Below are 144,179 nucleotides of genomic sequence, written 5' to 3' on the forward strand. Positions count from 1 at the left end.
TGGCTAAAAAAACACATGTTCCTCACTTTTTAGTGGCAGAAAGTTCTGGAATCTGAGAGGAGCCACAAATTTGATCCAGCCAGCGTTCCCCCAAGTCTCCCGATAAAAATGATACCTCACTTGTGTGGGTAGGCCTAGCGCCCGCGACAGGAAACGCCCCAAACCGCAACGTGGACACATCCACATTTTTGGAAGAAATCAGAGGTGTTTTTTGCGAAGTGCCTACCTGTAGATTTTGGCCTCTAGCTCAGCCGGCACCTAGGGAAACCTACCAAACCTGTGCATTTCTGAAAACTAGAGACCTAGGGGAATCCAAGAATGGGTGACTTGCGGGGCTCGGACCAGGTTCTGTTACCCAGATTCCTTTGCAAACCTCAAAATTTGGCCTAAAAAACACATGTTCCTCACATTTCTGTGGCAGAAAGTTCAGGAATCTGAGAGGAGCCACAAATGTCCTTCCATCCAGCGTTCCCCCACGTCTCCCGATAAAAATGATACCTCACTTGTGTGGGTAGGCCTAGCGCCCGCGACAGGAAACGCCCCAAAGCGCAACGTGGACACATCCACATTTTTGGAAGAAAACAGAGGTGTTTTTTGCGAAGTACCTACCTGTAGATTTTGGCCTCTAGCTCAGCCGGCAACTAGGGAAACCTACCAAACCTGTGCATTTCTGAAAACTAGAGACCTAGGGGAATCCAAGGAGGGGTGACTTGCGGGGCTCGAACCAGGTTCTGTTACCCAGAATCCTTTGCAAACCTCAAAATTTGGCTAAAAAAACACATGTTCCTCACATTTCTGTGGCAGAAAGTTCGGTAATCTGAGAGGAGGCACAAATTTCCTTCCACCCAGCGTTCCCCCAAGTCTCCCGATAAAAATGATACCTCACTTGTGTGGGTAGGCCTAGCGCCCGCGACAGGAAACGCCCCAAAGCGCAACGTGGACACATCCAAATTTTTGGAAGAAAACAGGTGTTTTTTGCGAAGTACCTACCTGTAGATTTTGGCCTCTAGCTCAGCCGGCACCTAGGGAAACCTACCAAACCTGTGCATTTCTGAAAACTAGAGAGCTAGGGGAATCCAAGGAGGGGTGACTTGCGGGGCTCGGACCAGGTTCTGTTACCCAGAATCCTTTGCAAACCTCAAAATTTGGCTAAAAAAACACATGTTCCTCACATTTCTGTGGCAGAAAGTTCTGGAATCTGAGAGGAGCCACAAATTTCCTTCTACCCAGCGTTCCCCCAAGTCTCCCGATAAAAATTATACCTCACTTGTGGGGGTAGGCCTAGCGCCCGCGACAGGAAACGCCCCAAAGCGCAACGTGGACACATCCAAATTTTTGGAAGAAAACAGAGGTGTTTTTTGTGAAGTGCCTACCTGTAGATTTTGGCCTCCAGCTCAGCCGGCACCTAGGGAAACCTACCAAACCTGTGCATTTCTGAAAACTAGAGAGCTAGGGGAATCCAAGGAGGGGTGACTTGCGGGGCTTGGACCAGGTTCTGTTACCCAGAATCCTTTGCAAACCTCAAAATTGGCTAAAAAAACACATGTTCCTCACATTTCTGTGGCAGAAAGTTCTGGAATCTGAGAGGAGCCACAAATTTCCTTCCACCCAGCGTTCCCCCAAGTCTCCCGATAAAAATGATACCTCACTTGTGTGGGTAGGCCTAGAGCCCGCGACAGGAAACGCCCCAAAGCGCAACGTGGACACATCCAAATTTTTGAAAGAAAACAGTGCCTACCTGTGGATTTTGGTCTGTAGCTCAGCCGGCACCTAGGGAAACCTACCAAACCTGTGCATTTCTGAAAACTAGAGACCTAGGGGATTCCAAGATGGGGTGACTTGTGGGGCTCGGACCAGGTTCTGTTACCCAGAATCTTTTGCAAACCTCAAAATTTGGCAAAAAAAACACATGTTCCTCACTTTTTAGTGGCAGAAAGTTCGGTAATCTGAGAGGAGCCACAAATTTCCTTCCACCCAGCGTTCCCCCAAGTCCCCCGATAAAAATGATACCTCACTTGTGTGGGTAGGCCTAGCGCCCGCGACAGGAAACGCCCCAAAGCGCAACGTGGACACATCCAAATTTTTGGAAGAAAACAGGTGTTTTTTGCGAAGTACCTACCTGTAGATTTTGGCCTCTAGCTCAGCCGGCACCTAGGGAAACCTACCAAACCTGTGCATTTCTGAAAACTAGAGAGCTAGGGGAATCCAAGGAGGGGTGACTTGCGGGGCTCGGACCAGGTTCTGTTACCCAGAATCCTTTGCAAACCTCAAAATTTGGCTAAAAAAACACATGTTCCTCACATTTCTGTGGCAGAAAGTTCTGGAATCTGAGAGGAGCCACAAATTTCCTTCTACCCAGCGTTCCCCCAAGTCTCCCGATAAAAATTATACCTCACTTGTGGGGGTAGGCCTAGCGCCCGCGACAGGAAACGCCCCAAAGCGCAACGTGGACACATCCAAATTTTTGGAAGAAAACAGAGGTGTTTTTTGTGAAGTGCCTACCTGTAGATTTTGGCCTCCAGCTCAGCCGGCACCTAGGGAAACCTACCAAACCTGTGCATTTCTGAAAACTAGAGAGCTAGGGGAATCCAAGGAGGGGTGACTTGCGGGGCTTGGACCAGGTTCTGTTACCCAGAATCCTTTGCAAACCTCAAAATTGGCTAAAAAAACACATGTTCCTCACATTTCTGTGGCAGAAAGTTCTGGAATCTGAGAGGAGCCACAAATTTCCTTCCACCCAGCGTTCCCCCAAGTCTCCCGATAAAAATGATACCTCACTTGTGTGGGTAGGCCTAGAGCCCGCGACAGGAAACGCCCCAAAGCGCAACGTGGACACATCCAAATTTTTGAAAGAAAACAGTGCCTACCTGTGGATTTTGGCCTGTAGCTCAGCCGGCACCTAGGGAAACCTACCAAACCTGTGCATTTCTGAAAACTAGAGACCTAGGGGATTCCAAGATGGGGTGACTTGTGGGGCTCGGACCAGGTTCTGTTACCCAGAATCTTTTGCAAACCTCAAAATTTGGCAAAAAAAACACATGTTCCTCACTTTTTAGTGGCAGAAAGTTCTGGAATCTGAGAGGAGCCACAAATTTGATCCAGCCAGCGTTCCCCCAAGTCTCCCGATAAAAATGATACCTCACTTGTGTGGGTAGGCCTAGCGCCCGCGACAGGAAACGCCCCAAACCGCAACGTGGACACATCCACATTTTTGGAAGAAAACAGAGGTGTTTTTTGCGAAGTGCCTACCTGTAGATTTTGGCCTCTAGCTCAGCCGGCACCTAGGGAAACCTACCAAACCTGTGCATTTCTGAAAACTAGTGACCTAGGGGAATCCAAGGAGGGGTGACTTGCGGGGCTCGGACCAGGTTCTGTTACCCAGAATCCTTTGCAAACCTCAAAATTTGGCTAATAAAACACATGTTCCTCACATTTCAGTGGCAGAAAGTTCGGGAATCTGAGAGGAGCCACAAATTTCCTTCCACCCAGCGTTCCCCCAAGTCTCCCGATAAAAATGATACCTCACTTGTGTGGGTAGGCCTAGAGCCCGCGACAGGAAACGCCCCAAAGCGCAACGTGGACGCATCCAAATTTTTGGAAGAAAACAGAGGTGTTTTTTGCGAAGTACCTACCTGTAGATTTTGGCCTCTAGCTCAGCCGGCAACTAGGGAAACCTACCAAACCTGTGCATTTCTGAAAACTAGAGACCTAGGGGAATCCAAGGAGGGGTGACTTGCGGGGCTCGAACCAGGTTCTGTTACCCAGAATCCTTTGCAAACCTCAAAATTTGGCTAAAAAAACACATGTTCCTCACATTTCTGTGGCAGAAAGTTCGGGAATCTGAGAGGAGCCACAAATTTCCTTCCACCCAGCGTTCCCCCAAGTCTCCCGATAAAAATGATACCTCACTTGTGTGGGTAGGCCTAGCGCCCGCGACAGGAAACGCCCCAAAGCGCAACGTGGACACATCCAAATTTTTGGAAGAAAACAGGTGTTTTTTGCGAAGTACCTACCTGTAGATTTTGGCCTCTAGCTCAGCCGGCACCTAGGGAAACCTACCAAACTTGTGCATTTCTGAAAACTAGAGAGCTAGGGGAATCCAAGGAGGGGTGACTTGCGGGGCTCGGACCAGGTTCTGTTACCCAGAATCCTTTGCAAACCTCAAAATTTGGCTAAAAAAACACATCTTCCTCACATTTCTGTGGCAGAAAGTTCTGGAATCTGAGAGGAGCCACAAATTTCCTTCTACCCAGCGTTCCCCCAAGTCTCCCGATAAAAATTATACCTCACTTGTGGGGGTAGGCCTAGCGCCCGCGACAGGAAACGCCCCAAAGCGCAACGTGGACACATCCAAATTTTTGGAAGAAAACAGAGGTGTTTTTTGTGAAGTGCCTACCTGTAGATTTTGGCCTCCAGCTCAGCCGGCACCTAGGGAAACCTACCAAACCTGTGCATTTCTGAAAACTAGAGAGCTAGGGGAATCCAAGGAGGGGTGACTTGCGGGGCTTGGACCAGGTTCTGTTACCCAGAATCCTTTGCAAACCTCAAAATTTGGCTAAAAAAACACATGTTCCTCACATTTCAGTGGCAGAAAGTTCGGGAATCTGAGAGGAGCCACAAATTTCCTTCCACCCAGCGTTCCCCCAAGTCTCCCGATAAAAATGATACCTCACTTGTGTGGGTAGGCCTAGAGCCCGCGACAGGAAACGCCCCAAAGCGCAACGTGGACACATCCAAATTTTTGAAAGAAAACAGTGCCTACCTGTGGATTTTGGCCTGTAGCTCAGCCGGCACCTAGGGAAACCTACCAAACCTGTGCATTTCTGAAAACTAGAGACCTAGGGGATTCCAAGATGGGGTGACTTGTGGGGCTCGGACCAGGTTCTGTTACCCAGAATCTTTTGCAAACCTCAAAATTTGGCTAAAAAAACACATGTTCCTCACTTTTTAGTGGCAGAAAGTTCTGGAATCTGAGAGGAGCCACAAATTTGATCCAGCCAGCGTTCCCCCAAGTCTCCCGATAAAAATGATACCTCACTTGTGTGGGTAGGCCTAGCGCCCGCGACAGGAAACGCCCCAAACCGCAACGTGGACACATCCACATTTTTGGAAGAAATCAGAGGTGTTTTTTGCGAAGTGCCTACCTGTAGATTTTGGCCTCTAGCTCAGCCGGCACCTAGGGAAACCTACCAAACCTGTGCATTTCTGAAAACTAGAGACCTAGGGGAATCCAAGAATGGGTGACTTGCGGGGCACGGACCAGGTTCTGTTACCCAGATTCCTTTGCAAACCTCAAAATTTGGCTAAAAAAACACATGTTCCTCACATTTCTGTGGCAGAAAGTTCAGGAATCTGAGAGGAGCCACAAATGTCCTTCCATCCAGCGTTCCCCCACGTCTCCCGATAAAAATGATACCTCACTTGTGTGGGTAGGCCTAGCGCCCGCGACAGGAAACGCCCCAAAGCGCAACGTGGACACATCCACATTTTTGGAAGAAAACAGAGGTGTTTTTTGCGAAGTACCTACCTGTAGATTTTGGCCTCTAGCTCAGCCGGCAACTAGGGAAACCTACCAAACCTGTGCATTTCTGAAAACTAGAGACCTAGGGGAATCCAAGGAGGGGTGACTTGCGGGGCTCGAACCAGGTTCTGTTACCCAGAATCCTTTGCAAACCTCAAAATTTGGCTAAAAAAACACATGTTCCTCACATTTCTGTGGCAGAAAATTCGGTAATCTGAGAGGAGGCACAAATTTCCTTCCACCCAGCGTTCCCCCAAGTCTCCCGATAAAAATGATACCTCACTTGTGTGGGTAGGCCTAGCGCCCGCGACAGGAAACGCCCCAAAGCGCAACGTGGACACATCCAAATTTTTGGAAGAAAACAGGTGTTTTTTGCGAAGTACCTACCTGTAGATTTTGGCCTCTAGCTCAGCCGGCACCTAGGGAAACCTACCAAACCTGTGCATTTCTGAAAACTAGAGAGCTAGGGGAATCCAAGGAGGGGTGACTTGCGGGGCTCGGACCAGGTTCTGTTACCCAGAATCCTTTGCAAACCTCAAAATTTGGCTAAAAAAACACATGTTCCTCACATTTCTGTGGCAGAAAGTTCTGGAATCTGAGAGGAGCCACAAATTTCCTTCTACCCAGCGTTCCCCCAAGTCTCCCGATAAAAATTATACCTCACTTGTGGGGGTAGGCCTAGCGCCCGCGACAGGAAACGCCCCAAAGCGCAACGTGGACACATCCAAATTTTTGGAAGAAAACAGAGGTGTTTTTTGTGAAGTGCCTACCTGTAGATTTTGGCCTCCAGCTCAGCCGGCACCTAGGGAAACCTACCAAACCTGTGCATTTCTGAAAACTAGAGAGCTAGGGGAATCCAAGGAGGGGTGACTTGCGGGGCTTGGACCAGGTTCTGTTACCCAGAATCCTTTGCAAACCTCAAAATTGGCTAAAAAAACACATGTTCCTCACATTTCTGTGGCAGAAAGTTCTGGAATCTGAGAGGAGCCACAAATTTCCTTCCACCCAGCGTTCCCCCAAGTCTCCCGATAAAAATGATACCTCACTTGTGTGGGTAGGCCTAGAGCCCGCGACAGGAAACGCCCCAAAGCGCAACGTGGACACATCCAAATTTTTGAAAGAAAACAGTGCCTACCTGTGGATTTTGGCCTGTAGCTCAGCCGGCACCTAGGGAAACCTACCAAACCTGTGCATTTCTGAAAACTAGAGACCTAGGGGATTCCAAGATGGGGTGACTTGTGGGGCTCGGACCAGGTTCTGTTACCCAGAATCTTTTGCAAACCTCAAAATTTGGCAAAAAAAACACATGTTCCTCACTTTTTAGTGGCAGAAAGTTCGGTAATCTGAGAGGAGCCACAAATTTCCTTCCACCCAGCGTTCCCCCAAGTCCCCCGATAAAAATGATACCTCACTTGTGTGGGTAGGCCTAGCGCCCGCGACAGGAAACGCCCCAAAGCGCAACGTGGACACATCCAAATTTTTGGAAGAAAACAGGTGTTTTTTGCGAAGTACCTACCTGTAGATTTTGGCCTCTAGCTCAGCCGGCACCTAGGGAAACCTACCAAACCTGTGCATTTCTGAAAACTAGAGAGCTAGGGGAATCCAAGGAGGGGTGACTTGCGGGGCTCGGACCAGGTTCTGTTACCCAGAATCCTTTGCAAACCTCAAAATTTGGCTAAAAAAACACATGTTCCTCACATTTCTGTGGCAGAAAGTTCTGGAATCTGAGAGGAGCCACAAATTTCCTTCTACCCAGCGTTCCCCCAAGTCTCCCGATAAAAATTATACCTCACTTGTGGGGGTAGGCCTAGCGCCCGCGACAGGAAACGCCCCAAAGCGCAACGTGGACACATCCAAATTTTTGGAAGAAAACAGAGGTGTTTTTTGTGAAGTGCCTACCTGTAGATTTTGGCCTCCAGCTCAGCCGGCACCTAGGGAAACCTACCAAACCTGTGCATTTCTGAAAACTAGAGAGCTAGGGGAATCCAAGGAGGGGTGACTTGCGGGGCTTGGACCAGGTTCTGTTACCCAGAATCCTTTGCAAACCTCAAAATTGGCAAAAAAAACACATGTTCCTCACATTTCTGTGGCAGAAAGTTCTGGAATCTGAGAGGAGCCACAAATTTCCTTCCACCCAGCGTTCCCCCAAGTCTCCCGATAAAAATGATACCTCACTTGTGTGGGTAGGCCTAGAGCCCGCGACAGGAAACGCCCCAAAGCGCAACGTGGACACATCCAAATTTTTGAAAGAAAACAGTGCCTACCTGTGGATTTTGGCCTGTAGCTCAGCCGGCACCTAGGGAAACCTACCAAACCTGTGCATTTCTGAAAACTAGAGACCTAGGGGATTCCAAGATGGGGTGACTTGTGGGGCTCGGACCAGGTTCTGTTACCCAGAATCTTTTGCAAACCTCAAAATTTGGCAAAAAAAACACATGTTCCTCACTTTTTAGTGGCAGAAAGTTCTGGAATCTGAGAGGAGCCACAAATTTGATCCAGCCAGCGTTCCCCCAAGTCTCCCGATAAAAATGATACCTCACTTGTGTGGGTAGGCCTAGCGCCCGCGACAGGAAACGCCCCAAACCGCAACGTGGACACATCCACATTTTTGGAAGAAATCAGAGGTGTTTTTTGCGAAGTGCCTACCTGTAGATTTTGGCCTCTAGCTCAGCCGGCACCTAGGGAAACCTACCAAACCTGTGCATTTCTGAAAACTAGAGACCTAGGGGAATCCAAGAATGGGTGACTTGCGGGACTCGGACCAGGTTCTGTTACCCAGAATCCTTTGCAAACCTCAAAATTTGGCTAAAAAAACACATGTTCCTCACATTTCTGTGGCAGAAAGTTCTGGAATCTGAGAGGAGCCACAAATTTCCTTCCACCCAGCGTTCCCCCAAGTCTCCCGATAAAAATGATACCTCACTTGTGTGGGTAGGCCTAGAGCCCGCGACAGGAAACGCCCCAAAGCGCAACGTGGACACATCCAAATTTTTGAAAGAAAACAGTGCCTACCTGTGGATTTTGGCCTGTAGCTCAGCCGGCACCTAGGGAAACCTACCAAACCTGTGCATTTCTGAAAACTAGAGACCTAGGGGATTCCAAGATGGGGTGACTTGTGGGGCTCGGACCAGGTTCTGTTACCCAGAATCTTTTGCAAACCTCAAAATTTGGCAAAAAAAACACATGTTCCTCACTTTTTAGTGGCAGAAAGTTCTGGAATCTGAGAGGAGCCACAAATTTGATCCAGCCAGCATTCCCCCAAGTCTCCCGATAAAAATGATACCTCACTTGTGTGGGTAGGCCTAGCGCCCGCGACAGGAAACGCCCCAAACCGCAACGTGGACACATCCACATTTTTGGAAGAAATCAGAGGTGTTTTTTGCGAAGTGCCTACCTGTAGATTTTGGCCTCTAGCTCAGCCGGCACCTAGGGAAACCTACCAAACCTGTGCATTTCTGAAAACTAGAGACCTAGGGGAATCCAAGAATGGGTGACTTGCGGGGCTCGGACCAGGTTCTGTTACCCAGAATCCTTTGCAAACCTCAAAATTTGGCTAAAAAAACACATGTTCCTCACATTTCTGTGGCAGAAAGTTCAGGAATCTGAGAGGAGCCACAAATGTCCTTCCATCCAGCGTTCCCCCACGTCTCCCGATAAAAATGATACCTCACTTGTGTGGGTAGGACTAGCGCCCGCGACAGGAAACGCCCCAAAGCACAACGTGGACACATCCAAATTTTTGGAAGAAAACAGAGCTGTTTTTTGCGAAGTACCTACCTGTAGATTTTGGCCTCTAGCTCAGCCGGCAACTAGGGAAACCTACCAAACCTGTGCATTTCTGAAAACTAGAGACCTAGGGGAATCCAAGGAGGGGTGACTTGCGGGGCTCGAACCAGGTTCTGTTACCCAGAATCCTTTGCAAACCTCAAAATTTGGCTAAAAAAACACATGTTCCTCACATTTCTGTGGCAGAAAGTTCGGTAATCTGAGAGGAGCCACAAATTTCCTTCCACCCAGCGTTCCCCCAAGTCTCCCGATAAAAATGATACCTCACTTGTGTGGGTAGGCCTAGCGCCCGCGACAGGAAACGCCCCAAAGCGCAACGTGGACACATCCAAATTTTTGGAAGAAAACAGGTGTTTTTTGCGAAGTACCTACCTGTAGATTTTGGCCTCTAGCTCAGCCGGCACCTAGGGAAACCTACCAAACCTGTGCATTTCTGAAAACTAGAGAGCTAGGGGAATCCAAGGAGGGGTGACTTGCGGGGCTCGGACCAGGTTCTGTTACCCAGAATCCTTTGCAAACCTCAAAATTTGGCTTAAAAAACACATGTTCCTCACATTTCTGTGGCAGAAAGTTCTGGAATCTGAGAGGAGCCACAAATTTCCTTCTACCCAGCGTTCCCCCAAGTCTCCCGATAAAAATTATACCTCACTTGTGGGGGTAGGCCTAGCGCCCGCGACAGGAAACGCCCCAAAGCGCAACGTGGACACATCCAAATTTTTGGAAGAAAACAGAGGTGTTTTTTGTGAAGTGCCTACCTGTAGATTTTGGCCTCCAGCTCAGCCGGCACCTAGGGAAACCTACCAAACCTGTGCATTTCTGAAAACTAGAGAGCTAGGGGAATCCAAGGAGGGGTGACTTGCGGGGCTTGGACCAGGTTCTGTTACCCAGAATCCTTTGCAAACCTCAAAATTTGGCTAAAAAAACACATGTTCCTCACATTTCAGTGGCAGAAAGTTCGGGAATCTGAGAGGAGCCACAAATTTCCTTCCACCCAGCGTTCCCCCAAGTCTCCCGATAAAAATGATACCTCACTTGTGTGGGTAGGCCTAGAGCCCGCGACAGGAAACGCCCCAAAGCGCAACGTGGACACATCCAAATTTTTGAAAGAAAACAGTGCCTACCTGTGGATTTTGGCCTGTAGCTCAGCCGGCACCTAGGGAAACCTATCAAACCTGTGCATTTCTGAAAACTAGAGACCTAGGGGAATCCAAGATGGGGTGACTTGTGGGGCTCGGACCAGGTTCTGTTACCCAGAATCTTTTGCAAACCTCAAAATTTGGCTAAAAAAACACATGTTCCTCACATTTCAGTGGCAGAAAGTTCTGGAATCTGAGAGGAGCCACAAATTTGATCCAGCCAGCGTTCCCCCAAGTCTCCCGATAAAAATGATACCTCACTTGTGTGGGTAGGCCTAGCGCCCGCGACAGGAAACGCCCCAAAGCGCAACGTGGACACATCCAAATTTTTGGAAGAAAACAGAGGTGTTATTTGCGAAGTGCCTACCTGTAGATTTTGGCCTCTAGCTCAGCCGGCACCTAGGGAAACCTACCAAACCTGTGCATTTCTGAAAACTAGAGACCTAGGGGAATCCAAGGAGGGGTGACTTGCGTGGCTCGGACCAGGTTCTGTTACCCAGAATCCTTTGCAAACCTCAAAATTTGGCTAAAAAAACACATGTTCCTCACATTTCTGGGGCAGAAAGTTCGGGAATCTGAGAGGAGCCACAAATTTCCTTCCACCCAGCGTTCCCCCAAGTCTCCCGATAAAAATGATACCTCACTTGTGTGGGTAGGCCTAGCTCCCGCGACAGGAAACGCCCCAAAGCGCAACGTGGACACATCCAAATTTTTGGAAGAAAACAGAGGTGTTTTTTGCGAAGTGACTAACTGTAGATTTTGGCCTCTAGCTCAGCCGGCACCTAGGGAAACCTACCAAACCTGTGCATTTCTGAAAACTAGAGACCTAGGGGAATCCAAGGAGGGGTGACTTGCGGGGCTCGGACCAGGTTCTGTTACCCAGAATCCTTTGCAAACCTCAAAATTTGGCTAAAAAAACACATGTTCCTCACATTTCAGTGGCAGAAAGTTCGGGAATCTGAGAGGAGCCACAAATTTCCTTCCACCCAGCGTTCCCCCAAGTCTCCCGATAAAAATGATACCTCACTTGTGTGGGTAGGCCTAGCGCCCGCGACAGGAAACGCCCCAAACCGCAACGTGGACACATCCACATTTTTGGAAGAAATCAGAGGTGTTTTTTGCGAAGTGCCTACCTGTAGATTTTGGCCTCTAGCTCAGCCGGCACCTAGGGAAACCTACCAAACCTGTGCATTTCTGAAAACTAGAGACCTAGGGGAATCCAAGAATGGGTGACTTGCGGGGCACGGACCAGGTTCTGTTACCCAGATTCCTTTGCAAACCTCAAAATTTGGCTAAAAAAACACATGTTCCTCACATTTCTGTGGCAGAAAGTTCAGGAATCTGAGAGGAGCCACAAATGTCCTTCCATCCAGCGTTCCCCCACGTCTCCCGATAAAAATGATACCTCACTTGTGTGGGTAGGCCTAGCGCCCGCGACAGGAAACGCCCCAAAGCGCAACGTGGACACATCCACATTTTTGGAAGAAAACAGAGGTGTTTTTTGCGAAGTACCTACCTGTAGATTTTGGCCTCTAGCTCAGCCGGCAACTAGGGAAACCTACCAAACCTGTGCATTTCTGAAAACTAGAGACCTAGGGGAATCCAAGGAGGGGTGACTTGCGGGGCTCGAACCAGGTTCTGTTACCCAGAATCCTTTGCAAACCTCAAAATTTGGCTAAAAAAACACATGTTCCTCACATTTCTGTGGCAGAAAATTCGGTAATCTGAGAGGAGGCACAAATTTCCTTCCACCCAGCGTTCCCCCAAGTCTCCCGATAAAAATGATACCTCACTTGTGTGGGTAGGCCTAGCGCCCGCGACAGGAAACGCCCCAAAGCGCAACGTGGACACATCCAAATTTTTGGAAGAAAACAGGTGTTTTTTGCGAAGTACCTACCTGTAGATTTTGGCCTCTAGCTCAGCCGGCACCTAGGGAAACCTACCAAACCTGTGCATTTCTGAAAACTAGAGAGCTAGGGGAATCCAAGGAGGGGTGACTTGCGGGGCTCGGACCAGGTTCTGTTACCCAGAATCCTTTGCAAACCTCAAAATTTGGCTAAAAAAACACATGTTCCTCACATTTCTGTGGCAGAAAGTTCTGGAATCTGAGAGGAGCCACAAATTTCCTTCTACCCAGCGTTCCCCCAAGTCTCCCGATAAAAATTATACCTCACTTGTGGGGGTAGGCCTAGCGCCCGCGACAGGAAACGCCCCAAAGCGCAACGTGGACACATCCAAATTTTTGGAAGAAAACAGAGGTGTTTTTTGTGAAGTGCCTACCTGTAGATTTTGGCCTCCAGCTCAGCCGGCACCTAGGGAAACCTACCAAACCTGTGCATTTCTGAAAACTAGAGAGCTAGGGGAATCCAAGGAGGGGTGACTTGCGGGGCTTGGACCAGGTTCTGTTACCCAGAATCCTTTGCAAACCTCAAAATTGGCTAAAAAAACACATGTTCCTCACATTTCTGTGGCAGAAAGTTCTGGAATCTGAGAGGAGCCACAAATTTCCTTCCACCCAGCGTTCCCCCAAGTCTCCCGATAAAAATGATACCTCACTTGTGTGGGTAGGCCTAGAGCCCGCGACAGGAAACGCCCCAAAGCGCAACGTGGACACATCCAAATTTTTGAAAGAAAACAGTGCCTACCTGTGGATTTTGGCCTGTAGCTCAGCCGGCACCTAGGGAAACCTACCAAACCTGTGCATTTCTGAAAACTAGAGACCTAGGGGATTCCAAGATGGGGTGACTTGTGGGGCTCGGACCAGGTTCTGTTACCCAGAATCTTTTGCAAACCTCAAAATTTGGCAAAAAAAACACATGTTCCTCACTTTTTAGTGGCAGAAAGTTCGGTAATCTGAGAGGAGCCACAAATTTCCTTCCACCCAGCGTTCCCCCAAGTCCCCCGATAAAAATGATACCTCACTTGTGTGGGTAGGCCTAGCGCCCGCGACAGGAAACGCCCCAAAGCGCAACGTGGACACATCCAAATTTTTGGAAGAAAACAGGTGTTTTTTGCGAAGTACCTACCTGTAGATTTTGGCCTCTAGCTCAGCCGGCACCTAGGGAAACCTACCAAACCTGTGCATTTCTGAAAACTAGAGAGCTAGGGGAATCCAAGGAGGGGTGACTTGCGGGGCTCGGACCAGGTTCTGTTACCCAGAATCCTTTGCAAACCTCAAAATTTGGCTAAAAAAACACATGTTCCTCACATTTCTGTGGCAGAAAGTTCTGGAATCTGAGAGGAGCCACAAATTTCCTTCTACCCAGCGTTCCCCCAAGTCTCCCGATAAAAATTATACCTCACTTGTGGGGGTAGGCCTAGCGCCCGCGACAGGAAACGCCCCAAAGCGCAACGTGGACACATCCAAATTTTTGGAAGAAAACAGAGGTGTTTTTTGTGAAGTGCCTACCTGTAGATTTTGGCCTCCAGCTCAGCCGGCACCTAGGGAAACCTACCAAACCTGTGCATTTCTGAAAACTAGAGAGCTAGGGGAATCCAAGGAGGGGTGACTTGCGGGGCTTGGACCAGGTTCTGTTACCCAGAATCCTTTGCAAACCTCAAAATTGGCAAAAAAAACACATGTTCCTCACATTTCTGTGGCAGAAAGTTCTGGAATCTGAGAGGAGCCACAAATTTCCTTCCACCCAGCGTTCCCCCAAGTCTCCCGATAAAAATGATACCTCACTTGTGTGGGTAGGCCTAGAGCCCGCGACAGGAAACGCCCCAAAGCGCAACGTGGACACATCCAAATTTTTGAAAGAAAACAGTGCCTACCTGTGGATTTTGGCCTGTAGCTCAGCCGGCACCTAGGGAAACCTACCAAACCTGTGCATTTCTGAAAACTAGAGACCTAGGGGATTCCAAGATGGGGTGACTTGTGGGGCTCGGACCAGGTTCTGTTACCCAGAATCTTTTGCAAACCTCAAAATTTGGCAAAAAAAACACATGTTCCTCACTTTTTAGTGGCAGAAAGTTCTGGAATCTGAGAGGAGCCACAAATTTGATCCAGCCAGCGTTCCCCCAAGTCTCCCGATAAAAATGATACCTCACTTGTGTGGGTAGGCCTAGCGCCCGCGACAGGAAACGCCCCAAACCGCAACGTGGACACATCCACATTTTTGGAAGAAATCAGAGGTGTTTTTTGCGAAGTGCCTACCTGTAGATTTTGGCCTCTAGCTCAGCCGGCACCTAGGGAAACCTACCAAACCTGTGCATTTCTGAAAACTAGAGACCTAGGGGAATCCAAGAATGGGTGACTTGCGGGACTCGGACCAGGTTCTGTTACCCAGAATCCTTTGCAAACCTCAAAATTTGGCTAAAAAAACACATGTTCCTCACATTTCTGTGGCAGAAAGTTCTGGAATCTGAGAGGAGCCACAAATTTCCTTCCACCCAGCGTTCCCCCAAGTCTCCCGATAAAAATGATACCTCACTTGTGTGGGTAGGCCTAGAGCCCGCGACAGGAAACGCCCCAAAGCGCAACGTGGACACATCCAAATTTTTGAAAGAAAACAGTGCCTACCTGTGGATTTTGGCCTGTAGCTCAGCCGGCACCTAGGGAAACCTACCAAACCTGTGCATTTCTGAAAACTAGAGACCTAGGGGATTCCAAGATGGGGTGACTTGTGGGGCTCGGACCAGGTTCTGTTACCCAGAATCTTTTGCAAACCTCAAAATTTGGCAAAAAAAACACATGTTCCTCACTTTTTAGTGGCAGAAAGTTCTGGAATCTGAGAGGAGCCACAAATTTGATCCAGCCAGCATTCCCCCAAGTCTCCCGATAAAAATGATACCTCACTTGTGTGGGTAGGCCTAGCGCCCGCGACAGGAAACGCCCCAAACCGCAACGTGGACACATCCACATTTTTGGAAGAAATCAGAGGTGTTTTTTGCGAAGTGCCTACCTGTAGATTTTGGCCTCTAGCTCAGCCGGCACCTAGGGAAACCTACCAAACCTGTGCATTTCTGAAAACTAGAGACCTAGGGGAATCCAAGAATGGGTGACTTGCGGGGCTCGGACCAGGTTCTGTTACCCAGAATCCTTTGCAAACCTCAAAATTTGGCTAAAAAAACACATGTTCCTCACATTTCTGTGGCAGAAAGTTCAGGAATCTGAGAGGAGCCACAAATGTCCTTCCATCCAGCGTTCCCCCACGTCTCCCGATAAAAATGATACCTCACTTGTGTGGGTAGGACTAGCGCCCGCGACAGGAAACGCCCCAAAGCACAACGTGGACACATCCAAATTTTTGGAAGAAAACAGAGCTGTTTTTTGCGAAGTACCTACCTGTAGATTTTGGCCTCTAGCTCAGCCGGCAACTAGGGAAACCTACCAAACCTGTGCATTTCTGAAAACTAGAGACCTAGGGGAATCCAAGGAGGGGTGACTTGCGGGGCTCGAACCAGGTTCTGTTACCCAGAATCCTTTGCAAACCTCAAAATTTGGCTAAAAAAACACATGTTCCTCACATTTCTGTGGCAGAAAGTTCGGTAATCTGAGAGGAGCCACAAATTTCCTTCCACCCAGCGTTCCCCCAAGTCTCCCGATAAAAATGATACCTCACTTGTGTGGGTAGGCCTAGCGCCCGCGACAGGAAACGCCCCAAAGCGCAACGTGGACACATCCAAATTTTTGGAAGAAAACAGGTGTTTTTTGCGAAGTACCTACCTGTAGATTTTGGCCTCTAGCTCAGCCGGCACCTAGGGAAACCTACCAAACCTGTGCATTTCTGAAAACTAGAGAGCTAGGGGAATCCAAGGAGGGGTGACTTGCGGGGCTCGGACCAGGTTCTGTTACCCAGAATCCTTTGCAAACCTCAAAATTTGGCTTAAAAAACACATGTTCCTCACATTTCTGTGGCAGAAAGTTCTGGAATCTGAGAGGAGCCACAAATTTCCTTCTACCCAGCGTTCCCCCAAGTCTCCCGATAAAAATTATACCTCACTTGTGGGGGTAGGCCTAGCGCCCGCGACAGGAAACGCCCCAAAGCGCAACGTGGACACATCCAAATTTTTGGAAGAAAACAGAGGTGTTTTTTGTGAAGTGCCTACCTGTAGATTTTGGCCTCCAGCTCAGCCGGCACCTAGGGAAACCTACCAAACCTGTGCATTTCTGAAAACTAGAGAGCTAGGGGAATCCAAGGAGGGGTGACTTGCGGGGCTTGGACCAGGTTCTGTTACCCAGAATCCTTTGCAAACCTCAAAATTTGGCTAAAAAAACACATGTTCCTCACATTTCAGTGGCAGAAAGTTCGGGAATCTGAGAGGAGCCACAAATTTCCTTCCACCCAGCGTTCCCCCAAGTCTCCCGATAAAAATGATACCTCACTTGTGTGGGTAGGCCTAGAGCCCGCGACAGGAAACGCCCCAAAGCGCAACGTGGACACATCCAAATTTTTGAAAGAAAACAGTGCCTACCTGTGGATTTTGGCCTGTAGCTCAGCCGGCACCTAGGGAAACCTATCAAACCTGTGCATTTCTGAAAACTAGAGACCTAGGGGAATCCAAGATGGGGTGACTTGTGGGGCTCGGACCAGGTTCTGTTACCCAGAATCTTTTGCAAACCTCAAAATTTGGCTAAAAAAACACATGTTCCTCACATTTCAGTGGCAGAAAGTTCTGGAATCTGAGAGGAGCCACAAATTTGATCCAGCCAGCGTTCCCCCAAGTCTCCCGATAAAAATGATACCTCACTTGTGTGGGTAGGCCTAGCGCCCGCGACAGGAAACGCCCCAAAGCGCAACGTGGACACATCCAAATTTTTGGAAGAAAACAGAGGTGTTATTTGCGAAGTGCCTACCTGTAGATTTTGGCCTCTAGCTCAGCCGGCACCTAGGGAAACCTACCAAACCTGTGCATTTCTGAAAACTAGAGACCTAGGGGAATCCAAGGAGGGGTGACTTGCGTGGCTCGGACCAGGTTCTGTTACCCAGAATCCTTTGCAAACCTCAAAATTTGGCTAAAAAAACACATGTTCCTCACATTTCTGGGGCAGAAAGTTCGGGAATCTGAGAGGAGCCACAAATTTCCTTCCACCCAGCGTTCCCCCAAGTCTCCCGATAAAAATGATACCTCACTTGTGTGGGTAGGCCTAGCTCCCGCGACAGGAAACGCCCCAAAGCGCAACGTGGACACATCCAAATTTTTGGAAGAAAACAGAGGTGTTTTTTGCGAAGTGACTAACTGTAGATTTTGGCCTCTAGCTCAGCCGGCACCTAGGGAAACCTACCAAACCTGTGCATTTCTGAAAACTAGAGACCTAGGGGAATCCAAGGAGGGGTGACTTGCGGGGCTCGGACCAGGTTCTGTTACCCAGAATCCTTTGCAAACCTCAAAATTTGGCTAAAAAAACACATGTTCCTCACATTTCAGTGGCAGATAGTTCGGGAATCTGAGAGGAGCCACAAATTTCCTTCCACCCAGCGTTCCCCCAAGTCTCCCGATAAAAATGATACCTCACTTGTGTGGGTAGGCCTAGAGCCCGCGACAGGAAACGCCCCAAAGCGCAACGTGGACGCATCCAAATTTTTGGAAGAAAACAGAGGTGTTTTTTGCGAAGTACCTACCTGTAGATTTTGGCCTCTAGCTCAGCCGGCAACTAGGGAAACCTACCAAACCTGTGCATTTCTGAAAACTAGAGACCTAGGGGAATCCAAGGAGGGGTGACTTGCGGGGCTCGAACCAGGTTCTGTTACCCAGAATCCTTTGCAAACCTCAAAATTTGGCTAAAAAAACACATGTTCCTCACATTTCTGTGGCAGAAAGTTCGGGAATCTGAGAGGAGCCACAAATTTCCTTCCACCCAGCGTTCCCCCAAGTCTCCCGATAAAAATGATACCTCACTTGTGTGGGTAGGCCTAGCGCCCGCGACAGGAAACGCCCCAAAGCGCAACGTGGACACATCCAAATTTTTGGAAGAAAACAGGTGTTTTTTGCGAAGTACCTACCTGTAGATTTTGGCCTCTAGCTCAGCCGGCACCTAGGGAAACCTACCAAACTTGTGCATTTCTGAAAACTAGAGAGCTAGGGGAATCCAAGGAGGGGTGACTTGCGGGGCTCGGACCAGGTTCTGTTACCCAGAATCCTTTGCAAACCTCAAAATTTGGCTAAAAAAACACATCTTCCTCACATTTCTGTGGCAGAAAGTTCTGGAATCTGAGAGGAGCCACAAATTTCCTTCTACCCAGCGTTCCCCCAAGTCTCCCGATAAAAATTATACCTCACTTGTGGGGGTAGGCCTAGCGCCCGCGACAGGAAACGCCCCAAAGCGCAACGTGGACACATCCAAATTTTTGGAAGAAAACAGAGGTGTTTTTTGTGAAGTGCCTACCTGTAGATTTTGGCCTCCAGCTCAGCCGGCACCTAGGGAAACCTACCAAACCTGTGCATTTCTGAAAACTAGAGAGCTAGGGGAATCCAAGGAGGGGTGACTTGCGGGGCTTGGACCAGGTTCTGTTACCCAGAATCCTTTGCAAACCTCAAAATTTGGCTAAAAAAACACATGTTCCTCACATTTCAGTGGCAGAAAGTTCGGGAATCTGAGAGGAGCCACAAATTTCCTTCCACCCAGCGTTCCCCCAAGTCTCCTGATAAAAATGATACCTCACTTGTGTGGGTAGGCCTAGAGCCCGCGACAGGAAACGCCCCAAAGCGCAACGTGGACACATCCAAATTTTTGAAAGAAAACAGTGCCTACCTGTGGATTTTGGCCTGTAGCTCAGCCGGCACCTAGGGAAACCTACCAAACCTGTGCATTTCTGAAAACTAGAGACCTAGGGGATTCCAAGATGGGGTGACTTGTGGGGCTCGGACCAGGTTCTGTTACCCAGAATCTTTTGCAAACCTCAAAATTTGGCTAAAAAAACACATGTTCCTCACTTTTTAGTGGCAGAAAGTTCTGGAATCTGAGAGGAGCCACAAATTTGATCCAGCCAGCGTTCCCCCAAGTCTCCCGATAAAAATGATACCTCACTTGTGTGGGTAGGCCTAGCGCCCGCGACAGGAAACGCCCCAAACCGCAACGTGGACACATCCACATTTTTGGAAGAAATCAGAGGTGTTTTTTGCGAAGTGCCTACCTGTAGATTTTGGCCTCTAGCTCAGCCGGCACCTAGGGAAACCTACCAAACCTGTGCATTTCTGAAAACTAGAGACCTAGGGGAATCCAAGAATGGGTGACTTGCGGGGCTCGGACCAGGTTCTGTTACCCAGATTCCTTTGCAAACCTCAAAATTTGGCTAAAAAAACACATGTTCCTCACATTTCTGTGGCAGAAAGTTCAGGAATCTGAGAGGAGCCACAAATGTCCTTCCATCCAGCGTTCCCCCACGTCTCCCGATAAAAATGATACCTCACTTGTGTGGGTAGGCCTAGCGCCCGCGACAGGAAACGCCCCAAAGCGCAACGTGGACACATCCACATTTTTGGAAGAAAACAGAGGTGTTTTTTGCGAAGTACCTACCTGTAGATTTTGGCCTCTAGCTCAGCCGGCAACTAGGGAAACCTACCAAACCTGTGCATTTCTGAAAACTAGAGACCTAGGGGAATCCAAGGAGGGGTGACTTGCGGGGCTCGAACCAGGTTCTGTTACCCAGAATCCTTTGCAAACCTCAAAATTTGGCTAAAAAAACACATGTTCCTCACATTTCTGTGGCAGAAAGTTCGGTAATCTGAGAGGAGCCACAAATTTCCTTCCACCCAGCGTTCCCCCAAGTCTCCCGATAAAAATGATACCTCACTTGTGTGGGTAGGCCTAGCGCCCGCGACAGGAAACGCCCCAAAGCGCAACGTGGACACATCCAAATTTTTGGAAGAAAACAGGTGTTTTTTGCGAAGTACCTACCTGTAGATTTTGGCCTCTAGCTCAGCCGGCACCTAGGGAAACCTACCAAACCTGTGCATTTCTGAAAACTAGAGAGCTAGGGGAATCCAAGGAGGGGTGACTTGCGGGGCTCGGACCAGGTTCTGTTACCCAGAATCCTTTGCAAACCTCAAAATTTGGCTAAAAAAACACATGTTCCTCACATTTCTGTGGCAGAAAGTTCTGGAATCTGAGAGGAGCCACAAATTTCCTTCTACCCAGCGTTCCCCCAAGTCTCCCGATAAAAATTATACCTCACTTGTGGGGGTAGGCCTAGCGCCCGCGACAGGAAACGCCCCAAAGCGCAACGTGGACACATCCAAATTTTTGGAAGAAAACAGAGGTGTTTTTTGTGAAGTGCCTACCTGTAGATTTTGGCCTCCAGCTCTGCCGGCACCTAGGGAAACCTACCAAACCTGTGCATTTCTGAAAACTAGAGAGCTAGGGGAATCCAAGGAGGGGTGACTTGCGGGGCTTGGACCAGGTTCTGTTACCCAGAATCCTTTGCAAACCTCAAAATTGGCTAAAAAAACACATGTTCCTCACATTTCTGTGGCAGAAAGTTCTGGAATCTGAGAGGAGCCACAAATTTCCTTCCACCCAGCGTTCCCCCAAGTCTCCCGATAAAAATGATACCTCACTTGTGTGGGTAGGCCTAGAGCCCGCGACAGGAAACGCCCCAAAGCGCAACGTGGACACATCCAAATTTTTGAAAGAAAACAGTGCCTACCTGTGGATTTTGGCCTGTAGCTCAGCCGGCACCTAGGGAAACCTACCAAACCTGTGCATTTCTGAAAACTAGAGACCTAGGGGATTCCAAGATGGGGTGACTTGTGGGGCTCGGACCAGGTTCTGTTACCCAGAATCTTTTGCAAACCTCAAAATTTGGCAAAAAAAACACATGTTCCTCACTTTTTAGTGGCAGAAAGTTCTGGAATCTGAGAGGAGCCACAAATTTGATCCAGCCAGCGTTCCCCCAAGTCTCCCGATAAAAATGATACCTCACTTGTGTGGGTAGGCCTAGCGCCCGCGACAGGAAACGCCCCAAACCGCAACGTGGACACATCCACATTTTTGGAAGAAATCAGAGGTGTTTTTTGCGAAGTGCCTACCTGTAGATTTTGGCCTCTAGCTCAGCCGGCACCTAGGGAAACCTACCAAACCTGTGCATTTCTGAAAACTAGAGACCTAGGGGAATCCAAGAATGGGTGACTTGCGGGGCTCGGACCAGGTTCTGTTACCCAGAATCCTTTGCAAACCTCAAAATTTGGCTAAAAAAACACATGTTCCTCACATTTCTGTGGCAGAAAGTTCAGGAATCTGAGAGGAGCCACAAATGTCCTTCCATCCAGCGTTCCCCCACGTCTCCCGATAAAAATGATACCTCACTTGTGTGGGTAGGCCTAGCGCCCGCGACACGAAACGCCCCAAAGCGCAACGTGGACACATCCAAATTTTTGGAAGAAAACAGAGCTGTTTTTTGTGAAGTACCTACCTGTAGATTTTGGCCTCTAGCTCAGCCGGCAACTAGGGAAACCTACCAAACCTGTGCATTTCTGAAAACTAGAGACCTAGGGGAATCCAAGGAGGGGTGACTTGCGGGGCTCGAACCAGGTTCTGTTACCCAGAATCCTTTGCAAACCTCAAAATTTGGCTAAAAAAACACATGTTCCTCACATTTCTGTGGCAGAAAGTTCGGTAATCTGAGAGGAGCCACAAATTTCCTTCCACCCAGCGTTCCCCCAAGTCTCCCGATAAAAATGATACCTCACTTGTGTGGGTAGGCCTAGCGCCCGCGACAGGAAACGCCCCAAAGCGCAACGTGGACACATCCAAATTTTTGGAAGAAAACAGGTGTTTTTTGCGAAGTACCTACCTGTAGATTTTGGCCTCTAGCTCAGCCGGCACCTAGGGAAACCTACCAAACCTGTGCATTTCTGAAAACTAGAGAGCTAGGGGAATCCAAGGAGGGGTGACTTGCGGGGCTCGGACCAGGTTCTGTTACCCAGAATCCTTTGCAAACCTCAAAATTTGGCTTAAAAAACACATGTTCCTCACATTTCTGTGGCAGAAAGTTCTGGAATCTGAGAGGAGCCACAAATTTCCTTCTACCCAGCGTTCCCCCAAGTCTCCCGATAAAAATTATACCTCACTTGTGGGGGTAGGCCTAGCGCCCGCGACAGGAAACGCCCCAAAGCGCAACGTGGACACATCCAAATTTTTGGAAGAAAACAGAGGTGTTTTTTGTGAAGTGCCTACCTGTAGATTTTGGCCTCCAGCTCAGCCGGCACCTAGGGAAACCTACCAAACCTGTGCATTTCTGAAAACTAGAGAGCTAGGGGAATCCAAGGAGGGGTGACTTGCGGGGCTTGGACCAGGTTCTGTTACCCAGAATCCTTTGCAAACCTCAAAATTTGGCTAAAAAAACACATGTTCCTCACATTTCAGTGGCAGAAAGTTCGGGAATCTGAGAGGAGCCACAAATTTCCTTCCACCCAGCGTTCCCCCAAGTCTCCCGATAAAAATGATACCTCACTTGTGTGGGTAGGCCTAGAGCCCGCGACAGGAAACGCCCCAAAGCGCAACGTGGACACATCCAAATTTTTGAAAGAAAACAGTGCCTACCTGTGGATTTTGGCCTGTAGCTCAGCCGGCACCTAGGGAAACCTACCAAACCTGTGCATTTCTGAAAACTAGAGACCTAGGGTAATCCAAGATGGGGTGACTTGTGGGGCTCGGACCAGGTTCTGTTACCCAGAATCTTTTGCAAACCTCAAAATTTGGCTAAAAAAACACATGTTCCTCACATTTCAGTGGCAGAAAGTTCTGGAATCTGAGAGGAGCCACAAATTTGATCCAGCCAGCGTTCCCCCAAGTCTCCCGATAAAAATGATACCTCACTTGTGTGGGTAGGCCTAGCGCCCGCGACAGGAAACGCCCCAAAGCGCAACGTGGACACATCCAAATTTTTGGAAGAAAACAGAGGTGTTATTTGCGAAGTGCCTACCTGTAGATTTTGGCCTCTAGCTCAGCCGGCACCTAGGGAAACCTACCAAACCTGTGCATTTCTGAAAACTAGAGACCTAGGGGAATCCAAGGAGGGGTGACTTGCGGGGCTCGGACCAGGTTCTGTTACCCAGAATCCTTTGCAAACCTCAAAATTTGGCTAAAAAAACACATGTTCCTCACATTTCTGTGGCAGAAAGTTCGGGAATCTGAGAGGAGCCACAAATTTCCTTCCACCCAGCGTTCCCCCAAGTCTCCCGATAAAAATTATACCTCACTTGTGTGGGTAGGCCTAGCTCCCGCGACAGGAAACGCCCCAAAGCGCAACGTGGACACATCCAAATTTTTGGAAGAAAACAGAGGTGTTTTTTGCGAAGTGACTAACTGTAGATTTTGGCCTCTAGCTCAGCCGGCACCTAGGGAAACCTACCAAACCTGTGCATTTCTGAAAACTAGAGACCTAGGGGAATCCAAGGAGGGGTGACTTGCGGGGCTCGGACCAGGTTCTGTTACCCAGAATCCTTTGCAAACCTCAAAATTTGGCTAAAAAAACACATGTTCCTCACATTTCAGTGGCAGAAAGTTCGGGAATCTGAGAGGAGCCACAAATTTCCTTCCACCCAGCGTTCCCCCAAGTCTCCCGATAAAAATGATACCTCACTTGTGTGGGTAGGCCTAGAGCCCGCGACAGGAAACGCCCCAAAGCGCAACGTGGACGCATCCAAATTTTTGGAAGAAAACAGAGGTGTTTTTTGCGAAGTACCTACCTGTAGATTTTGGCCTCTAGCTCAGCCGGCAACTAGGGAAACCTACCAAACCTGTGCATTTCTGAAAACTAGAGACCTAGGGGAATCCAAGGAGGGGTGACTTGCGGGGCTCGAACCAGGTTCTGTTACCCAGAATCCTTTGCAAACCTCAAAATTTGGCTAAAAAAACACAAGTTCCTCACATTTCTGTGGCAGAAAGTTCGGGAATCTGAGAGGAGCCTCAAATTTCCTTCCACCCAGCGTTCCCCCAAGTCTCCCGATAAAAATGATACCTCACTTGTGTGGGTAGGCCTAGCGCCCGCGACAGGAAACGCCCCAAAGCGCAACGTGGACACATCCAAATTTTTGGAAGAAAACAGATGTTTTTTGCGAAGTACCTACCTGTAGATTTTGGCCTCTAGCTCAGCCGGCACCTAGGGAAACCTACCAAACTTGTGCATTTCTGAAAACTAGAGAGCTAGGGGAATCCAAGGAGGGGTGACTTGCGGGGCTCGGACCAGGTTCTGTTACCCAGAATCCTTTGCAAACCTCAAAATTTGGCTAAAAAAACACATCTTCCTCACATTTCTGTGGCAGAAAGTTCTGGAATCTGAGAGGAGCCACAAATTTCCTTCTACCCAGCGTTCCCCCAAGTCTCCCGATAAAAATTATACCTCACTTGTGGGGGTAGGCCTAGCGCCCGCGACAGGAAACGCCCCAAAGCGCAACGTGGACACATCCAAATTTTTGGAAGAAAACAGAGGTGTTTTTTGTGAAGTGCCTACCTGTAGATTTTGGCCTCCAGCTCAGCCGGCACCTAGGGAAACCTACCAAACCTGTGCATTTCTGAAAACTAGAGAGCTAGGGGAATCCAAGGAGGGGTGACTTGCGGGGCTTGGACCAGGTTCTGTTACCCAGAATCCTTTGCAAACCTCAAAATTTGGCTAAAAAAACACATGTTCCTCACATTTCAGTGGCAGAAAGTTCGGGAATCTGAGAGGAGCCACAAATTTCCTTCCACCCAGCGTTCCCCCAAGTCTCCCGATAAAAATGATACCTCACTTGTGTGGGTAGGCCTAGAGCCCGCGACAGGAAACGCCCCAAAGCGCAACGTGGACACATCCAAATTTTTGAAAGAAAACAGTGCCTACCTGTGGATTTTGGCCTGTAGCTCAGCCGGCACCTAGGGAAACCTACCAAACCTGTGCATTTCTGAAAACTAGAGACCTAGGGGATTCCAAGATGGGGTGACTTGTGGGGCTCGGACCAGGTTCTGTTACCCAGAATCTTTTGCAAACCTCAAAATTTGGCTAAAAAAACACATGTTCCTCACTTTTTAGTGGCAGAAAGTTCTGGAATCTGAGAGGAGCCACAAATTTGATCCAGCCAGCGTTCCCCCAAGTCTCCCGATAAAAATGATACCTCACTTGTGTGGGTAGGCCTAGCGCCCGCGACAGGAAACACCCCAAACCGCAACGTGGACACATCCACATTTTTGGAAGAAATCAGAGGTGTTTTTTGCGAAGTGCCTACCTGTAGATTTTGGCCTCTAGCTCAGCCGGCACCTAGGGAAACCTACCAAACCTGTGCATTTCTGAAAACTAGAGACCTAGGGGAATCCAAGAATGGGTGACTTGCGGGGCTCGGACCAGGTTCTGTTACCCAGATTCCTTTGCAAACCTCAAAATTTGGCTAAAAAAACACATGTTCCTCACATTTCTGTGGCAGAAAGTTCAGGAATCTGAGAGGAGCCACAAATGTCCTTCCATCCAGCGTTCCCCCACGTCTCCCGATAAAAATGATACCTCACTTGTGTGGGTAGGCCTAGCGCCCGCGACAGGAAACGCCCCAAAGCGCAACGTGGACACATCCACATTTTTGGAAGAAAACAGAGGTGTTTTTTGCGAAGTACCTACCTGTAGATTTTGGCCTCTAGCTCAGCCGGCAACTAGGGAAACCTACCAAACCTGTGCATTTCTGAAAACTAGAGACCTAGGGGAATCCAAGGAGGGGTGACTTGCGGGGCTCGGACCAGGTTCTGTTACCCAGAATCCTTTGCAAACCTCAAAATTTGGCTAAAAAAACACATGTTCCTCACATTTCTGTGGCAGAAAGTTCGGGAATCTGAGAGGAGCCACAAATTTCCTTCCACCCAGCGTTCCCCCAAGTCTCCCGATAAAAATTATACCTCACTTGTGTGGGTAGGCCTAGCTCCCGCGACAGGAAACGCCCCAAAGCGCAACGTGGACACATCCAAATTTTTGGAAGAAAACAGAGGTGTTTTTTGCGAAGTGACTAACTGTAGATTTTGGCCTCTAGCTCAGCCGGCACCTAGGGAAACCTACCAAACCTGTGCATTTCTGAAAACTAGAGACCTAGGGGAATCCAAGGAGGGGTGACTTGCGGGGCTCGGACCAGGTTCTGTTACCCAGAATCCTTTGCAAACCTCAAAATTTGGCTAAAAAAACACATGTTCCTCACATTTCAGTGGCAGAAAGTTCGGGAATCTGAGAGGAGCCACAAATTTCCTTCCACCCAGCGTTCCCCCAAGTCTCCCGATAAAAATGATACCTCACTTGTGTGGGTAGGCCTAGAGCCCGCGACAGGAAACGCCCCAAAGCGCAACGTGGACGCATCCAAATTTTTGGAAGAAAACAGAGGTGTTTTTTGCGAAGTACCTACCTGTAGATTTTGGCCTCTAGCTCAGCCGGCAACTAGGGAAACCTACCAAACCTGTGCATTTCTGAAAACTAGAGACCTAGGGGAATCCAAGGAGGGGTGACTTGCGGGGCTCGAACCAGGTTCTGTTACCCAGAATCCTTTGCAAACCTCAAAATTTGGCTAAAAAAACACATGTTCCTCACATTTCTGTGGCAGAAAGTTCGGGAATCTGAGAGGAGCCACAAATTTCCTTCCACCCAGCGTTCCCCCAAGTCTCCCGATAAAAATGATACCTCACTTGTGTGGGTAGGCCTAGCGCCCGCGACAGGAAACGCCCCAAAGCGCAACGTGGACACATCCAAATTTTTGGAAGAAAACAGATGTTTTTTGCGAAGTACCTACCTGTAGATTTTGGCCTCTAGCTCAGCCGGCACCTAGGGAAACCTACCAAACTTGTGCATTTCTGAAAACTAGAGAGCTAGGGGAATCCAAGGAGGGGTGACTTGCGGGGCTCGGACCAGGTTCTGTTACCCAGAATCCTTTGCAAACCTCAAAATTTGGCTAAAAAAACACATCTTCCTCACATTTCTGTGGCAGAAAGTTCTGGAATCTGAGAGGAGCCACAAATTTCCTTCTACCCAGCGTTCCCCCAAGTCTCCCGATAAAAATTATACCTCACTTGTGGGGGTAGGCCTAGCGCCCGCGACAGGAAACGCCCCAAAGCGCAACGTGGACACATCCAAATTTTTGGAAGAAAACAGAGGTGTTTTTTGTGAAGTGCCTACCTGTAGATTTTGGCCTCCAGCTCAGCCGGCACCTAGGGAAACCTACCAAACCTGTGCATTTCTGAAAACTAGAGAGCTAGGGGAATCCAAGGAGGGGTGACTTGCGGGGCTTGGACCAGGTTCTGTTACCCAGAATCCTTTGCAAACCTCAAAATTTGGCTAAAAAAACACATGTTCCTCACATTTCAGTGGCAGAAAGTTCGGGAATCTGAGAGGAGCCACAAATTTCCTTCCACCCAGCGTTCCCCCAAGTCTCCCGATAAAAATGATACCTCACTTGTGTGGGTAGGCCTAGAGCCCGCGACAGGAAACGCCCCAAAGCGCAACGTGGACACATCCAAATTTTTGAAAGAAAACAGTGCCTACCTGTGGATTTTGGCCTGTAGCTCAGCCGGCACCTAGGGAAACCTACCAAACCTGTGCATTTCTGAAAACTAGAGACCTAGGGGATTCCAAGATGGGGTGACTTGTGGGGCTCGGACCAGGTTCTGTTACCCAGAATCTTTTGCAAACCTCAAAATTTGGCTAAAAAAACACATGTTCCTCACTTTTTAGTGGCAGAAAGTTCTGGAATCTGAGAGGAGCCACAAATTTGATCCAGCCAGCGTTCCCCCAAGTCTCCCGATAAAAATGATACCTCACTTGTGTGGGTAGGCCTAGCGCCCGCGACAGGAAACGCCCCAAACCGCAACGTGGACACATCCACATTTTTGGAAGAAATCAGAGGTGTTTTTTGCGAAGTGCCTACCTGTAGATTTTGGCCTCTAGCTCAGCCGGCACCTAGGGAAACCTACCAAACCTGTGCATTTCTGAAAACTAGAGACCTAGGGGAATCCAAGAATGGGTGACTTGCGGGGCTCGGACCAGGTTCTGTTACCCAGATTCCTTTGCAAACCTCAAAATTTGGCTAAAAAAACACATGTTCCTCACATTTCTGTGGCAGAAAGTTCAGGAATCTGAGAGGAGCCACAAATGTCCTTCCATCCAGCGTTCCCCCACGTCTCCCGATAAAAATGATACCTCACTTGTGTGGGTAGGCCTAGCGCCCGCGACAGGAAACGCCCCAAAGCGCAACGTGGACACATCCAAATTTTTGGAAGAAAACAGAGGTGTTTTTTGCGAAGTACCTACCTGTAGATTTTGGCCTCTAGCTCAGCCGGCAACTAGGGAAACCTACCAAACCTGTGCATTTCTGAAAACTAGAGACCTAGGGGAATCCAAGGAGGGGTGACTTGCGGGGCTCGAACCAGGTTCTGTTACCCAGAATCCTTTGCAAACCTCAAAATTTGGATAAAAAAACACATGTTCCTCACATTTCTGTGGCATAAAGTTCGGTAATCTGAGAGGAGCCACAAATTTCCTTCCACCCAGCGTTCCCCCAAGTCTCCCGATAAAAATGATACCTCACTTGTGTGGGTAGGCCTAGCGCCCGCGACAGGAAACGCCCCAAAGCGCAACGTGGACACATCCAAATTTTTGGAAGAAAACAGGTGTTTTTTGCGAAGTACCTACCTGTAGATTTTGGCCTCTAGCTCAGCCGGCACCTAGGGAAACCTACCAAACCTGTGCATTTCTGAAAACTAGAGAGCTAGGGGAATCCAAGGAGGGGTGACTTGCGGGGCTCGGACCAGGTTCTGTTACCCAGAATCCTTTGCAAACCTCAAAATTTGGCTAAAAAAACATATGTTCCTCACATTTCTGTGGCAGAAAGTTCTGGAATCTGAGAGGAGCCACAAATTTCCTTCTACCCAGCGTTCCCCCAAGTCTCCCGATAAAAATTATACCTCACTTGTGGGGGTAGGCCTAGCGCCCGCGACAGGAAACGCCCCAAAGCGCAACGTGGACACATCCAAATTTTTGGAAGAAAACAGAGGTGTTTTTTGTGAAGTGCCTACCTGTAGATTTTGGCCTCCAGCTCAGCCGGCACCTAGGGAAACCTACCAAACCTGTGCATTTCTGAAAACTAGAGAGCTAGGGGAATCCAAGGAGGGGTGACTTGCGGGGCTTGGACCAGGTTCTGTTACCCAGAATCCTTTGCAAACCTCAAAATTGGCTAAAAAAACACATGTTCCTCACATTTCTGTGGCAGAAAGTTCTGGAATCTGAGAGGAGCCACAAATTTCCTTCCACCCAGCGTTCCCCCAAGTCTCCCGATAAAAATGATACCTCACTTGTGTGGGTAGGCCTAGACCCCGCGACAGGAAACGCCCCAAAGCGCAACGTGGACACATCCAAATTTTTGAAAGAAAACAGTGCCTACCTGTGGATTTTGGCCTGTAGCTCAGCCGGCACCTAGGGAAACCTACCAAACCTGTGCATTTCTGAAAACTAGAGACCTAGGGGATTCAAAGATGGGGTGACTTGTGGGGCTCGGACCAGGTTCTGTTACCCAGAATCTTTTGCAAACCTCAAAATTTGGCAAAAAAAACACATGTTCCTCACTTTTTAGTGGCAGAAAGTTCTGGAATCTGAGAGGAGCCACAAATTTGATCCAGCCAGCGTTCCCCCAAGTCTCCCGATAAAAATGATACCTCACTTGTGTGGGTAGGCCTAGCGCCCGCGACAGGAAACGCCCCAAACCGCAACGTGGACACATCCACATTTTTGGAAGAAATCAGAGGTGTTTTTTGCGAAGTGCCTACCTGTAGATTTTGGCCTCTAGCTCAGCCGGCACCTAGGGAAACCTACCAAACCTGTGCATTTCTGAAAACTAGAGACCTAGGGGAATCCAAGAATGGGTGACTTGCGGGGCTCGGACCAGGTTCTGTTACCCAGAATCCTTTGCAAACCTCAAAATTTGGCTAAAAAAACACATGTTCCTCACATTTCTGTGGCAGAAAGTTCAGGAATCTGAGAGGAGCCACAAATGTCCTTCCATCCAGCGTTCCCCCACGTCTCCCGATAAAAATGATACCTCACTTGTGTGGGTAGGCCTAGCGCCCGCGACAGGAAACGCCCCAAAGCGCAACGTGGACAAATCCAAATTTTTGGAAGAAAACAGAGCTGTTTTTTGCGAAGTACCTACCTGTAGATTTTGGCCTCTAGCTCAGCCGGCAACTAGGGAAACCTACCAAACCTGTGCATTTCTGAAAACTAGAGACCTAGGGGAATCCAAGGAGGGGTGACTTGCGGGGCTCGAACCAGGTTCTGTTACCCAGAATCCTTTGCAAACCTCAAAATTTGGCTAAAAAAACACATGTTCCTCACATTTCTGTGGCAGAAAGTTCGGGAATCTGAGAGGAGCCACAAATTTCCTTCCACCCAGCGTTCCCCCAAGTCTCCCGATAAAAATGATACCTCACTTGTGTGGGTAGGCCTAGCGCCCGCGACAGGAAACGCCCCAAAGCGCAACGTGGACACATCCAAATTTTTGGAAGAAAACAGATGTTTTTTGCGAAGTACCTACCTGTAGATTTTGGCCTCTAGCTCAACCGGCACCTAGGGAAACCTACCAAACTTGTGCATTTCTGAAAACTAGAGAGCTAGGGGAATCCAAGGAGGGGTGACTTGCGGGGCTCGGACCAGGTTCTGTTACCCAGAATCCTTTGCAAACCTCAAAATTTGGCTAAAAAAACACATCTTCCTCACATTTCTGTGGCAGAAAGTTCTGGAATCTGAGAGGAGCCACAAATTTCCTTCTACCCAGCGTTCCCCCAAGTCTCCCGATAAAAATTATACCTCACTTGTGGGGGTAGGCCTAGCGCCCGCGACAGGAAACGCCCCAAAGCGCAACGTGGACACATCCAAATTTTTGGAAGAAAACAGAGGTGTTTTTTGTGAAGTGCCTACCTGTAGATTTTGGCCTCCAGCTCAGCCGGCACCTAGGGAAACCTACCAAACCTGTGCATTTCTGAAAACTAGAGAGCTAGGGGAATCCAAGGAGGGGTGACTTGCGGGGCTTGGACCAGGTTCTGTTACCCAGAATCCTTTGCAAACCTCAAAATTTGGCTAAAAAAACACATGTTCCTCACATTTCAGTGGCAGAAAGTTCGGGAATCTGAGAGGAGCCACAAATTTCCTTCCACCCAGCGTTCCCCCAAGTCTCCCGATAAAAATGATACCTCACTTGTGTGGGTAGGCCTAGAGCCCGCGACAGGAAACGCCCCAAAGCGCAACGTGGACACATCCAAATTTTTGAAAGAAAACAGTGCCTACCTGTGGATTTTGGCCTGTAGCTCAGCCGGCACCTAGGGAAACCTACCAAACCTGTGCATTTCTGAAAACTAGAGACCTAGGGGATTCCAAGATGGGGTGACTTGTGGGGCTCGGACCAGGTTCTGTTACCCAGAATCTTTTGCAAACCTCAAAATTTGGCTAAAAAAACACATGTTCCTCACTTTTTAGTGGCAGAAAGTTCTGGAATCTGAGAGGAGCCACAAATTTGATCCAGCCAGCGTTCCCCCAAGTCTCCCGATAAAAATGATACCTCACTTGTGTGGGTAGGCCTAGCGCCCGCGACAGGAAACGCCCCAAACCGCAACGTGGACACATCCACATTTTTGGAAGAAATCAGAGGTGTTTTTTGCGAAGTGCCTACCTGTAGATTTTGGCCTCTAGCTCAGCCGGCACCTAGGGAAACCTACCAAACCTGTGCATTTCTGAAAACTAGAGACCTAGGGGAATCCAAGAATGGGTGACTTGCGGGGCTCGGACCAGGTTCTGTTACCCAGATTCCTTTGCAAACCTCAAAATTTGGCTAAAAAAACACATGTTCCTCACATTTCTGTGGCAGAAAGTTCAGGAATCTGAGAGGAGCCACAAATGTCCTTCCATCCAGCGTTCCCCCACGTCTCCCGATAAAAATGATACCTCACTTGTGTGGGTAGGCCTAGCGCCCGCGACAGGAAACGCCCCAAAGCGCAACGTGGACACATCCACATTTTTGGAAGAAAACAGAGGTGTTTTTTGCGAAGTACCTACCTGTAGATTTTGGCCTCTAGCTCAGCCGGCAACTAGGGAAACCTACCAAACCTGTGCATTTCTGAAAACTAGAGACCTAGGGGAATCCAAGGAGGGGTGACTTGCGGGGCTCGAACCAGGTTCTGTTACCCAGAATCCTTTGCAAACCTCAAAATTTGGCTAAAAAAACACATGTTCCTCACATTTCTGTGGCAGAAAGTTCGGTAATCTGAGAGGAGCCACAAATTTCCTTCCACCCAGCGTTCCCCCAAGTCTCCCGATAAAAATGATACCTCACTTGTGTGGGTAGGCCTAGCGCCCGCGACAGGAAACGCCCCAAAGCGCAACGTGGACACATCCAAATTTTTGGAAGAAAACAGGTGTTTTTTGCGAAGTACCTACCTGTAGATTTTGGCCTCTAGCTCAGCCGGCACCTAGGGAAACCTACCAAACCTGTGCATTTCTGAAAACTAGAGAGCTAGGGGAATCCAAGGAGGGGTGACTTGCGGGGCTCGGACCAGGTTCTGTTACCCAGAATCCTTTGCAAACCTCAAAATTTGGCTAAAAAAACATATGTTCCTCACATTTCTGTGGCAGAAAGTTCTGGAATCTGAGAGAAGCCACAAATTTCCTTCTACCCAGCGTTCCCCCAAGTCTCCCGATAAAAATTATACCTCACTTGTGGGGGTAGGCCTAGCGCCCGCGACAGGAAACGCCCCAAAGCGCAACGTGGACACATCCAAATTTTTGGAAGAAAACAGAGGTGTTTTTTGTGAAGTGCCTACCTGTAGATTTTGGCCTCCAGCTCAGCCGGCACCTAGGGAAACCTACCAAACCTGTGCATTTCTGAAAACTAGAGAGCTAGGGGAATCCAAGGAGGGGTGACTTGCGGGGCTTGGACCAGGTTCTGTTACCCAGAATCCTTTGCAAACCTCAAAATTGGCTAAAAAAACACATGTTCCTCACATTTCTGTGGCAGAAAGTTCTGGAATCTGAGAGGAGCCACAAATTTCCTTCCACCCAGCGTTCCCCCAAGTCTCCCGATAAAAATGATACCTCACTTGTGTGGGTAGGCCTAGAGCCCGCGACAGGAAACGCCCCAAAGCGCAACGTGGACACATCCAAATTTTTGAAAGAAAACAGTGCCTACCTGTGGATTTTGGCCTGTAGCTCAGCCGGCACCTAGGGAAACCTACCAAACCTGTGCATTTCTGAAAACTAGAGACCTAGGGGATTCCAAGATGGGGTGACTTGTGGGGCTCGGACCAGGTTCTGTTACCCAGAATCTTTTGCAAACCTCAAAATTTGGCAAAAAAAACACATGTTCCTCACTTTTTAGTGGCAGAAAGTTCTGGAATCTGAGAGGAGCCACAAATTTGATCCAGCCAGCGTTCCCCCAAGTCTCCCGATAAAAATGATACCTCACTTGTGTGGGTAGGCCTAGCGCCCGCGACAGGAAACGCCCCAAACCGCAACGTGGACACATCCACATTTTTGGAAGAAATCAGAGGTGTTTTTTGCGAAGTGCCTACCTGTAGATTTTGGCCTCTAGCTCAGCCGGCACCTAGGGAAACCTACCAAACCTGTGCATTTCTGAAAACTAGAGACCTAGGGGAATCCAAGAATGGGTGACTTGCGGGGCTCGGACCAGGTTCTGTTACCCAGAATCCTTTGCAAACCTCAAAATTTGGCTAAAAAAACACATGTTCCTCACATTTCTGTGGCAGAAAGTTCAGGAATCTGAGAGGAGCCACAAATGTCCTTCCATCCAGCGTTCCCCCACGTCTCCCGATAAAAATGATACCTCACTTGTGTGGGTAGGCCTAGCGCCCGCGACAGGAAACGCCCCAAAGCGCAACGTGGACAAATCCAAATTTTTGGAAGAAAACAGAGCTGTTTTTTGCGAAGTACCTACCTGTAGATTTTGGCCTCTAGCTCAGCCGGCAACTAGGGAAACCTACCAAACCTGTGCATTTCTGAAAACTAGAGACCTAGGGGAATCCAAGGAGGGGTGACTTGCGGGGCTCGAACCAGGTTCTGTTACCCAGAATCCTTTGCAAACCTCAAAATTTGGCTAAAAAAACACATGTTCCTCACATTTCTGTGGCAGAAAGTTCGGGAATCTGAGAGGAGCCACAAATTTCCTTCCACCCAGCGTTCCCCCAAGTCTCCCGATAAAAATGATACCTCACTTGTGTGGGTAGGCCTAGCGCCCGCGACAGGAAACGCCCCAAAGCGCAACGTGGACACATCCAAATTTTTGGAAGAAAACAGGTGTTTTTTGCGAAGTACCTACCTGTAGATTTTGGCCTCTAGCTCAGCCGGCACCTAGGGAAACCTACCAAACCTGTGCATTTCTGAAAACTAGAGAGCTAGGGGAATCCAAGGAGGGGTGACTTGCGGGGCTCGGACCAGGTTCTGTTACCCAGAATCCTTTGCAAACCTCAAAATTTGGCTAAAAAAACACATGTTCCTCACATTTCTGTGGCAGAAAGTTCTGGAATCTGAGAGGAGCCACAAATTTCCTTCTACCCAGCGTTCCCCCAAGTCTCCCGATAAAAATTATACCTCACTTGTGGGGGTAGGCCTAGCGCCCGCGACAGGAAACGCCCCAAAGCGCAACGTGGACACATCCAAATTTTGGGAAGAAAACAGAGGTGTTTTTTGCGAAGTGACTAACTGTAGATTTTGGCCTCTAGCTCAGCCGGCACCTAGGGAAACCTACCAAACCTGTGCATTTCTGAAAACTAGAGACCTAGGGGAATCCAAGGAGGGGTGACTTGCGGGGCTCGGACCAGGTTCTGTTACCCAGAATCCTTTGCAAACCTCAAAATTTGGCTAAAAAAACACATGTTCCTCACATTTCAGTGGCAGAAAGTTCGGGAATCTGAGAGGAGCCACAAATTTCCTTCCACCCAGCGTTCCCCCAAGTCTCCCGATAAAAATGATACCTCACTTGTGTGGGTAGGCCTAGAGCCCGCGACAGGAAACGCCCCAAAGCGCAACGTGGACGCATCCAAATTTTTGGAAGAAAACAGAGGTGTTTTTTGCGAAGTACCTACCTGTAGATTTTGGCCTCTAGCTCAGCCGGCAACTAGGGAAACCTACCAAACCTGTGCATTTCTGAAAACTAGAGACCTAGGGGAATCCAAGGAGGGGTGACTTGCGGGGCTCGAACCAGGTTCTGTTACCCAGAATCCTTTGCAAACCTCAAAATTTGGCAAAAAAAACACATGTTCCTCACATTTCTGTGGCAGAAAGTTCGGTAATCTGAGAGGAGCCACAAATTTCCTTCCACCCAGCGTTCCCCCAAGTCTCCCGATAAAAATGATACCTCACTTGTGTGGGTAGGCCTAGCGCCCGCGACAGGAAACGCCCCAAAGCGCAACGTGGACACATCCAAATTTTTGGAAGAAAACAGGTGTTTTTTGCGAAGTACCTACCTGTAGATTTTGGCCTCTAGCTCAGCCGGCACCTAGGGAAACCTACCAAACCTGTGCATTTCTGAAAACTAGAGAGCTAGGGGAATCCAAGGAGGGGTGACTTGCGGGGCTCGGACCAGGTTCTGTTACCCAGAATCCTTTGCAAACCTCAAAATTTGGCTTAAAAAACACATGTTCCTCACATTTCTGTGGCAGAAAGTTCTGGAATCTGAGAGGAGCCACAAATTTCCTTCTACCCAGCGTTCCCCCAAGTCTCCCGATAAAAATTATACCTCACTTGTGGGGGTAGGCCTAGCGCCCGCGACAGGAAACGCCCCAAAGCGCAACGTGGACACATCCAAATTTTTGGAAGAAAACAGAGGTGTTTTTTGTGAAGTGCCTACCTGTAGATTTTGGCCTCCAGCTCAGCCGGCACCTAGGGAAACCTACCAAACCTGTGCATTTCTGAAAACTAGAGAGCTAGGGGAATCCAAGGAGGGGTGACTTGCGGGGCTTGGACCAGGTTCTGTTACCCAGAATCCTTTGCAAACCTCAAAATTTGGCTAAAAAAACACATGTTCCTCACATTTCAGTGGCAGAAAGTTCGGGAATCTGAGAGGAGCCACAAATTTCCTTCCACCCAGCGTTCCCCCAAGTCTCCCGATAAAAATGATACCTCACTTGTGTGGGTAGGCCTAGAGCCCGCGACAGGAAACGCCCCAAAGCGCAACGTGGACACATCCAAATTTTTTAAAGAAAACAGTGCCTACCTGTGGATTTTGGCCTGTAGCTCAGCCGGCACCTAGGGAAACCTACCAAACCTGTGCATTTCTGAAAACTAGAGACCTAGGGGATTCCAAGATGGGGTGACTTGTGGGGCTCGGACCAGGTTCTGTTACCCAGAATCTTTTGCAAACCTCAAAATTTGGCTAAAAAAACACATGTTCCTCACATTTCAATGGCAGAAAGTTCTGGAATCTGAGAGGAGCCACAAATTTGATCCAGCCAGCGTTCCCCCAAGTCTCCCGATAAAAATGATACCTCACTTGTGTGGGTAGGCCTAGCGCCCGCGACAGGAAACGCCCCAAAGCGCAACGTGGACACATCCAAATTTTTGGAAGAAAACAGAGGTGTTATTTGCGAAGTGCCTACCTGTAGATTTTGGCCTCTAGCTCAGCCGGCACCTAGGGAAACCTACCAAACCTGTGCATTTCTGAAAACTAGAGACCTAGGGGAATCCAAGGAGGGGTGACTTGCGGGGCTCGGACCAGGTTCTGTTACCCAGAATCCTTTGCAAACCTCAAAATTTGGCTAAAAAAACACATGTTCCTCACATTTCTGTGGCAGAAAGTTCGGGAATCTGAGAGGAGCCACAAATTTCCTTCCACCCAGCGTTCCCCCAAGTCTCCCGATAAAAATTATACCTCACTTGTGTGGGTAGGCCTAGCTCCCGCGACAGGAAACGCCCCAAAGCGCAACGTGGACACATCCAAATTTTTGGAAGAAAACAGAGGTGTTTTTTGCGAAGTGACTAACTGTAGATTTTGGCCTCTAGCTCAGCCGGCACCTAGGGAAACCTACCAAACCTGTGCATTTCTGAAAACTAGAGACCTAGGGGAATCCAAGGAGGGGTGACTTGCGGGGCTCGGACCAGGTTCTGTTACCCAGAATCCTTTGCAAACCTCAAAATTTGGCTAAAAAAACACATGTTCCTCACATTTCAGTGGCAGAAAGTTCGGGAATCTGAGAGGAGCCACAAATTTCCTTCCACCCAGCGTTCCCCCAAGTCTCCCGATAAAAATGATACCTCACTTGTGTGGGTAGGCCTAGAGCCCGCGACAGGAAACGCCCCAAAGCGCAACGTGGACGCATCCAAATTTTTGGAAGAAAACAGAGGTGTTTTTTGCGAAGTACCTACCTGTAGATTTTGGCCTCTAGCTCAGCCGGCAACTAGGGAAACCTACCAAACCTGTGCATTTCTGAAAACTAGAGACCTAGGGGAATCCAAGGAGGGGTGACTTGCGGGGCTCGAACCAGGTTCTGTTACCCAGAATCCTTTGCAAACCTCAAAATTTGGCTAAAAAAACACATGTTCCTCACATTTCTGTGGCAGAAAGTTCGGTAATCTGAGAGGAGCCACAAATTTCCTTCCACCCAGCGTTCCCCCAAGTCTCCCGATAAAAATGATACCTCACTTGTGTGGGTAGGCCTAGTGCCCGCGACAGGAAACGTCCCAAAGCGCAACGTGGACACATCCAAATTTTTGGAAGAAAACAGGTGTTTTTTGCGAAGTACCTACCTGTAGATTTTGGCCTCTAGCTCAGCCGGCACCTAGGGAAACCTACCAAACCTGTGCATTTCTGAAAACTAGAGAGCTAGGGGAATCCAAGGAGGGGTGACTTGCGGGGCTCGGACCAGGTTCTGTTACCCAGAATCCTTTGCAAACCTCAAAATTTGGCTTAAAAAACACATGTTCCTCACATTTCTGTGGCAGAAAGTTCTGGAATCTGAGAGGAGCCACAAATTTCCTTCTACCCAGCGTTCCCCCAAGTCTCCCGATAAAAATTATACCTCACTTGTGGGGGTAGGCCTAGCGCCCGCGACAGGAAACGCCCCAAAGCGCAACGTGGACACATCCACATTTTTGGAAGAAAACAGAGGTGTTTTTTGTGAAGTGCCTACCTGTAGATTTTGGCCTCCAGCTCAGCCGGCACCTAGGGAAACCTACCAAACCTGTGCATTTCTGAAAACTAGAGAGCTAGGGGAATCCAAGGAGGGGTGACTTGCGGGGCTCGGACCAGGTTCTGTTACCCAGAATCCTTTGCAAACCTCAAAATTTGGCTTAAAAAACACATGTTCCTCACATTTCTGTGGCAGAAAGTTCTGGAATCTGAGAGGAGCCACAAATTTCCTTCTACCCAGCGTTCCCCCAAGTCTCCCGATAAAAATTATACCTCACTTGTGGGGGTAGGCCTAGCGCCCGCGACAGGAAACGCCCCAAAGCGCAACGTGGACACATCCAAATTTTTGGAAGAAAACAGAGGTGTTTTTTGTGAAGTGCCTACCTGTAGATTTTGGCCTCCAGCTCAGCCGGCACCTAGGGAAACCTACCAAACCTGTGCATTTCTGAAAACTAGAGAGCTAGGGGAATCCAAGGAGGGGTGACTTGCGGGGCTTGGACCAGGTTCTGTTACCCAGAATCCTTTGCAAACCTCAAAATTTGGCTAAAAAAACACATGTTCCTCACATTTCAGTGGCAGAAAGTTCGGGAATCTGAGAGGAGCCACAAATTTCCTTCCACCCAGCGTTCCCCCAAGTCTCCCGATAAAAATGATACCTCACTTGTGTGGGTAGGCCTAGAGCCCGCGACAGGAAACGCCCCAAAGCGCAACGTGGACACATCCAAATTTTTGAAAGAAAACAGTGCCTACCTGTGGATTTTGGCCTGTAGCTCAGCCGGCACCTAGGGAAACCTACCAAACCTGTGCATTTCTGAAAACTAGAGACCTAGGGGAATCCAAGATGGGGTGACTTGTGGGGCTCGGACCAGGTTCTGTTACCCAGAATCTTTTGCAAACCTCAAAATTTGGCTAAAAAAACACATGTTCCTCACATTTCAATGGCAGAAAGTTCTGGAATCTGAGAGGAGCCACAAATTTGATCCAGCCAGCGTTCCCCCAAGTCTCCCGATAAAAATGATACCTCACTTGTGTGGGTAGGCCTAGCGCCCGCGACAGGAAACGCCCCAAAGCGCAACGTGGACACATCCAAATTTTTGGAAGAAAACAGAGGTGTTATTTGCGAAGTGCCTACCTGTAGATTTTGGCCTCTAGCTCAGCCGGCACCTAGGGAAACCTACCAAACCTGTGCATTTCTGAAAACTAGAGACCTAGGGGAATCCAAGGAGGGGTGACTTGCGGGGCTCGGACCAGGTTCTGTTACCCAGAATCCTTTGCAAACCTCAAAATTTGGCTAAAAAAACACATGTTCCTCACATTTCTGTGGCAGAAAGTTCGGGAATCTGAGAGGAGCCACAAATTTCCTTCCACCCAGCGTTCCCCCAAGTCTCCCGATAAAAATTATACCTCACTTGTGTGGGTAGGCCTAGCTCCCGCGACAGGAAACGCCCCAAAGCGCAACGTGGACACATCCAAATTTTTGGAAGAAAACAGAGGTGTTTTTTGCGAAGTGACTAACTGTAGATTTTGGCCTCTAGCTCAGCCGGCACCTAGGGAAACCTACCAAACCTGTGCATTTCTGAAAACTAGAGACCTAGGGGAATCCAAGGAGGGGTGACTTGCGGGGCTCGGACCAGGTTCTGTTACCCAGAATCCTTTGCAAACCTCAAAATTTGGCTACAAAAACACATGTTCCTCACATTTCAGTGGCAGAAAGTTCGGGAATCTGAGAGGAGCCACAAATTTCCTTCCACCCAGCGTTCCCCCAAGTCTCCCGATAAAAATGATACCTCACTTGTGTGGGTAGGCCTAGAGCCCGCGACAGGAAACGCCCCAAAGCGCAACGTGGACGCATCCAAATTTTTGGAAGAAAACAGAGGTGTTTTTTGCGAAGTACCTACCTGTAGATTTTGGCCTCTAGCTCAGCCGGCAACTAGGGAAACCTACCAAACCTGTGCATTTCTGAAAACTAGAGACCTAGGGGAATCCAAGGAGGGGTGACTTGCGGGGCTCGAACCAGGTTCTGTTACCCAGAATCCTTTGCAAACCTCAAAATTTGGCTAAAAAAACACATGTTCCTCACATTTCTGTGGCAGAAAGTTCGGTAATCTGAGAGGAGCCACAAATTTCCTTCCACCCAGCGTTCCCCCAAGTCTCCCGATAAAAATGATACCTCACTTGTGTGGGTAGGCCTAGCGCCCGCGACAGGAAACGCCCCAAAGCGCAACGTGGACACATCCAAATTTTTGGAAGAAAACAGGTGTTTTTTGCGAAGTACCTACCTGTAGATTTTGGCCTCTAGCTCAGCCGGCACCTAGGGAAACCTACCAAACCTGTGCATTTCTGAAAACTAGAGAGCTAGGGGAATCCAAGGAGGGGTGACTTGCGGGGCTCGGACCAGGTTCTGTTACCCAGAATCCTTTGCAAACCTCAAAATTTGGCTTAAAAAACACATGTTCCTCACATTTCTGTGGCAGAAAGTTCTGGAATCTGAGAGGAGCCACAAATTTCCTTCTACCCAGCGTTCCCCCAAGTCTCCCGATAAAAATTATACCTCACTTGTGGGGGTAGGCCTAGCGCCCGCGACAGGAAACGCCCCAAAGCGCAACGTGGACACATCCAAATTTTTGGAAGAAAACAGAGGTGTTTTTTGTGAAGTGCCTACCTGTAGATTTTGGCCTCCAGCTCAGCCGGCACCTAGGGAAACCTACCAAACCTGTGCATTTCTGAAAACTAGAGAGCTAGGGGAATCCAAGGAGGGGTGACTTGCGGGGCTTGGACCAGGTTCTGTTACCCAGAATCCTTTGCAAACCTCAAAATTGGCTAAAAAAACACATGTTCCTCACATTTCTGTGGCAGAAAGTTCTGGAATCTGAGAGGAGCCACAAATTTCCTTCCACCCAGCGTTCCCCCAAGTCTCCCGATAAAAATGATACCTCACTTGTGTGGGTAGGCCTAGAGCCCGCGACAGGAAACGCCCCAAAGCGCAACGTGGACACATCCAAATTTTTGAAAGAAAACAGTGCCTACCTGTGGATTTTGGCCTGTAGCTCAGCCGGCACCTAGGGAAACCTACCAAACCTGTGCATTTCTGAAAACTAGAGACCTAGGGGATTCCAAGATGGGGTGACTTGTGGGGCTCGGACCAGGTTCTGTTACCCAGAATCTTTTGCAAACCTCAAAATTTGGCAAAAAAAACACATGTTCCTCACTTTTTAGTGGCAGAAAGTTCTGGAATCTGAGAGGAGCCACAAATTTGATCCAGCCAGCGTTCCCCCAAGTCTCCCGATAAAAATGATACCTCACTTGTGTGGGTAGGCCTAGCGCCCGCGACAGGAAACGCCCCAAACCGCAACGTGGACACATCCACATTTTTGGAAGAAATCAGAGGTGTTTTTTGCGAAGTGCCTACCTGTAGATTTTGGCCTCTAGCTCAGCCGGCACCTAGGGAAACCTACCAAACCTGTGCATTTCTGAAAACTAGAGACCTAGGGGAATCCAAGAATGGGTGACTTGCGGGGCTCGGACCAGGTTCTGTTACCCAGAATCCTTTGCAAACCTCAAAATTTGGCTAAAAAAACACATGTTCCTCACATTTCTGTGGCAGAAAGTTCAGGAATCTGAGAGGAGCCACAAATGTCCTTCCATCCAGCGTTCCCCCACGTCTCCCGATAAAAATGATACATCACTTGTGTGGGTAGGCCTAGCGCCCGCGACAGGAAACGCCCCAAAGCGCAACGTGGACAAATCCAAATTTTTGGAAGAAAACAGAGCTGTTTTTTGCGAAGTACCTACCTGTAGATTTTGGCCTCTAGCTCAGCCGGCAACTAGGGAAACCTACCAAACCTGTGCATTTCTGAAAACTAGAGACCTAGGGGAATCCAAGGAGGGGTGACTTGCGGGGCTCGAACCAGGTTCTGTTACCCAGAATCCTTTGCAAACCTCAAAATTTGGCTAAAAAAACACATGTTCCTCACATTTCTGTGGCAGAAAGTTCGGGAATCTGAGAGGAGCCACAAATTTCCTTCCACCCAGCGTTCCCCCAAGTCTCCCGATAAAAATGATACCTCACTTGTGTGGGTAGGCCTAGCGCCCGCGACAGGAAACGCCCCAAAGCGCAACGTGGACACATCCAAATTTTTGGAAGAAAACAGGTGTTTTTTGCGAAGTACCTACCTGTAGATTTTGGCCTCTAGCTCAGCCGGCACCTAGGGAAACCTACCAAACCTGTGCATTTCTGAAAACTAGAGAGCTAGGGGAATCCAAGGAGGGGTGACTTGCGGGGCTCGGACCAGGTTCTGTTACCCAGAATCCTTTGCAAACCTCAAAATTTGGCTAAAAAAACACATGTTCCTCACATTTCTGTGGCAGAAAGTTCTGGAATCTGAGAGGAGCCACAAATTTCCTTCTACCCAGCGTTCCCCCAAGTCTCCCGATAAAAATTATACCTCACTTGTGGGGGTAGGCCTAGCGCCCGCGACAGGAAACGCCCCAAAGCGCAACGTGGACACATCCAAATTTTTGGAAGAAAACAGAGGTGTTTTTTGTGAAGTGACTAACTGTAGATTTTGGCCTCTAGCTCAGCCGGCACCTAGGGAAACCTACCAAACCTGTGCATTTCTGAAAACTAGAGACCTAGGGGAATCCAAGGAGGGGTGACTTGCGGGGCTCGGACCAGGTTCTGTTACCCAGAATCCTTTGCAAACCTCAAAATTTGGCTAAAAAAACACATGTTCCTCACATTTCTGTGGCAGAAAGTTCGGGAATCTGAGAGGAGCCACAAATTTCCTTCCACCCAGCGTTCCCCCAAGTCTCCCGATAAAAATGATACCTCACTTGTGTGGGTAGGCCTAGCTCCCGCGACAGGAAACGCCCCAAAGCGCAACGTGGACACATCCAAATTTTGGGAAGAAAACAGAGGTGTTTTTTGCGAAGTGACTAACTGTAGATTTTGGCCTCTAGCTCAGCCGGCACCTAGGGAAACCTACCAAACCTGTGCATTTCTGAAAACTAGAGACCTAGGGGAATCCAAGGAGGGGTGACTTGCGGGGCTCGGACCAGGTTCTGTTACCCAGAATCCTTTGCAAACCTCAAAATTTGGCTAAAAAAACACATGTTCCTCACATTTCAGTGGCAGAAAGTTCGGGAATCTGAGAGGAGCCACAAATTTCCTTCCACCCAGCGTTCCCCCAAGTCTCCCGATAAAAATGATACCTCACTTGTGTGGGTAGGCCTAGAGCCCGCAACAGGAAACGCCCCAAAGCGCAACGTGGACGCATCCAAATTTTTGGAAGAAAACAGAGGTGTTTTTTGCGAAGTACCTACCTGTAGATTTTGGCCTCTAGCTCAGCCGGCAACTAGGGAAACCTACCAAACCTGTGCATTTCTGAAAACTAGAGACCTAGGGGAATCCAAGGAGGGGTGACTTGCGGGGCTCGAACCAGGTTCTGTTACCCAGAATCCTTTGCAAACCTCAAAATTTGGCTAAAAAAACACATGTTCCTCACATTTCTGTGGCAGAAAGTTCGGTAATCTGAGAGGAGCCACAAATTTCCTTCCACCCAGCGTTCCCCCAAGTCTCCCGATAAAAATGATACCTCACTTGTGTGGGTAGGCCTAGCGCCCGCGACAGGAAACGCCCCAAAGCGCAACGTGGACACATCCAAATTTTTGGAAGAAAACAGGTGTTTTTTGCGAAGTACCTACCTGTAGATTTTGGCCTCTAGCTCAGCCGGCACCTAGGGAAACCTACCAAACCTGTGCATTTCTGAAAACTAGAGAGCTAGGGGAATCCAAGGAGGGGTGACTTGCGGGGCTCGGACCAGGTTCTGTTACCCAGAATCCTTTGCAAACCTCAAAATTTGGCTTAAAAAACACATGTTCCTCACATTTCTGTGGCAGAAAGTTCTGGAATCTGAGAGGAGCCACAAATTTCCTTCTACCCAGCGTTCCCCCAAGTCTCCCGATAAAAATTATACCTCACTTGTGGGGGTAGGCCTAGCGCCCGCGACAGGAAACGCCCCAAAGCGCAACGTGGACACATCCAAATTTTTGGAAGAAAACAGAGGTGTTATTTGCGAAGTGCCTACCTGTAGATTTTGGCCTCTAGCTCAGCCGGCACCTAGGGAAACCTACCAAACCTGTGCATTTCTGAAAACTAGAGACCTAGGGGAATCCAAGGAGGGGTGACTTGCGGGGCTCGGACCAGGTTCTGTTACCCAGAATCCTTTGCAAACCTCAAAATTTGGCTAAAAAAACACATGTTCCTCACATTTCTGTGGCAGAAAGTTCGGGAATCTGAGAGGAGCCACAAATTTCCTTCCACCCAGCGTTCCCCCAAGTCTCCCGATAAAAATTATACCTCACTTGTGTGGGTAGGCCTAGCTCCCGCGACAGGAAACGCCCCAAAGCGCAACGTGGACACATCCAAATTTTTGGAAGAAAACAGAGGTGTTTTTTGCGAAGTGACTAACTGTAGATTTTGGCCTCTAGCTCAGCCGGCACCTAGGGAAACCTACCAAACCTGTGCATTTCTGAAAACTAGAGACCTAGGGGAATCCAAGGAGGGGTGACTTGCGGGGCTCGGACCAGGTTCTGTTACCCAGAATCCTTTGCAAACCTCAAAATTTGGCTAAAAAAACACATGTTCCTCACATTTCAGTGGCAGAAAGTTCGGGAATCTGAGAGGAGCCACAAATTTCCTTCCACCCAGCGTTCCCCCAAGTCTCCCGATAAAAATGATACCTCACTTGTGTGGGTAGGCCTAGAGCCCGCGACAGGAAACGCCCCAAAGCGCAACGTGGACGCATCCAAATTTTTGGAAGAAAACAGAGGTGTTTTTTGCGAAGTACCTACCTGTAGATTTTGGCCTCTAGCTCAGCCGGCAACTAGGGAAACCTACCAAACCTGTGCATTTCTGAAAACTAGAGACCTAGGGGAATCCAAGGAGGGGTGACTTGCGGGGCTCGAACCAGGTTCTGTTACCCAGAATCCTTTGCAAACCTCAAAATTTGGCTAAAAAAACACATGTTCCTCACATTTCTGTGGCAGAAAGTTCGGTAATCTGAGAGGAGCCACAAATTTCCTTCCACCCAGCGTTCCCCCAAGTCTCCCGATAAAAATGATACCTCACTTGTGTGGGTAGGCCTAGCGCCCGCGACAGGAAACGCCCCAAAGCGCAACGTGGACACATCCAAATTTTTGGAAGAAAACAGGTGTTTTTTGCGAAGTACCTACCTGTAGATTTTGGCCTCTATCTCAGCCGGCACCTAGGGAAACCTACCAAACCTGTGCATTTCTGAAAACTAGAGAGCTAGGGGAATCCAAGGAGGGGTGACTTGCGGGGCTCGGACCAGGTTCTGTTACCCAGAATCCTTTGCAAACCTCAAAATTTGGCTTAAAAAACACATGTTCCTCACATTTCTGTGGCAGAAAGTTCTGGAATCTGAGAGGAGCCACAAATTTCCTTCTACCCAGCGTTCCCCCAAGTCTCCCGATAAAAATTATACCTCACTTGTGGGGGTAGGCCTAGCGCCCGCGACAGGAAACGCCCCAAAGCGCAACGTGGACACATCCAAATTTTTGGAAGAAAACAGAGGTGTTTTTTGTGAAGTGCCTACCTGTAGATTTTGGCCTCCAGCTCAGCCGGCACCTAGGGAAACCTACCAAACCTGTGCATTTCTGAAAACTAGAGAGCTAGGGGAATCCAAGGAGGGGTGACTTGCGGGGCTCGGACCAGGTTCTGTTACCCAGAATCCTTTGCAAACCTCAAAATTTGGCTTAAAAAACACATGTTCCTCACATTTCTGTGGCAGAAAGTTCTGGAATCTGAGAGGAGCCACAAATTTCCTTCTACCCAGCGTTCCCCCAAGTCTCCCGATAAAAATTATACCTCACTTGTGGGGGTAGGCCTAGCGCCCGCGACAGGAAACGCCCCAAAGCGCAACGTGGACACATCCAAATTTTTGGAAGAAAACAGAGGTGTTTTTTGTGAAGTGCCTACCTGTAGATTTTGGCCTCCAGCTCAGCCGGCACCTAGGGAAACCTACCAAACCTGTGCATTTCTGAAAACTAGAGAGCTAGGGGAATCCAAGGAGGGGTGACTTGCGGGGCTTGGACCAGGTTCTGTTACCCAGAATCCTTTGCAAACCTCAAAATTTGGCTAAAAAAACACATGTTCCTCACATTTCAGTGGCAGAAAGTTCGGGAATCTGAGAGGAGCCACAAATTTCCTTCCACCCAGCGTTCCCCCAAGTCTCCCGATAAAAATGATACCTCACTTGTGTGGGTAGGCCTAGAGCCCGCGACAGGAAACGCCCCAAAGCGCAACGTGGACACATCCAAATTTTTGAAAGAAAACAGTGCCTACCTGTGGATTTTGGCCTGTAGCTCAGCCGGCACCTAGGGAAACCTACCAAACCTGTGCATTTCTGAAAACTAGAGACCTAGGGGAATCCAAGATGGGGTGACTTGTGGGGCTCGGACCAGGTTCTGTTACCCAGAATCTTTTGCAAACCTCAAAATTTGGCTAAAAAAACACATGTTCCTCACATTTCAATGGCAGAAAGTTCTGGAATCTGAGAGGAGCCACAAATTTGATCCAGCCAGCGTTCCCCCAAGTCTCCCGATAAAAATGATACCTCACTTGTGTGGGTAGGCCTAGCGCCCGCGACAGGAAACGCCCCAAAGCGCAACGTGGACACATCCAAATTTTTGGAAGAAAACAGAGGTGTTATTTGCGAAGTGCCTACCTGTAGATTTTGGCCTCTAGCTCAGCCGGCACCTAGGGAAACCTACCAAACCTGTGCATTTCTGAAAACTAGAGACCTAGGGGAATCCAAGGAGGGGTGACTTGCGGGGCTCGGACCAGGTTCTGTTACCCAGAATCCTTTGCAAACCTCAAAATTTGGCTAAAAAAACACATGTTCCTCACATTTCTGTGGCAGAAAGTTCGGGAATCTGAGAGGAGCCACAAATTTCCTTCCACCCAGCGTTCCCCCAAGTCTCCCGATAAAAATTATACCTCACTTGTGTGGGTAGGCCTAGCTCCCGCGACAGGAAACGCCCCAAAGCGCAACGTGGACACATCCAAATTTTTGGAAGAAAACAGAGGTGTTTTTTGCGAAGTGACTAACTGTAGATTTTGGCCTCTAGCTCAGCCGGCACCTAGGGAAACCTACCAAACCTGTGCATTTCTGAAAACTAGAGACCTAGGGGAATCCAAGGAGGGGTGACTTGCGGGGCTCGGACCAGGTTCTGTTACCCAGAATCCTTTGCAAACCTCAAAATTTGGCTACAAAAACACATGTTCCTCACATTTCAGTGGCAGAAAGTTCGGGAATCTGAGAGGAGCCACAAATTTCCTTCCACCCAGCGTTCCCCCAAGTCTCCCGATAAAAATGATACCTCACTTGTGTGGGTAGGCCTAGAGCCCGCGACAGGAAACGCCCCAAAGCGCAACGTGGACGCATCCAAATTTTTGGAAGAAAACAGAGGTGTTTTTTGCGAAGTACCTACCTGTAGATTTTGGCCTCTAGCTCAGCCGGCAACTAGGGAAACCTACCAAACCTGTGCATTTCTGAAAACTAGAGACCTAGGGGAATCCAAGGAGGGGTGACTTGCGGGGCTCGAACCAGGTTCTGTTACCCAGAATCCTTTGTAAACCTCAAAATTTGTCTAAAAAAACACATGTTCCTCACATTTCTGTGGCAGAAAGTTCGGTAATCTGAGAGGAGCCACAAATTTCCTTCCACCCAGCGTTCCCCCAAGTCTCCCGATAAAAATGATACCTCACTTGTGTGGGTAGGCCTAGCGCCCGCGACAGGAAACGCCCCAAAGCGCAACGTGGACACATCCAAATTTTTGGAAGAAAACAGGTGTTTTTTGCGAAGTACCTACCTGTAGATTTTGGCCTCTAGCTCAGCCGGCACCTAGGGAAACCTACCAAACCTGTGCATTTCTGAAAACTAGAGAGCTAGGGGAATCCAAGGAGGGGTGACTTGCGGGGCTCGGACCAGGTTCTGTTACCCAGAATCCTTTGCAAACCTCAAAATTTGGCTAAAAAAACACATGTTCCTCACATTTCTGTGGCAGAAAGTTCTGGAATCTGAGAGGAGCCACAAATTTCCTTCTACCCAGCGTTCCCCCAAGTCTCCCGATAAAAATTATACCTCACTTGTGGGGGTAGGCCTAGCGCCCGCGACAGGAAACGCCCCAAAGCGCAACGTGGACACATCCAAATTTTTGGAAGAAAACAGAGGTGTTTTTTGTGAAGTGCCTACCTGTAGATTTTGGCCTCCAGCTCAGCCGGCACCTAGGGAAACCTACCAAACCTGTGCATTTCTGAAAACTAGAGAGCTAGGGGAATCCAAGGAGGGGTGACTTGCGGGGCTTGGACCAGGTTCTGTTACCCAGAATCCTTTGCAAACCTCAAAATTGGCTAAAAAAACACATGTTCCTCACATTTCTGTGGCAGAAAGTTCTGGAATCTGAGAGGAGCCACAAATTTCCTTCCACCCAGCGTTCCCCCAAGTCTCCCGATAAAAATGATACCTCACTTGTGTGGGTAGGCCTAGAGCCCGCGACAGGAAACGCCCCAAAGCGCAACGTGGACACATCCAAATTTTTGAAAGAAAACAGTGCCTACCTGTGGATTTTGGCCTGTAGCTCAGCCGGCACCTAGGGAAACCTACCAAACCTGTGCATTTCTGAAAACTAGAGACCTAGGGGATTCCAAGATGGGGTGACTTGTGGGGCTCGGACCAGGTTCTGTTACCCAGAATCTTTTGCAAACCTCAAAATTTGGCAAAAAAAACACATGTTCCTCACTTTTTAGTGGCAGAAAGTTCTGGAATCTGAGAGGAGCCACAAATTTGATCCAGCCAGCGTTCCCCCAAGTCTCCCGATAAAAATGATACCTCACTTGTGTGGGTAGGCCTAGCGCCCGCGACAGGAAACGCCCCAAACCGCAACGTGGACACATCCACATTTTTGGAAGAAATCAGAGGTGTTTTTTGCGAAGTGCCTACCTGTAGATTTTGGCCTCTAGCTCAGCCGGCACCTAGGGAAACCTACCAAACCTGTGCATTTCTGAAAACTAGAGACCTAGGGGAATCCAAGAATGGGTGACTTGCGGGGCTCGGACCAGGTTCTGTTACCCAGAATCCTTTGCAAACCTCAAAATTTGGCTAAAAAAACACATGTTCCTCACATTTCTGTGGCAGAAAGTTCAGGAATCTGAGAGGAGCCACAAATGTCCTTCCATCCAGCGTTCCCCCACGTCTCCCGATAAAAATGATACATCACTTGTGTGGGTAGGCCTAGCGCCCGCGACAGGAAACGCCCCAAAGCGCAACGTGGACAAATCCAAATTTTTGGAAGAAAACAGAGCTGTTTTTTGCGAAGTACCTACCTGTAGATTTTGGCCTCTAGCTCAGCCGGCAACTAGGGAAACCTACCAAACCTGTGCATTTCTGAAAACTAGAGACCTAGGGGAATCCAAGGAGGGGTGACTTGCGGGGCTCGAACCAGGTTCTGTTACCCAGAATCCTTTGCAAACCTCAAAATTTGGCTAAAAAAACACATGTTCCTCACATTTCTGTGGCAGAAAGTTCGGGAATCTGAGAGGAGCCACAAATTTCCTTCCACCCAGCGTTCCCCCAAGTCTCCCGATAAAAATGATACCTCACTTGTGTGGGTAGGCCTAGCGCCCGCGACAGGAAACGCCCCAAAGCGCAACGTGGACACATCCAAATTTTTGGAAGAAAACAGGTGTTTTTTGCGAAGTACCTACCTGTAGATTTTGGCCTCTAGCTCAGCCGGCACCTAGGGAAACCTACCAAACCTGTGCATTTCTGAAAACTAGAGAGCTAGGGGAATCCAAGGAGGGGTGACTTGCGGGGCTCGGACCAGGTTCTGTTACCCAGAATCCTTTGCAAACCTCAAAATTTGGCTAAAAAAACACATGTTCCTCACATTTCTGTGGCAGAAAGTTCGGGAATCTGAGAGGAGCCACAAATTTCCTTCCACCCAGCGTTCCCCCAAGTCTCCCGATAAAAATGATACCTCACTTGTGTGGGTAGGCCTAGCGCCCGCGACAGGAAACGCCCCAAAGCGCAACGTGGACACATCCAAATTTTTGGAAGAAAACAGGTGTTTTTTGCGAAGTACCTACCTGTAGATTTTGGCCTCTAGCTCAGCCGGCACCTAGGGAAACCTACCAAACCTGTGCATTTCTGAAAACTAGAGAGCTAGGGGAATCCAAGGAGGGGTGACTTGCGGGGCTCGGACCAGGTTCTGTTACCCAGAATCCTTTGCAAACCTCAAAATTTGGCTAAAAAAACACATGTTCCTCACATTTCTGTGGCAGAAAGTTCGGGAATCTGAGAGGAGCCACAAATTTCCTTCCACCCAGCGTTCCCCCAAGTCTCCCGATAAAAATTATACCTCACTTGTGTGGGTAGGCCTAGCTCCCGCGACAGGAAACGCCCCAAAGCGCAACGTGGACACATCCAAATTTTTGGAAGAAAACAGAGGTGTTTTTTGCGAAGTGACTAACTGTAGATTTTGGCCTCTAGCTCAGCCGGCACCTAGGGAAACCTACCAAACCTGTGCATTTCTGAAAACTAGAGACCTAGGGGAATCCAAGGAGGGGTGACTTGCGGGGCTCGGACCAGGTTCTGTTACCCAGAATCCTTTGCAAACCTCAAAATTTGGCTACAAAAACACATGTTCCTCACATTTCAGTGGCAGAAAGTTCGGGAATCTGAGAGGAGCCACAAATTTCCTTCCACCCAGCGTTCCCCCAAGTCTCCCGATAAAAATGATACCTCACTTGTGTGGGTAGGCCTAGAGCCCGCGACAGGAAACGCCCCAAAGCGCAACGTGGACGCATCCAAATTTTTGGAAGAAAACAGAGGTGTTTTTTGCGAAGTACCTACCTGTAGATTTTGGCCTCTAGCTCAGCCGGCAACTAGGGAAACCTACCAAACCTGTGCATTTCTGAAAACTAGAGACCTAGGGGAATCCAAGGAGGGGTGACTTGCGGGGCTCGAACCAGGTTCTGTTACCCAGAATCCTTTGCAAACCTCAAAATTTGGCTAAAAAAACACATGTTCCTCACATTTCTGTGGCAGAAAGTTCGGTAATCTGAGAGGAGCCACAAATTTCCTTCCACCCAGCGTTCCCCCAAGTCTCCCGATAAAAATGATACCTCACTTGTGTGGGTAGGCCTAGCGCCCGCGACAGGAAACGCCCCAAAGCGCAACGTGGACACATCCAAATTTTTGGAAGAAAACAGGTGTTTTTTGCGAAGTACCTACCTGTAGATTTTGGCCTCTAGCTCAGCCGGCACCTAGGGAAACCTACCAAACCTGTGCATTTCTGAAAACTAGAGAGCTAGGGGAATCCAAGGAGGGGTGACTTGCGGGGCTCGGACCAGGTTCTGTTACCCAGAATCCTTTGCAAACCTCAAAATTTGGCTTAAAAAACACATGTTCCTCACATTTCTGTGGCAGAAAGTTCTGGAATCTGAGAGGAGCCACAAATTTCCTTCTACCCAGCGTTCCCCCAAGTCTCCCGATAAAAATTATACCTCACTTGTGGGGGTAGGCCTAGCGCCCGCGACAGGAAACGCCCCAAAGCGCAACGTGGACACATCCAAATTTTTGGAAGAAAACAGAGGTGTTTTTTGTGAAGTGCCTACCTGTAGATTTTGGCCTCCAGCTCAGCCGGCACCTAGGGAAACCTACCAAACCTGTGCATTTCTGAAAACTAGAGAGCTAGGGGAATCCAAGGAGGGGTGACTTGCGGGGCTTGGACCAGGTTCTGTTACCCAGAATCCTTTGCAAACCTCAAAATTGGCTAAAAAAACACATGTTCCTCACATTTCTGTGGCAGAAAGTTCTGGAATCTGAGAGGAGCCACAAATTTCCTTCCACCCAGCGTTCCCCCAAGTCTCCCGATAAAAATGATACCTCACTTGTGTGGGTAGGCCTAGAGCCCGCGACAGGAAACGCCCCAAAGCGCAACGTGGACACATCCAAATTTTTGAAAGAAAACAGTGCCTACCTGTGGATTTTGGCCTGTAGCTCAGCCGGCACCTAGGGAAACCTACCAAACCTGTGCATTTCTGAAAACTAGAGACCTAGGGGATTCCAAGATGGGGTGACTTGTGGGGCTCGGACCAGGTTCTGTTACCCAGAATCTTTTGCAAACCTCAAAATTTGGCAAAAAAAACACATGTTCCTCACTTTTTAGTGGCAGAAAGTTCTGGAATCTGAGAGGAGCCACAAATTTGATCCAGCCAGCGTTCCCCCAAGTCTCCCGATAAAAATGATACCTCACTTGTGTGGGTAGGCCTAGCGCCCGCGACAGGAAACGCCCCAAACCGCAACGTGGACACATCCACATTTTTGGAAGAAATCAGAGGTGTTTTTTGCGAAGTGCCTACCTGTAGATTTTGGCCTCTAGCTCAGCCGGCACCTAGGGAAACCTACCAAACCTGTGCATTTCTGAAAACTAGAGACCTAGGGGAATCCAAGAATGGGTGACTTGCGGGGCTCGGACCAGGTTCTGTTACCCAGAATCCTTTGCAAACCTCAAAATTTGGCTAAAAAAACACATGTTCCTCACATTTCTGTGGCAGAAAGTTCAGGAATCTGAGAGGAGCCACAAATGTCCTTCCATCCAGCGTTCCCCCACGTCTCCCGATAAAAATGATACATCACTTGTGTGGGTAGGCCTAGCGCCCGCGACAGGAAACGCCCCAAAGCGCAACGTGGACAAATCCAAATTTTTGGAAGAAAACAGAGCTGTTTTTTGCGAAGTACCTACCTGTAGATTTTGGCCTCTAGCTCAGCCGGCAACTAGGGAAACCTACCAAACCTGTGCATTTCTGAAAACTAGAGACCTAGGGGAATCCAAGGAGGGGTGACTTGCGGGGCTCGAACCAGGTTCTGTTACCCAGAATCCTTTGCAAACCTCAAAATTTGGCTAAAAAAACACATGTTCCTCACATTTCTGTGGCAGAAAGTTCGGGAATCTGAGAGGAGCCACAAATTTCCTTCCACCCAGCGTTCCCCCAAGTCTCCCGATAAAAATGATACCTCACTTGTGTGGGTAGGCCTAGCGCCCGCGACAGGAAACGCCCCAAAGCGCAACGTGGACACATCCAAATTTTTGGAAGAAAACAGGTGTTTTTTGCGAAGTACCTACCTGTAGATTTTGGCCTCTAGCTCAGCCGGCACCTAGGGAAACCTACCAAACCTGTGCATTTCTGAAAACTAGAGAGCTAGGGGAATCCAAGGAGGGGTGACTTGCGGGGCTCGGACCAGGTTCTGTTACCCAGAATCCTTTGCAAACCTCAAAATTTGGCTAAAAAAACACATGTTCCTCACATTTCTGTGGCAGAAAGTTCTGGAATCTGAGAGGAGCCACAAATTTCCTTCTACCCAGCGTTCCCCCAAGTCTCCCGATAAAAATTATACCTCACTTGTGGGGGTAGGCCTAGCGCCCGCGACAGGAAACGCCCCAAAGCGCAACGTGGACACATCCAAATTTTTGGAAGAAAACAGAGGTGTTTTTTGTGAAGTGACTAACTGTAGATTTTGGCCTCTAGCTCAGCCGGCACCTAGGGAAACCTACCAAACCTGTGCATTTCTGAAAACTAGAGACCTAGGGGAATCCAAGGAGGGGTGACTTGCGGGGCTCGGACCAGGTTCTGTTACCCAGAATCCTTTGCAAACCTCAAAATTTGGCTAAAAAAACACATGTTCCTCACATTTCTGTGGCAGAAAGTTCGGGAATCTGAGAGGAGCCACAAATTTCCTTCCACCCAGCGTTCCCCCAAGTCTCCCGATAAAAATGATACCTCACTTGTGTGGGTAGGCCTAGCTCCCGCGACAGGAAACGCCCCAAAGCGCAACGTGGACACATCCAAATTTTGGGAAGAAAACAGAGGTGTTTTTTGCGAAGTGACTAACTGTAGATTTTGGCCTCTAGCTCAGCCGGCACCTAGGGAAACCTACCAAACCTGTGCATTTCTGAAAACTAGAGACCTAGGGGAATCCAAGGAGGGGTGACTTGCGGGGCTCGGACCAGGTTCTGTTACCCAGAATCCTTTGCAAACCTCAAAATTTGGCTAAAAAAACACATGTTCCTCACATTTCAGTGGCAGAAAGTTCGGGAATCTGAGAGGAGCCACAAATTTCCTTCCACCCAGCGTTCCCCCAAGTCTCCCGATAAAAATGATACCTCACTTGTGTGGGTAGGCCTAGAGCCCGCAACAGGAAACGCCCCAAAGCGCAACGTGGACGCATCCAAATTTTTGGAAGAAAACAGAGGTGTTTTTTGCGAAGTACCTACCTGTAGATTTTGGCCTCTAGCTCAGCCGGCAACTAGGGAAACCTACCAAACCTGTGCATTTCTGAAAACTAGAGACCTAGGGGAATCCAAGGAGGGGTGACTTGCGGGGCTCGAACCAGGTTCTGTTACCCAGAATCCTTTGCAAACCTCAAAATTTGGCTAAAAAAACACATGTTCCTCACATTTCTGTGGCAGAAAGTTCGGTAATCTGAGAGGAGCCACAAATTTCCTTCCACCCAGCGTTCCCCCAAGTCTCCCGATAAAAATGATACCTCACTTGTGTGGGTAGGCCTAGCGCCCGCGACAGGAAACGCCCCAAAGCGCAACGTGGACACATCCAAATTTTTGGAAGAAAACAGGTGTTTTTTGCGAAGTACCTACCTGTAGATTTTGGCCTCTAGCTCAGCCGGCACCTAGGGAAACCTACCAAACCTGTGCATTTCTGAAAACTAGAGAGCTAGGGGAATCCAAGGAGGGGTGACTTGCGGGGCTCGGACCAGGTTCTGTTACCCAGAATCCTTTGCAAACCTCAAAATTTGGCTTAAAAAACACATGTTCCTCACATTTCTGTGGCAGAAAGTTCTGGAATCTGAGAGGAGCCACAAATTTCCTTCTACCCAGCGTTCCCCCAAGTCTCCCGATAAAAATTATACCTCACTTGTGGGGGTAGGCCTAGCGCCCGCGACAGGAAACGCCCCAAAGCGCAACGTGGACACATCCAAATTTTTGGAAGAAAACAGAGGTGTTATTTGCGAAGTGCCTACCTGTAGATTTTGGCCTCTAGCTCAGCCGGCACCTAGGGAAACCTACCAAACCTGTGCATTTCTGAAAACTAGAGACCTAGGGGAATCCAAGGAGGGGTGACTTGCGGGGCTCGGACCAGGTTCTGTTACCCAGAATCCTTTGCAAACCTCAAAATTTGGCTAAAAAAACACATGTTCCTCACATTTCTGTGGCAGAAAGTTCGGGAATCTGAGAGGAGCCACAAATTTCCTTCCACCCAGCGTTCCCCCAAGTCTCCCGATAAAAATTATACCTCACTTGTGTGGGTAGGCCTAGCTCCCGCGACAGGAAACGCCCCAAAGCGCAACGTGGACACATCCAAATTTTTGGAAGAAAACAGAGGTGTTTTTTGCGAAGTGACTAACTGTAGATTTTGGCCTCTAGCTCAGCCGGCACCTAGGGAAACCTACCAAACCTGTGCATTTCTGAAAACTAGAGACCTAGGGGAATCCAAGGAGGGGTGACTTGCGGGGCTCGGACCAGGTTCTGTTACCCAGAATCCTTTGCAAACCTCAAAATTTGGCTAAAAAAACACATGTTCCTCACATTTCAGTGGCAGAAAGTTCGGGAATCTGAGAGGAGCCACAAATTTCCTTCCACCCAGCGTTCCCCCAAGTCTCCCGATAAAAATGATACCTCACTTGTGTGGGTAGGCCTAGAGCCCGCGACAGGAAACGCCCCAAAGCGCAACGTGGACGCATCCAAATTTTTGGAAGAAAACAGAGGTGTTTTTTGCGAAGTACCTACCTGTAGATTTTGGCCTCTAGCTCAGCCGGCAACTAGGGAAACCTACCAAACCTGTGCATTTCTGAAAACTAGAGACCTAGGGGAATCCAAGGAGGGGTGACTTGCGGGGCTCGAACCAGGTTCTGTTACCCAGAATCCTTTGCAAACCTCAAAATTTGGCTAAAAAAACACATGTTCCTCACATTTCTGTGGCAGAAAGTTCGGTAATCTGAGAGGAGCCACAAATTTCCTTCCACCCAGCGTTCCCCCAAGTCTCCCGATAAAAATGATACCTCACTTGTGTGGGTAGGCCTAGCGCCCGCGACAGGAAACGCCCCAAAGCGCAACGTGGACACATCCAAATTTTTGGAAGAAAACAGGTGTTTTTTGCGAAGTACCTACCTGTAGATTTTGGCCTCTATCTCAGCCGGCACCTAGGGAAACCTACCAAACCTGTGCATTTCTGAAAACTAGAGAGCTAGGGGAATCCAAGGAGGGGTGACTTGCGGGGCTCGGACCAGGTTCTGTTACCCAGAATCCTTTGCAAACCTCAAAATTTGGCTTAAAAAACACATGTTCCTCACATTTCTGTGGCAGAAAGTTCTGGAATCTGAGAGGAGCCACAAATTTCCTTCTACCCAGCGTTCCCCCAAGTCTCCCGATAAAAATTATACCTCACTTGTGGGGGTAGGCCTAGCGCCCGCGACAGGAAACGCCCCAAAGCGCAACGTGGACACATCCAAATTTTTGGAAGAAAACAGAGGTGTTTTTTGTGAAGTGCCTACCTGTAGATTTTGGCCTCCAGCTCAGCCGGCACCTAGGGAAACCTACCAAACCTGTGCATTTCTGAAAACTAGAGAGCTAGGGGAATCCAAGGAGGGGTGACTTGCGGGGCTCGGACCAGGTTCTGTTACCCAGAATCCTTTGCAAACCTCAAAATTTGGCTTAAAAAACACATGTTCCTCACATTTCTGTGGCAGAAAGTTCTGGAATCTGAGAGGAGCCACAAATTTCCTTCTACCCAGCGTTCCCCCAAGTCTCCCGATAAAAATTATACCTCACTTGTGGGGGTAGGCCTAGCGCCCGCGACAGGAAACGCCCCAAAGCGCAACGTGGACACATCCAAATTTTTGGAAGAAAACAGAGGTGTTTTTTGTGAAGTGCCTACCTGTAGATTTTGGCCTCCAGCTCAGCCGGCACCTAGGGAAACCTACCAAACCTGTGCATTTCTGAAAACTAGAGAGCTAGGGGAATCCAAGGAGGGGTGACTTGCGGGGCTTGGACCAGGTTCTGTTACCCAGAATCCTTTGCAAACCTCAAAATTTGGCTAAAAAAACACATGTTCCTCACATTTCAGTGGCAGAAAGTTCGGGAATCTGAGAGGAGCCACAAATTTCCTTCCACCCAGCGTTCCCCCAAGTCTCCCGATAAAAATGATACCTCACTTGTGTGGGTAGGCCTAGAGCCCGCGACAGGAAACGCCCCAAAGCGCAACGTGGACACATCCAAATTTTTGAAAGAAAACAGTGCCTACCTGTGGATTTTGGCCTGTAGCTCAGCCGGCACCTAGGGAAACCTACCAAACCTGTGCATTTCTGAAAACTAGAGACCTAGGGGAATCCAAGATGGGGTGACTTGTGGGGCTCGGACCAGGTTCTGTTACCCAGAATCTTTTGCAAACCTCAAAATTTGGCTAAAAAAACACATGTTCCTCACATTTCAATGGCAGAAAGTTCTGGAATCTGAGAGGAGCCACAAATTTGATCCAGCCAGCGTTCCCCCAAGTCTCCCGATAAAAATGATACCTCACTTGTGTGGGTAGGCCTAGCGCCCGCGACAGGAAACGCCCCAAAGCGCAACGTGGACACATCCAAATTTTTGGAAGAAAACAGAGGTGTTATTTGCGAAGTGCCTACCTGTAGATTTTGGCCTCTAGCTCAGCCGGCACCTAGGGAAACCTACCAAACCTGTGCATTTCTGAAAACTAGAGACCTAGGGGAATCCAAGGAGGGGTGACTTGCGGGGCTCGGACCAGGTTCTGTTACCCAGAATCCTTTGCAAACCTCAAAATTTGGCTAAAAAAACACATGTTCCTCACATTTCTGTGGCAGAAAGTTCGGGAATCTGAGAGGAGCCACAAATTTCCTTCCACCCAGCGTTCCCCCAAGTCTCCCGATAAAAATTATACCTCACTTGTGTGGGTAGGCCTAGCTCCCGCGACAGGAAACGCCCCAAAGCGCAACGTGGACACATCCAAATTTTTGGAAGAAAACAGAGGTGTTTTTTGCGAAGTGACTAACTGTAGATTTTGGCCTCTAGCTCAGCCGGCACCTAGGGAAACCTACCAAACCTGTGCATTTCTGAAAACTAGAGACCTAGGGGAATCCAAGGAGGGGTGACTTGCGGGGCTCGGACCAGGTTCTGTTACCCAGAATCCTTTGCAAACCTCAAAATTTGGCTACAAAAACACATGTTCCTCACATTTCAGTGGCAGAAAGTTCGGGAATCTGAGAGGAGCCACAAATTTCCTTCCACCCAGCGTTCCCCCAAGTCTCCCGATAAAAATGATACCTCACTTGTGTGGGTAGGCCTAGAGCCCGCGACAGGAAACGCCCCAAAGCGCAACGTGGACGCATCCAAATTTTTGGAAGAAAACAGAGGTGTTTTTTGCGAAGTACCTACCTGTAGATTTTGGCCTCTAGCTCAGCCGGCAACTAGGGAAACCTACCAAACCTGTGCATTTCTGAAAACTAGAGACCTAGGGGAATCCAAGGAGGGGTGACTTGCGGGGCTCGAACCAGGTTCTGTTACCCAGAATCCTTTGTAAACCTCAAAATTTGTCTAAAAAAACACATGTTCCTCACATTTCTGTGGCAGAAAGTTCGGTAATCTGAGAGGAGCCACAAATTTCCTTCCACCCAGCGTTCCCCCAAGTCTCCCGATAAAAATGATACCTCACTTGTGTGGGTAGGCCTAGCGCCCGCGACAGGAAACGCCCCAAAGCGCAACGTGGACACATCCAAATTTTTGGAAGAAAACAGGTGTTTTTTGCGAAGTACCTACCTGTAGATTTTGGCCTCTAGCTCAGCCGGCACCTAGGGAAACCTACCAAACCTGTGCATTTCTGAAAACTAGAGAGCTAGGGGAATCCAAGGAGGGGTGACTTGCGGGGCTCGGACCAGGTTCTGTTACCCAGAATCCTTTGCAAACCTCAAAATTTGGCTAAAAAAACACATGTTCCTCACATTTCTGTGGCAGAAAGTTCTGGAATCTGAGAGGAGCCACAAATTTCCTTCTACCCAGCGTTCCCCCAAGTCTCCCGATAAAAATTATACCTCACTTGTGGGGGTAGGCCTAGCGCCCGCGACAGGAAACGCCCCAAAGCGCAACGTGGACACATCCAAATTTTTGGAAGAAAACAGAGGTGTTTTTTGTGAAGTGCCTACCTGTAGATTTTGGCCTCCAGCTCAGCCGGCACCTAGGGAAACCTACCAAACCTGTGCATTTCTGAAAACTAGAGAGCTAGGGGAATCCAAGGAGGGGTGACTTGCGGGGCTTGGACCAGGTTCTGTTACCCAGAATCCTTTGCAAACCTCAAAATTGGCTAAAAAAACACATGTTCCTCACATTTCTGTGGCAGAAAGTTCTGGAATCTGAGAGGAGCCACAAATTTCCTTCCACCCAGCGTTCCCCCAAGTCTCCCGATAAAAATGATACCTCACTTGTGTGGGTAGGCCTAGAGCCCGCGACAGGAAACGCCCCAAAGCGCAACGTGGACACATCCAAATTTTTGAAAGAAAACAGTGCCTACCTGTGGATTTTGGCCTGTAGCTCAGCCGGCACCTAGGGAAACCTACCAAACCTGTGCATTTCTGAAAACTAGAGACCTAGGGGATTCCAAGATGGGGTGACTTGTGGGGCTCGGACCAGGTTCTGTTACCCAGAATCTTTTGCAAACCTCAAAATTTGGCAAAAAAAAACACATGTTCCTCACTTTTTAGTGGCAGAAAGTTCTGGAATCTGAGAGGAGCCACAAATTTGATCCAGCCAGCGTTCCCCCAAGTCTCCCGATAAAAATGATACCTCACTTGTGTGGGTAGGCCTAGCGCCCGCGACAGGAAACGCCCCAAACCGCAACGTGGACACATCCACATTTTTGGAAGAAATCAGAGGTGTTTTTTGCGAAGTGCCTACCTGTAGATTTTGGCCTCTAGCTCAGCCGGCACCTAGGGAAACCTACCAAACCTGTGCATTTCTGAAAACTAGAGACCTAGGGGAATCCAAGAATGGGTGACTTGCGGGGCTCGGACCAGGTTCTGTTACCCAGAATCCTTTGCAAACCTCAAAATTTGGCTAAAAAAACACATGTTCCTCACATTTCTGTGGCAGAAAGTTCAGGAATCTGAGAGGAGCCACAAATGTCCTTCCATCCAGCGTTCCCCCACGTCTCCCGATAAAAATGATACATCACTTGTGTGGGTAGGCCTAGCGCCCGCGACAGGAAACGCCCCAAAGCGCAACGTGGACAAATCCAAATTTTTGGAAGAAAACAGAGCTGTTTTTTGCGAAGTACCTACCTGTAGATTTTGGCCTCTAGCTCAGCCGGCAACTAGGGAAACCTACCAAACCTGTGCATTTCTGAAAACTAGAGACCTAGGGGAATCCAAGGAGGGGTGACTTGCGGGGCTCGAACCAGGTTCTGTTACCCAGAATCCTTTGCAAACCTCAAAATTTGGCTAAAAAAACACATGTTCCTCACATTTCTGTGGCAGAAAGTTCGGGAATCTGAGAGGAGCCACAAATTTCCTTCCACCCAGCGTTCCCCCAAGTCTCCCGATAAAAATGATACCTCACTTGTGTGGGTAGGCCTAGCGCCCGCGACAGGAAACGCCCCAAAGCGCAACGTGGACACATCCAAATTTTTGGAAGAAAACAGGTGTTTTTTGCGAAGTACCTACCTGTAGATTTTGGCCTCTAGCTCAGCCGGCACCTAGGGAAACCTACCAAACCTGTGCATTTCTGAAAACTAGAGAGCTAGGGGAATCCAAGGAGGGGTGACTTGCGGGGCTCGGACCAGGTTCTGTTACCCAGAATCCTTTGCAAACCTCAAAATTTGGCTAAAAAAACACATGTTCCTCACATTTCTGTGGCAGAAAGTTCGGGAATCTGAGAGGAGCCACAAATTTCCTTCCACCCAGCGTTCCCCCAAGTCTCCCGATAAAAATGATACCTCACTTGTGTGGGTAGGCCTAGCGCCCGCGACAGGAAACGCCCCAAAGCGCAACGTGGACACATCCAAATTTTTGGAAGAAAACAGGTGTTTTTTGCGAAGTACCTACCTGTAGATTTTGGCCTCTAGCTCAGCCGGCACCTAGGGAAACCTACCAAACCTGTGCATTTCTGAAAACTAGAGAGCTAGGGGAATCCAAGGAGGGGTGACTTGCGGGGCTCGGACCAGGTTCTGTTACCCAGAATCCTTTGCAAACCTCAAAATTTGGCTAAAAAAACACATGTTCCTCACATTTCTGTGGCAGAAAGTTCTGGAATCTGAGAGGAGCCACAAATTTCCTTCTACCCAGCGTTCCCCCAAGTCTCCCGATAAAAATTATACCTCACTTGTGGGGGTAGGCCTAGCGCCCGCGACAGGAAACGCCCCAAAGCGCAACGTGGACACATCCAAATTTTTGGAAGAAAACAGAGGTGTTTTTTGTGAAGTGACTAACTGTAGATTTTGGCCTCTAGATCAGCCGGCACCTAGGGAAACCTACCAAACCTGTGCATTTCTGAAAACTAGAGACCTAGGGGAATCCAAGGAGGGGTGACTTGCGGGGCTCGGACCAGGTTCTGTTACCCAGAATCCTTTGCAAACCTCAAAATTTGGCTAAAAAAACACATGTTCCTCACATTTCTGTGGCAGAAAGTTCGGGAATCTGAGAGGAGCCACAAATTTCCTTCCACCCAGCGTTCCCCCAAGTCTCCCGATAAAAATGATACCTCACTTGTGTGGGTAGGCCTAGCTCCCGCGACAGGAAACGCCCCAAAGCGCAACGTGGACACATCCAAATTTTGGGAAGAAAACAGAGGTGTTTTTTGCGAAGTGACTAACTGTAGATTTTGGCCTCTAGCTCAGCCGGCACCTAGGGAAACCTACCAAACCTGTGCATTTCTGAAAACTAGAGACCTAGGGGAATCCAAGGAGGGGTGACTTGCGGGGCTCGGACCAGGTTCTGTTACCCAGAATCCTTTGCAAACCTCAAAATTTGGCTAAAAAAACACATGTTCCTCACATTTCAGTGGCAGAAAGTTCGGGAATCTGAGAGGAGCCACAAATTTCCTTCCACCCAGCGTTCCCCCAAGTCTCCCGATAAAAATGATACCTCACTTGTGTGGGTAGGCCTAGAGCCCGCGACAGGAAACGCCCCAAAGCGCAACGTGGACGCATCCAAATTTTTGGAAGAAAACAGAGGTGTTTTTTGCGAAGTACCTACCTGTAGATTTTGGCCTCTAGCTCAGCCGGCAACTAGGGAAACCTACCAAACCTGTGCATTTCTGAAAACTAGAGACCTAGGGGAATCCAAGGAGGGGTGACTTGCGGGGCTCGAACCAGGTTCTGTTACCCAGAATCCTTTGCAAACCTCAAAATTTGGCTAAAAAAACACATGTTCCTCACATTTCTGTGGCAGAAAGTTCGGTAATCTGAGAGGAGCCACAAATTTCCTTCCACCCAGCGTTCCCCCAAGTCTCCCGATAAAAATGATACCTCACTTGTGTGGGTAGGCCTAGCGCCCGCGACAGGAAACGCCCCAAAGCGCAACGTGGACACATCCAAATTTTTGGAAGAAAACAGGTGTTTTTTGCGAAGTACCTACCTGTAGATTTTGGCCTCTAGCTCAGCCGGCACCTAGGGAAACCTACCAAACCTGTGCATTTCTGAAAACTAGAGAGCTAGGGGAATCCAAGGAGGGGTGACTTGCGGGGCTCGGACCAGGTTCTGTTACCCAGAATCCTTTGCAAACCTCAAAATTTGGCTTAAAAAACACATGTTCCTCACATTTCTGTGGCAGAAAGTTCTGGAATCTGAGAGGAGCCACAAATTTCCTTCTACCCAGCGTTCCCCCAAGTCTCCCGATAAAAATTATACCTCACTTGTGGGGGTAGGCCTAGCGCCCGCGACAGGAAACGCCCCAAAGCGCAACGTGGACACATCCAAATTTTTGGAAGAAAACAGAGGTGTTTTTTGTGAAGTGCCTACCTGTAGATTTTGGCCTCCAGCTCAGCCGGCACCTAGGGAAACCTACCAAACCTGTGCATTTCTGAAAACTAGAGAGCTAGGGGAATCCAAGGAGGGGTGACTTGCGGGGCTTGGACCAGGTTCTGTTACCCAGAATCCTTTGCAAACCTCAAAATTTGGCTAAAAAAACACATGTTCCTCACATTTCAGTGGCAGAAAGTTCGGGAATCTGAGAGGAGCCACAAATTTCCTTCCACCCAGCGTTCCCCCAAGTCTCCCGATAAAAATGATACCTCACTTGTGTGGGTAGGCCTAGAGCCCGCGACAGGAAACGCCCCAAAGCGCAACGTGGACACATCCAAATTTTTGAAAGAAAACAGTGCCTACCTGTGGATTTTGGCCTGTAGCTCAGCCGGCACCTAGGGAAACCTACCAAACCTGTGCATTTCTGAAAACTAGAGACCTAGGGGAATCCAAGATGGGGTGACTTGTGGGGCTCGGACCAGGTTCTGTTACCCATAATCTTTTGCAAACCTCAAAATTTGGCTAAAAAAACACATGTTCCTCACATTTCAATGGCAGAAAGTTCTGGAATCTGAGAGGAGCCACAAATTTGATCCAGCCAGCGTTCCCCCAAGTCTCCCGATAAAAATGATACCTCACTTGTGTGGGTAGGCCTAGCGCCCGCGACAGGAAACGCCCCAAAGCGCAACGTGGACACATCCAAATTTTTGGAAGAAAACAGAGGTGTTATTTGCGAAGTGCCTACCTGTAGATTTTGGCCTCTAGCTCAGCCGGCACCTAGGGAAACCTACCAAACCTGTGCATTTCTGAAAACTAGAGACCTAGGGGAATCCAAGGAGGGGTGACTTGCGGGGCTCGGACCAGGTTCTGTTACCCAGAATCCTTTGCAAACCTCAAAATTTGGCTAAAAAAACACATGTTCCTCACATTTCAGTGGCAGAAAGTTCGGGAATCTGAGAGGAGCCACAAATTTCCTTCCACCCAGCGTTCCCCCAAGTCTCCCGATAAAAATGATACCTCACTTGTGTGGGTAGGCCTAGAGCCCGCGACAGGAAACGCCCCAAAGCGCAACGTGGACACATCCAAATTTTTGAAAGAAAACAGTGCCTACCTGTGGATTTTGGCCTGTAGCTCAGCCGGCACCTAGGGAAACCTACCAAACCTGTGCATTTCTGAAAACTAGAGACCTAGGGGAATCCAAGATGGGGTGACTTGTGGGGCTCGGACCAGGTTCTGTTACCCATAATCTTTTGCAAACCTCAAAATTTGGCTAAAAAAACACATGTTCCTCACATTTCAATGGCAGAAAGTTCTGGAATCTGAGAGGAGCCACAAATTTGATCCAGCCAGCGTTCCCCCAAGTCTCCCGATAAAAATGATACCTCACTTGTGTGGGTAGGCCTAGCGCCCGCGACAGGAAACGCCCCAAAGCGCAACGTGGACACATCCAAATTTTTGGAAGAAAACAGAGGTGTTATTTGCGAAGTGCCTACCTGTAGATTTTGGCCTCTAGCTCAGCCGGCACCTAGGGAAACCTACCAAACCTGTGCATTTCTGAAAACTAGAGACCTAGGGGAATCCAAGGAGGGGTGACTTGCGGGGCTCGGACCAGGTTCTGTTACCCAGAATCCTTTGCAAACCTCAAAATTTGGCTAAAAAAACACATGTTCCTCACATTTCTGTGGCAGAAAGTTCGGGAATCTGAGAGGAGCCACAAATTTCCTTCCACCCAGCGTTCCCCCAAGTCTCCCGATAAAAATTATACCTCACTTGTGTGGGTAGGCCTAGCTCCCGCGACAGGAAACGCCCCAAAGCGCAACGTGGACACATCCAAATTTTTGGAAGAAAACAGAGGTGTTTTTTGCGAAGTGACTAACTGTAGATTTTGGCCTCTAGCTCAGCCGGCACCTAGGGAAACCTACCAAACCTGTGCATTTCTGAAAACTAGAGACCTAGGGGAATCCAAGGAGGGGTGACTTGCGGGGCTCGGACCAGGTTCTGTTACCCAGAATCCTTTGCAAACCTCAAAATTTGGCTAAAAAAACACATGTTCCTCACATTTCAGTGGCAGAAAGTTCGGGAATCTGAGAGGAGCCACAAATTTCCTTCCACCCAGCGTTCCCCCAAGTCTCCCGATAAAAATGATACCTCACTTGTGTGGGTAGGCCTAGAGCCCGCGACAGGAAACGCCCCAAAGCGCAACGTGGACGCATCCAAATTTTTGGAAGAAAACAGAGGTGTTTTTTGCGAAGTACCTACCTGTAGATTTTGGCCTCTAGCTCAGCCGGCAACTAGGGAAACCTACCAAACCTGTGCATTTCTGAAAACTAGAGACCTAGGGGAATCCAAGGAGGGGTGACTTGCGGGGCTCGAACCAGGTTCTGTTACCCAGAATCCTTTGCAAACCTCAAAATTTGGCTAAAAAAACACATGTTCCTCACATTTCTGTGGCAGAAAGTTCGGTAATCTGAGAGGAGCCACAAATTTCCTTCCACCCAGCGTTCCCCCAAGTCTCCCGATAAAAATGATACCTCACTTGTGTGGGTAGGCCTAGCGCCCGCGACAGGAAACGCCCCAAAGTGCAACGTGGACACATCCAAATTTTTGGAAGAAAACAGGTGTTTTTTGCGAAGTACCTACCTGTAGATTTTGGCCTCTAGCTCAGCCGGCACCTAGGGAAACCTACCAAACCTGTGCATTTCTGAAAACTAGAGAGCTAGGGGAATCCAAGGAGGGGTGACTTGCGGGGCTCGGACCAGGTTCTGTTACCCAGAATCCTTTGCAAACCTCAAAATTTGGCTTAAAAAACACATGTTCCTCACATTTCTGTGGCAGAAAGTTCTGGAATCTGAGAGGAGCCACAAATTTCCTTCTACCCAGCGTTCCCCCAAGTCTCCCGATAAAAATTATACCTCACTTGTGGGGGTAGGCCTAGCGCCCGCGACAGGAAACGCCCCAAAGCGCAACGTGGACACATCCAAATTTTTGGAAGAAAACAGAGGTGTTTTTTGTGAAGTGCCTACCTGTAGATTTTGGCCTCCAGCTCAGCCGGCACCTAGGGAAACCTACCAAACCTGTGCATTTCTGAAAACTAGAGACCTAGGGGAATACAAGATGGGGTGACTTGTGGGGCTCGGACCAGGTTCTGTTACCCAGAATCTTTTGCAAACCTCAAAATTTGGCTAAAAAAACACATGTTCCTCACATTTCAATGGCAGAAAGTTCTGGAATCTGAGAGGAGCCACAAATTTGATCCAGCCAGCGTTCCCCCAAGTCTCCCGATAAAAATGATACCTCACTTGTGTGGGTAGGCCTAGCGCCCGCGACAGGAAACGCCCCAAACCGCAACGTGGACACATCCAAATTTTTGGAAGAAAACAGAGGTGTTATTTGCGAAGTGCCTACCTGTAGATTTTGGCCTCTAGCTCAGCCGGCACCTAGGGAAACCTACCAAACCTGTGCATTTCTGAAAACTAGAGACCTAGGGGAATCCAAGGAGGGGTGACTTGCGGGGCTCGGACCAGGTTCTGTTACCCAGAATCCTTTGCAAACCTCAAAATTTGGCTAAAAAAACACATGTTCCTCACATTTCTGTGGCAGAAAGTTCGGGAATCTGAGAGGAGCCACAAATTTCCTTCCACCCAGCGTTCCCCCAAGTCTCCCGATAAAAATTATACCTCACTTGTGTGGGTAGGCCTAGCTCCCGCGACAGGAAACGCCCCAAAGCGCAACGTGGACACATCCAAATTTTTGGAAGAAAACAGAGGTGTTTTTTGCGAAGTGACTAACTGTAGATTTTGGCCTCTAGCTCAGCCGGCACCTAGGGAAACCTACCAAACCTGTGCATTTCTGAAAACTAGAGACCTAGGGGAATCCAAGGAGGGGTGACTTGCGGGGCTCGGACCAGGTTCTGTTACCCAGAATCCTTTGCAAACCTCAAAATTTGGCTAAAAAAACACATGTTCCTCACATTTCAGTGGCAGAAAGTTCGGGAATCTGAGAGGAGCCACAAATTTCCTTCCACCCAGCGTTCCCCCAAGTCTCCCGATAAAAATGATACCTCACTTGTGTGGGTAGGCCTAGAGCCCGCGACAGGAAACGCCCCAAAGCGCAACGTGGACGCATCCAAAGTTTTGGAAGAAAACAGAGGTGTTTTTTGCGAAGTACCTACCTGTAGATTTTGGCCTCTAGCTCAGCCGGCAACTAGGGAAACCTACCAAACCTGTGCATTTCTGAAAACTAGAGACCTAGGGGAATCCAAGGAGGGGTGACTTGCGGGGCTCGAACCAGGTTCTGTTACCCAGAATCCTTTGCAAACCTCAAAATTTGGCTAAAAAAACACATGTTCCTCACATTTCTGTGGCAGAAAGTTCTGGAATCTGAGAGGAGCCACAAATTTCCTTCTACCCAGCGTTCCCCCAAGTCTCCCGATAAAAATTATACCTCACTTGTGGGGGTAGGCCTAGCGCCCGCGACAGGAAACGCCCCAAAGCGCAACGTGGACACATCCAAATTTTTGGAAGAAAACAGAGGTGTTTTTTGTGAAGTGCCTACCTGTAGATTTTGGCCTCCAGCTCAGCCGGCACCTAGGGAAACCTACCAAACCTGTGCATTTCTGAAAACTAGAGAGCTAGGGGAATCCAAGGAGGGGTGACTTGCGGGGCTTGGACCAGGTTCTGTTACCCAGAATCCTTTGCAAACCTCAAAATTTGGCTAAAAAAACACATGTTCCTCACATTTCAGTGGCAGAAAGTTCGGGAATCTGAGAGGAGCCACAAATTTCCTTCCACCCAGCGTTCCCCCAAGTCTCCCGATAAAAATGATACCTCACTTGTGTGGGTAGGCCTAGAGCCCGCGACAGGAAACGCCCCAAAGCGCAACGTGGACACATCCAAATTTTTTTAAGAAAACAGTGCCTACCTGTGGATTTTGGCCTGTAGCTCAGCCGGCACCTAGGGAAACCTACCAAACCTGTGCATTTCTGAAAACTAGAGACCTAGGGGATTCCAAGATGGGGTGACTTGTGGGGCTCGGACCAGGTTCTGTTACCCAGAATCTTTTGCAAACCTCAAAATTTGGCTAAAAAAACACATGTTCCTCACTTTTTAGTGGCAGAAAGTTCTGGAATCTGAGAGGAGCCACAAATTTGATCCAGCCAGCGTTCCCCCAAGTCTCCCGATAAAAATGATACCTCACTTGTGTGGGTAGGCCTAGCGCCCGCGACAGGAAACGCCCCAAACCGCAACGTGGACACATCCACATTTTTGGAAGAAATCAGAGGTGTTTTTTGCGAAGTGCCTACCTGTAGATTTTGGCCTCTAGCTCAGCCGGCAACTAGGGAAACCTACCAAACCTGTGCATTTCTGAAAACTAGAGACCTAGGGGAATCCAAGGAGGGGTGACTTGCGGGGCTCGAACCAGGTTCTGTTACCCAGAATCCTTTGCAAACCTCAAAATTTGGCTAAAAAAACACATGTTCCTCACATTTCTGTGGCAGAAAGTTCGGTAATCTGAGAGGAGCCACAAATTTCCTTCCACCCAGCGTTCCCCCAAGTCTCCCGATAAAAATGATACCTCACTTGTGTGGGTAGGCCTAGCGCCCGCGACAGGAAACGCCCCAAAGCGCAACGTTGACACATCCACATTTTTGGAAGAAAACAGGTGTTTTTTGCGAAGTACCTACCTGTAGATTTTGGCCTCTAGCTCAGCCGGCACCTAGGGAAACCTACCAAACCTGTGCATTTCTGAAAACTAGAGAGCTAGGGGAATCCAAGGAGGGGGGACTTGCGGGGCTCGGACCAGGTTCTGTTACCCAGAATCCTTTGCAAACCTCAAAATTTGGCTAAAAAAACACATGTTCCTCACGTTTCTGTGGCAGAAAGTTCTGGAATCTGAGAGGAGCCACAAATTTCCTTCTACCCAGCGTTCCCCCAAGTCTCCCGATAAAAATTATACCTCACTTGTGGGGGTAGGCCTAGCGCCCGCGACAGGAAACGCCCCAAAGCGCAACGTGGACACATCCAAATTTTTGGAAGAAAACAGAGGTGTTTTTTGTGAAGTGACTAACTGTAGATTTTGGCCTCTAGCTCAGCCGGCACCTAGGGAAACCTACCAAACCTGTGCATTTCTGAAAACTAGAGACCTAGGGGAATCCAAGGAGGGGTGACTTGCGGGGCTCGGACCAGGTTCTGTTACCCAGAATCCTTTGCAAACCTCAAAATTTGGCTAAAAAAACACATGTTCCTCACATTTCTGTGGCAGAAAGTTCGGGAATCTGAGAGGAGCCACAAATTTCCTTCCACCCAGCGTTCCCCCAAGTCTCCCGATAAAAATGATACCTCACTTGTGTGGGTAGGCCTAGCTCCCGCGACAGGAAACGCCCCAAAGCGCAACGTGGACACATCCAAATTTTTGGAAGAAAACAGAGGTGTTTTTTGCGAAGTGACTAACTGTAGATTTTGGCCTCTAGCTCAGCCGGCACCTAGGGAAACCTACCAAACCTGTGCATTTCTGAAAACTAGAGACCTAGGGGAATCCAAGGAGGGGTGACTTGCGGGGCTCGGACCAGGTTCTGTTACCCAGAATCCTTTGCAAACCTCAAAATTTGGCTAAAAAAACACATGTTCCTCACATTTCTGTGGCAGAAAGTTCAGGAATCTGAGAGGAGCCACAAATGTCCTTCCATCCAGCGTTCCCCCACGTCTCCCGATAAAAATGATACCTCACTTGTGTGGGTAGGCCTAGCGCCCGCGACAGGAAACGCCCCAAAGCGCAACGTGGACACATCCAAATTTTTGGAAGAAAACAGAGGTGTTTTTTGCGAAGTACCTACCTGTAGATTTTGGCCTCTAGCTCAGCCGGCAACTAGGGAAACCTACCAAACCTGTGCATTTCTGAAAACTAGAGACCTAGGGGAATCCAAGGAGGGGTGACTTGCGGGGCTCGAACCAGGTTCTGTTACCCAGAATCCTTTGCAAACCTCAAAATTTGGCTAAAAAAACACATGTTCCTCACATTTCTGTGGCAGAAAGTTCGGTAATCTGAGAGGAGCCACAAATTTCCTTCCACCCAGCGTTCCCCCAAGTCTCCCGATAAAAATGATACCTCACTTGTGTGGGTAGGCCTAGCGCCCGCGACAGGAAACGCCCCAAAGCGCAACGTGGACACATCCAAATTTTTGGAAGAAAACAGGTGTTTTTTGCGTAGTACCTACCTGTAGATTTTGGCCTCTAGCTCAGCCGGCACCTAGGGAAACCTACCAAACCTGTGCATTTCTGAAAACTAGAGAGCTAGGGGAATCCAAGGAGGGGTGACTTGCGGGGCTCGGACCAGGTTCTGTTACCCAGAATCCTTTGCAAACCTCAAAATTTGGCTAAAAAAACACATGTTCCTCACATTTCTGTGGCAGAAAGTTCTGGAATCTGAGAGGAGCCACAAATTTCCTTCTACCCAGCGTTCCCCCAAGTCTCCCGATAAAAATTATACCTCACTTGTGGGGGTAGGCCTAGCGCCCGCGACAGGAAACGCCCCAAAGCGCAATGTGGACACATCCAAATTTTTGGAAGAAAACAGAGGTGTTTTTTGTGAAGTGACTAACTGTAGATTTTGGCCTCTAGCTCAGCCGGCACCTAGGGAAACCTACCAAACCTGTGCATTTCTGAAAACTAGAGACCTAGGGGAATCCAAGGAGGGGTGACTTGCGGGGCTCGGACCAGGTTCTGTTACCCAGAATCCTTTGCAAACCTCAAAATTTGGCTAAAAAAACACATGTTCCTCACATTTCAGTGGCAGAAAGTTCGGGAATCTGAGAGGAGCCACAAATTTCCTTCCACCCAGCGTTCCCCCAAGTCTCCCGATAAAAATGATACCTCACTTGTGTGGGTAGGCCTAGCTCCCGCGACAGGAAACGCCCCAAAGCGCAACGTGGACACATCCAAATTTTTGGAAGAAAACAGAGGTGTTTTTTGCGAAGTGACTAACTGTAGATTTTGGCCTCTAGCTCAGCCGGCACCTAGGGAAACCTACCAAACCTGTGCATTTCTGAAAACTAGAGACCTAGGGGAATCCAAGGAGGGGTGACTTGCGGGGCTCGGACCAGGTTCTGTTACCCAGAATCCTTTGCAAACCTCAAAATTTGGCTAAAAAAACACATGTTCCTCACATTTCAGTGGCAGAAAGTTCGGGAATCTGAGAGGAGCCACAAATTTCCTTCCACCCAGCGTTCCCCCAAGTCTCCCGATAAAAATGATACCTCACTTGTGTGGGTAGGCCTAGAGCCCGCGACAGGAAACGCCCCAAAGCGCAACGTGGACGCATCCAAATTTTTGGAAGAAAACAGAGGTGTTTTTTGCGAAGTACCTACCTGTAGATTTTGGCCTCTAGCTCAGCCGGCAACTAGGGAAACCTACCAAACCTGTCCATTTCTGAAAACTAGAGACCTAGGGGAATCCAAGGAGGGGTGACTTGCGGGGCTCGAACCAGGTTCTGTTACCCAGAATCCTTTGCAAACCTCAACATTTGGCTAAAAAAACACATGTTCCTCACATTTCTGTGGCAGAAAGTTCGGGAATCTGAGAGGAGCCACAAATTTCCTTCCACCCAGCGTTCCCCCAAGTCTCCCGATAAAAATGATACCTCACTTGTGTGGGTAGGCCTAGCGCCCGCGACTGGAAACGCCCCAAAGCGCAAAGTGGACACATCCAAATTTTTGGAAGAAAACAGGTGTTTTTTGCGAAGTACCTACCTGTAGATTTTGGCCTCTAGCTCAGCCGGCACCTAGGGAAACCTACCAAACCTGTGCATTTCTGAAAACTAGAGAGCTAGGGGAATCCAAGGAGGGGTGACTTGAGGGGCTCGGACCAGGTTCTGTTACCCAGAATCCTTTGCAAACCTCAAAATTTGGCTTAAAAAACACATGTTCCTCACATTTCTGTGGCAGAAAGTTCTGGAATCTGAGAGGAGCCACAAATTTCCTTCTACCCAGCGTTCCCCCAAGTCTCCCGATAAAAATTATACCTCACTTGTGGGGGTAGGCCTAGCGCCCGCGACAGGAAACGCCCCAAAGCGCAACGTGGACACATCCAAATTTTTGGAAGAAAACAGAGGTGTTTTTTGTGAAGTGCCTACCTGTAGATTTTGGCCTCCAGTTCAGCCGGCACCTAGGGAAACCTACCAAACCTGTGCATTTCTGAAAACTAGAGAGCTAGGGGAATCCAAGGAGGGGTGACTTGCGGGGCTTGGACCAGGTTCTGTTACCCAGAATCCTTTGCAAACCTCAAAATTTGGCTAAAAAAACACATGTTCCTCACATTTCAGTGGCAGAAAGTTCGGGAATCTGAGAGGAGCCACAAATTTCCTTCCACCCAGCGTTCCCCCAAGTCTCCCGATAAAAATGATACCTCACTTGTGTGGGTAGGCCTAGAGCCCGCGACAGGAAACGCCCCAAAGCGCAACGTGGACACATCCAAATTTTTGAAAGAAAACAGTGCCTACCTGTGGATTTTGGCCTGTAGCTCAGCCGGCACCTAGGGAAACCTACCAAACCTGTGCATTTCTGAAAACTAGAGACCTAGGGGAATCCAAAATGGGGTGACTTGTGGGGCTCGGACCAGGTTCTGTTACCCAGAATCTTTTGCAAACCTCAAAATTTGGCTAAAAAAACACATGTTCCTCACATTTCAGTGGCAGAAAGTTCTGGAATCTGAGAGGAGCCACAAATTTGATCCAGCCAGCGTTCCCCCAAGTCTCCCGATAAAAATGATACCTCACTTGTGTGGGTAGGCCTAGCGCCCGCGACAGGAAACGCCCCAAAGCGCAACGTGGACACATCCAAATTTTTGGAAGAAAACAGAGGTGTTATTTGCGAAGTGCCTACCTGGGTAAAATCTACAATTTTGGCCTCTAGCTCAGCCGGCACCTAGGGAAACCTACCAAACCTGTGCATTTCTGAAAACTAGAGACCTAGGGGAATCCAAGGAGGGGTGACTTGCGGGGCTCGGACCAGGTTCTGTTACCCAGAATCCTTTGCAAACCTCAAAATTTGGCTAAAAAAACACATGTTCCTCACATTTCTGTGGCAGAAAGTTCGGGAATCTGAGAGGAGCCACAAATTTCCTTCCACCCAGCGTTCCCCCAAGTCTCCCGATAAAAATTATACCTCACTTGTGTGGGTAGGCCTAGCTCCCGCGACAGGAAACGCCCCAAAGCGCAACGTGGACACATCCAAATTTTTGGAAGAAAACAGAGGTGTTTTTTGCGAAGTGACTAACTGTAGATTTTGGCCTCTAGCTCAGCCGGCACCTAGGGAAACCTACCAAACCTGTGCATTTCTGAAAACTAGAGACCTAGGGGAATCCAAGGAGGGGTGACTTGCGGGGCTCGGACCAGGTTCTGTTACCCAAAATCCTTTGCAAACCTCAAAATTTGGCTAAAAAAACACATGTTCCTCACATTTCAGTGGCAGAAAGTTCGGGAATCTGAGAGGAGCCACAAATTTCCTTCCACCCAGCGTTCCCCCAAGTCTCCCGATAAAAATGATACCTCACTTGTGTGGGTAGGCCTAGAGCCCGCGACAGGAAACGCCCCAAAGCGCAACGTGGACGCATCCAAATTTTTGGAAGAAAACAGAGGTGTTTTTTGCGAAGTACCTACCTGTAGATTTTGGCCTCTAGCTCAGCCGGCAACTAGGGAAACCTACCAAACCTGTGCATTTCTGAAAACTAGAGACCTAGGGGAATCCAAGGAGGGGTGACTTGCGGGGCTCGGACAAGGTTCTGTTACCTAGAATCCTTTGCAAACCTCAAAATTTGGCTAAAAAAACACATGTTCCTCACATTTCTGTGGCAGAAAGTTCGGGAATCTGAGAGGAGCCACAAATTTCCTTCCACCCAGCGTTCCCCCAAGTCTCCCGATAAAAATGATACCTCACTTGTGTGGGTAGGCCTAGCGCCCGCGACAGGAAACGCCCCAAAGCGCAACGTGGACACATCCAAATTTTTGGAAGAAAACAGGTGTTTTTTGCGAAGTACCTACCTGTAGATTTTGGCCTCTAGCTCAGCCGGCACCTAGGGAAACCTACCAAACTTGTGCATTTCTGAAAACTAGAGAGCTAGGGGAATCCAAGGAGGGGTGACTTGCAGGGCTCGGACCAGGTTCTGTTACCCAGAATCCTTTGCAAACCTCAAAATTTGGCTAAAAAAACACATGTTCCTCACATTTCTGTGGCAGAAAGTTCTGGAATCTGAGAGGAGCCACAAATTTCCTTCTACCCAGCGTTCCCCCAAGTCTCCCGATAAAAATTATACCTCACTTGTGGGGGTAGGCCTAGCGCCCGCGACAGGAACCGCCCCAAAGCGCAACGTGGACACATCCAAATTTTTGGAAGAAAACAGAGGTGTTTTTTGTGAAGTGCCTACCTGTAGATTTTGGCCTCCAGCTCAGCCGGCACCTAGGGAAACTTACCAAACCTGTGCATTTCTGAAAACTAGAGAGCTAGGGGAATCCAAGGAGGGGTGACTTGCGGGGCTTGGACCAGGTTCTGTTACCCAGAATCCTTTGCAAACCTCAAAATTTGGCTAAAAAAACACATGTTCCTCACATTTCAGTGGCAGAAAGTTCGGGAATCTGAGAGGAGCCACAAATTTCCTTCCACCCAGCGTTCCCCCAAGTCTCCCGATAAAAATGATACCTCACTTGTGTGGGTAGGCCTAGAGCCCGCAACAGGAAACGCCCCAAAGCGCAACGTGGACACATCCAAATTTTTGAAAGAAAACAGTGCCTACCTGTGGATTTTGGCCTGTAGCTCAGCCGGCACCTAGGGAAACCTACCAAACCTGTGCATTTCTGAAAACTAGAGACCTAGGGGAATCCAAGATGGGGTGACTTGTGGGGCTCGGACCAGGTTCTGTTACCCAGAATCTTTTGCAAACCTCAAAATTTGGCTAAAAAAACACATGTTCCTCACATTTCAGTGGCAGAAAGTTCGGTAATCTGAGAGGAGCCACAAATTTCCTTCCACCCAGCGTTCCCCCAAGTCTCCCGATAAAAATGATACCTCACTTGTGTGGGTAGGCCTAGCGCCCGCGACAGGAAACGCCCCAAAGCGCAACGTGGACACATCCAAATTTTTGGAAGAAAACAGAGGTGTTATTTGCGAAGTGCCTACCTGTAGATTTTGGCCTCTAGCTCAGCCGGCACCTAGGGAAACCTACCAAACCTGTGCATTTCTGAAAACTAGAGACCTAGGGGAATCCAAGGAGGGGTGACTTGCGGGGCTCGGACCAGGTTCTGTTACCCAGAATCCTTTGCAAACCTCAAAATTTGGCCAAAAAAACACATGTTCCTCACATTTCTGTGGCAGAAAGTTCGGGAATCTGAGAGGAGCCACAAATTTCCTTCCACCCAGCGTTCCCCCAAGTCTCCCGATAAAAATTATACCTCACTTGTGTGGGTAGGCCTAGCTCCCGCGACAGGAAACGCCCCAAAGCGCAACGTGGACACATCCAAATTTTTGGAAGAAAACAGAGGTGTTTTTTGCGAAGTGACTAACTGTAGATTTTGGCCTCTAGCTCAGCCGGCACCTAGGGAAACCTACCAAACCTGTGCATTTCTGAAAACTAGAGACCTAGGGGAATCCAAGGAGGGGTGACTTGCGGGGCTCGGACCAGGTTCTGTTACCCAGAATCCTTTGCAAACCTCAAAATTTGGCTAAAAAAACACATGTTCCTCACATTTCAGTGGCAGAAAGTTCGGGAATCTGAGAGGAGCCACAAATTTCCTTCCACCCAGCGTTCCCCCAAGTCTCCCGATAAAAATGATACCTCACTTGAGTGGGTAGGCCTAGAGCCCGCGACAGGAAACGCCCCAAAGCGCAACGTGGACGCATCCAAATTTTTGGAAGAAAACAGAGGTGTTTTTTGCGAAGTACCTACCTGTAGATTTTGGCCTCTAGCTCAGCCGGCAACTAGGGAAACCTACCAAACCTGTGCATTTCTGAAAACTAGAGACCTAGGGGAATCCAAGGAGGGGTGACTTGCGGGGCTCGAACCAGGTTCTGTTACCCAGAATCCTTTGCAAACCTCAAAATTTGGCTAAAAAAACACATGTTCCTCACATTTCTGTGGCAGAAAGTTCGGGAATCTGAGAGGAGCCACAAATTTCCTTCCACCCAGCGTTCCCCCAAGTCTCCCGATAAAAATGATACCTCACTTGTGTGGGTAGGCCTAGCGCCCGCGACAGGAAACGCCCCAAAGCGCAACGTGGACACATCCAAATTTTTGGAAGAAAACAGGTGTTTTTTGCGAAGTACCTACCTGTAGATTTTGGACTCTAGCTCAGCCGGCACCTAGGGAAACCTACCAAACTTGTGCATTTCTGAAAACTAGAGAGCTAGGGGAATCCAAGGAGGGGTGACTTGCAGGGCTCGGACCAGGTTCTGTTACCCAGAATCCTTTGCAAACCTCAAAATTTGGCTAAAAAAACACATGTTCCTCACATTTCTGTGGCAGAAAGTTCTGGAATCTGAGAGGAGCCACAAATTTCCTTCTACCCAGCGTTCCCCCAAGTCTCCCGATAAAAATTATACCTCACTTGTGGGGGTAGGCCTAGCGCCCGCGACAGGAACCGCCCCAAAGCGCAACGTGGACACATCCAAATTTTTGGAAGAAAACAGAGGTGTTTTTTGTGAAGTGCCTACCTGTAGATTTTGGCCTCCAGCTCAGCCGGCACCTAGGGAAACCTACCAAACCTGTGCATTTCTGAAAACTAGAGAGCTAGGGGAATCCAAGGAGGGGTGACTTGCGGGGCTTGGACCAGGTTCTGTTACCCAGAATCCTTTGCAAACCTCAAAATTTGGCTAAAAAAACACATGTTCCTCACATTTCAGTGGCAGAAAGTTCGGGAATCTGAGAGGAGCCACAAATTTCCTTCCACCCAGCGTTCCCCCAAGTCTCCCGATAAAAATGATACCTCACTTGTGTGGGTAGGCCTAGAGCCCGCGACAGGAAACGCCCCAAAGCGCAACGTGGACACATCCAAATTTTTGAAAGAAAACAGTGCCTACCTGTGGATTTTGGCCTGTAGCTCAGCCGGCACCTAGGGAAACCTACCAAACCTGTGCATTTCTGAAAACTAGAGACCTAGGGGATTCCAAGATGGGGTGACTTGTGGGGCTCGGACCAGGTTCTGTTACCCAGAATCTTTTGCAAACCTCAAAATTTGGCTAAAAAAACACATGTTCCTCACATTTCAGTGGCAGAAAGTTCTGGAATCTGAGAGGAGCCACAAATTTGATCCAGCCAGCGTTCCCCCAAGTCTCCCGATAAAAATGATACCTCACTTGTGTGGGTAGGCCTAGCGCCCGCGACAGGAAACGCCCCAAACCGCAACGTGGACACATCCACATTTTTGGAAGAAATCAGAGGTGTTTTTTGCGAAGTGCCTACCTGTAGATTTTGGCCTCTAGCTCAGCCGGCACCTAGGGAAACCTACCAAACCTGTGCATTTCTGAAAACTAGAGACCTAGGGGAATCCAAGAATGGGTGACTTGCGGGGCTCGGACCAGGTTCTGTTACCCAGAATCCTTTGCAAACCTCAAAATTTGGCTAAAAAAACACATGTTCCTCACATTTCTGTGGCAGAAAGTTCAGGAATCTGAGAGGAGCCACAAATGTCCTTCCATCCAGCGTTCCCCCACGTCTCCCGATAAAAATGATACCTCACTTGTGTGGGTAGGCCTAGCGCCCGCGACAGGAAACGCCCCAAAGCGCAACGTGGACACATCCAAATTTTTGGAAGAAAACAGAGGTGTTTTTTGCGAAGTACCTACCTGTAGATTTTGGCCTCTAGCTCAGCCGGCAACTAGGGAAACCTACCAAACCTGTGCATTTCTGAAAACTAGGGACCTAGGGGAATCCAAGGAGGGGTGACTTGCGGGGCTCGGACCAGGTTCTGTTACCCAGAATCCTTTGCAAACCTCAAAATTTGGCTAAAAAAACACATGTTCCTCACATTTCTGTGGCAGAAAGTTCTGGAATCTGAGAGGAGCCACAAATTTCCTTCTACCCAGCGTTCCCCCAAGTCTCCCGATAAAAATTATACCTCACTTGTGGGGGTAGGCCTAGCGCCCGCGACAGGAAACGCCCCAAAGCGCAACGTGGACACATCCAAATTTTTGGAAGAAAACAGAGGTGTTTTTTGTGAAGTGCCTACCTGTAGATTTTGGCCTCCAGCTCAGCCGGCACCTAGGGAAACCTACCAAACCTGTGCATTTCTGAAAACTAGAGAGCTAGGGGAATCCAAGGAGGGGTGACTTGCGGGGCTTGGACCAGGTTCTGTTACCCAGAATCCTTTGCAAACCTCAAAATTGGCTAAAAAAACACATGTTCCTCACATTTCTGTGGCAGAAAGTTCTGGAATCTGAGAGGAGCCACAAATTTCCTTCCACCCAGCATTCCCCCAAGTCTCCCGATAAAAATGATACCTCACTTGTGTGGGTAGGCCTAGAGCCCGTGACAGGAAACGCCCCAAAGCGCAACGTGGACACATCCAAATTTTTGAAAGAAAACAGTGCCTACCTGTGGATTTTGGCCTGTAGCTCAGCCGGCACCTAGGGAAACCTACCAAACCTGTGCATTTCTGAAAACTAGAGACCTAGGGGAATCCAAGATGGGGTGACTTGTGGGGCTCGGACCAGGTTCTGTTACCCAGAATCTTTTGCAAACCTCAAAATTTGGCTAAAAAAACACATGTTCCTCACATTTCAGTGGCAGAAAGTTCTGGAATCTGAGAGGAGCCACAAATTTGATCCAGCCAGCGTTCCCCCAAGTCTCCCGATAAAAATGATACCTCACTTGTGTGGGTAGGCCTAGCGCCCGCGACAGGAAACGCCCCAAACCGCAACGTGGACACATCCACATTTTTGGAAGAAATCAGAGGTGTTTTTTGCGAAGTGCCTACCTGTAGATTTTGGCCTCTAGCTCAGCCGGCACCTAGGGAAACCTACCAAACCTGTGCATTTCTGAAAACTAGAGACCTAGGGGAATCCAAGAATGGGTGACTTGCGGGGCTCGGACCAGGTTCTGTTACCCAGAATCCTTTGCAAACCTCAAAATTTGGCTAAAAAAACACATGTTCCTCACATTTCTGTGGCAGAAAGTTCAGGAATCTGAGAGGAGCCACAAATGTCCTTCCATCCAGCGTTCCCCCACGTCTCCCGATAAAAATGATACCTCACTTGTGTGGGTAGGCCTAGCGCCCGCGACAGGAAACGCCCCAAAGCGCAACGTGGACACATCCAAATTTTTGGAAGAAAACAGAGGTGTTTTTTGCGAAGTACCTACCTGTAGATTTTGGCCTCTAGCTCAGCCGGCAACTAGGGAAACCTACCAAACCTGTGCATTTCTGAAAACTAGAGACCTAGGGGAATCCAAGGAGGGGTGACTTGCGGGGCTCGAACCAGGTTCTGTTACCCAGAATCCTTTGCAAACCTCAAAATTTGGCTAAAAAAACACATGTTCCTCACATTTCTGTGGCAGAAAGTTCGGGAATCTGAGAGGAGCCACAAATTTGATCCAGCCAGCGTTCCCCCAAGTCTCCCGATAAAAATGATACCTCACTTGTGTGGGTAGGCCTAGCGCCCGCGACAGGAAACGCCCCAAAGCGCAACGTGGACACATCCAAATTTTTGGAAGAAAACAGAGGTGTTATTTGCGAAGTGCCTACCTGGGTAAAATCTACAATTTTGGCCTCTAGCTCAGCCGGCACCTAGGGAAACCTACCAAACCTGTGCATTTCTGAAAACTAGAGACCTAGGGGAATCCAAGGAGGGGTGACTTGCGGGGCTCGGACCAGGTTCTGTTACCCAGAATCCTTTGCAAACCTCAAAATTTGGCTAAAAAAACACATGTTCCTCACATTTCTGTGGCAGAAAGTTCGGGAATCTGAGAGGAGCCACAAATTTCCTTCCACCCAGCGTTCCCCCAAGTCTCCCGATAAAAATTATACCTCACTTGTGTGGGTAGGCCTAGCTCCCGCGACAGGAAACGCCCCAAAGCGCAACGTGGACACATCCAAATTTTTGGAAGAAAACAGAGGTGTTTTTTGCGAAGTGACTAACTGTAGATTTTGGCCTCTAGCTCAGCCGGCACCTAGGGAAACCTACCAAACCTGTGCATTTCTGAAAACTAGAGACCTAGGGGAATCCAAGGAGGGGTGACTTGCGGGGCTCGGACCAGGTTCTGTTACCCAAAATCCTTTGCAAACCTCAAAATTTGGCTAAAAAAACACATGTTCCTCACATTTCAGTGGCAGAAAGTTCGGGAATCTGAGAGGAGCCACAAATTTCCTTCCACCCAGCGTTCCCCCAAGTCTCCCGATAAAAATGATACCTCACTTGTGTGGGTAGGCCTAGAGCCCGCGACAGGAAACGCCCCAAAGCGCAACGTGGACGCATCCAAATTTTTGGAAGAAAACAGAGGTGTTTTTTGCGAAGTACCTACCTGTAGATTTTGGCCTCTAGCTCAGCCGGCAACTAGGGAAACCTACCAAACCTGTGCATTTCTGAAAACTAGAGACCTAGGGGAATCCAAGGAGGGGTGACTTGCGGGGCTCGGACAAGGTTCTGTTACCTAGAATCCTTTGCAAACCTCAAAATTTGGCTAAAAAAACACATGTTCCTCACATTTCTGTGGCAGAAAGTTCGGGAATCTGAGAGGAGCCACAAATTTCCTTCCACCCAGCGTTCCCCCAAGTCTCCCGATAAAAATGATACCTCACTTGTGTGGGTAGGCCTAGCGCCCGCGACAGGAAACGCCCCAAAGCGCAACGTGGACACATCCAAATTTTTGGAAGAAAACAGGTGTTTTTTGCGAAGTACCTACCTGTAGATTTTGGCCTCTAGCTCAGCCGGCACCTAGGGAAACCTACCAAACTTGTGCATTTCTGAAAACTAGAGAGCTAGGGGAATCCAAGGAGGGGTGACTTGCAGGGCTCGGACCAGGTTCTGTTACCCAGAATCCTTTGCAAACCTCAAAATTTGGCTAAAAAAACACATGTTCCTCACATTTCTGTGGCAGAAAGTTCTGGAATCTGAGAGGAGCCACAAATTTCCTTCTACCCAGCGTTCCCCCAAGTCTCCCGATAAAAATTATACCTCACTTGTGGGGGTAGGCCTAGCGCCCGCGACAGGAACCGCCCCAAAGCGCAACGTGGACACATCCAAATTTTTGGAAGAAAACAGAGGTGTTTTTTGTGAAGTGCCTACCTGTAGATTTTGGCCTCCAGCTCAGCCGGCACCTAGGGAAACTTACCAAACCTGTGCATTTCTGAAAACTAGAGAGCTAGGGGAATCCAAGGAGGGGTGACTTGCGGGGCTTGGACCAGGTTCTGTTACCCAGAATCCTTTGCAAACCTCAAAATTTGGCTAAAAAAACACATGTTCCTCACATTTCAGTGGCAGAAAGTTCGGGAATCTGAGAGGAGCCACAAATTTCCTTCCACCCAGCGTTCCCCCAAGTCTCCCGATAAAAATGATACCTCACTTGTGTGGGTAGGCCTAGAGCCCGCGACAGGAAACGCCCCAAAGCGCAACGTGGACACATCCAAATTTTTGAAAGAAAACAGTGCCTACCTGTGGATTTTGGCCTGTAGCTCAGCCGGCACCTAGGGAAACCTACCAAACCTGTGCATTTCTGAAAACTAGAGACCTAGGGGAATCCAAGATGGGGTGACTTGTGGGGCTCGGACCAGGTTCTGTTACCCATAATCTTTTGCAAACCTCAAAATTTGGCTAAAAAAACACATGTTCCTCACATTTCAATGGCAGAAAGTTCTGGAATCTGAGAGGAGCCACAAATTTGATCCAGCCAGCGTTCCCCCAAGTCTCCCGATAAAAATGATACCTCACTTGTGTGGGTAGGCCTAGCGCCCGCGACAGGAAACGCCCCAAAGCGCAACGTGGACACATCCAAATTTTTGGAAGAAAACAGAGGTGTTATTTGCGAAGTGCCTACCTGTAGATTTTGGCCTCTAGCTCAGCCGGCACCTAGGGAAACCTACCAAACCTGTGCATTTCTGAAAACTAGAGACCTAGGGGAATCCAAGGAGGGGTGACTTGCGGGGCTCGGACCAGGTTCTGTTACCCAGAATCCTTTGCAAACCTCAAAATTTGGCTAAAAAAACACATGTTCCTCACATTTCTGTGGCAGAAAGTTCGGGAATCTGAGAGGAGCCACAAATTTCCTTCCACCCAGCGTTCCCCCAAGTCTCCCGATAAAAATTATACCTCACTTGTGTGGGTAGGCCTAGCTCCCGCGACAGGAAACGCCCCAAAGCGCAACGTGGACACATCCAAATTTTTGGAAGAAAACAGAGGTGTTTTTTGCGAAGTGACTAACTGTAGATTTTGGCCTCTAGCTCAGCCGGCACCTAGGGAAACCTACCAAACCTGTGCATTTCTGAAAACTAGAGACCTAGGGGAATCCAAGGAGGGGTGACTTGCGGGGCTCGGACCAGGTTCTGTTACCCAGAATCCTTTGCAAACCTCAAAATTTGGCTAAAAAAACACATGTTCCTCACATTTCAGTGGCAGAAAGTTCGGGAATCTGAGAGGAGCCACAAATTTCCTTCCACCCAGCGTTCCCCCAAGTCTCCCGATAAAAATGATACCTCACTTGTGTGGGTAGGCCTAGAGCCCGCGACAGGAAACGCCCCAAAGCGCAACGTGGACGCATCCAAATTTTTGGAAGAAAACAGAGGTGTTTTTTGCGAAGTACCTACCTGTAGATTTTGGCCTCTAGCTCAGCCGGCAACTAGGGAAACCTACCAAACCTGTGCATTTCTGAAAACTAGAGACCTAGGGGAATCCAAGGAGGGGTGACTTGCGGGGCTCGAACCAGGTTCTGTTACCCAGAATCCTTTGCAAACCTCAAAATTTGGCTAAAAAAACACATGTTCCTCACATTTCTGTGGCAGAAAGTTCGGTAATCTGAGAGGAGCCACAAATTTCCTTCCACCCAGCGTTCCCCCAAGTCTCCCGATAAAAATGATACCTCACTTGTGTGGGTAGGCCTAGCGCCCGCGACAGGAAACGCCCCAAAGTGCAACGTGGACACATCCAAATTTTTGGAAGAAAACAGGTGTTTTTTGCGAAGTACCTACCTGTAGATTTTGGCCTCTAGCTCAGCCGGCACCTAGGGAAACCTACCAAACCTGTGCATTTCTGAAAACTAGAGAGCTAGGGGAATCCAAGGAGGGGTGACTTGCGGGGCTCGGACCAGGTTCTGTTACCCAGAATCCTTTGCAAACCTCAAAATTTGGCTTAAAAAACACATGTTCCTCACATTTCTGTGGCAGAAAGTTCTGGAATCTGAGAGGAGCCACAAATTTCCTTCTACCCAGCGTTCCCCCAAGTCTCCCGATAAAAATTATACCTCACTTGTGGGGGTAGGCCTAGCGCCCGCGACAGGAAACGCCCCAAAGCGCAACGTGGACACATCCAAATTTTTGGAAGAAAACAGAGGTGTTTTTTGTGAAGTGCCTACCTGTAGATTTTGGCCTCCAGCTCAGCCGGCACCTAGGGAAACCTACCAAACCTGTGCATTTCTGAAAACTAGAGACCTAGGGGAATACAAGATGGGGTGACTTGTGGGGCTCGGACCAGGTTCTGTTACCCAGAATCTTTTGCAAACCTCAAAATTTGGCTAAAAAAACACATGTTCCTCACATTTCAATGGCAGAAAGTTCTGGAATCTGAGAGGAGCCACAAATTTGATCCAGCCAGCGTTCCCCCAAGTCTCCCGATAAAAATGATACCTCACTTGTGTGGGTAGGCCTAGCGCCCGCGACAGGAAACGCCCCAAACCGCAACGTGGACACATCCAAATTTTTGGAAGAAAACAGAGGTGTTATTTGCGAAGTGCCTACCTGTAGATTTTGGCCTCTAGCTCAGCCGGCACCTAGGGAAACCTACCAAACCTGTGCATTTCTGAAAACTAGAGACCTAGGGGAATCCAAGGAGGGGTGACTTGCGGGGCTCGGACCAGGTTCTGTTACCCAGAATCCTTTGCAAACCTCAAAATTTGGCTAAAAAAACACATGTTCCTCACATTTCTGTGGCAGAAAGTTCGGGAATCTGAGAGGAGCCACAAATTTCCTTCCACCCAGCGTTCCCCCAAGTCTCCCGATAAAAATTATACCTCACTTGTGTGGGTAGGCCTAGCTCCCGCGACAGGAAACGCCCCAAAGCGCAACGTGGACACATCCAAATTTTTGGAAGAAAACAGAGGTGTTTTTTGCGAAGTGACTAACTGTAGATTTTGGCCTCTAGCTCAGCCGGCACCTAGGGAAACCTACCAAACCTGTGCATTTCTGAAAACTAGAGACCTAGGGGAATCCAAGGAGGGGTGACTTGCGGGGCTCGGACCAGGTTCTGTTACCCAGAATCCTTTGCAAACCTCAAAATTTGGCTAAAAAAACACATGTTCCTCACATTTCAGTGGCAGAAAGTTCGGGAATCTGAGAGGAGCCACAAATTTCCTTCCACCCAGCGTTCCCCCAAGTCTCCCGATAAAAATGATACCTCACTTGTGTGGGTAGGCCTAGAGCCCGCGACAGGAAACGCCCCAAAGCGCAACGTGGACGCATCCAAAGTTTTGGAAGAAAACAGAGGTGTTTTTTGCGAAGTACCTACCTGTAGATTTTGGCCTCTAGCTCAGCCGGCAACTAGGGAAACCTACCAAACCTGTGCATTTCTGAAAACTAGAGACCTAGGGGAATCCAAGGAGGGGTGACTTGCGGGGCTCGAACCAGGTTCTGTTACCCAGAATCCTTTGCAAACCTCAAAATTTGGCTAAAAAAACACATGTTCCTCACATTTCTGTGGCAGAAAGTTCTGGAATCTGAGAGGAGCCACAAATTTCCTTCTACCCAGCGTTCCCCCAAGTCTCCCGATAAAAATTATACCTCACTTGTGGGGGTAGGCCTAGCGCCCGCGACAGGAAACGCCCCAAAGCGCAACGTGGACACATCCAAATTTTTGGAAGAAAACAGAGGTGTTTTTTGTGAAGTGCCTACCTGTAGATTTTGGCCTCCAGCTCAGCCGGCACCTAGGGAAACCTACCAAACCTGTGCATTTCTGAAAACTAGAGAGCTAGGGGAATCCAAGGAGGGGTGACTTGCGGGGCTTGGACCAGGTTCTGTTACCCAGAATCCTTTGCAAACCTCAAAATTTGGCTAAAAAAACACATGTTCCTCACATTTCAGTGGCAGAAAGTTCGGGAATCTGAGAGGAGCCACAAATTTCCTTCCACCCAGCGTTCCCCCAAGTCTCCCGATAAAAATGATACCTCACTTGTGTGGGTAGGCCTAGAGCCCGCGACAGGAAACGCCCCAAAGCGCAACGTGGACACATCCAAATTTTTTTAAGAAAACAGTGCCTACCTGTGGATTTTGGCCTGTAGCTCAGCCGGCACCTAGGGAAACCTACCAAACCTGTGCATTTCTGAAAACTAGAGACCTAGGGGATTCCAAGATGGGGTGACTTGTGGGGCTCGGACCAGGTTCTGTTACCCAGAATCTTTTGCAAACCTCAAAATTTGGCTAAAAAAACACATGTTCCTCACTTTTTAGTGGCAGAAAGTTCTGGAATCTGAGAGGAGCCACAAATTTGATCCAGCCAGCGTTCCCCCAAGTCTCCCGATAAAAATGATACCTCACTTGTGTGGGTAGGCCTAGCGCCCGCGACAGGAAACGCCCCAAACCGCAACGTGGACACATCCACATTTTTGGAAGAAATCAGAGGTGTTTTTTGCGAAGTGCCTACCTGTAGATTTTGGCCTCTAGCTCAGCCGGCAACTAGGGAAACCTACCAAACCTGTGCATTTCTGAAAACTAGAGACCTAGGGGAATCCAAGGAGGGGTGACTTGCGGGGCTCGAACCAGGTTCTGTTACCCAGAATCCTTTGCAAACCTCAAAATTTGGCTAAAAAAACACATGTTCCTCACATTTCTGTGGCAGAAAGTTCGGTAATCTGAGAGGAGCCACAAATTTCCTTCCACCCAGCGTTCCCCCAAGTCTCCCGATAAAAATGATACCTCACTTGTGTGGGTAGGCCTAGCGCCCGCGACAGGAAACGCCCCAAAGCGCAACGTTGACACATCCACATTTTTGGAAGAAAACAGGTGTTTTTTGCGAAGTACCTACCTGTAGATTTTGGCCTCTAGCTCAGCCGGCACCTAGGGAAACCTACCAAACCTGTGCATTTCTGAAAACTAGAGAGCTAGGGGAATCCAAGGAGGGGGGACTTGCGGGGCTCGGACCAGGTTCTGTTACCCAGAATCCTTTGCAAACCTCAAAATTTGGCTAAAAAAACACATGTTCCTCACGTTTCTGTGGCAGAAAGTTCTGGAATCTGAGAGGAGCCACAAATTTCCTTCTACCCAGCGTTCCCCCAAGTCTCCCGATAAAAATTATACCTCACTTGTGGGGGTAGGCCTAGCGCCCGCGACAGGAAACGCCCCAAAGCGCAACGTGGACACATCCAAATTTTTGGAAGAAAACAGAGGTGTTTTTTGTGAAGTGACTAACTGTAGATTTTGGCCTCTAGCTCAGCCGGCACCTAGGGAAACCTACCAAACCTGTGCATTTCTGAAAACTAGAGACCTAGGGGAATCCAAGGAGGGGTGACTTGCGGGGCTCGGACCAGGTTCTGTTACCCAGAATCCTTTGCAAACCTCAAAATTTGGCTAAAAAAACACATGTTCCTCACATTTCTGTGGCAGAAAGTTCGGGAATCTGAGAGGAGCCACAAATTTCCTTCCACCCAGCGTTCCCCCAAGTCTCCCGATAAAAATGATACCTCACTTGTGTGGGTAGGCCTAGCTCCCGCGACAGGAAACGCCCCAAAGCGCAACGTGGACACATCCAAATTTTTGGAAGAAAACAGAGGTGTTTTTTGCGAAGTGACTAACTGTAGATTTTGGCCTCTAGCTCAGCCGGCACCTAGGGAAACCTACCAAACCTGTGCATTTCTGAAAACTAGAGACCTAGGGGAATCCAAGGAGGGGTGACTTGCGGGGCTCGGACCAGGTTCTGTTACCCAGAATCCTTTGCAAACCTCAAAATTTGGCTAAAAAAACACATGTTCCTCACATTTCTGTGGCAGAAAGTTCAGGAATCTGAGAGGAGCCACAAATGTCCTTCCATCCAGCGTTCCCCCACGTCTCCCGATAAAAATGATACCTCACTTGTGTGGGTAGGCCTAGCGCCCGCGACAGGAAACGCCCCAAAGCGCAACGTGGACACATCCAAATTTTTGGAAGAAAACAGAGGTGTTTTTTGCGAAGTACCTACCTGTAGATTTTGGCCTCTAGCTCAGCCGGCAACTAGGGAAACCTACCAAACCTGTGCATTTCTGAAAACTAGAGACCTAGGGGAATCCAAGGAGGGGTGACTTGCGGGGCTCGAACCAGGTTCTGTTACCCAGAATCCTTTGCAAACCTCAAAATTTGGCTAAAAAAACACATGTTCCTCACATTTCTGTGGCAGAAAGTTCGGTAATCTGAGAGGAGCCACAAATTTCCTTCCACCCAGCGTTCCCCCAAGTCTCCCGATAAAAATGATACCTCACTTGTGTGGGTAGGCCTAGCGCCCGCGACAGGAAACGCCCCAAAGCGCAACGTGGACACATCCAAATTTTTGGAAGAAAACAGGTGTTTTTTGCGTAGTACCTACCTGTAGATTTTGGCCTCTAGCTCAGCCGGCACCTAGGGAAACCTACCAAACCTGTGCATTTCTGAAAACTAGAGAGCTAGGGGAATCCAAGGAGGGGTGACTTGCGGGGCTCGGACCAGGTTCTGTTACCCAGAATCCTTTGCAAACCTCAAAATTTGGCTAAAAAAACACATGTTCCTCACATTTCTGTGGCAGAAAGTTCTGGAATCTGAGAGGAGCCACAAATTTCCTTCTACCCAGCGTTCCCCCAAGTCTCCCGATAAAAATTATACCTCACTTGTGGGGGTAGGCCTAGCGCCCGCGACAGGAAACGCCCCAAAGCGCAATGTGGACACATCCAAATTTTTGGAAGAAAACAGAGGTGTTTTTTGTGAAGTGACTAACTGTAGATTTTGGCCTCTAGCTCAGCCGGCACCTAGGGAAACCTACCAAACCTGTGCATTTCTGAAAACTAGAGACCTAGGGGAATCCAAGGAGGGGTGACTTGCGGGGCTCGGACCAGGTTCTGTTACCCAGAATCCTTTGCAAACCTCAAAATTTGGCTAAAAAAACACATGTTCCTCACATTTCAGTGGCAGAAAGTTCGGGAATCTGAGAGGAGCCACAAATTTCCTTCCACCCAGCGTTCCCCCAAGTCTCCCGATAAAAATGATACCTCACTTGTGTGGGTAGGCCTAGCTCCCGCGACAGGAAACGCCCCAAAGCGCAACGTGGACACATCCAAATTTTTGGAAGAAAACAGAGGTGTTTTTTGCGAAGTGACTAACTGTAGATTTTGGCCTCTAGCTCAGCCGGCACCTAGGGAAACCTACCAAACCTGTGCATTTCTGAAAACTAGAGACCTAGGGGAATCCAAGGAGGGGTGACTTGCGGGGCTCGGACCAGGTTCTGTTACCCAGAATCCTTTGCAAACCTCAAAATTTGGCTAAAAAAACACATGTTCCTCACATTTCAGTGGCAGAAAGTTCGGGAATCTGAGAGGAGCCACAAATTTCCTTCCACCCAGCGTTCCCCCAAGTCTCCCGATAAAAATGATACCTCACTTGTGTGGGTAGGCCTAGAGCCCGCGACAGGAAACGCCCCAAAGCGCAACGTGGACGCATCCAAATTTTTGGAAGAAAACAGAGGTGTTTTTTGCGAAGTACCTACCTGTAGATTTTGGCCTCTAGCTCAGCCGGCAACTAGGGAAACCTACCAAACCTGTCCATTTCTGAAAACTAGAGACCTAGGGGAATCCAAGGAGGGGTGACTTGCGGGGCTCGAACCAGGTTCTGTTACCCAGAATCCTTTGCAAACCTCAACATTTGGCTAAAAAAACACATGTTCCTCACATTTCTGTGGCAGAAAGTTCGGGAATCTGAGAGGAGCCACAAATTTCCTTCCACCCAGCGTTCCCCCAAGTCTCCCGATAAAAATGATACCTCACTTGTGTGGGTAGGCCTAGCGCCCGCGACTGGAAACGCCCCAAAGCGCAAAGTGGACACATCCAAATTTTTGGAAGAAAACAGGTGTTTTTTGCGAAGTACCTACCTGTAGATTTTGGCCTCTAGCTCAGCCGGCACCTAGGGAAACCTACCAAACCTGTGCATTTCTGAAAACTAGAGAGCTAGGGGAATCCAAGGAGGGGTGACTTGAGGGGCTCGGACCAGGTTCTGTTACCCAGAATCCTTTGCAAACCTCAAAATTTGGCTTAAAAAACACATGTTCCTCACATTTCTGTGGCAGAAAGTTCTGGAATCTGAGAGGAGCCACAAATTTCCTTCTACCCAGCGTTCCCCCAAGTCTCCCGATAAAAATTATACCTCACTTGTGGGGGTAGGCCTAGCGCCCGCGACAGGAAACGCCCCAAAGCGCAACGTGGACACATCCAAATTTTTGGAAGAAAACAGAGGTGTTTTTTGTGAAGTGCCTACCTGTAGATTTTGGCCTCCAGTTCAGCCGGCACCTAGGGAAACCTACCAAACCTGTGCATTTCTGAAAACTAGAGAGCTAGGGGAATCCAAGGAGGGGTGACTTGCGGGGCTTGGACCAGGTTCTGTTACCCAGAATCCTTTGCAAACCTCAAAATTTGGCTAAAAAAACACATGTTCCTCACATTTCAGTGGCAGAAAGTTCGGGAATCTGAGAGGAGCCACAAATTTCCTTCCACCCAGCGTTCCCCCAAGTCTCCCGATAAAAATGATACCTCACTTGTGTGGGTAGGCCTAGAGCCCGCGACAGGAAACGCCCCAAAGCGCAACGTGGACACATCCAAATTTTTGAAAGAAAACAGTGCCTACCTGTGGATTTTGGCCTGTAGCTCAGCCGGCACCTAGGGAAACCTACCAAACCTGTGCATTTCTGAAAACTAGAGACCTAGGGGAATCCAAAATGGGGTGACTTGTGGGGCTCGGACCAGGTTCTGTTACCCAGAATCTTTTGCAAACCTCAAAATTTGGCTAAAAAAACACATGTTCCTCACATTTCAGTGGCAGAAAGTTCTGGAATCTGAGAGGAGCCACAAATTTGATCCAGCCAGCGTTCCCCCAAGTCTCCCGATAAAAATGATACCTCACTTGTGTGGGTAGGCCTAGCGCCCGCGACAGGAAACGCCCCAAAGCGCAACGTGGACACATCCAAATTTTTGGAAGAAAACAGAGGTGTTATTTGCGAAGTGCCTACCTGGGTAAAATCTACAATTTTGGCCTCTAGCTCAGCCGGCACCTAGGGAAACCTACCAAACCTGTGCATTTCTGAAAACTAGAGACCTAGGGGAATCCAAGGAGGGGTGACTTGCGGGGCTCGGACCAGGTTCTGTTACCCAGAATCCTTTGCAAACCTCAAAATTTGGCTAAAAAAACACATGTTCCTCACATTTCTGTGGCAGAAAGTTCGGGAATCTGAGAGGAGCCACAAATTTCCTTCCACCCAGCGTTCCCCCAAGTCTCCCGATAAAAATTATACCTCACTTGTGTGGGTAGGCCTAGCTCCCGCGACAGGAAACGCCCCAAAGCGCAACGTGGACACATCCAAATTTTTGGAAGAAAACAGAGGTGTTTTTTGCGAAGTGACTAACTGTAGATTTTGGCCTCTAGCTCAGCCGGCACCTAGGGAAACCTACCAAACCTGTGCATTTCTGAAAACTAGAGACCTAGGGGAATCCAAGGAGGGGTGACTTGCGGGGCTCGGACCAGGTTCTGTTACCCAAAATCCTTTGCAAACCTCAAAATTTGGCTAAAAAAACACATGTTCCTCACATTTCAGTGGCAGAAAGTTCGGGAATCTGAGAGGAGCCACAAATTTCCTTCCACCCAGCGTTCCCCCAAGTCTCCCGATAAAAATGATACCTCACTTGTGTGGGTAGGCCTAGAGCCCGCGACAGGAAACGCCCCAAAGCGCAACGTGGACGCATCCAAATTTTTGGAAGAAAACAGAGGTGTTTTTTGCGAAGTACCTACCTGTAGATTTTGGCCTCTAGCTCAGCCGGCAACTAGGGAAACCTACCAAACCTGTGCATTTCTGAAAACTAGAGACCTAGGGGAATCCAAGGAGGGGTGACTTGCGGGGCTCGGACAAGGTTCTGTTACCTAGAATCCTTTGCAAACCTCAAAATTTGGCTAAAAAAACACATGTTCCTCACATTTCTGTGGCAGAAAGTTCGGGAATCTGAGAGGAGCCACAAATTTCCTTCCACCCAGCGTTCCCCCAAGTCTCCCGATAAAAATGATACCTCACTTGTGTGGGTAGGCCTAGCGCCCGCGACAGGAAACGCCCCAAAGCGCAACGTGGACACATCCAAATTTTTGGAAGAAAACAGGTGTTTTTTGCGAAGTACCTACCTGTAGATTTTGGCCTCTAGCTCAGCCGGCACCTAGGGAAACCTACCAAACTTGTGCATTTCTGAAAACTAGAGAGCTAGGGGAATCCAAGGAGGGGTGACTTGCAGGGCTCGGACCAGGTTCTGTTACCCAGAATCCTTTGCAAACCTCAAAATTTGGCTAAAAAAACACATGTTCCTCACATTTCTGTGGCAGAAAGTTCTGGAATCTGAGAGGAGCCACAAATTTCCTTCTACCCAGCGTTCCCCCAAGTCTCCCGATAAAAATTATACCTCACTTGTGGGGGTAGGCCTAGCGCCCGCGACAGGAACCGCCCCAAAGCGCAACGTGGACACATCCAAATTTTTGGAAGAAAACAGAGGTGTTTTTTGTGAAGTGCCTACCTGTAGATTTTGGCCTCCAGCTCAGCCGGCACCTAGGGAAACTTACCAAACCTGTGCATTTCTGAAAACTAGAGAGCTAGGGGAATCCAAGGAGGGGTGACTTGCGGGGCTTGGACCAGGTTCTGTTACCCAGAATCCTTTGCAAACCTCAAAATTTGGCTAAAAAAACACATGTTCCTCACATTTCAGTGGCAGAAAGTTCGGGAATCTGAGAGGAGCCACAAATTTCCTTCCACCCAGCGTTCCCCCAAGTCTCCCGATAAAAATGATACCTCACTTGTGTGGGTAGGCCTAGAGCCCGCAACAGGAAACGCCCCAAAGCGCAACGTGGACACATCCAAATTTTTGAAAGAAAACAGTGCCTACCTGTGGATTTTGGCCTGTAGCTCAGCCGGCACCTAGGGAAACCTACCAAACCTGTGCATTTCTGAAAACTAGAGACCTAGGGGAATCCAAGATGGGGTGACTTGTGGGGCTCGGACCAGGTTCTGTTACCCAGAATCTTTTGCAAACCTCAAAATTTGGCTAAAAAAACACATGTTCCTCACATTTCAGTGGCAGAAAGTTCGGTAATCTGAGAGGAGCCACAAATTTCCTTCCACCCAGCGTTCCCCCAAGTCTCCCGATAAAAATGATACCTCACTTGTGTGGGTAGGCCTAGCGCCCGCGACAGGAAACGCCCCAAAGCGCAACGTGGACACATCCAAATTTTTGGAAGAAAACAGAGGTGTTATTTGCGAAGTGCCTACCTGTAGATTTTGGCCTCTAGCTCAGCCGGCACCTAGGGAAACCTACCAAACCTGTGCATTTCTGAAAACTAGAGACCTAGGGGAATCCAAGGAGGGGTGACTTGCGGGGCTCGGACCAGGTTCTGTTACCCAGAATCCTTTGCAAACCTCAAAATTTGGCCAAAAAAACACATGTTCCTCACATTTCTGTGGCAGAAAGTTCGGGAATCTGAGAGGAGCCACAAATTTCCTTCCACCCAGCGTTCCCCCAAGTCTCCCGATAAAAATTATACCTCACTTGTGTGGGTAGGCCTAGCTCCCGCGACAGGAAACGCCCCAAAGCGCAACGTGGACACATCCAAATTTTTGGAAGAAAACAGAGGTGTTTTTTGCGAAGTGACTAACTGTAGATTTTGGCCTCTAGCTCAGCCGGCACCTAGGGAAACCTACCAAACCTGTGCATTTCTGAAAACTAGAGACCTAGGGGAATCCAAGGAGGGGTGACTTGCGGGGCTCGGACCAGGTTCTGTTACCCAGAATCCTTTGCAAACCTCAAAATTTGGCTAAAAAAACACATGTTCCTCACATTTCAGTGGCAGAAAGTTCGGGAATCTGAGAGGAGCCACAAATTTCCTTCCACCCAGCGTTCCCCCAAGTCTCCCGATAAAAATGATACCTCACTTGAGTGGGTAGGCCTAGAGCCCGCGACAGGAAACGCCCCAAAGCGCAACGTGGACGCATCCAAATTTTTGGAAGAAAACAGAGGTGTTTTTTGCGAAGTACCTACCTGTAGATTTTGGCCTCTAGCTCAGCCGGCAACTAGGGAAACCTACCAAACCTGTGCATTTCTGAAAACTAGAGACCTAGGGGAATCCAAGGAGGGGTGACTTGCGGGGCTCGAACCAGGTTCTGTTACCCAGAATCCTTTGCAAACCTCAAAATTTGGCTAAAAAAACACATGTTCCTCACATTTCTGTGGCAGAAAGTTCGGGAATCTGAGAGGAGCCACAAATTTCCTTCCACCCAGCGTTCCCCCAAGTCTCCCGATAAAAATGATACCTCACTTGTGTGGGTAGGCCTAGCGCCCGCGACAGGAAACGCCCCAAAGCGCAACGTGGACACATCCAAATTTTTGGAAGAAAACAGGTGTTTTTTGCGAAGTACCTACCTGTAGATTTTGGACTCTAGCTCAGCCGGCACCTAGGGAAACCTACCAAACTTGTGCATTTCTGAAAACTAGAGAGCTAGGGGAATCCAAGGAGGGGTGACTTGCAGGGCTCGGACCAGGTTCTGTTACCCAGAATCCTTTGCAAACCTCAAAATTTGGCTAAAAAAACACATGTTCCTCACATTTCTGTGGCAGAAAGTTCTGGAATCTGAGAGGAGCCACAAATTTCCTTCTACCCAGCGTTCCCCCAAGTCTCCCGATAAAAATTATACCTCACTTGTGGGGGTAGGCCTAGCGCCCGCGACAGGAACCGCCCCAAAGCGCAACGTGGACACATCCAAATTTTTGGAAGAAAACAGAGGTGTTTTTTGTGAAGTGCCTACCTGTAGATTTTGGCCTCCAGCTCAGCCGGCACCTAGGGAAACCTACCAAACCTGTGCATTTCTGAAAACTAGAGAGCTAGGGGAATCCAAGGAGGGGTGACTTGCGGGGCTTGGACCAGGTTCTGTTACCCAGAATCCTTTGCAAACCTCAAAATTTGGCTAAAAAAACACATGTTCCTCACATTTCAGTGGCAGAAAGTTCGGGAATCTGAGAGGAGCCACAAATTTCCTTCCACCCAGCGTTCCCCCAAGTCTCCCGATAAAAATGATACCTCACTTGTGTGGGTAGGCCTAGAGCCCGCGACAGGAAACGCCCCAAAGCGCAACGTGGACACATCCAAATTTTTGAAAGAAAACAGTGCCTACCTGTGGATTTTGGCCTGTAGCTCAGCCGGCACCTAGGGAAACCTACCAAACCTGTGCATTTCTGAAAACTAGAGACCTAGGGGATTCCAAGATGGGGTGACTTGTGGGGCTCGGACCAGGTTCTGTTACCCAGAATCTTTTGCAAACCTCAAAATTTGGCTAAAAAAACACATGTTCCTCACATTTCAGTGGCAGAAAGTTCTGGAATCTGAGAGGAGCCACAAATTTGATCCAGCCAGCGTTCCCCCAAGTCTCCCGATAAAAATGATACCTCACTTGTGTGGGTAGGCCTAGCGCCCGCGACAGGAAACGCCCCAAACCGCAACGTGGACACATCCACATTTTTGGAAGAAATCAGAGGTGTTTTTTGCGAAGTGCCTACCTGTAGATTTTGGCCTCTAGCTCAGCCGGCACCTAGGGAAACCTACCAAACCTGTGCATTTCTGAAAACTAGAGACCTAGGGGAATCCAAGAATGGGTGACTTGCGGGGCTCGGACCAGGTTCTGTTACCCAGAATCCTTTGCAAACCTCAAAATTTGGCTAAAAAAACACATGTTCCTCACATTTCTGTGGCAGAAAGTTCAGGAATCTGAGAGGAGCCACAAATGTCCTTCCATCCAGCGTTCCCCCACGTCTCCCGATAAAAATGATACCTCACTTGTGTGGGTAGGCCTAGCGCCCGCGACAGGAAACGCCCCAAAGCGCAACGTGGACACATCCAAATTTTTGGAAGAAAACAGAGGTGTTTTTTGCGAAGTACCTACCTGTAGATTTTGGCCTCTAGCTCAGCCGGCAACTAGGGAAACCTACCAAACCTGTGCATTTCTGAAAACTAGGGACCTAGGGGAATCCAAGGAGGGGTGACTTGCGGGGCTCGGACCAGGTTCTGTTACCCAGAATCCTTTGCAAACCTCAAAATTTGGCTAAAAAAACACATGTTCCTCACATTTCTGTGGCAGAAAGTTCTGGAATCTGAGAGGAGCCACAAATTTCCTTCTACCCAGCGTTCCCCCAAGTCTCCCGATAAAAATTATACCTCACTTGTGGGGGTAGGCCTAGCGCCCGCGACAGGAAACGCCCCAAAGCGCAACGTGGACACATCCAAATTTTTGGAAGAAAACAGAGGTGTTTTTTGTGAAGTGCCTACCTGTAGATTTTGGCCTCCAGCTCAGCCGGCACCTAGGGAAACCTACCAAACCTGTGCATTTCTGAAAACTAGAGAGCTAGGGGAATCCAAGGAGGGGTGACTTGCGGGGCTTGGACCAGGTTCTGTTACCCAGAATCCTTTGCAAACCTCAAAATTGGCTAAAAAAACACATGTTCCTCACATTTCTGTGGCAGAAAGTTCTGGAATCTGAGAGGAGCCACAAATTTCCTTCCACCCAGCATTCCCCCAAGTCTCCCGATAAAAATGATACCTCACTTGTGTGGGTAGGCCTAGAGCCCGTGACAGGAAACGCCCCAAAGCGCAACGTGGACACATCCAAATTTTTGAAAGAAAACAGTGCCTACCTGTGGATTTTGGCCTGTAGCTCAGCCGGCACCTAGGGAAACCTACCAAACCTGTGCATTTCTGAAAACTAGAGACCTAGGGGAATCCAAGATGGGGTGACTTGTGGGGCTCGGACCAGGTTCTGTTACCCAGAATCTTTTGCAAACCTCAAAATTTGGCTAAAAAAACACATGTTCCTCACATTTCAGTGGCAGAAAGTTCTGGAATCTGAGAGGAGCCACAAATTTGATCCAGCCAGCGTTCCCCCAAGTCTCCCGATAAAAATGATACCTCACTTGTGTGGGTAGGCCTAGCGCCCGCGACAGGAAACGCCCCAAACCGCAACGTGGACACATCCACATTTTTGGAAGAAATCAGAGGTGTTTTTTGCGAAGTGCCTACCTGTAGATTTTGGCCTCTAGCTCAGCCGGCACCTAGGGAAACCTACCAAACCTGTGCATTTCTGAAAACTAGAGACCTAGGGGAATCCAAGAATGGGTGACTTGCGGGGCTCGGACCAGGTTCTGTTACCCAGAATCCTTTGCAAACCTCAAAATTTGGCTAAAAAAACACATGTTCCTCACATTTCTGTGGCAGAAAGTTCAGGAATCTGAGAGGAGCCACAAATGTCCTTCCATCCAGCGTTCCCCCACGTCTCCCGATAAAAATGATACCTCACTTGTGTGGGTAGGCCTAGCGCCCGCGACAGGAAACGCCCCAAAGCGCAACGTGGACACATCCAAATTTTTGGAAGAAAACAGAGGTGTTTTTTGCGAAGTACCTACCTGTAGATTTTGGCCTCTAGCTCAGCCGGCAACTAGGGAAACCTACCAAACCTGTGCATTTCTGAAAACTAGAGACCTAGGGGAATCCAAGGAGGGGTGACTTGCGGGGCTCGAACCAGGTTCTGTTACCCAGAATCCTTTGCAAACCTCAAAATTTGGCTAAAAAAACACATGTTCCTCACATTTCTGTGGCAGAAAGTTCGGGAATCTGAGAGGAGCCACAAATTTGATCCAGCCAGCGTTCCCCCAAGTCTCCCGATAAAAATGATACCTCACTTGTGTGGGTAGGCCTAGCGCCCGCGACAGGAAACGCCCCAAAGCGCAACGTGGACACATCCAAATTTTTGGAAGAAAACAGAGGTGTTATTTGCGAAGTGCCTACCTGGGTAAAATCTACAATTTTGGCCTCTAGCTCAGCCGGCACCTAGGGAAACCTACCAAACCTGTGCATTTCTGAAAACTAGAGACCTAGGGGAATCCAAGGAGGGGTGACTTGCGGGGCTCGGACCAGGTTCTGTTACCCAGAATCCTTTGCAAACCTCAAAATTTGGCTAAAAAAACACATGTTCCTCACATTTCTGTGGCAGAAAGTTCGGGAATCTGAGAGGAGCCACAAATTTCCTTCCACCCAGCGTTCCCCCAAGTCTCCCGATAAAAATTATACCTCACTTGTGTGGGTAGGCCTAGCTCCCGCGACAGGAAACGCCCCAAAGCGCAACGTGGACACATCCAAATTTTTGGAAGAAAACAGAGGTGTTTTTTGCGAAGTGACTAACTGTAGATTTTGGCCTCTAGCTCAGCCGGCACCTAGGGAAACCTACCAAACCTGTGCATTTCTGAAAACTAGAGACCTAGGGGAATCCAAGGAGGGGTGACTTGCGGGGCTCGGACCAGGTTCTGTTACCCAAAATCCTTTGCAAACCTCAAAATTTGGCTAAAAAAACACATGTTCCTCACATTTCAGTGGCAGAAAGTTCGGGAATCTGAGAGGAGCCACAAATTTCCTTCCACCCAGCGTTCCCCCAAGTCTCCCGATAAAAATGATACCTCACTTGTGTGGGTAGGCCTAGAGCCCGCGACAGGAAACGCCCCAAAGCGCAACGTGGACGCATCCAAATTTTTGGAAGAAAACAGAGGTGTTTTTTGCGAAGTACCTACCTGTAGATTTTGGCCTCTAGCTCAGCCGGCAACTAGGGAAACCTACCAAACCTGTGCATTTCTGAAAACTAGAGACCTAGGGGAATCCAAGGAGGGGTGACTTGCGGGGCTCGGACAAGGTTCTGTTACCTAGAATCCTTTGCAAACCTCAAAATTTGGCTAAAAAAACACATGTTCCTCACATTTCTGTGGCAGAAAGTTCGGGAATCTGAGAGGAGCCACAAATTTCCTTCCACCCAGCGTTCCCCCAAGTCTCCCGATAAAAATGATACCTCACTTGTGTGGGTAGGCCTAGCGCCCGCGACAGGAAACGCCCCAAAGCGCAACGTGGACACATCCAAATTTTTGGAAGAAAACAGGTGTTTTTTGCGAAGTACCTACCTGTAGATTTTGGCCTCTAGCTCAGCCGGCACCTAGGGAAACCTACCAAACTTGTGCATTTCTGAAAACTAGAGAGCTAGGGGAATCCAAGGAGGGGTGACTTGCAGGGCTCGGACCAGGTTCTGTTACCCAGAATCCTTTGCAAACCTCAAAATTTGGCTAAAAAAACACATGTTCCTCACATTTCTGTGGCAGAAAGTTCTGGAATCTGAGAGGAGCCACAAATTTCCTTCTACCCAGCGTTCCCCCAAGTCTCCCGATAAAAATTATACCTCACTTGTGGGGGTAGGCCTAGCGCCCGCGACAGGAACCGCCCCAAAGCGCAACGTGGACACATCCAAATTTTTGGAAGAAAACAGAGGTGTTTTTTGTGAAGTGCCTACCTGTAGATTTTGGCCTCCAGCTCAGCCGGCACCTAGGGAAACTTACCAAACCTGTGCATTTCTGAAAACTAGAGAGCTAGGGGAATCCAAGGAGGGGTGACTTGCGGGGCTTGGACCAGGTTCTGTTACCCAGAATCCTTTGCAAACCTCAAAATTTGGCTAAAAAAACACATGTTCCTCACATTTCAGTGGCAGAAAGTTCGGGAATCTGAGAGGAGCCACAAATTTCCTTCCACCCAGCGTTCCCCCAAGTCTCCCGATAAAAATGATACCTCACTTGTGTGGGTAGGCCTAGAGCCCGCAACAGGAAACGCCCCAAAGCGCAACGTGGACACATCCAAATTTTTGAAAGAAAACAGTGCCTACCTGTGGATTTTGGCCTGTAGCTCAGCCGGCACCTAGGGAAACCTACCAAACCTGTGCATTTCTGAAAACTAGAGACCTAGGGGAATCCAAGATGGGGTGACTTGTGGGGCTCGGACCAGGTTCTGTTACCCAGAATCTTTTGCAAACCTCAAAATTTGGCTAAAAAAACACATGTTCCTCACATTTCAGTGGCAGAAAGTTCGGTAATCTGAGAGGAGCCACAAATTTCCTTCCACCCAGCGTTCCCCCAAGTCTCCCGATAAAAATGATACCTCACTTGTGTGGGTAGGCCTAGCGCCCGCGACAGGAAACGCCCCAAAGCGCAACGTGGACACATCCAAATTTTTGGAAGAAAACAGAGGTGTTATTTGCGAAGTGCCTACCTGTAGATTTTGGCCTCTAGCTCAGCCGGCACCTAGGGAAACCTACCAAACCTGTGCATTTCTGAAAACTAGAGACCTAGGGGAATCCAAGGAGGGGTGACTTGCGGGGCTCGGACCAGGTTCTGTTACCCAGAATCCTTTGCAAACCTCAAAATTTGGCCAAAAAAACACATGTTCCTCACATTTCTGTGGCAGAAAGTTCGGGAATCTGAGAGGAGCCACAAATTTCCTTCCACCCAGCGTTCCCCCAAGTCTCCCGATAAAAATTATACCTCACTTGTGTGGGTAGGCCTAGCTCCCGCGACAGGAAACGCCCCAAAGCGCAACGTGGACACATCCAAATTTTTGGAAGAAAACAGAGGTGTTTTTTGCGAAGTGACTAACTGTAGATTTTGGCCTCTAGCTCAGCCGGCACCTAGGGAAACCTACCAAACCTGTGCATTTCTGAAAACTAGAGACCTAGGGGAATCCAAGGAGGGGTGACTTGCGGGGCTCGGACCAGGTTCTGTTACCCAGAATCCTTTGCAAACCTCAAAATTTGGCTAAAAAAACACATGTTCCTCACATTTCAGTGGCAGAAAGTTCGGGAATCTGAGAGGAGCCACAAATTTCCTTCCACCCAGCGTTCCCCCAAGTCTCCCGATAAAAATGATACCTCACTTGAGTGGGTAGGCCTAGAGCCCGCGACAGGAAACGCCCCAAAGCGCAACGTGGACGCATCCAAATTTTTGGAAGAAAACAGAGGTGTTTTTTGCGAAGTACCTACCTGTAGATTTTGGCCTCTAGCTCAGCCGGCAACTAGGGAAACCTACCAAACCTGTGCATTTCTGAAAACTAGAGACCTAGGGGAATCCAAGGAGGGGTGACTTGCGGGGCTCGAACCAGGTTCTGTTACCCAGAATCCTTTGCAAACCTCAAAATTTGGCTAAAAAAACACATGTTCCTCACATTTCTGTGGCAGAAAGTTCTGGAATCTGAGAGGAGCCACAAATTTCCTTCTACCCAGCGTTCCCCCAAGTCTCCCGATAAAAATTATACCTCACTTGTGGGGGTAGGCCTAGCGCCCGCGACAGGAACCGCCCCAAAGCGCAACGTGGACACATCCAAATTTTTGGAAGAAAACAGAGGTGTTTTTTGTGAAGTGCCTACCTGTAGATTTTGGCCTCCAGCTCAGCCGGCACCTAGGGAAACCTACCAAACCTGTGCATTTCTGAAAACTAGAGAGCTAGGGGAATCCAAGGAGGGGTGACTTGCGGGGCTTGGACCAGGTTCTGTTACCCAGAATCCTTTGCAAACCTCAAAATTTGGCTAAAAAAACACATGTTCCTCACATTTCAGTGGCAGAAAGTTCGGGAATCTGAGAGGAGCCACAAATTTCCTTCCACCCAGCGTTCCCCCAAGTCTCCCGATAAAAATGATACCTCACTTGTGTGGGTAGGCCTAGAGCCCGCGACAGGAAACGCCCCAAAGCGCAACGTGGACACATCCAAATTTTTGAAAGAAAACAGTGCCTACCTGTGGATTTTGGCCTGTAGCTCAGCCGGCACCTAGGGAAACCTACCAAACCTGTGCATTTCTGAAAACTAGAGACCTAGGGGATTCCAAGATGGGGTGACTTGTGGGGCTCGGACCAGGTTCTGTTACCCAGAATCTTTTGCAAACCTCAAAATTTGGCTAAAAAAACACATGTTCCTCACATTTCAGTGGCAGAAAGTTCTGGAATCTGAGAGGAGCCACAAATTTGATCCAGCCAGCGTTCCCCCAAGTCTCCCGATAAAAATGATACCTCACTTGTGTGGGTAGGCCTAGCGCCCGCGACAGGAAACGCCCCAAACCGCAACGTGGACACATCCACATTTTTGGAAGAAATCAGATGTGTTTTTTGCGAAGTGCCTACCTGTAGATTTTGGCCTCTAGCTCAGCCGGCACCTAGGGAAACCTACCAAACCTGTGCATTTCTGAAAACTAGAGACCTAGGGGAATCCAAGAATGGGTGACTTGCGGGGCTCGGACCAGGTTCTGTTACCCAGAATCCTTTGCAAACCTCAAAATTTGGCTAAAAAAACACATGTTCCTCACATTTCTGTGGCAGAAAGTTCAGGAATCTGAGAGGAGCCACAAATGTCCTTCCATCCAGCGTTCCCCCACGTCTCCCGATAAAAATGATACCTCACTTGTGTGGGTAGGCCTAGCGCCCGCGACAGGAAACGCCCCAAAGCGCAACGTGGACACATCCAAATTTTTGGAAGAAAACAGAGGTGTTTTTTGCGAAGTACCTACCTGTAGATTTTGGCCTCTAGCTCAGCCGGCAACTAGGGAAACCTACCAAACCTGTGCATTTCTGAAAACTAGGGACCTAGGGGAATCCAAGGAGGGGTGACTTGCGGGGCTCGGACCAGGTTCTGTTACCCAGAATCCTTTGCAAACCTCAAAATTTGGCTAAAAAAACACATGTTCCTCACATTTCTGTGGCAGAAAGTTCTGGAATCTGAGAGGAGCCACAAATTTCCTTCTACCCAGCGTTCCCCCAAGTCTCCCGATAAAAATTATACCTCACTTGTGGGGGTAGGCCTAGCGCCCGCGACAGGAAACGCCCCAAAGCGCAACGTGGACACATCCAAATTTTTGGAAGAAAACAGAGGTGTTTTTTGTGAAGTGCTTACCTGTAGATTTTGGCCTCCAGCTCAGCCGGCACCTAGGGAAACCTACCAAACCTGTGCATTTCTGAAAACTAGAGAGCTAGGGGAATCCAAGGAGGGGTGACTTGCGGGGCTTGGACCAGGTTCTGTTACCCAGAATCCTTTGCAAACCTCAAAATTGGCTAAAAAAACACATGTTCCTCACATTTCTGTGGCAGAAAGTTCTGGAATCTGAGAGGAGCCACAAATTTCCTTCCACCCAGCATTCCCCCAAGTCTCCCGATAAAAATGATACCTCACTTGTGTGGGTAGGCCTAGAGCCCGTGACAGGAAACGCCCCAAAGCGCAACGTGGACACATCCAAATTTTTGAAAGAAAACAGTGCCTACCTGTGGATTTTGGCCTGTAGCTCAGCCGGCACCTAGGGAAACCTACCAAACCTGTGCATTTCTGAAAACTAGAGACCTAGGGGAATCCAAGATGGGGTGACTTGTGGGGCTCGGACCAGGTTCTGTTACCCAGAATCTTTTGCAAACCTCAAAATTTGGCTAAAAAAACACATGTTCCTCACATTTCAGTGGCAGAAAGTTCTGGAATCTGAGAGGAGCCACAAATTTGATCCAGCCAGCGTTCCCCCAAGTCTCCCGATAAAAATGATACCTCACTTGTGTGGGTAGGCCTAGCGCCCGCGACAGGAAACGCCCCAAACCGCAACGTGGACACATCCACATTTTTGGAAGAAATCAGAGGTGTTTTTTGCGAAGTGCCTACCTGTAGATTTTGGCCTCTAGCTCAGCCGGCACCTAGGGAAACCTACCAAACCTGTGCATTTCTGAAAACTAGAGACCTAGGGGAATCCAAGAATGGGTGACTTGCGGGGCTCGGACCAGGTTCTGTTACCCAGAATCCTTTGCAAACCTCAAAATTTGGCTAAAAAAACACATGTTCCTCACATTTCTGTGGCAGAAAGTTCAGGAATCTGAGAGGAGCCACAAATGTCCTTCCATCCAGCGTTCCCCCACGTCTCCCGATAAAAATGATACCTCACTTGTGTGGGTAGGCCTAGCGCCCGCGACAGGAAACGCCCCAAAGCGCAACGTGGACACATCCAAATTTTTGGAAGAAAACAGAGGTGTTTTTTGCGAAGTACCTACCTGTAGATTTTGGCCTCTAGCTCAGCCGGCAACTAGGGAAACCTACCAAACCTGTGCATTTCTGAAAACTAGAGACCTAGGGGAATCCAAGGAGGGGTGACTTGCGGGGCTCGAACCAGGTTCTGTTACCCAGAATCCTTTGCAAACCTCAAAATTTGGCTAAAAAAACACATGTTCCTCACATTTCTGTGGCAGAAAGTTCGGGAATCTGAGAGGAGCCACAAATTTCCTTCCACCCAGCGTTCCCCCAAGTCTCCCGATAAAAATGATACCTCACTTGTGTGGGTAGGCCTAGCGCCCGCGACAGGAAACGCCCCAAAGCGCAACGTGGACACATCCAAATTTTTGGAAGAAAACAGGTGTTTTTTGAGAAGTACCTACCTGTAGATTTTGGCCTCTAGCTCAGCCGGCACCTAGGGAAACCTACCAAACCTGTGCATTTCTGAAAACTAGAGAGCTAGGGGAATCCAAGGAGGGGTGACTTGCGGGGCTCGGACCAGGTTCTGTTACCCAGAATCCTTTGCAAACCTCAAAATTTGGCTAAAAAAACACATGTTCCTCACATTTCTGTGGCAGAAAGTTCTGGAATCTGAGAGGAGCCACAAATTTCCTTCTACCCAGCGTTCCCCCAAGTCTCCCGATAAAAATTATACCTCACTTGTGGGGGTAGGCCTAGCGCCCGCGACAGGAAACGCCCCAAAGCGCAACGTGGACACATCCAAATTTTTGGAAGAAAACAGAGGTGTTTTTTGTGAAGTGCCTACCTGTAGATTTTGGCCTCCAGCTCAGCCGGAACCTAGGGAAACCTACCAAACCTGTGCATTTCTGAAAACTAGAGAGCTAGGGGAATCCAAGGAGGGGTGACTTGCGGGGCTCGGACCAGGTTCTGTTACCCAGAATCCTTTGCAAACCTCAAAATTTGGCTAAAAAAACACATGTTCCTCACATTTCAGTGGCAGAAAGTTCGGGAATCTGAGAGGAGCCACAAATTTCCTTCCACCCAGCGTTCCCCCAAGTCTCCCGATAAAAATGATACCTCACTTGTGTGGGTAGGCCTAGCTCCCGCGACAGGAAACGCCCCAAAGCGCAACGTGGACACATCCAAATTTTTGGAAGAAAACAGAGGTGTTTTTTGCGAAGTGACTAACTGTAGATTTTGGCCTCTAGCTCAGCCGGCACCTAGGGAAACCTACCAAACCTGTGCATTTCTGAAAACTAGAGACCTAGGGGAATCGAAGGAGGGGTGACTTGCGGGGCTCGGACCAGGTTCTGTTACCCAGAATCCTTTGCAAACCTCAAAATTTGGCTAAAAAAACACATGTTCCTCACATTTCAGTGGCAGAAAGTTCGGGAATCTGAGAGGAGCCACAAATTTCCTTCCACCCAGCGTTCCCCCAAGTCTCCCGATAAAAATGATACCTCACTTGTGTGGGTAGGCCTAGAGCCCGCGACAGGAAACGCCCCAAAGCGCAACGTGGACGCATCCAAATTTTTGGAAGAAAACAGAGGTGTTTTTTGCGAAGTACCTACCTGTAGATTTTGGCCTCTAGCTCAGCCGGCAACTAGGGAAACCTACCAAACCTGTCCATTTCTGAAAACTAGAGACCTAGGGGAATCCAAGGAGGGGTGACTTGCGGGGCTCGAACCAGGTTCTGTTACCCAGAATCCTTTGCAAACCTCAACATTTGGCTAAAAAAACACATGTTCCTCACATTTCTGTGGCAGAAAGTTCGGGAATCTGAGAGGAGCCACAAATTTCCTTCCACCCAGCGTTCCCCCAAGTCTCCCGATAAAAATGATACCTCACTTGTGTGGGTAGGCCTAGCGCCCGCGACTGGAAACGCCCCAAAGCGCAACGTGGACACATCCAAATTTTTGGAAGAAAACAGGTGTTTTTTGCGAAGTACCTACCTGTAGATTTTGGCCTCTAGCTCAGCCGGCACCTAGGGAAACCTACCAAACCTGTGCATTTCTGAAAACTAGAGAGCTAGGGGAATCCAAGGAGGGGTGACTTGAGGGGCTCGGACCAGGTTCTGTTACCCAGAATCCTTTGCAAACCTCAAAATTTGGCTTAAAAAACACATGTTCCTCACATTTCTGTGGCAGAAAGTTCTGGAATCTGAGAGGAGCCACAAATTTCCTTCTACCCAGCGTTCCCCCAAGTCTCCCGATAAAAATTATACCTCACTTGTGGGGGTAGGCCTAGCGCCCGCGACAGGAAACGCCCCAAAGCGCAACGTGGACACATCCAAATTTTTGGAAGAAAACAGAGGTGTTTTTTGTGAAGTGCCTACCTGTAGATTTTGGCCTCCAGTTCAGCCGGCACCTAGGGAAACCTACCAAACCTGTGCATTTCTGAAAACTAGAGAGCTAGGGGAATCCAAGGAGGGGTGACTTGCGGGGCTTGGACCAGGTTCTGTTACCCAGAATCCTTTGCAAACCTCAAAATTTGGCTAAAAAAACACATGTTCCTCACATTTCAGTGGCAGAAAGTTCGGGAATCTGAGAGGAGCCACAAATTTCCTTCCACCCAGCGTTCCCCCAAGTCTCCCGATAAAAATTATACCTCACTTGTGTGGGTAGGCTTAGAGCCCGCGACAGGAAACGCCCCAAAGCGCAACGTGGACACATCCAAATTTTTGAAAGAAAACAGTGCCTACCTGTGGATTTTGGCCTGTAGCTCAGCCGGCACCTAGGGAAACCTACCAAACCTGTGCATTTCTGAAAACTAGAGACCTAGGGGAATCCAAAATGGGGTGACTTGTGGGGCTCGGACCAGGTTCTGTTACCCAGAATCTTTTGCAAACCTCAAAATTTGGCTAAAAAAACACATGTTCCTCACATTTCAGTGGCAGAAAGTTCTGGAATCTGAGAGGAGCCACAAATTTGATCCAGCCAGCGTTCCCCCAAGTCTCCCGATAAAAATGATACCTCACTTGTGTGGGTAGGCCTAGCGCCCGCGACAGGAAACGCCCCAAAGCGCAACGTGGACACATCCAAATTTTTGGAAGAAAACAGAGGTGTTATTTGCGAAGTGCCTACCTGTAGATTTTGGCCTCTAGCTCAGCCGGCACCTAGGGAAACCTACCAAACCTGTGCATTTCTGAAAACTAGAGACCTAGGGGAATCCAAGGAGGGGTGACTTGCGGGGCTCGGACCAGGTTCTGTTACCCAGAATCCTTTGCAAACCTCAAAATTTGGCTAAAAAAACACATGTTCCTCACATTTCTGTGGCAGAAAGTTCGGGAATCTGAGAGGAGCCACAAATTTCCTTCCACCCAGCGTTCCCCCAAGTCTCCCGATAAAAATTATACCTCACTTGTGTGGGTAGGCCTAGCTCCCGCGACAGGAAACGCCCCAAAGCGCAACGTGGACACATCCAAATTTTTGGAAGAAAACAGAGGTGTTTTTTGCGAAGTGACTAACTGTAGATTTTGGCCTCTAGCTCAGCCGGCACCTAGGGAAACCTACCAAACCTGTGCATTTCTGAAAACTAGAGACCTAGGGGAATCCAAGGAGGGGTGACTTGCGGGGCTCGGACCAGGTTCTGTTACCCAAAATCCTTTGCAAACCTCAAAATTTGGCTAAAAAAACACATGTTCCTCACATTTCAGTGGCAGAAAGTTCGGGAATCTGAGAGGAGCCACAAATTTCCTTCCACCCAGCGTTCCCCCAAGTCTCCCGATAAAAATGATACCTCACTTGTGTGGGTAGGCCTAGAGCCCGCGACAGGAAACGCCCCAAAGCGCAACGTGGACGCATCCAAATTTTTGGAAGAAAACAGAGGTGTTTTTTGCGAAGTACCTACCTGTAGATTTTGGCCTCTAGCTCAGCCGGCAACTAGGGAAACCTACCAAACCTGTGCATTTCTGAAAACTAGAGACCTAGGGGAATCCAAGGAGGGGTGACTTGCGGGGCTCGGACCAGGTTCTGTTACCTAGAATCCTTTGCAAACCTCAAAATTTGGCTAAAAAAACACATGTTCCTCACATTTCTGTGGCAGAAAGTTCGGGAATCTGAGAGGAGCCACAAATTTCCTTCCACCCAGCGTTCCCCCAAGTCTCCCGATAAAAATGATACCTCACTTGTGTGGGTAGGCCTAGCGCCCGCGACAGGAAACGCCCCAAAGCGCAACGTGGACACATCCAAATTTTTGGAAGAAAACAGGTGTTTTTTGCGAAGTACCTACCTGTAGATTTTGGCCTCTAGCTCAGCCGGCAACTAGGGAAACCTACCAAACCTGTGCATTTCTGAAAACTAGGGACCTAGGGGAATCCAAGGAGGGGTGACTTGCGGGGCTCGGACCAGGTTCTGTTACCCAGAATCCTTTGCAAACCTCAAAATTTGGCTAAAAAAACACATGTTCCTCACATTTCTGTGGCAGAAAGTTCTGGAATCTGAGAGGAGCCACAAATTTCCTTCTACCCAGCGTTCCCCCAAGTCTCCCGATAAAAATTATACCTCACTTGTGGGGGTAGGCCTAGCGCCCGCGACAGGAAACGCCCCAAAGCGCAACGTGGACACATCCAAATTTTTGGAAGAAAACAGAGGTGTTTTTTGTGAAGTGCCTACCTGTAGATTTTGGCCTCCAGCTCAGCCGGCACCTAGGGAAACCTACCAAACCTGTGCATTTCTGAAAACTAGAGAGCTAGGGGAATCCAAGGAGGGGTGACTTGCGGGGCTTGGACCAGGTTCTGTTACCCAGAATCCTTTGCAAACCTCAAAATTGGCTAAAAAAACACATGTTCCTCACATTTCTGTGGCAGAAAGTTCTGGAATCTGAGAGGAGCCACAAATTTCCTTCCACCCAGCATTCCCCCAAGTCTCCCGATAAAAATGATACCTCACTTGTGTGGGTAGGCCTAGAGCCCGTGACAGGAAACGCCCCAAAGCGCAACGTGGACACATCCAAATTTTTGAAAGAAAACAGTGCCTACCTGTGGATTTTGGCCTGTAGCTCAGCCGGCACCTAGGGAAACCTACCAAACCTGTGCATTTCTGAAAACTAGAGACCTAGGGGAATCCAAGATGGGGTGACTTGTGGGGCTCGGACCAGGTTCTGTTACCCAGAATCTTTTGCAAACCTCAAAATTTGGCTAAAAAAACACATGTTCCTCACATTTCAGTGGCAGAAAGTTCTGGAATCTGAGAGGAGCCACAAATTTGATCCAGCCAGCGTTCCCCCAAGTCTCCCGATAAAAATGATACCTCACTTGTGTGGGTAGGCCTAGCGCCCGCGACAGGAAACGCCCCAAACCGCAACGTGGACACATCCACATTTTTGGAAGAAATCAGAGGTGTTTTTTGCGAAGTGCCTACCTGTAGATTTTGGCCTCTAGCTCAGCCGGCACCTAGGGAAACCTACCAAACCTGTGCATTTCTGAAAACTAGAGACCTAGGGGAATCCAAGAATGGGTGACTTGCGGGGCTCGGACCAGGTTCTGTTACCCAGAATCCTTTGCAAACCTCAAAATTTGGCTAAAAAAACACATGTTCCTCACATTTCTGTGGCAGAAAGTTCAGGAATCTGAGAGGAGCCACAAATGTCCTTCCATCCAGCGTTCCCCCACGTCTCCCGATAAAAATGATACCTCACTTGTGTGGGTAGGCCTAGCGCCCGCGACAGGAAACGCCCCAAAGCGCAACGTGGACACATCCAAATTTTTGGAAGAAAACAGAGGTGTTTTTTGCGAAGTACCTACCTGTAGATTTTGGCCTCTAGCTCAGCCGGCAACTAGGGAAACCTACCAAACCTGTGCATTTCTGAAAACTAGAGACCTAGGGGAATCCAAGGAGGGGTGACTTGCGGGGCTCGGACCAGGTTCTGTTACCTAGAATCCTTTGCAAACCTCAAAATTTGGCTAAAAAAACACATGTTCCTCACATTTCTGTGGCAGAAAGTTCGGGAATCTGAGAGGAGCCACAAATTTCCTTCCACCCAGCGTTCCCCCAAGTCTCCCGATAAAAATGATACCTCACTTGTGTGGGTAGGCCTAGCGCCCGCGACAGGAAACGCCCCAAAGCGCAACGTGGACACATCCAAATTTTTGGAAGAAAACAGGTGTTTTTTGCGAAGTACCTACCTGTAGATTTTGGCCTCTAGCTCAGCCGGCAACTAGGGAAACCTACCAAACCTGTGCATTTCTGAAAACTAGAGACCTAGGGGAATCCAAGGAGGGGTGACTTGCGGGGCTCGGACCAGGTTCTGTTACCCAGAATCCTTTGCAAACCTCAAAATTTGGCTAAAAAAACACATGTTCCTCACATTTCTGTGGCAGAAAGTTCGGGAATCTGAGAGGAGCCACAAATTTCCTTCCACCCAGCGTTCCCCCAAGTCTCCCGATAAAAATTATACCTCACTTGTGTGGGTAGGCCTAGCTCCCGCGACAGGAAACGCCCCAAAGCGCAACGTGGACACATCCAAATTTTTGGAAGAAAACAGAGGTGTTTTTTGCGAAGTGACTAACTGTAGATTTTGGCCTCTAGCTCAGCCGGCACCTAGGGAAACCTACCAAACCTGTGCATTTCTGAAAACTAGAGACCTAGGGGAATCCAAGGAGGGGTGACTTGCGGGGCTCGGACCAGGTTCTGTTACCCAAAATCCTTTGCAAACCTCAAAATTTGGCTAAAAAAACACATGTTCCTCACATTTCAGTGGCAGAAAGTTCGGGAATCTGAGAGGAGCCACAAATTTCCTTCCACCCAGCGTTCCCCCAAGTCTCCCGATAAAAATGATACCTCACTTGTGTGGGTAGGCCTAGAGCCCGCGACAGGAAACGCCCCAAAGCGCAACGTGGACGCATCCAAATTTTTGGAAGAAAACAGAGGTGTTTTTTGCGAAGTACCTACCTGTAGATTTTGGCCTCTAGCTCAGCCGGCAACTAGGGAAACCTACCAAACCTGTGCATTTCTGAAAACTAGAGACCTAGGGGAATCCAAGGAGGGGTGACTTGCGGGGCTCGGACCAGGTTCTGTTACCTAGAATCCTTTGCAAACCTCAAAATTTGGCTAAAAAAACACATGTTCCTCACATTTCTGTGGCAGAAAGTTCGGGAATCTGAGAGGAGCCACAAATTTCCTTCCACCCAGCGTTCCCCCAAGTCTCCCGATAAAAATGATACCTCACTTGTGTGGGTAGGCCTAGCGCCCGCGACAGGAAACGCCCCAAAGCGCAACGTGGACACATCCAAATTTTTGGAAGAAAACAGGTGTTTTTTGCGAAGTACCTACCTGTAGATTTTGGCCTCTAGCTCAGCCGGCAACTAGGGAAACCTACCAAACCTGTGCATTTCTGAAAACTAGGGACCTAGGGGAATCCAAGGAGGGGTGACTTGCGGGGCTCGGACCAGGTTCTGTTACCCAGAATCCTTTGCAAACCTCAAAATTTGGCTAAAAAAACACATGTTCCTCACATTTCTGTGGCAGAAAGTTCTGGAATCTGAGAGGAGCCACAAATTTCCTTCTACCCAGCGTTCCCCCAAGTCTCCCGATAAAAATTATACCTCACTTGTGGGGGTAGGCCTAGCGCCCGCGACAGGAAACGCCCCAAAGCGCAACGTGGACACATCCAAATTTTTGGAAGAAAACAGAGGTGTTTTTTGTGAAGTGCCTACCTGTAGATTTTGGCCTCCAGCTCAGCCGGCACCTAGGGAAACCTACCAAACCTGTGCATTTCTGAAAACTAGAGAGCTAGGGGAATCCAAGGAGGGGTGACTTGCGGGGCTTGGACCAGGTTCTGTTACCCAGAATCCTTTGCAAACCTCAAAATTGGCTAAAAAAACACATGTTCCTCACATTTCTGTGGCAGAAAGTTCTGGAATCTGAGAGGAGCCACAAATTTCCTTCCACCCAGCATTCCCCCAAGTCTCCCGATAAAAATGATACCTCACTTGTGTGGGTAGGCCTAGAGCCCGTGACAGGAAACGCCCCAAAGCGCAACGTGGACACATCCAAATTTTTGAAAGAAAACAGTGCCTACCTGTGGATTTTGGCCTGTAGCTCAGCCGGCACCTAGGGAAACCTACCAAACCTGTGCATTTCTGAAAACTAGAGACCTAGGGGAATCCAAGATGGGGTGACTTGTGGGGCTCGGACCAGGTTCTGTTACCCAGAATCTTTTGCAAACCTCAAAATTTGGCTAAAAAAACACATGTTCCTCACATTTCAGTGGCAGAAAGTTCTGGAATCTGAGAGGAGCCACAAATTTGATCCAGCCAGCGTTCCCCCAAGTCTCCCGATAAAAATGATACCTCACTTGTGTGGGTAGGCCTAGCGCCCGCGACAGGAAACGCCCCAAACCGCAACGTGGACACATCCACATTTTTGGAAGAAATCAGAGGTGTTTTTTGCGAAGTGCCTACCTGTAGATTTTGGCCTCTAGCTCAGCCGGCACCTAGGGAAACCTACCAAACCTGTGCATTTCTGAAAACTAGAGACCTAGGGGAATCCAAGAATGGGTGACTTGCGGGGCTCGGACCAGGTTCTGTTACCCAGAATCCTTTGCAAACCTCAAAATTTGGCTAAAAAAACACATGTTCCTCACATTTCTGTGGCAGAAAGTTCAGGAATCTGAGAGGAGCCACAAATGTCCTTCCATCCAGCGTTCCCCCACGTCTCCCGATAAAAATGATACCTCACTTGTGTGGGTAGGCCTAGCGCCCGCGACAGGAAACGCCCCAAAGCGCAACGTGGACACATCCAAATTTTTGGAAGAAAACAGAGGTGTTTTTTGCGAAGTACCTACCTGTAGATTTTGGCCTCTAGCTCAGCCGGCAACTAGGGAAACCTACCAAACCTGTGCATTTCTGAAAACTAGAGACCTAGGGGAATCCAAGGAGGGGTGACTTGCGGGGCTCGGACCAGGTTCTGTTACCTAGAATCCTTTGCAAACCTCAAAATTTGGCTAAAAAAACACATGTTCCTCACATTTCTGTGGCAGAAAGTTCGGGAATCTGAGAGGAGCCACAAATTTCCTTCCACCCAGCGTTCCCCCAAGTCTCCCGATAAAAATGATACCTCACTTGTGTGGGTAGGCCTAGCGCCCGCGACAGGAAACGCCCCAAAGCGCAACGTGGACACATCCAAATTTTTGGAAGAAAACAGGTGTTTTTTGCGAAGTACCTACCTGTAGATTTTGGCCTCTAGCTCAGCCGGCAACTAGGGAAACCTACCAAACCTGTGCATTTCTGAAAACTAGGGACCTAGGGGAATCCAAGGAGGGGTGACTTGCGGGGCTCGGACCAGGTTCTGTTACCCAGAATCCTTTGCAAACCTCAAAATTTGGCTAAAAAAACACATGTTCCTCACATTTCTGTGGCAGAAAGTTCTGGAATCTGAGAGGAGCCACAAATTTCCTTCTACCCAGCGTTCCCCCAAGTCTCCCGATAAAAATTATACCTCACTTGTGGGGGTAGGCCTAGCGCCCGCGACAGGAAACGCCCCAAAGCGCAACGTGGACACATCCAAATTTTTGGAAGAAAACAGAGGTGTTTTTTGTGAAGTGCCTACCTGTAGATTTTGGCCTCCAGCTCAGCCGGCACCTAGGGAAACCTACCAAACCTGTGCATTTCTGAAAACTAGAGAGCTAGGGGAATCCAAGGAGGGGTGACTTGCGGGGCTTGGACCAGGTTCTGTTACCCAGAATCCTTTGCAAACCTCAAAATTGGCTAAAAAAACACATGTTCCTCACATTTCTGTGGCAGAAAGTTCTGGAATCTGAGAGGAGCCACAAATTTCCTTCCACCCAGCATTCCCCCAAGTCTCCCGATAAAAATGATACCTCACTTGTGTGGGTAGGCCTAGAGCCCGTGACAGGAAACGCCCCAAAGCGCAACGTGGACACATCCAAATTTTTGAAAGAAAACAGTGCCTACCTGTGGATTTTGGCCTGTAGCTCAGCCGGCACCTAGGGAAACCTACCAAACCTGTGCATTTCTGAAAACTAGAGACCTAGGGGAATCCAAGATGGGGTGACTTGTGGGGCTCGGACCAGGTTCTGTTACCCAGAATCTTTTGCAAACCTCAAAATTTGGCTAAAAAAACACATGTTCCTCACATTTCAGTGGCAGAAAGTTCTGGAATCTGAGAGGAGCCACAAATTTGATCCAGCCAGCGTTCCCCCAAGTCTCCCGATAAAAATGATACCTCACTTGTGTGGGTAGGCCTAGCGCCCGCGACAGGAAACGCCCCAAACCGCAACGTGGACACATCCACATTTTTGGAAGAAATCAGAGGTGTTTTTTGCGAAGTGCCTACCTGTAGATTTTGGCCTCTAGCTCAGCCGGCACCTAGGGAAACCTACCAAACCTGTGCATTTCTGAAAACTAGAGACCTAGGGGAATCCAAGAATGGGTGACTTGCGGGGCTCGGACCAGGTTCTGTTACCCAGAATCCTTTGCAAACCTCAAAATTTGGCTAAAAAAACACATGTTCCTCACATTTCTGTGGCAGAAAGTTCAGGAATCTGAGAGGAGCCACAAATGTCCTTCCATCCAGCGTTCCCCCACGTCTCCCGATAAAAATGATACCTCACTTGTGTGGGTAGGCCTAGCGCCCGCGACAGGAAACGCCCCAAAGCGCAACGTGGACACATCCAAATTTTTGGAAGAAAACAGAGGTGTTTTTTGCGAAGTACCTACCTGTAGATTTTGGCCTCTAGCTCAGCCGGCAACTAGGGAAACCTACCAAACCTGTGCATTTCTGAAAACTAGAGACCTAGGGGAATCCAAGGAGGGGTGACTTGCGGGGCTCGAACCAGGTTCTGTTACCCAGAATCCTTTGCAAACCTCAAAATTTGGCTAAAAAAACACATGTTCCTCACATTTCTGTGGCAGAAAGTTCGGGAATCTGAGAGGAGCCACAAATTTCCTTCCACCCAGCGTTCCCCCAAGTCTCCCGATAAAAATGATACCTCACTTGTGTGGGTAGGCCTAGCGCCCGCGACAGGAAACGCCCCAAAGCGCAACGTGGACACATCCAAATTTTTGGAAGAAAACAGGTGTTTTTTGAGAAGTACCTACCTGTAGATTTTGGCCTCTAGCTCAGCCGGCACCTAGGGAAACCTACCAAACCTGTGCATTTCTGAAAACTAGAGAGCTAGGGGAATCCAAGGAGGGGTGACTTGCGGGGCTCGGACCAGGTTCTGTTACCCAGAATCCTTTGCAAACCTCAAAATTTGGCTAAAAAAACACATGTTCCTCACATTTCTGTGGCAGAAAGTTCTGGAATCTGAGAGGAGCCACAAATTTCCTTCTACCCAGCGTTCCCCCAAGTCTCCCGATAAAAATTATACCTCACTTGTGGGGGTAGGCCTAGCGCCCGCGACAGGAAACGCCCCAAAGCGCAACGTGGACACATCCAAATTTTTGGAAGAAAACAGAGAAGTTTTTTGTGAAGTGCCTACCTGTAGATTTTGGCCTCCAGCTCAGCCGGAACCTAGGGAAACCTACCAAACCTGTGCATTTCTGAAAACTAGAGAGCTAGGGGAATCCAAGGAGGGGTGACTTGCGGGGCTCGGACCAGGTTCTGTTACCCAGAATCCTTTGCAAACCTCAAAATTTGGCTAAAAAAACACATGTTCCTCACATTTCAGTGGCAGAAAGTTCGGGAATCTGAGAGGAGCCACAAATTTCCTTCCACCCAGCGTTCCCCCAAGTCTCCCGATAAAAATGATACCTCACTTGTGTGGGTAGGCCTAGCTCCCGCGACAGGAAACGCCCCAAAGCGCAACGTGGACACATCCAAATTTTTGGAAGAAAACAGAGGTGTTTTTTGCGAAGTGACTAACTGTAGATTTTGGCCTCTAGCTCAGCCGGCACCTAGGGAAACCTACCAAACCTGTGCATTTCTGAAAACTAGAGACCTAGGGGAATCGAAGGAGGGGTGACTTGCGGGGCTCGGACCAGGTTCTGTTACCCAGAATCCTTTGCAAACCTCAAAATTTGGCTAAAAAAACACATGTTCCTCACATTTCAGTGGCAGAAAGTTCGGGAATCTGAGAGGAGCCACAAATTTCCTTCCACCCTGCGTTCCCCCAAGTCTCCCGATAAAAATGATACCTCACTTGTGTGGGTAGGCCTAGAGCCCGCGACAGGAAACGCCCCAAAGCGCAACGTGGACGCATCCAAATTTTTGGAAGAAAACAGAGGTGTTTTTTGCGAAGTACCTACCTGTAGATTTTGGCCTCTAGCTCAGCCGGCAACTAGGGAAACCTACCAAACCTGTCCATTTCTGAAAACTAGAGACCTAGGGGAATCCAAGGAGGGGTGACTTGCGGGGCTCGAACCAGGTTCTGTTACCCAGAATCCTTTGCAAACCTCAACATTTGGCTAAAAAAACACATGTTCCTCACATTTCTGTGGCAGAAAGTTCGGGAATCTGAGAGGAGCCACAAATTTCCTTCCACCCAGCGTTCCCCCAAGTCTCCCGATAAAAATGATACCTCACTTGTGTGGGTAGGCCTAGCGCCCGCGACTGGAAACGCCCCAAAGCGCAACGTGGACACATCCAAATTTTTGGAAGAAAACAGGTGTTTTTTGCGAAGTACCTACCTGTAGATTTTGGCCTCTAGCTCAGCCGGCACCTAGGGAAACCTACCAAACCTGTGCATTTCTGAAAACTAGAGAGCTAGGGGAATCCAAGGAGGGGTGACTTGAGGGGCTCGGACCAGGTTCTGTTACCCAGAATCCTTTGCAAACCTCAAAATTTGGCTTAAAAAACACATGTTCCTCACATTTCTGTGGCAGAAAGTTCTGGAATCTGAGAGGAGCCACAAATTTCCTTCTACCCAGCGTTCCCCCAAGTCTCCCGATAAAAATTATACCTCACTTGTGGGGGTAGGCCTAGCGCCCGCGACAGGAAACGCCCCAAAGCGCAACGTGGACACATCCAAATTTTTGGAAGAAAACAGAGGTGTTTTTTGTGAAGTGCCTACCTGTAGATTTTGGCCTCCAGTTCAGCCGGCACCTAGGGAAACCTACCAAACCTGTGCATTTCTGAAAACTAGAGAGCTAGGGGAATCCAAGGAGGGGTGACTTGCGGGGCTTGGACCAGGTTCTGTTACCCAGAATCCTTTGCAAACCTCAAAATTTGGCTAAAAAAACACATGTTCCTCACATTTCAGTGGCAGAAAGTTCGGGAATCTGAGAGGAGCCACAAATTTCCTTCCACCCAGCGTTCCCCCAAGTCTCCCGATAAAAATTATACCTCACTTGTGTGGGTAGGCTTAGAGCCCGCGACAGGAAACGCCCCAAAGCGCAACGTGGACACATCCAAATTTTTGAAAGAAAACAGTGCCTACCTGTGGATTTTGGCCTGTAGCTCAGCCGGCACCTAGGGAAACCTACCAAACCTGTGCATTTCTGAAAACTAGAGACCTAGGGGAATCCAAAATGGGGTGACTTGTGGGGCTCGGACCAGGTTCTGTTACCCAGAATCTTTTGCAAACCTCAAAATTTGGCTAAAAAAACACATGTTCCTCACATTTCAGTGGCAGAAAGTTCTGGAATCTGAGAGGAGCCACAAATTTGATCCAGCCAGCGTTCCCCCAAGTCTCCCGATAAAAATGATACCTCACTTGTGTGGGTAGGCCTAGCGCCCGCGACAGGAAACGCCCCAAAGCGCAACGTAGACACATCCAAATTTTTGGAAGAAAACAGAGGTGTTATTTGCGAAGTGCCTACCTGTAGATTTTGGCCTCTAGCTCAGCCGGCACCTAGGGAAACCTACCAAACCTGTGCATTTCTGAAAACTAGAGACCTAGGGGAATCCAAGGAGGGGTGACTTGCGGGGCTCGGACCAGGTTCTGTTACCCAGAATCCTTTGCAAACCTCAAAATTTGGCTAAAAAAACACATGTTCCTCACATTTCTGTGGCAGAAAGTTCGGGAATCTGAGAGGAGCCACAAATTTCCATCCACCCAGCGTTCCCCCAAGTCTCCCGATAAAAATTATACCTCACTTGTGTGGGTAGGCCTAGCTCCCGCGACAGGAAACGCCCCAAAGCGCAACGTGGACACATCCAAATTTTTGGAAGAAAACAGAGGTGTTTTTTGCGAAGTGACTAACTGTAGATTTTGGCCTCTAGCTCAGCCGGCACCTAGGGAAACCTACCAAACCTGTGCATTTCTGAAAACTAGAGACCTAGGGGAATCCAAGGAGGGGTGACTTGCGGGGCTCGGACCAGGTTCTGTTACCCAAAATCCTTTGCAAACCTCAAAATTTGGCTAAAAAAACACATGTTCCTCACATTTCAGTGGCAGAAAGTTCGGGAATCTGAGAGGAGCCACAAATTTCCTTCCACCCAGCGTTCCCCCAAGTCTCCCGATAAAAATGATACCTCACTTGTGTGGGTAGGCCTAGAGCCCGCGACAGGAAACGCCCCAAAGCGCAACGTGGACGCATCCAAATTTTTGGAAGAAAACAGAGGTGTTTTTTGCGAAGTACCTACCTGTAGATTTTGGCCTCTAGCTCAGCCGGCAACTAGGGAAACCTACCAAACCTGTGCATTTCTGAAAACTAGAGACCTAGGGGAATCCAAGGAGGGGTGACTTGCGGGGCTCGGACCAGGTTCTGTTACCTAGAATCCTTTGCAAACCTCAAAATTTGGCTAAAAAAACACATGTTCCTCACATTTCTGTGGCAGAAAGTTCGGGAATCTGAGAGGAGCCACAAATTTCCTTCCACCCAGCGTTCCCCCAAGTCTCCCGATAAAAATGATACCTCACTTGTGTGGGTAGGCCTAGCGCCCGCGACAGGAAACGCCCCAAAGCGCAACGTGGACACATCCAAATTTTTGGAAGAAAACAGGTGTTTTTTGCGAAGTACCTACCTGTAGATTTTGGCCTCTAGCTCAGCCGGCACCTAGGGAAACCTACCAAACTTGTGCATTTCTGAAAACTAGAGAGCTAGGGGAATCCAAGGAGGGGTGACTTGCAGGGCTCGGACCAGGTTCTGTTACCCAGAATCCTTTGCAAACCTCAAAATTTGGCTAAAAAAACACATGTTCCTCACATTTCTGTGGCTGAAAGTTCTGGAATCTGAGAGGAGCCACAAATTTCCTTCTACCCAGCGTTCCCCCAAGTCTCCCGATAAAAATTATACCTCACTTGTGGGGGTAGGCCTAGCGCCCGCGACAGGAACCGCCCCAAAGCGCAACGTGGACACATCCAAATTTTTGGAAGAAAACAGAGGTGTTTTTTGTGAAGTGCCTACCTGTAGATTTTGGCCTCCAGCTCAGCCGGCACCTAGGGAAACCTACCAAACCTGTGCATTTCTGAAAACTAGAGAGCTAGGGGAATCCAAGGAGGGGTGACTTGCGGGGCTTGGACCAGGTTCTGTTACCCAGAATCCTTTGCAAACCTCAAAATTTGGCTAAAAAAACACATGTTCCTCACATTTCAGTGGCAGAAAGTTCGGGAATCTGAGAGGAGCCACAAATTTCCTTCCACCCAGCGTTCCCCCAAGTCTCCCGATAAAAATGATACCTCACTTGTGTGGGTAGGCCTAGAGCCCGCGACAGGAAACGCCCCAAAGCGCAACGTGGACACATCCAAATTTTAAAAAGAAAACAGTGCCTACCTGTGGATTTTGGCCTGTAGCTCAGCCGGCACCTAGGGAAACCTACCAAACCTGTGCATTTCTGAAAACTAGAGACCTAGGGGAATCCAAGATGGGGTGACTTGTGGGGCTCGGACCAGGTTCTGTTACCCAGAATCTTTTGCAAACCTCAAAATTTGGCTAAAAAAACACATGTTCCTCACATTTCAGTGGCAGAAAGTTCGGTAATCTGAGAGGAGCCACAAATTTCCTTCCACCCAGCGTTCCCCCAAGTCTCCCGATAAAAATGATACCTCACTTGTGTGGGTAGGCCTAGCGCCCGCGACAGGAAACGCCCCAAAGCGCAACGTGGACACATCCAAATTTTTGGAAGAAAACAGAGGTGTTATTTGCGAAGTGCCTACCTGTAGATTTTGGCCTCTAGCTCAGCCGGCACCTAGGGAAACCTACCAAACCTGTGCATTTCTGAAAACTAGAGACCTAGGGGAATCCAAGGAGGGGTGACTTGCGGGGCTCGGACCAGGTTCTGTTACCCAGAATCCTTTGCAAACCTCAAAATTTGGCCAAAAAAACACATGTTCCTCACATTTCTGTGGCAGAAAGTTCGGGAATCTGAGAGGAGCCACAAATTTCCTTCCACCCAGCGTTCCCCCAAGTCTCCCGATAAAAATTATACCTCACTTGTGTGGGTAGGCCTAGCTCCCGCGACAGGAAACGCCCCAAAGCGCAACGTGGACACATCCAAATTTTTGGAAGAAAACAGAGGTGTTTTTTGCGAAGTGACTAACTGTAGATTTTGGCCTCTAGCTCAGCCGGCACCTAGGGAAACCTACCAAACCTGTGCATTTCTGAAAACTAGAGACCTAGGGGAATCCAAGGAGGGGTGACTTGCGGGGCTCGGACCAGGTTCTGTTACCCAGAATCCTTTGCAAACCTCAAAATTTGGCTAAAAAAACACATGTTCCTCACATTTCAGTGGCAGAAAGGTCGGGAATCTGAGAGGAGCCACAAATTTCCTTCCACCCAGCGTTCCCCCAAGTCTCCCGATAAAAATGATACCTCACTTGAGTGGGTAGGCCTAGAGCCCGCGACAGGAAACGCCCCAAAGCGCAACGTGGACGCATCCAAATTTTTGGAAGAAAACAGAGGTGTTTTTTGCGAAGTACCTACCTGTAGATTTTGGCCTCTAGCTCAGCCGGCAACTAGGGAAACCTACCAAACCTGTGCATTTCTGAAAACTAGAGACCTAGGGGAATCCAAGGAGGGGTGACTTGCGGGGCTCGAACCAGGTTCTGTTACCCAGAATCCTTTGCAAACCTCAAAATTTGGCTAAAAAAACACATGTTCCTCACATTTCAGTGGCAGAAAGTTCGGGAATCTGAGAGGAGCCACAAATTTCCTTCCACCCAGCGTTCCCCCAAGTCTCCCGATAAAAATGATACCTCACTTGTGTGGGTAGGCCTAGCGCCCGCGACAGGAAACGCCCCAAAGCGCAACGTGGACACATCCAAATTTTTGGAAGAAAACAGGTGTTTTTTGCGAAGTACCTACCTGTAGATTTTGGCCTCTAGCTCAGCCGGCACCTAGGGAAACCTACCAAACTTGTGCATTTCTGAAAACTAGAGAGCTAGGGGAATCCAAGGAGGGGTGACTTGCAGGGCTCGGACCAGGTTCTGTTACCCAGAATCCTTTGCAAACCTCAAAATTTGGCTAAAAAAACACATGTTCCTCACATTTCTGTGGCAGAAAGTTCTGGAATCTGAGAGGAGCCACAAATTTCCTTCTACCCAGCGTTCCCCCAAGTCTCCCGATAAAAATTATACCTCACTTGTGGGGGTAGGCCTAGCGCCCGCGACAGGAACCGCCCCAAAGCGCAACGTGGACACATCCAAATTTTTGGAAGAAAACAGAGGTGTTTTTTGTGAAGTGCCTACCTGTAGATTTTGGCCTCCAGCTCAGCCGGCACCTAGGGAAACCTACCAAACCTGTGCATTTCTGAAAACTAGAGAGCTAGGGGAATCCAAGGAGGGGTGACTTGCGGGGCTTGGACCAGGTTCTGTTACCCAGAATCCTTTGCAAACCTCAAAATTTGGCTAAAAAAACACATGTTCCTCACATTTCAGTGGCAGAAAGTTCGGGAATCTGAGAGGAGCCACAAATTTCCTTCCACCCAGCGTTCCCCCAAGTCTCCCGATAAAAATGATACCTCACTTGTGTGGGTAGGCCTAGAGCCCGCGACAGGAAACGCCCCAAAGCGCAACGTGGACACATCCAAATTTTTGAAAGAAAACAGTGCCTACCTGTGGATTTTGGCCTGTAGCTCAGCCGGCACCTAGGGAAACCTACCAAACCTGTGCATTTCTGAAAACTAGAGACCTAGGGGAATCCAAGATGGGGTGACTTGTGGGGCTCGGACCAGGTTCTGTTACCCAGAATCTTTTGCAAACCTCAAAATTTGGCTAAAAAAACACATGTTCCTCACATTTCAGTGGCAGAAAGTTCTGGAATCTGAGAGGAGCCACAAATTTGATCCAGCCAGCGTTCCCCCAAGTCTCCCGATAAAAATGATACCTCACTTGTGTGGGTAGGCCTAGCGCCCGCGACAGGAAACGCCCCAAACCGCAACGTGGACACATCCACATTTTTGGAAGAAATCAGAGGTGTTTTTTGCGAAGTGCCTACCTGTAGATTTTGGCCTCTAGCTCAGCCGGCACCTAGGGAAACCTACCAAACCTGTGCATTTCTGAAAACTAGAGACCTAGGGGAATCCAAGAATGGGTGACTTGCGGGGCTCGGACCAGGTTCTGTTACCCAGAATCCTTTGCAAACCTCAAAATTTGGCTAAAAAAACACATGTTCCTCACATTTCTGTGGCAGAAAGTTCAGGAATCTGAGAGGAGCCACAAATGTCCTTCCATCCAGCGTTCCCCCACGTCTCCCGATAAAAATGATACCTCACTTGTGTGGGTAGGCCTAGCGCCCGCGACAGGAAACGCCCCAAAGCGCAACGTGGACACATCCAAATTTTTGGAAGAAAACAGAGGTGTTTTTTGCGAAGTACCTACCTGTAGATTTTGGCCTCTAGCTCAGCCGGCAACTAGGGAAACCTACCAAACCTGTGCATTTCTGAAAACTAGAGACCTAGGGGAATCCAAGGAGGGGTGACTTGCGGGGCTCGAACCAGGTTCTGTTACCCAGAATCCTTTGCAAACCTCAAAATTTGGCTAAAAAAACACATGTTCCTCACATTTCTGTGGCAGAAAGTTCGGGAATCTGAGAGGAGCCACAAATTTCCTTCCACCCAGCGTTCCCCCAAGTCTCCCGATAAAAATGATACCTCACTTGTGTGGGTAGGCCTAGCGCCCGCGACAGGAAACGCCCCAAAGCGCAACGTGGACACATCCAAATTTTTGGAAGAAAACAGGTGTTTTTTGAGAAGTACCTACCTGTAGATTTTGGCCTCTAGCTCAGCCGGCACCTAGGGAAACCTACCAAACCTGTGCATTTCTGAAAACTAGAGAGCTAGGGGAATCCAAGGAGGGGTGACTTGCGGGGCTCGGACCAGGTTCTGTTACCCAGAATCCTTTGCAAACCTCAAAATTTGGCTAAAAAAACACATGTTCCTCACATTTCTGTGGCAGAAAGTTCTGGAATCTGAGAGGAGCCACAAATTTCCTTCTACCCAGCGTTCCCCCAAGTCTCCCGATAAAAATTATACCTCACTTGTGGGGGTAGGCCTAGCGCCCGCGACAGGAAACGCCCCAAAGCGCAACGTGGACACATCCAAATTTTTGGAAGAAAACAGAGGTGTTTTTTGTGAAGTGCCTACCTGTAGATTTTGGCCTCCAGCTCAGCCGGAACCTAGGGAAACCTACCAAACCTGTGCATTTCTGAAAACTAGAGAGCTAGGGGAATCCAAGGAGGGGTGACTTGCAGGGCTTGGACCAGGTTCTGTTACCCAGAATCCTTTGCAAACCTCAAAATTGGCTAAAAAAACACATGTTCCTCACATTTCTGTGGCAGAAAGTTCTGGAATCTGAGAGGAGCCACAAATTTCCTTACAGCCAGCGTTCCCCCAAGTCTCCCGATAAAAATTATACCTCACTTGTGTGGGTAGGCCTAGCGCCCGCGACAGGAAACGCCCCAAAGCGCAACGTGGACACATCCAAATTTTTGGAAGAAAACAGAGGTGTTATTTGCGAAGTGCCTACCTGTAGATTTTGGCCTCTAGCTCAGCCGGCACCTAGGGAAACCTACCAAACCTGTGCATTTCTGAAAACTAGAGACCTAGGGGAATCCAAGGAGGGGTGACTTGCGGGGCTCGGACCAGGTTCTGTTACCCAGAATCCTTTGCAAACCTCAAAATTTGGCTAAAAAAACACATGTTCCTCTTATTTCTGTGGCAGAAAGTTCGGGAATCTGAGAGGAGCCACAAATTTCCTTCCACCCAGTGTTCCCCCAAGTCTCCCGATAAAAATTATACCTCACTTGTGTGGGTAGGCCTAGCTCCCGCGACAGGAAACGCCCCAAAGCGCAACGTGGACACATCCAAATTTTTTGAAGAAAACAGAGGTGTTTTTTGCGAAGTGACTAACTGTAGATTTTGGCCTCTAGCTCAGCCGGCACCTAGGGAAACCTACCAAACCTGTGCATTTCTGAAAACTAGAGACCTAGGGGAATCCAAGAATGGGTGACTTGCGGGGCTCGGACCAGGTTCTGTTTCCCAGAATCCTTTGCAAACCTCAAAATTTGGCTAAAAAAACACATGTTCCTCACATTTCAGTGGCAGAAAGTTCGGGAATCTGAGAGGAGCCACAAATTTCCTTCCACCCAGCGTTCCCCCAAGTCTCCCGATAAAAATGATACCTCACTTGTGTGGGTAGGCATAGCACCCGCGACAGGAAACGCCCCAAAGCGCAACGTGGACACATCCAAATTTTTGGAAGAAAACAGGTGTTTTTTGCGAAGTGCCTACCTGTAGATTTTGGCCTCTAGCTCAGCCGGCACCTAGGGAAACCTACCAAACCTGTGCATTTCTGAAAACTAGAGAGCTAGGGGAATCCAAGGAGGGGTGACTTGCGGGGCTCGGACCAGGTTCTGTTAACCAGAATCCTTTGCAAACCTCAAAATTTGGCTAAAAAAACACATGTTCCTCACATTTCTGTGGCAGAAAGTTCTGGAATCTGAGAGGAGCCACAAATTTCCTTCTACCCAGCGTTCCCCCAAGTCTCCCGATAAAAATTATACCTCACTTGTGGGGGTAGGCCTAGCGCCCGCGACAGGAAACGCCCCAAAGCGCAACGTGGACACATCCAAATTTTTGGAAGAAAACAGAGGTGTTTTTTGTGAAGTGCCTACCTGTAGATTTTGGCCTCTAGCTCAGCTGGCACCTAGGGAAACCTACCAAACCTGTGCATTTCTGAAAACTAGAGAGCTAGGGGAATCCAAGGAGGGGTGACTTGCGGGGCTTGGACCAGGTTCTGTTACCCAGAATCCTTTGCAAACCTCAAAATTGGCTAAAAAAACACATGTTCCTCACATTTCTGTGGCAGAAAGTTCTGGAATCTGAGAGGAGCCACAAATTTCCTTCCACCCAGCGTTCCCCCAAGTCTCCCGCTAAAAATGATACCTCACTTGTGTGGGTAGGCCTAGAGCCCGCGACAGGAAACGCCCCAAAGCGCAACGTGGACAACATCCAAATTTTTGAAAGAAAACAGTGCCTACCTGTGGATTTTGGCCTGTAGCTCAGCCGGCACCTAGGGAAACCTACCAAACCTGTGCATTTCTGAAAACTAGAGACCTAGGGGAATCCAAGATGGGGTGACTTGTGGGGCTCGGACCAGGTTCTGTTACCCAGAATCTTTTGCAAACCTCAAAATTTGGCTAAAAAAACACATGTTCCTCACATTTCAGTGGCAGAAAGTTCTGGAATCTGAGAGGAGCCACAAATTTGATCCAGCCAGCGTTCCCCCAAGTCTCCCGATAAAAATGATACCTCACTTGTGTGGGTAGGCCTAGCGCCCGCGACAGGAAACGCCCCAAACCGCAACGTGGACACATCCACATTTTTGGAAGAAATCAGAGGTGTTTTTTGCGAAGTGCCTACCTGTAGATTTTGGCCTCTAGCTCAGCCGGCACCTAGGGAAACCTACCAAACCTGTGCATTTCTGAAAACTAGAGACCTAGGGGAATCCAAGAATGGGTGACTTGCGGGGCTCGGACCAGGTTCTGTTACCCAGAATCCTTTGCAAACCTCAATATTTGGCTAAAAAAACACATGTTCCTCACATTTCTGTGGCAGAAAGTTCTGGAATCTGAGAGGAGCCACAAATTTCCTTCTACCCAGCGTTCCCCCAAGTCTCCCGATAAAAATTATACCTCACTTGTGGGGGTAGGCCTAGCGCCCGCGACAGGAAACGCCCCAAAGCGCAACGTGGACACATCCAAATTTTTGGAAGAAAACAGAGGTGTTTTTTGTGAAGTGCCTACCTGTAGATTTTGGCCTCCAGCTCAGCCGGCACCTAGGGAAACCTACCAAACCTGTGCATTTCTGAAAACTAGAGAGCTAGGGGAATCCAAGGAGGGGTGACTTGCGGGGCTTGGACCAGGTTCTGTTACCCAGAATCCTTTGCAAACCTCAAAACTGGCTAAAAAAACACATGTTCCTCACATTTCTGTGGCAGAAAGTTCTGGAATCTGAGAGGAGCCACAAATTTCCTTACAGCCAGCGTTCCCCCAAGTCTCCCGATAAAAATGATACCTCACTTGTGTGGGTAGGCCTAGCGCCCGCGACAGGAAACGCCCCAAAGCGCAACGTGGACACATCCAAATTTTTGGAAGAAAACAGAGGTGTTATTTGCGAAGTGCCTACCTGTAGATTTTGGCCTCTAGCTCAGCCGGAACCTAGGGAAACCTACCAAACCTGTGCATTTCTGAAAACTAGAGACCTAGGGGAATCCAAGGAGGGGTGACTTGCGGGGCTCGGACCAGGTTCTGTTACCCAGAATCCTTTGCAAACCTCAAAATTTGGCTAAAAAAACACATGTTCCTCACATTTCAGTGGCAGAAAGTTCGGGAATCTGAGAGGAGCCACAAATTTCCTTCTACCCAGCGTTCCCCCAAGTCTCCCGATAAAAATTATACCTCACTTGTGGGGGTAGGCCTAGCGCCCGCGACAGGAAACGCCCCAAAGCGCAACGTGGACACATCCAAATTTTTGGAAGAAAACAGAGGTGTTTTTTGTGAAGTGCCTACCTGTAGATTTTGGCCTCTAGCTCAGCCGGCACCTAGGGAAACCTACCAAACCTGTGCATTTCTGAAAACTAGAGAGCTAGGGGAATCCAAGGAGGGGTGACTTGCGGGGCTTGGACCAGGTTCTGTTACCCAGAATCCTTTGCAAACCTCAAAATTGGCTAAAAAAACACATGTTCCTCACATTTCTGTGGCAGAAAGTTCTGGAATCTGAGAGGAGCCACAAATTTCCTTCCACCCAGCGTTCCCCCAAGTCTCCCGATAAAAATGATACCTCACTTGTGTGGGTAGGCCTAGAGCCCGCGACAGGAAACGCCCCAAAGCGCAACGTGGACACATCCAAATTTTTGAAAGAAAACAGTGCCTACCTGTGGATTTTGGCCTGTAGCTCAGCCGGCACCTAGGGAAACCTACCAAACCTGTGCATTTCTGAAAACTAGAGACCTAGGGGAATCCAAGATGGGGTGACTTGTGGGGCTCGGACCAGGTTCTGTTACCCAGAATCTTTTGCAAACCTCAAAATTTGGCTAAAAAAACACATGTTCCTCACATTTCAGTGGCAGAAAGTTCTGGAATCTGAGAGGAGCCACAAATTTGATCCAGCCAGCGTTCCCCCAAGTCTCCCGATAAAAATGATACCTCACTTGTGTGGGTAGGCCTAGCGCCCGCGACAGGAAACGCCCCAAACCGCAACGTGGACACATCCACATTTTTGGAAGAAATCAGAGGTGTTTTTTGCGAAGTGCCTACCTGTAGATTTTGGCCTCTAGCTCAGCCGGCACCTAGGGAAACCTACCAAACCTGTGCATTTCTGAAAACTAGAGACCTAGGGGAATCCAAGAATGGGTGACTTGCGGGGCTCGGACCAGGTTCTGTTACCCAGAATCCTTTGCAAACCTCAATATTTGGCTAAAAAAACACATGTTCCTCACATTTCTGTGGCAGAAAGTTCTGGAATCTGAGAGGAGCCACAAATTTCCTTCTACCCAGCGTTCCCCCAAGTCTCCCGATAAAAATTATACCTCACTTGTGGGGGTAGGCCTAGCGCCCGCGACAGGAAACGCCCCAAAGCGCAACGTGGACACATCCAAATTTTTGGAAGAAAACAGAGGTGTTTTTTGTGAAGTGCCTACCTGTAGATTTTGGCCTCCAGCTCAGCCGGCACCTAGGGAAACCTACCAAACCTGTGCATTTCTGAAAACTAGAGAGCTAGGGGAATCCAAGGAGGGGTGACTTGCGGGGCTTGGACCAGGTTCTGTTACCCAGAATCCTTTGCAAACCTCAAAACTGGCTAAAAAAACACATGTTCCTCACATTTCTGTGGCAGAAAGTTCTGGAATCTGAGAGGAGCCACAAATTTCCTTACAGCCAGCGTTCCCCCAAGTCTCCCGATAAAAATGATACCTCACTTGTGTGGGTAGGCCTAGCGCCCGCGACAGGAAACGCCCCAAAGCGCAACGTGGACACATCCAAATTTTTGGAAGAAAACAGAGGTGTTATTTGCGAAGTGCCTACCTGTAGATTTTGGCCTCTAGCTCAGCCGGCACCTAGGGAAACCTACCAAACCTGTGCATTTCTGAAAACTAGAGACCTAGGGGAATCCAAGGAGGGGTGACTTGCGGGGCTCGGACCAGGTTCTGTTACCCAGAATCCTTTGCAAACCTCAAAATTTGGCTAAAAAAACACATGTTCCTCACATTTCAGTGGCAGAAAGTTCGGGAATCTGAGAGGAGCCACAAATTTCCTTCCACCCAGCGTTCCCCCAAGTCTCCCGATAAAAATTATACCTCACTTGTGTGGGTAGGCCTAGCTCCCGCGACAGGAAACGCCCCAAAGCGCAACGTGGACACATCCAAATTTTTTTAAGAAAACAGAGGTGTTTTTTGCGAAGTGACTAACTGTAGATTTTGGCCTCTAGCTCAGCCGGCACCTAGGGAAACCTACCAAACCTGTGCATTTCTGAAAACTAGAGACCTAGGGGAATCCAAGAATGGGTGACTTGCGGGGCTCGGACCAAGTTCTGTTTCCCAGAATCCTTTGCAAACCTCAAAATTTGGCTCAAAAAACACATGTTCCTCACATTTCAGTGGCAGAAAGTTCGGGAATCTGAGAGGAGCCACAAATTTCCTTCTACCCAGCGTTCCCCCAAGTCTCCCGATAAAAATGATACCTCACTTGTGTGGGTAGGCCTAGAGCCCGCGACAGGAAACGCCCCAAAGCGCAACGTGGACACATCCAAATTTTTTAAAGAAAACAGTGCCTACCTGTGGATTTTGGCCTGTAGCTCAGCCGGCACCTAGGGAAACCTACCAAACCTGTGCATTTCTGAAAACCAGAGACCTAGGGGAATCCAAGATGACTTGTGGGGCTCGGACCAGGTTCTGTTACCCAGAATCTTTTGCAAACCTCAAAATTTGGCTAAAAAAACACATGTTCCTCACATTTCAGTGGCAGAAAGTTCTGGAATCTGAAAGGAGCCACAAATTTGATCCAGCCAGCGTTCCCCCAAGTCTCCCGATAAAAATGATACCTCACTTGTGTGGGTAGGCCTAGCGCCCGCGACAGGAAACGCCCCAAAGCGCAACGTGGACACATCCACATTTTTGGAAGAAAACAGAGGTGTTTTTTGCGAAGTGCCTACCTGTAGATTTTGGCCTCTAGCTCAGCCGGCACCTAGGGAAACCTACCAAACCTGTGCATCTCTGAAAACTAGAGTCCTAGGGGAATCCAAGAATGGGTGACTTGCGGGGCTCGGACCAGGTTCTGTTAGCCAGAATCCTTTGCAAACCTCAAAATTTGGCTAAAAAAACACATGTTCCTCCATTTCTGTGGCAGAAAGTTCAGGAATCTGAGAAGAGCCACAAATTTCCTTCCATCCAGCGTTCCCCCACGTCTCCCGATAAAAATGATACCTCACTTGTGTGGGTAGGCCTAGCGCCCGCGACAGGAAACGCCCCAAAGCGCAACGTGGACACATCCAAATGTTTGGAAGAAAACAGAGGTGTTTTTTGCGAAGTACCTACCTGTAGATTTTGGCCTCTAGCTCAGCCGGCAACTAGGGAAACCTACCAAACCTGTGCATTTCTGAAAACTAGAGACCTAGGGGAATCCAAGGAGGGGTGACTTGCGGGGTTCGAACCAGGTTCTATTACCCAGAATCCTTTGCAAACCTCAAAATTTGGCTAAAAAAACACATGTTCCTCACATTTCTGTGGCAGAAAGTTCGGGAATCTGAGAGGAGCCATAAATTTCCTTCCACCCAGCGTTCCCCCAAGTCTCCCGATAAAAATGATACCTCACTTGTGTGGGTAGGCCTAGCGCCCGCGACAGGAAACGCCCCAAAGCGCAACGTGGACACATCCAAATTTTTGGAAGAAAACAGGTGTTTTTTGCGAAGTACCTACCTGTAGATTTTGGCCTCTAGCTCAGCCGGCACCTAGGGAAACCTACCAAACCTGTGCCTTTCTGAAAACTAGAGAGCTAGGGGAATCCAAGGAGGGGTGACTTGCGGGGCTCGGACCAGGTTCTGTTACCCAGAATCCTTTGCAAACCTCAAAATTTGGCTAAAAAAACACATGTTCCTCACATTTCTGTGGCAGAAAGTTCAGGAATCTGAGAGGAGCCACAAATTTCCTTCCATCCAGCGTTCCCCCACGTCTCCCGATAAAAATGACACCTCACTTGTGTGGGTAGGCCTAGCGCCCGCGACAGGAAACGCCCCAAAGCGCAACGTGGACACATCCAAATTTTTGGAAGAAAACAGAGGTGTTTTTTGCGAAGTACCTACCTGTAGATTTTGGCCTCTAGCTCAGCCGGCAGCTAGGGAAACCTACCAAACCTGTGCATTTCTGAAAACTAGAGACCTAGGGGAATCCAAGGAGGGGTGACTTGCGGGGCTCGAACCAGGTTCTGTTACCCAGAATCCTTTGCAAACCTCAAAATTTGGCTAAAAAAACACATGTTCCTCACATTTCTGTGGCAGAAAGTTCGGGAATCTGAGAGGAGCCACAAATTTCCTTCCACCCAGCGTTCCCCCAAGTCTCCCGATAAAAATGATACCTCACTTGTGTGGGTAGGCCTAGCGCCCGCGACAGGAAACGCCCCAAAGCGCAACGTGGACACATCCAAATTTTTGGAAGAAAACAGGTGTTTTTTGCGAAGTACCTACCTGTAGATTTTGGCCTCTAGCTCAGCCGGCACCTAGGGAAACCTACCAAACCTGTGCATTTCTGAAAACTAGAGAGCTAGGGGAATCCAAGGAGGGGTGACTTGCGGGGCTCGGACCAGGTGCTGTTACCCAGAATCCTTTGCAAACCTCAAAATTTGGCTAAAAAAACACATGTTCCTCACATTTCTGTGGCAGAAAGTTCTGGAATCTGAGAGGAGCCACAAATTTCCTTCTACCCAGCGTTCCCCCAAGTCTCCCGATAAAAATTATACCTCACTTGTGGGGGTAGGCCTAGCGCCCGCGACAGGAAACGCCCCAAAGCGCAACGTGGACACATCCAAATTTTTGGAAGAAAACAGAGGTGTTTTTTGTGAAGTGCCTACCTGTAGATTTTGGCCTCCAGCTCAGCCGGCACCTAGGGAAACCTACCAAACCTGTGCATTTCTGAAAACTAGAGAGCTAGGGGAATCCAAGGAGGGGTGACTTGCGGGGCTTGGACCAGGTTCTGTTACCCAGAATCCTTTGCAAACCTCAAAATTTGGCTAAAAAAACACATGTTCCTCACATTTCAGTGGCAGGAAGTTCGGGAATCTGAGAGGAGCCACAAATTTCCTTCCACCCAGCGTTCCCCCAAGTCTCCCGCTAAAAATGATACCTCACTTGTGTTGGTAGGCCTAGAGCCCGCGACAGGAAACGCCCCAAAGCGCAACGTGGACACATCCAAATTTTTGAAAGAAAACAGTGCCTACCTGTGGATTTTGGCCTGTAGCTCAGCCGGCACCTAGGGAAACCTACCAAACCTGTGCATTTCTGAAAACTAGAGACCTAGGGGAATCCAAGATGGGGTGACTTGTGGGGCTCGGACCAGGTTCTGTTACCCAGAATCTTTTGCAAACCTCAAAATTTGGCTAAAAAAACACATGTTCCTCACATTTCAGTGGCAGAAAGTTCTGGAATCTGAGAGGAGCCACAAATTTGATCCAGCCAGCGTTCCCCCAAGTCTCCCGATAAAAATGATACCTCACTTGTGTGGGTAGGCCTAGCGCCCGCGACAGGAAACACCCCAAAGCGCAACGTGGACACATCCAAATTTTTGGAAGAAAACAGAGGTGTTTTTTGTGAAGTGCCTACCTGTAGATTTTGGCCTCCAGCTCAGCCGGCACCTAGGGAAACCTACCAAACCTGTGCATTTCTGAAAACTAGAGAGCTAGGGGAATCCAAGGAGGGGTGACTTGCGGGGCTCGGACCAGGTGCTGTTACCCAGAATCCTTTGCAAACCTCAAAATTTGGCTAAAAAAACACATGTTCCTCACATTTCTGTGGCAGAAAGTTCTGGAATCTGAGAGGAGCCACAAATTTCCTTCTACCCAGCGTTCCCCCAAGTCTCCCGATAAAAATTATACCTCACTTGTGGGGGTAGGCCTAGCGCCCGCGACAGGAAACGCCCCAAAGCGCAACGTGGACACATCCAAATTTTTGGAAGAAAACAGAGGTGTTTTTTGTGAAGTGCCTACCTGTAGATTTTGGCCTCCAGCTCAGCCGGCACCTAGGGAAACCTACCAAACCTGTGCATTTCTGAAAACTAGAGAGCTAGGGGAATCCAAGGAGGGGTGACTTGCGGGGCTTGGACCAGGTTCTGTTACCCAGAATCCTTTGCAAACCTCAAAATTTGGCTAAAAAAACACATGTTCCTCACATTTCAGTGGCAGGAAGTTCGGGAATCTGAGAGGAGCCACAAATTTCCTTCCACCCAGCGTTCCCCCAAGTCTCCCGCTAAAAATGATACCTCACTTGTGTTGGTAGGCCTAGAGCCCGCGACAGGAAACGCCCCAAAGCGCAACGTGGACACATCCAAATTTTTGAAAGAAAACAGTGCCTACCTGTGGATTTTGGCCTGTAGCTCAGCCGGCACCTAGGGAAACCTACCAAACCTGTGCATTTCTGAAAACTAGAGACCTAGGGGAATCCAAGATGGGGTGACTTGTGGGGCTCGGACCAGGTTCTGTTACCCAGAATCTTTTGCAAACCTCAAAATTTGGCTAAAAAAACACATGTTCCTCACATTTCAGTGGCAGAAAGTTCTGGAATCTGAGAGGAGCCACAAATTTGATCCAGCCAGCGTTCCCCCAAGTCTCCCGATAAAAATGATACCTCACTTGTGTGGGTAGGCCTAGCGCCCGCGACAGGAAACACCCCAAAGCGCAACGTGGACACATCCACATTTTTGGAAGAAAACAGAGGTGTTTTTTGCGAAGTGCCTACCTGTAGATTTTGACCTCTAGCTCAGCCGGCACCTAGGGAAACCTACCAAACCTGTGCATTTCTGAAAACTAGAGACCTAGGGGAATCCAAGAATGGGTGACTTGCGGGGCTCGGACCAGGTTCTGTTACCCAGAATCCTTTGCAAACCTCAAAATTTGGCTAAAAAAACACATGTTCCTCACATTTCTGTGGCAGAAAGTTCAGGAATCTGAGAGGAGCCACAAATGTCCTTCCATCCAGCGTTCCCCCACGTCTCCCGATAAAAATGATACCTCACTTGTGTGGGTAGGCCTAGCGCCCGCGACAGGAAACGCCCCAAAGCGCAACGTGGACACATCCAAATTTTTGGAAGAAAACAGAGGTGTTTTTTGCGAAGTACCTACCTGTAGATTTTGGCCTCTAGCTCAGCCGGCAACTAGGGAAACCTACCAAACCTGTGCATTTCTGAAAACTAGAGACCTAGGGGAATCCAAGGAGGGGTGACTTGCGGGGCTCGAACCAGGTTCTGTTACCCAGAATCCTTTGCAAACCTCAAAATTTGGCTAAAAAAACACATGTTCCTCACATTTCTGTGGCAGAAAGTTTGGGAATCTGAGAGGAGCCACAAATTTCCTTCCACCCAGCGTTCCCCCAAGTCTCCCGATAAAAATGATACCTCACTTGTGTGGGTAGGCCTAGCGCCCACGACAGGAAACGCCCCAAAGCGGAACGTGGACACATCCAAATTTTTGGAAGAAAACAGGTGTTTTTTGCCAAGTACCTACCTGTAGATTTTGGCCTCTAGCTCAGCCGGCACCTAGGGAAACCTACCAAACCTGTGCATTTCTGAAAACTAGAGAGCTAGGGGAATCCAAGGAGGGGTGACTTGCGGGGCTCGGACCAGGTGCTGTTACCCAGAATCCTTTGCAAACCTCAAAATTTGGCTTAAAAAACACATGTTCCTCACATTTCTGTGGCAGAAAGTTCTGGAATCTGAGAGGAGCCACAAATTTCCTTCTACCCAGCGTTCCCCCAAGTCTCCCGATAAAAATTATACCTCACTTGTGGGGGTAGGCCTAGCGCCCGCGACAGGAAACGCCCCAAAGCGCAACGTGGACACATCCAAATTTTTGGAAGAAAACAGAGGTGTTTTTTGTGAAGTGCCTACCTGTAGATTTTGGCCTCCAGCTCAGCCGGCACCTAGGGAAACCTACCAAACCTGTGCATTTCTGAAAACTAGAGAGCTAGGGGAATCCAAGGAGGGGTGACTTGCGGGGCTTGGACCAGGTTCTGTTACCCAGAATCCTTTGCAAACCTCAAAATTTGGCTAAAAAAACACATGTTCCTCACATTTCAGTGGCAGAAAGTTCGGGAATCTGAGAGGAGCCACAAATTTCCTTCCACCCAGCGTTCCCCCAAGTCTCCCGATAAAAATGATACCTCACTTGTGTGGGTAGGCCTAGAGCCCGCGACAGGAAACGCCCCAAAGCGCAACGTGGACACATCCAAATTTTTGAAAGAAAACAGTGCCTACCTGTGGATTTTGGCCTGTAGCTCAGCCGGCACCTAGGGAAACCTACCAAACCTGTGCATTTCTGAAAACTAGAGACCTAGGGGAATCCAAGATGGGGTGACTTGTGGGGCTCGGACCAGGTTCTGTTACCCAGAATCTTTTGCAAACCTCAAAATTTGGCTAAAAAAACACATGTTCCTCACATTTCAGTGGCAGAAAGTTCGGTAATCTGAGAGGAGCCACAAATTTCCTTCCACCCAGCGTTCCCCCAAGTCTCCCGATAAAAATGATACCTCACTTGTGTGGGTAGGCCTAGCTCCCGCGACAGGAAACGCCCCAAAGCGCAACGTGGACACATCCAAATTTTTGGAAGAAAACAGAGGTGTTTTTTGCGAAGTGACTAACTGTAGATTTTGGCCTCTAGCTCAGCCGGCACCTAGGGAAACCTACCAAACCTGTGCATTTCTGAAAACTAGAGACCTAGGGGAATCCAAGGAGGGGTGACTTGCGGGGCTCGGACCAGGTTCTGTTACCCAGAATCCTTTGCAAACCTCAAAATTTGGCTAAAAAAACACATGTTCCTCACATTTCAGTGGCAGAAAGTTCGGGAATCTGAGAGGAGCCACAAATTTCCTTCCACCCAGCGTTCCCCCAAGTCTCCCGATAAAAATGATACCTCACTTGAGTGGGTAGGCCTAGAGCCCGCGACAGGAAACGCCCCAAAGCGCAACGTGGACGCATCCAAATTTTTGGAAGAAAACAGAGGTGTTTTTTGCGAAGTACCTACCTGTAGATTTTGGCCTCTAGCTCAGCCGGCAACTAGGGAAACCTACCAAACCTGTGCATTTCTGAAAACTAGAGACCTAGGGGAATCCAAGGAGGGGTGACTTGCGGGGCTCGAACCAGGTTCTGTTACCCAGAATCCTTTGCAAACCTCAAAATTTGGCTAAAAAAACACATGTTCCTCACATTTCTGTGGCAGAAAGTTCGGGAATCTGAGAGGAGCCACAAATTTCCTTCCACCCAGCGTTCCCCCAAGTCTCCCGATAAAAATGATACCTCACTTGTGTGGGTAGGCCTAGCGCCCGCGACAGGAAACGCCCCAAAGCGCAACGTGGACACATCCAAATTTTTGGAAGAAAACAGGTGTTTTTTGCGAAGTACCTACCTGTAGATTTTGGCCTCTAGCTCAGCCGGCACCTAGGGAAACCTACCAAACTTGTGCATTTCTGAAAACTAGAGAGCTAGGGGAATCCAAGGAGGGGTGACTTGCAGGGCTCGGACCAGGTTCTGTTACCCAGAATCCTTTGCAAACCTCAAAATTTGGCTAAAAAAACACATGTTCCTCACATTTCTGTGGCAGAAAGTTCTGGAATCTGAGAGGAGCCACAAATTTCCTTCTACCCAGCGTTCCCCCAAGTCTCCCGATAAAAATTATACCTCACTTGTGGGGGTAGGCCTAGCGCCCGCGACAGGAACCGCCCCAAAGCGCAACGTGGACACATCCAAATTTTTGGAAGAAAACAGAGGTGTTTTTTGTGAAGTGCCTACCTGTAGATTTTGGCCTCCAGCTCAGCCGGCAACTAGGGAAACCTACCAAACCTGTGCATTTCTGAAAACTAGAGAGCTAGGGGAATCCAAGGAGGGGTGACTTGCGGGGCTTGGACCAGGTTCTGTTACCCAGAATCCTTTGCAAACCTCAAAATTTGGCTAAAAAAACACATGTTCCTCACATTTCAGTGGCAGAAAGTTCGGGAATCTGAGAGGAGCCACAAATTTCCTTCCACCCAGCGTTCCCCCAAGTCTCCCGATAAAAATGATACCTCACTTGTGTGGGTAGGCCTAGAGCCCGCGACAGGAAACGCCCCAAAGCGCAACGTGGACACATCCAAATTTTTGAAAGAAAACAGTGCCTACCTGTGGATTTTGGCCTGTAGCTCAGCCGGCACCTAGGGAAACCTACCAAACCTGTGCATTTCTGAAAACTAGAGACCTAGGGGATTCCAAGATGGGGTGACTTGTGGGGCTCGGACCAGGTTCTGTTACCCAGAATCTTTTGCAAACCTCAAAATTTGGCTAAAAAAACACATGTTCCTCACATTTCAGTGGCAGAAAGTTCTGGAATCTGAGAGGAGCCACAAATTTGATCCAGCCAGCGTTCCCCCAAGTCTCCCGATAAAAATGATACCTCACTTGTGTGGGTAGGCCTAGCGCCCGCGACAGGAAACGCCCCAAACCGCAACGTGGACACATCCACATTTTTGGAAGAAATCAGAGGTGTTTTTTGCGAAGTGCCTACCTGTAGATTTTGGCCTCTAGCTCAGCCGGCACCTAGGGAAACCTACCAAACCTGTGCATTTCTGAAAACTAGAGACCTAGGGGAATCCAAGAATGGGTGACTTGCGGGGCTCGGACCAGGTTCTGTTACCCAGAATCCTTTGCAAACCTCAAAATTTGGCTAAAAAAACACATGTTCCTCACATTTCTGTGGCAGAAAGTTCAGGAATCTGAGAGGAGCCACAAATGTCCTTCCATCCAGCGTTCCCCCACGTCTCCCGATAAAAATGATACCTCACTTGTGTGGGTAGGCCTAGCGCCCGCGACAGGAAACGCCCCAAAGCGCAACGTGGACACATCCAAATTTTTGGAAGAAAACAGAGGTGTTTTTTGCGAAGTACCTACCTGTAGATTTTGGCCTCTAGCTCAGCCGGCAACTAGGGAAACCTACCAAACCTGTGCATTTCTGAAAACTAGGGACCTAGGGGAATCCAAGGAGGGGTGACTTGCGGGGCTCGGACCAGGTTCTGTTACCCAGAATCCTTTGCAAACCTCAAAATTTGGCTAAAAAAACACATGTTCCTCACATTTCTGTGGCAGAAAGTTCTGGAATCTGAGAGGAGCCACAAATTTCCTTCTACCCAGCGTTCCCCCAAGTCTCCCGATAAAAATTATACCTCACTTGTGGGGGTAGGCCTAGCGCCCGCGACAGGAAACGCCCCAAAGCGCAACGTGGACACATCCAAATTTTTGGAAGAAAACAGAGGTGTTTTTTGTGAAGTGCCTACCTGTAGATTTTGGCCTCCAGCTCAGCCGGCACCTAGGGAAACCTACCAAACCTGTGCATTTCTGAAAACTAGAGAGCTAGGGGAATCCAAGGAGGGGTGACTTGCGGGGCTTGGACCAGGTTCTGTTACCCAGAATCCTTTGCAAACCTCAAAATTGGCTAAAAAAACACATGTTCCTCACATTTCTGTGGCAGAAAGTTCTGGAATCTGAGAGGAGCCACAAATTTCCTTCCACCCAGCGTTCCCCCAAGTCTCCCGATAAAAATGATACCTCACTTGTGTGGGTAGGCCTAGAGCCCGTGACAGGAAACGCCCCAAAGCGCAACGTGGACACATCCAAATTTTTGAAAGAAAACAGTGCCTACCTGTGGATTTTGGCCTGTAGCTCAGCCGGCACCTAGGGAAACCTACCAAACCTGTGCATTTCTGAAAACTAGAGACCTAGGGGAATCCAAGATGGGGTGACTTGTGGGGCTCGAACCAGGTTCTGTTACCCAGAATCTTTTGCAAACCTCAAAATTTGGCTAAAAAAACACATGTTCCTCACATTTCAGTGGCAGAAAGTTCTGGAATCTGAGAGGAGCCACAAATTTGATCCAGCCAGCGTTCCCCCAAGTCTCCCGATAAAAATGATACCTCACTTGTGTGGGTAGGCCTAGCGCCCGCGACAGGAAACGCCCCAAACCGCAACGTGGACACATCCAAATTTTTGGAAGAAAACAGAGGTGTTTTTTGCGAAGTGACTAACTGTAGATTTTGGCCTCTAGCTCAGCCGGCACCTAGGGAAACCTACCAAACCTGTGCATTTCTGAAAACTAGAGACCTAGGGGAATCCAAGGAGGGGTGACTTGCGGGGCTCGGACCAGGTTCTGTTACCCAGAATCCTTTGCAAACCTCAAAATTTGGCTAAAAAAACACATGTTCCTCACATTTCAGTGGCAGAAAGTTCGGGAATCTGAGAGGAGCCACAAATTTCCTTCCACCCAGCGTTCCCCCAAGTCTCCCGATAAAAATGATACCTCACTTGAGTGGGTAGGCCTAGAGCCCGCGACAGGAAACGCCCCAAAGCGCAACGTGGACGCATCCAAATTTTTGGAAGAAAACAGAGGTGTTTTTTGCGAAGTACCTACCTGTAGATTTTGGCCTCTAGCTCAGCCGGCAACTAGGGAAACCTACCAAACCTGTGCATTTCTGAAAACTAGAGACCTAGGGGAATCCAAGGAGGGGTGACTTGCGGGGCTCGAACCAGGTTCTGTTACCCAGAATCCTTTGCAAACCTCAAAATTTGGCTAAAAAAACACATGTTCCTCACATTTCTGTGGCAGAAAGTTCGGGAATCTGAGAGGAGCCACAAATTTCCTTCCACCCAGCGTTCCCCCAAGTCTCCCGATAAAAATGATACCTCACTTGTGTGGGTAGGCCTAGCGCCCGCGACAGGAAACGCCCCAAAGCGCAACGTGGACACATCCAAATTTTTGGAAGAAAACAGGTGTTTTTTGCGAAGTACCTACCTGTAGATTTTGGCCTCTAGCTCAGCCGGCAACTAGGGAAACCTACCAAACTTGTGCATTTCTGAAAACTAGAGAGCTAGGGGAATCCAAGGAGGGGTGACTTGCAGGGCTCGGACCAGGTTCTGTTACCCAGAATCCTTTGCAAACCTCAAAATTTGGCTAAAAAAACACATGTTCCTCACATTTCTGTGGCAGAAAGTTCTGGAATCTGAGAGGAGCCACAAATTTCCTTCTACCCAGCGTTCCCCCAAGTCTCCCGATAAAAATTATACCTCACTTGTGGGGGTAGGCCTAGCGCCCGCGACAGGAACCGCCCCAAAGCGCAACGTGGACACATCCAAATTTTTGGAAGAAAACAGAGGTGTTTTTTGTGAAGTGCCTACCTGTAGATTTTGGCCTCCAGCTCAGCCGGCAACTAGGGAAACCTACCAAACCTGTGCATTTCTGAAAACTAGAGAGCTAGGGGAATCCAAGGAGGGGTGACTTGCGGGGCTTGGACCAGGTTCTGTTACCCAGAATCCTTTGCAAACCTCAAAATTTGGCTAAAAAAACACATGTTCCTCACATTTCAGTGGCAGAAAGTTCGGGAATCTGAGAGGAGCCACAAATTTCCTTCCACCCAGCGTTCCCCCAAGTCTCCCGATAAAAATGATACCTCACTTGTGTGGGTAGGCCTAGAGCCCGCGACAGGAAACGCCCCAAAGCGCAACGTGGACACATCCAAATTTTTGAAAGAAAACAGTGCCTACCTGTGGATTTTGGCCTGTAGCTCAGCCGGCACCTAGGGAAACCTACCAAACCTGTGCATTTCTGAAAACTAGAGACCTAGGGGATTCCAAGATGGGGTGACTTGTGGGGCTCGGACCAGGTTCTGTTACCCAGAATCTTTTGCAAACCTCAAAATTTGGCTAAAAAAACACATGTTCCTCACATTTCAGTGGCAGAAAGTTCTGGAATCTGAGAGGAGCCACAAATTTGATCCAGCCAGCGTTCCCCCAAGTCTCCCGATAAAAATGATACCTCACTTGTGTGGGTAGGCCTAGCGCCCGCGACAGGAAACGCCCCAAACCGCAACGTGGACACATCCACATTTTTGGAAGAAATCAGAGGTGTTTTTTGCGAAGTGCCTACCTGTAGATTTTGGCCTCCAGCTCAGCCGGCACCTAGGGAAACCTACCAAACCTGTGCATTTCTGAAAACTAGAGACCTAGGGGAATCCAAGAATGGGTGACTTGCGGGGCTCGGACCAGGTTCTGTTACCCAGAATCCTTTGCAAACCTCAAAATTTGGCTAAAAAAACACATGTTCCTCACATTTCTGTGGCAGAAAGTTCAGGAATCTGAGAGGAGCCACAAATGTCCTTCCATCCAGCGTTCCCCCACGTCTCCCGATAAAAATGATACCTCACTTGTGTGGGTAGGCCTAGCGCCCGCGACAGGAAACGCCCCAAAGCGCAACGTGGACACATCCAAATTTTTGGAAGAAAACAGAGGTGTTTTTTGCGAAGTACCTACCTGTAGATTTTGGCCTCTAGCTCAGCCGGCAACTAGGGAAACCTACCAAACCTGTGCATTTCTGAAAACTAGGGACCTAGGGGAATCCAAGGAGGGGTGACTTGCGGGGCTCGGACCAGGTTCTGTTACCCAGAATCCTTTGCAAACCTCAAAATTTGGCTAAAAAAACACATGTTCCTCACATTTCTGTGGCAGAAAGTTCTGGAATCTGAGAGGAGCCACAAATTTCCTTCTACCCAGCGTTCCCCCAAGTCTCCCGATAAAAATTATACCTCACTTGTGGGGGTAGGCCTAGCGCCCGCGACAGGAAACGCCCCAAAGCGCAACGTGGACACATCCAAATTTTTGGAAGAAAACAGAGGTGTTTTTTGTGAAGTGCCTACCTGTAGATTTTGGCCTCCAGCTCAGCCGGCACCTAGGGAAACCTACCAAACCTGTGCATTTCTGAAAACTAGAGAGCTAGGGGAATCCAAGGAGGGGTGACTTGCGGGGCTTGGACCAGGTTCTGTTACCCAGAATCCTTTGCAAACCTCAAAATTGGCTAAAAAAACACATGTTCCTCACATTTCTGTGGCAGAAAGTTCTGGAATCTGAGAGGAGCCACAAATTTCCTTCCACCCAGCGTTCCCCCAAGTCTCCCGATAAAAATGATACCTCACTTGTGTGGGTAGGCCTAGAGCCCGTGACAGGAAACGCCCCAAAGCGCAACGTGGACACATCCAAATTTTTGAAAGAAAACAGTGCCTACCTGTGGATTTTGGCCTGTAGCTCAGCCGGCACCTAGGGAAACCTACCAAACTTGTGCATTTCTGAAAACTAGAGACCTAGGGGAATCCAAGATGGGGTGACTTGTGGGGCTCGAACCAGGTTCTGTTACCCAGAATCTTTTGCAAACCTCAAAATTTGGCTAAAAAAACACATGTTCCTCACATTTCAGTGGCAGAAAGTTCTGGAATCTGAGAGGAGCCACAAATTTGATCCAGCCAGCGTTCCCCCAAGTCTCCCGATAAAAATGATACCTCACTTGTGTGGGTAGGCCTAGCGCCCGCGACAGGAAACGCCCCAAACCGCAACGTGGACACATCCACATTTTTGGAAGAAATCAGAGGTGTTTTTTGCGAAGTGCCTACCTGTAGATTTTGGCCTCTAGCTCAGCCGGCACCTAGGGAAACCTACCAAACCTGTGCATTTCTGAAAACTAGAGACCTAGGGAAATCCAAGAATGGGTGACTTGCGGGGCTCGGACCAGGTTCTGTTACCCAGAATCCTTTGCAAACCTCAAAATTTGGCTAAAAAAACACATGTTCCTCACATTTCTGTGGCAGAAAGTTCAGGAATCTGAGAGGAGCCACAAATGTCCTTCCATCCAGCGTTCCCCCACGTCTCCCGATAAAAATGATACCTCACTTGTGTGGGTAGGCCTAGCGCCCGCGACAGGAAACGCCCCAAAGCGCAACGTGGACACATCCAAATTTTTGGAAGAAAACAGAGGTGTTTTTTGCGAAGTACCTACCTGTAGATTTTGGCCTCTAGCTCAGCCGGCAACTAGGGAAACCTACCAAACATGTGCATTTCTGAAAACTAGAGACCTAGGGGAATCCAAGGAGGGGTGACTTGCGGGGCTCGAACCAGGTTCTGTTACCCAGAATCCTTTGCAAACCTCAAAATTTGGCTAAAAAAACACATGTTCCTCACATTTCTGTGGCAGAAAGTTCGGGAATCTGAGAGGAGCCACAAATTTCCTTCCACCCAGCGTTCCCCCAAGTCTCCCGATAAAAATGATACCTCACTTGTGTGGGTAGGCCTAGCGCCCGCGACAGGAAACGCCCCAAAGCGCAACGTGGACACATCCAAATTTTTGGAAGAAAACAGGTGTTTTTTGAGAAGTACCTACCTGTAGATTTTGGCCTCTAGCTCAGCCGGCACCTAGGGAAACCTACCAAACCTGTGCATTTCTGAAAACTAGAGAGCTAGGGGAATCCAAGGAGGGGTGACTTGCGGGGCTCGGACCAGGTTCTGTTACCCAGAATCCTTTGCAAACCTCAAAATTTGGCTAAAAAAACACATGTTCCTCACATTTCTGTGGCAGAAAGTTCTGGAATCTGAGAGGAGCCACAAATTTCCTTCTACCCAGCATTCCCCCAAGTCTCCCGATAAAAATTATACCTCACTTGTGGGGGTAGGCCTAGCGCCCGCGACAGGAAACGCCCCAAAGCGCAACGTGGACACATCCAAATTTTTGGAAGAAAACAGAGGTTTTTTTTGTGAAGTGCCTACCTGTAGATTTTGGCCTCCAGCTCAGCCGGCACCTAGGGAAACCTACCAAACCTGTGCATTTCTGAAAACTAGAGAGCTAGGGGAATCCAAGGAGGGGTGACTTGCAGGGCTTGGACCAGGTTCTGTTACCCAGAATCCTTTGCAAACCTCAAAATTGGCTAAAAAAACACATGTTCCTCACATTTCTGTGGCAGAAAGTTCTGGAATCTGAGAGGAGCCACAAATTTCCTTACAGCCAGCGTTCCCCCAAGTCTCCCGATAAAAATTATACCTCACTTGTGTGGGTAGGCCTAGCGCCCGCGACAGGAAACGCCCCAAAGCGCAACGTGGACACATCCAAATTTTTGGAAGAAAACAGAGGTGTTATTTGCGAAGTGCCTACCTGTAGATTTTGGCCTCTAGCTCAGCCGGCACCTAGGGAAACCTACCAAACCTGTGCATTTCTGAAAACTAGAGACCTAGGGGAATCCAAGGAGGGGTGACTTGCGGGGCTCGGACCAGGTTCTGTTACCCAGAATCCTTTGCAAACCTCAAAATTTGGCTAAAAAAACACATGTTCCTCTTATTTCTGTGGCAGAAAGTTCGGGAATCTGAGAGGAGCCACAAATTTCCTTCCACCCAGTGTTCCCCCAAGTCTCCCGATAAAAATTATACCTCACTTGTGTGGGTAGGCCTAGCTCCCGCGACAGGAAACGCCCCAAAGCGCAACGTGGACACATCCAAATTTTTTGAAGAAAACAGAGGTGTTTTTTGCGAAGTGACTAACTGTAGATTTTGGCCTCTAGCTCAGCCGGCACCTAGGGAAACCTACCAAACCTGTGCATTTCTGAAAACTAGAGACCTAGGGGAATCCAAGAATGGGTGACTTGCGGGGCTCGGACCAGGTTCTGTTTCCCAGAATCCTTTGCAAACCTCAAAATTTGGCTAAAAAAACACATGTTCCTCACATTTCAGTGGCAGAAAGTTCGGGAATCTGAGAGGAGCCACAAATTTCCTTCCACCCAGCGTTCCCCCAAGTCTCCCGATAAAAATGATACCTCACTTGTGTGGGTAGGCATAGCGCCCGCGACAGGAAACGCCCCAAAGCGCAACGTGGACACATCCAAATTTTTGGAAGAAAACAGGTGTTTTTTGCGAAGTACCTA

Source organism: Pleurodeles waltl, chromosome 8 (assembly GCF_031143425.1).
Source record: "Pleurodeles waltl isolate 20211129_DDA chromosome 8, aPleWal1.hap1.20221129, whole genome shotgun sequence".
Taxonomy (NCBI): domain Eukaryota; kingdom Metazoa; phylum Chordata; class Amphibia; order Caudata; family Salamandridae; genus Pleurodeles; species Pleurodeles waltl.